Raw genomic sequence first — 144,179 nt, 5'->3', positions numbered from 1 at the left:
TAAAACTGAATTATTCTTGTCTATATAAAATATAGCCAGTCAGCACATGGTCTCTTTGAGCCAGACACCATGCTAAACGGTTCCTAAAAGTCTATTCAGGTGTCAAAACTCCATCCTAGGCCAGGATATAGCTCACCACAGAGGCCTTTTAAGCTGCTACCAGTGTTCCCTCTAAGCTGAGCAATCTGGAAAGGAAAGAGTTAAAAGGTCACTCTAATGAGGGTTCCTCTAATGAGGGTTCCACCCGAAAGGTTTGCATTCACAATCTGCAGGATGTTTCCTAGTAAGATACAGTTTTAACTCTATCATTTCCAGATTGCTCAGCTTAGCAGGAACACTGGCTTCTACAGGTGACACTGCTATCTTATAATACTGGGATGTGCAGAGTCAACGAATACACACAACAGACTCCCTGACTTCACATTTTACACTTTAATAGCTCTATTTATCAATGGATTAATTTGATATATCATATTTACACGGCAGTTATGATTTAGGTCGTATTCCCCACAATTATGTGATGGGTTAACCCTTATAAATAACTGTAAGTCCTCTATGTTCACAACAGTCTACTTAAATACAAAAAAATTAAAAACAAAACATTGCTGGGAATGACTAAATCTTAAGCAGTACAACACCAACACAAAAAACCTTAATAAAAATATAAACTTTAATTAGAAAATATATGTATATCAACATAACATACAATTTGCTATAATACTGACTGACATATGAGTGTTACTTGATGTTCATCGCATGATGTTCAATATTCACTGCTAATTACAACCATATACACTGTGGAAAGCGATCCTTTATATTATCCCTCTTTCTCAATAACTATTAATGCAGACAGAAATAGATGAAAATGCAACACAGCATTCTTGAAAAATTGGCATTGGGTTTGCTTTCAGTCTTAAACCGATGTTTGTAACTCAAAAGTCACAAAGACAGTGTTGTCAATACTCTCTCCTGAGCCAGATTGGTATTAAATTGATGTAAGACAGCAGCAATATTTAGATCATTGATTGATGGACAATTAGCCGCTGTAATGTAGGCCTAGCAGCCGAAAACCCCACTCTGCAAAGATCAGTTTTAGTAAGCTATCTGGCGGAGATCCGGTCCATCCGCAATAAGAGGCTAGTGGGGAACCCCGTTACACCCGACAGCTATTCGTGTATATTATAAAATACACATAATTGATGGTAGGAAAATTATCCCTAGTGGTGTAGGGAAGGGATGCCAATGTGCAGATTACCTGCTAAGTGTGCCCGCTGCTTGCATCTCCTGCTGGCAAAGGAGTAGAGCTCCGTTTAGGCTCCATTGGTGAACCAACAGTGGTGTAGTTCTGTAAGCATCACATCAGTATGCCGGTACATAGAAAAATGAAGAAACCCGACGCGTTTCTTTACCGTCTTGGTAATTACTTCAGAGGGTTTAAAATTATTCATGGTCAGCAAATGTGACCAGCTGAATTAACTACTCTTTTAAATACTTGTTTGATGGTTCTCAATCACAATCCGTTGTGGTCTCCAGTTGTAAAATAGTGTTGATAATAAATTTAAGTTTAAAATGCAAAAATATAAATAGATATACAACTACATACATATACATAATATACCTGTGTTGGTAAGACTACTAAAATAATAATAATATTGTTGACATTAACAGTTATGAAAATAATTTATTCTAATTAGTAAACACCATAGATTTACTTATTCTGAGTTACAGCCTTATTGAAACATGTTAAGGTCATGTTAATCATAATCTTAATTTAATTTAAATTATTCCCACAATTGATACAATTTTTTGTATATCTGGGACTTTCTCAAAGCTCTAAAAAAGTCCCAGATATATCGGGATGAAACGCGTCAGCTGTTTATCCTTATTGAAGCTGTTAATTTTATTGAACATAGTGTGGTCCTGTCTGTTGTATTTCATACTAAACCTTTTTTTGATACCTTTCCTTGGTAATAAATAATTATTACCAAGCGTTAATAATTATTTATTATTATGAGTCTCCTCAAAGTCACCTATGTATAGGCTAGCATAACTTGGGGCGAAGTGGGTCCCCATGGCTGTTCCAATTACTTGTGAATAAAAATGGTGATCAAAAATAAAATATTTGGGAGTAAATAAATTTAATAGCATCTAACAAAAATTGTTGATGTGTAGTTGTTAATGTATGATCTTTATTTAGGACTCTCTCTATTACCTTAATACCCAAATCACAAGGGATGTTGCTGTATAATGATTCAATGTCCAAGGTCAGAAAATCATAAATCTCATGGCATTTGATGGAATTCAATATAGTTAGCAAATAGGTACAGTCTCTAATATAAGATTTTTTAATAATTTCACCTTTGTTTGCAAAAATGTAATGACGTAAATAGAAAGTGAAGAAGTAAGTGATCCCAACCGAGAAATGGTAGGACGAACCGGTGGAGTATTTAAACTTTAATGGATTTTAGGTAACTGATAGTAGATTTCCGTGATAGGGTGCTCAGTAAACAATAAATAAAATTTGTAATAATTTTCATATTATAACGTTCCTCCAAAAGGATTCCCAATTCTCTTTGATATTTAAGGGAGGAATTTTGATGAGGGCTACATCGAATGAGGTATTATTGAGCTGTCTATTTCCTTCTTTAATGTAGTCTGATTGATCTTGAATGACAATTCTGCCCCCCCCTTATCCATCCCTTTAATAACAATGGAAGTATCATTTTTCAGTTGTTGTAAAGCTGTTTTTTTCTAACCTAGTGAGATTATTATTTCTCTTCTCTGGTTACAGCAGATATCTCTAATGTTCTCCAAAGTAACTTAGTTTAACGCGGTCAGTATGTGGCCCTTGTACTGAAAAAGGAAAGAATTCTGATTAAATTTTAACCTCATTGGGTTGTTTGCAAAGAGCAATTTAACGCAAAATACGGCATGTATCGGCCTTTGCATTCCTTGATTAATGAAGCCCTCAGTGTTTATCTAAGTATATAATGTATTGATTTACATGTACATATTTATGCAGATTGTACAATGATTATTTGCACTGAGATGAAACAAGAGACACAGTCAGAGCATCATCGCAATTATCCCATAATGTCACGGTAGACCCTCAAAGTTCCCCCATCATTACATACAATGAAGCCGCCTGTACCAGCCAATCAGGGGAAAAGGGGGGTCTCTACGTTGGTTCGGAACTGATCCCGATAATTATCACAATACAGAACACATTAGGCAGCTGTAATATATCAGACCAAACCAAATCCCTTTTACAGCCAATTTTACAGTCTGATGTTTAGTGCTATAAACTGAGGAATGTACAATCCAGGGGTGTGAAATGAGCACACAGCCCCCCCTATAAATGATGATATTGGGGTTTCTGGGTTTAAGTTATGTGACAGAAACACCAAAACAGTCGTAAAAACTGATATAGAATTGAATAATCAGTCTGGATTACATAATGGAGTCAAGCAGCCATGATTGTGCTTATATGCTACAGTTTTAATTAAACTTGTAATTAAAGTTCTGCAAGAGATGAATATGTTTAGGTTTATCATCTAGCTACTAATGCTCGAGAAAGGTTTGCCTCTAAAAACTGTGTGCAGGTAAGCTTTAACCTGGATAAAATACATAGCATTTGATCATGTTAGAGGGGACTGACCAGAATAGGAAGACTTTAGCATGAGCTGGTCAGCTTAACACACATATATATATATATATATATATATATATATATATATATATATATATATATATGCATGCAGTGGTGGGATTCAAATAGATTAACAACCGGTTCACTGCCCTAATGACTGTTTTAAGTATTCAAAAAGATATACCGAAAGGTAGTTTGATATTTCATGCATTTAATACTCAAATTAATATGCATTCGATGCATATTAACATTCAAATAATTTAATACTCAAATAATATTTTATGCTGCTAATGTCAAGATAATAATAGTAATGAGTCATGTTATGCCACACAGTAGTGCCCCCATTTCAAATTATGCCACAGTAATGCCCCTCTTCATCACACTCTGCTATGCTGCCTGTGCCCCTCAAAACACTCTGCCATGCTGCCTGTGCTCCCCCTTCACTCTGCCATGCTGCCTTTGCCCCTGAAAAAAGTCTGCCATGCTGCCTTTGCCCCTCAAATTAAAGTCTGCCATGCTGCCTTTGCCCCTCAAATTAAAGTCTGCCATGCTGCCTTTGCCCCTCAAATTAAAGTCTGCCATGCTGCCTTTTCCCCTCAAATTAAAGTCTGCCATGCTGCCTTTGCCTCTCAAATTAAAGTCTGCCATGCTGCCTTTGCCCCTCAAATTAAAGTCTGCCATGCTGCCTTTTCCCCTCAAATTAAAGTCTGCCATGCTGCCTTTGCCTCTCAAATTAAAGTCTGCCATGCTGCCTTTGCCCCTCAAATTAAAGCCTGCCATGCTGCCTTTGCCCCTCAAATTAAAGTCTGCCATGCTGCCTTTGCCTCTCAAATTAAAGTCTGCCATGCTGCCTTTGCCCCTCAAATTAAAGTTTGCCATGCTGCCTTTGCTTCCCCTTGGTTACGTTCCTTCACTTACCTTTTCTATCGGCTTCTTTTTTCTCTTTTCTTCTCTTTTCTACTCTTCTCTTCTTCTGTTCTTCTTATCTATTCTTGCCGCCGACTCCTCTCTGCGCCACTCCTCACTGAATGTCGGGCGTGACGTGATGACGTCACGCCCAACATTCAGTGCGGACGGACCAGGGAGGAGGAGGTGCTGACGCCGCAGACGGGTGAGTATGTTTTGGGTTTTTTTTCTCGCAGCCTGCTTCCTCCACCATCAAAGATGGTGACTCAGCCTGTAGTCACCGGTTCGACGAACCGAGCCTAAAATTAGGTATCGTTCCGGTGAGAACCGGCTTAATCCCACCCCTGTATATATAAATATATATGTAATAAAATTTCTACCTGTATCTGGTCCTGCTGAGGATATATCTTATGTACATTGTTGTGTCCTTTGTTTGGTGACTCTTGTCTGTGAAATGAATAAACAGGGGCGCATGGAGGATTTTTAAGTGGGGGTTCGGCAGCACTGTACTATACAGCAGCCACGGCGCTGTTAAAGAAGTGTACGCGGCGGTGCTGTATACAATACCTCCCGACACCCAGTTTAGCTTTTTATTGTATGAGCTGTTCATTCATTTAATGAGGATGTGTTTTTTTGGCACAATGGGATAAAGTATAAAAAGTTACAAATAAAGTTTATGCCGGTATATAAGTGTGTTATAAGGAATTGTGTTTAGTTAAAGATAGCTAGATCTATATCTATCCTGACACGTCGCACTGACAGTAGATAGTTCTGAAGTTTATTAAACATGAATTGTTATTATATTTACACTAAATTGACAAGTTAATTACGGTATTATATAATGTATTACTGTTATCTCAAAACCTGAAATTGATTCATTATAACTTTTGTTGCTATTGCTGGAAATCCATCAGAAGCCCCGAGACTAAGAAGGATACGTGGACTCCCAAGTGTCTTAGAATGTATCTCCTATTCATTGTTTGATGATTTGTGTTACCTGTACAAGGCTCGGGCTATAATTAGGTTGCCAAAACAAATCTTCTTGTATTTAAGCATATAATATTCATAGTGATAAATGCCAAGGTAGGTTAATTGGCTGCTGACAAAATTCTCCTTAGGGTGTGTGTGTGCAGGATTGTTAAATCCATTTAGTGAAACTGCTGACACTGGCTTTCTCCCTAGGATATCCAACAGCCTCTCCACCCATAATCTATGCTGATGGGGAGCCGTCTTTCCTCCAGTAGCAGTGAGTGTCCTTGAGATTCCATACATGGGCAGCACGGTGGCTCAGTGGTTAGCACTTCTGCCTCACAGCACTGAGATCATGAGTTTGATTCCCAACCATGGCCTTATCTGTGAGGAGTTTGTATGTTCTCCCTGTGTTTTTGTGGATTTCCTCCGGGTGCTCCAGTTTCCTCCCACAATCCAAAATCATACTGGTAGGTTAATTGTCTGCTCTCAAAATGAAGGAAGGAAAGGCTGCGCTGTGGAGAAGTGGTAGTAGAAAGACTGGAGAACCTCCCAAACGATTAAAACTCTTAGGCAAATTAGTAAAATGAATGACATTTAATAATCAGAAAAAGCAATGCATACAATTAAACATATAATATAAACATAAACACATAAAAAACATAAAAAACAAGAAAAACCTTCAGTATTGAGGTAAAATACCCAATAGACCAATAATATTGAAATAATGTATATTAATGCTCCGAATGCAACTCTGACCAATTAGCATACAATAGAAAGAATGTCCATCAAACCGTTTCATATAATGAATAATCGTTCCAACTGATGATACTAAAGAAGGAGTAGGAAGTTCATATACATTCAGCAAGCATCCGAGGCTTAACTTGATACAAGTAATGATATTCGGTGCATCGCCTAATCTCCGATTATTGCCTCTTTTCAATTGCTGGAGAGGTTCCCCCGATATACTCCAATCTAAACACAAACAGTGTATTTCATACCGGTACCGGCACTACCCTCCGGAGGTGATTCCAAGAGAGGAACGGTCACTTTGGCAGTTTCACTGCTTAGTCCGGACATCCATTCCCGAGTCTCAATGGTCCTCAAAATGTGTGACCTCAATAGAGGTCTGGCTAGAAACAAAGTTCACAAATGAGTGTGGTCCGTCGAATTGGTCAGTATATGGAAGATTCAATCTGTAAATGATCGTGGCATCACAGTGGAGCAGACCCACCTGACGCGTTTCGTGTTTTACTGAGCACTTTTTCAAAGCTGTTTTGTCTGCTCTCAAAATTACCCTAGTCTGTGTGTGTGTGTGTCTGTATGTTAGGGAATTTAGACTGTAAGTTCCTATGGGGCAGGGACTGATGTGAGTTCTTTGTACAGTACTGTGGAATTAGTGGCGCTATATGAATAAATGATGATGATGATGATATCTGAGAGACTCAAGAAAGGGTCCTAATGAACCGTATCACTCCATAGAGCCTGGACGTTGGGTGTACATCAAAGAGCATCAAAAGAAAGTCATCTCTAGAGCTGAGTTGGAGTGGACAGTGCTGAGATCTCCTGACTACGCACACAGCAGCGAGGATCTGAGGGGTACTGAGCGCTCCTGATATTCATTTAACCAAGAACCTCTCGAGAAGTGTCCCTACACGCACTTCTGGTCAATATGATAGAGGAATCTCCCCTCAAGAAGTGCAAGCAAAAATGAGCAGAGACTTCAGGACAACCATCGTCGCAGAGATTCATTGCGCAAGAGTTGAATTCGCCACTATGTTTCAAGTTGCCAAAATTATGGATTTGTGTTCATGTTCCCAGTCACTTTGAAGGTGGCCTATGACTGTCAAATAGTTCCTTTTATAATGATGGACTATCGTCTATCTCCATCACAACTTCTACATGACAACTGGAAGTTATGTGGAAATAGAGATATTTGATTAAATCCAAAGACTACTGAAACAGTGTATCTTCCCACGGTAATTGGTTTAAAGTGTTATGACAGTAATTGTTCTGCTTAGTAAGAAATAGCCGCTGTGATATGAGTACTAATTTTAATCCTGCACCGAACAGTAGAACTATACACAGACTAACGATACTGGGTAAGCACTGAGAGAGATAATTATTTTGTCGATGATGTAAGGGAATATCACTGATTAACGACAGACTGGTCCGAAAGATGTTATTAGGAAACATCCTACCTGCCATCGGAAATGTTAAGAAGTCAATCTTACCCAGAGACTAAGGTTTAACACATTTAAAACTAACTGATGGTCAATTCCGCACCATTGCAGAAATGTAACAGCTGTATAGGAGAAAACTGCTTTTTGCTTTACCCCGCATCAGAGCGAGATATCTGCAATCAGAACGCTTGTGTTAAAGGCTTTGGTATTTCAGTTAGCAGCATGGAAGAGACCTGTGCACCAGGGGTAGCAGATTTACACCTTTACTGCTGATTATTCCAAGGACATTATTGATCATGCAGAACGTGTCATGAATGCTGCTGTCTTATTACTTCAAGACAACTCCTGGGGCCTAGGAGTGTGATTGGAAGCACTAGGTTTCCAAATGCTATCTTGTTTTATCATGTGTATGTTGTTATAGGATTATAGTTGATTTAAAATGTGACTTAAATATAAGAGTTAATGAAAGCTAAAATGATATATATCTATCTTTAACACCTTGTGCTGAGACAAAGAGCCATTGGTTTAGCCGTCGCTGCGGTCCGGCAACTAGAAACCGCATGGATGTATAAACTAGATCCTAATCACAGACAGAGACCTATGAAATTTCTACTGAAATACCACAATGTCCCACCACCGATTTACACACTGCCGTCCATTCCTAATACAACATATATCCATGCACCCACATATTTATACTACCTCCATTCCATTGTCCATTTTATCTCAATACTATTTCTCTAATACGTCACCATTATCCTGACTATATAATATCCCCTTTATAATAATTTTTTTCTTCATTTCTGCTGCTGCTTTTACTCTTGTTTGCATCATATTATCAGCAGCCGTTACTTCTCCATTTTTAGATTAAAATACATTTTGATAGCATCCTCTTATTTAACCACATCTCACACGTTTTCTTACCTCTTCCTTCGTCCCATAATCCTCCTGGCTGACCTCACCAAACACAGTCCCCGAACACACTCCCCTGACACGCACATGGACGTTATTCTAATTCACGTTAATTGTATTTTATGCTATCTCTCTTATTTCCTCTCCCCACCATGTACAGCTCATTGTTAACATTGCTCACTTCAGCGGGATGCCGGAAGCACCATTACTTGGTACGGCCTGGATGTCAGGTCCCTGGATCTGAGGACATCCTTCCGCCCCTTGTCCTACTCTACTCTAGAGTCAAGTGTTTGGAATGCAATAGTGAGAGACATAATATCTCTGTGCTCCCAGGGCCAGCTCTACGGCCCTACCGAACACAGAGGAGGTCCAAGAACACATTGGCAGTAAGAAGGAAGGTACTAGCTCATCTGAAGTGATTTCCCTGTTCACCCAAGTCTATGGACAAGGTCTCAGTGGCAGACGTTGGCTTCCATTTCTCTAAGATCCTTATTAAAGCCTGAAATAAAACTGAATGATAAGGTGGAATCATTCTTGTACACTGGCAACTTTATTAATCTCCATCTGTCTACCATATCCAACTCCTGTTTTACTCTAATTAAAACAGAATGGTCATATCCTTTTTTCTGGAGTATTTATATAAGAAAAAGTTCCTTAGTTTCATAATCACTCTCAAGGGTTTAGATCTTCTTTACCCTCCTAAGCTGGCTGTTAGGGATTGACTTAAACTAGGAATCCTTATGACCACTCCTTTCATCCAAACATATATTCCCATCTATCTCTTTAAAATAGGTACAGAACATGAACCCAGATCCTTGGGGGTTAGTAAAGAAAGACACTGCAGCTAAGATACACATTGTCACTGATGACCACGTAATGGGTCACTAGCAAGCCCAGAGGAGTTTTTTTTAACTTCATGATAAAGGTTAAAGGCCTCAGTTATTTTTACTCACTTAATATATACGCTGATGTCATTGAAATGTAAGGGAGAAAAACAACAAGCTATCGAGTTGAATCTGAGGTGAGATGTTCCTGTCTTTACCAAAATTAATGCAATACAGACAGATCCCTATCAGTTGAACTGACAACTCTGACTTGTTATATGTCATCACAATAATTTATAGACAGTGACACATCCTTGCTTGATCACCAAGCTCAGATAACGCTTCTGCTTGGACGAGACATCATACACGTACATGAGCTGAGGACACAGACGGCACTCACAGTGCATCATATGCCCAAAGGCTTGGTGTGGGTCGTAGTAGGTGATGATTGCTTGGGCAGTGTGCACAAGATAACTGTTACCTCTGCTTACTAGTACACTGGACAATGGGTGTTCTTCCTTTTTTAAACCATGCCCGAATCTTTTCCCCATAAATGACTTACAGTATAACACCCTTGAATATGATCATCCTTATAGTGACAGTCGTGCCTGTGATAATTACGGGGACAACTTTGGGTGCACAGTCTTCCAAATAATGAAAGAAGACAATAGGTTGGCACCTTCCAGTATAGATAGAGCATTTCTAAAAGTAATGGATCATACACTATTTCAAGCTCCATAAATGTTGCCCTCCTAACAAAACAAAGCAATAAAACTCTCTCCTTCGCTCGTAGGTCTAAAGATCATTTCTTCATGGAGAAGATGTTTGAGAACGGTCATGTAGAAGTGGACCCCAAATGAAAGTAACTGATGAATGCTGGTACTTATCTGTGGTGTATATCATCCAAAGGAGTCAGGTTTGATTAAGGTGGTGTTCACCTCCAGTTCCAAGCATGACGTGGTCCTTCTGATGGACTCATAAGGATTCTGTTGCCTTCATCACAGATCTTCCAATGCTTCTTAAGAGGCTTCTGGTTCAGAGACAATTGCCCAAGATGGGACATCCCATTGCACTGCCTGAAGGTACATATACCTGGCAACAGCCCATCTCTGCAATCTATGGGCCTTACGCGATCTGCTCAGGACGATGAAGGCAAGTACAGGTCCAATGTTAAGTAATTTGTAGAAAATAACTTTATATGGACAATGGTCTGAAATCAAGCCACCAGCCTGCTTAGAGGGGCTCAGGATATGCTGGCATGTCCTAGCACGGGCTGCAATAGATATCTTTGTACATTATAGAGGCTATGGAGGTTCTCCCAGCTCACGATCATGCTAACAGTATCAAGGACTTAAAGCTAGGAACAGACACGCTGGAAGGAAGGCGTTGTTCTGTCTTTCCATCTATATCTCTCCACATAATGTAGAGAGGACAGACAGATGGGATGAGAGGATAACCTGACAAAATTCTACATGCCATCGCTTTGTATTTGGGATTTTTCTGTTTTTCCCCAGGACGATGGATCAAGACACAAGAAAGGATATTTTATTTCACAGTAAACTAACATCATTCAATAACAGAAACTTTATTTATAGATTTGATTTTACATCTAATAAAGTGGTAAACAAAGGATTGTGAATTCTTCAATTAAATTCATTTTTTTTTTAAATTAAAGATTTATTTTTGCTACGATCATTGTAAAATATCAACATAGGGACCCTCTCTCCAACATAGGGGGACCACTGGGACTGGCAACTTTTTTATTATATGCCTTAGGGGTGCCAACCTTGTTTATTATCCTGCCCTCTCCCCCCCCTCACAGCCCTGAGAGGCCCAGAAGAGTAGGGGGGAGCACACTCAGGATCCCCTTGTTTTAGAGGCAACCAGCCCTGGCTGTCGGCCGCTGGGAATGATTATAGATTTGGGGGGTGCACCTTTTTTTCCTCCATATTTGCCTTGAAACATAGTCCCCAAAGATTTAGGCTATTTACACATGTTGAGAATAATTCATCAAAGTACTTATCTGCCGATCTTGAGCGTATTGCACACAAAATCACTCTGCGAATGTCCATATCCAGGATATGTCCGTGTACGCAGCCCTGACTGCAGCATCTGCCAACACAAAGGGCACTAACTACAGCCTACTATTTCGGGGAGTGAACTGAGCAGGGAAGGGGCATTTTGCTGTAGTGAATTTACAGTAGGTGTGTTCCAAACTCAAGCCCTCTCCAAATCCAGCTCTGAGCGTCTCAAAATTACTTGTTTTTCTGCCGTATCTCTTGCTCCACCTACAGGGCTAGTATAAGTCCTGATTACTAATGATGACAGTCTCGTATACATGCTATAACATGTGTTTGCAATCATGTGCAACTGTAAATATGTATTTAATGCTTTTTTTTAACTGTTTTATCATTAATGCTCATATTATTACCAGGTGACATTAATACAATATTTTTCTTCCTTTGGAAAATTTATGATCAACATAGGTATTGGTAAAATACTGTAGTGCACTGGTTCCCAAAGTGTGCGCCTGGGGAGACAAGGCGATCTCACGGGGGTGCCGTAGCAAGGGCAGGTGGTAAGCAAGCGGGGGACTACTTGGTAATTATTTTGCCTAAAGGTGCCTCGAACTGAGAACATTTGGGATCTACTGCTGTTTTGTATGAAGGTTGTTCCAGGGTGACTCAGTCTATGTTTTGGCTTCCAAACTGGTCTCTGAAGTTAATACTTGTACAAAGTAACAATGACATATTAACATCATTTTCTGCTTGCTGCTGCAAAATAATATTTACATAAGATGAAAAGGTATCCAGCTTGTTATCGGGCTCACATTGCAGAAGATTAGAGAGACACGGTGCCTCTTCTGCTCTTTGAACATCTATTTATAGCCGCAGGCTAAAACAGAACTTGACGTATAAAAATCTTCCAATAAAAAAACATATGATTGAAATAAAAACCCCAATTATCATGCTTTACATTTTTGTACATTACTGGAGTTCTGCAGAACATCCCCCTGATCCACATTAACAGATAGATATGAATATATGAAACCTACTGAAAGCTGCATATATTGAGATCTCCTACTTTCAATCATTAATTCACAGGAAACTAGAATCTTGCATTTAAGTGATGTCACTGATGTCTTCTAAACCGGTAGTCTACATATTTGATTCAGCTGACATTGGCTGTGTGTAAGAGGCTTACTTGCCAAACGTCTCCTGTATAAGTTTGGGGGACTCACACGGGGATCAGAGACCCGGTGGGCCCCCCTTCCCGCGCGTTCCCCGGTCTATAGGACCAGCGCAAAGGACACTTTCAACAGCCTACAATTTTGGGGGAGTGAATGGGGTGTTTTGCTGCAGTCAATGCGCAGTAAAACTGAAGCGCACGCAGCACGTCCAGATCTTAGCCTCTCAAAGTTGCTTGTTTTTCTGCCATATCTTGCTCCAACTACAGGGCTAGTCTAAGTCCTGATCATTAGCGATAACAGTCTCGTATGCATGCTATAACATGTGTTTGCAATCACATGCAACTGTAAATATGTATATTATGTTCAGTAAACATTAACAACATTTCATGGGGGAAAAACATTTTTTTTAACTGCTTTATCTTTAGTGCCTGTATTATTAACAGGTGACATTACTTCAATATTGTTTTCCTGGTGAGTTTGAATATATGATTCATGTTAGTATTGGACTCATCCTGTAACGTTTTATGTAGTAGAGCACAGCAGAACTGCCCCCGATTTCAAAACAACCTTTCTGTAATGCAATAAACTCTAAGGGGGGTATTCAATTGTCGGCGGGATTGCCGAAAATTACGATATTACGGTAATCGTGCGCGGAAAAACTTTAATACGGTAATTTACTCGCTGGATTTCAGCGAGAGATTACCGTATTAACGGTAATATTTTTTGAGCGCGGGATTTTCTGCGATCCCGCCGACAATTGAATATGCCCCTAATAATACTTTTATTAGATGAAAGGTACATATGCTCTGACCCTTGAAGCGGGGTTATTATGTCTGCTCCACTGCAAGAGTCCCGTGGTTGTCGGCTCTAAGGATATTGACTGCAACAAGTAACATTACACGGCAATAAGTAGGGCGTGTTACTCGCACTTTACAGCTCCCCCAGTTAGAGACTAATTTTGGCTGCCACTGAGTTCTACAAAGTCAGTGTAACTTGGAAATCTGAAGCCTTAGTCTCAAGTTCCGTTACTTTTTTTTAGTATTTTAAAGGCAAAGTCATTTTCCACTTTAAAGCAGCAATCCTACATATGTTTTCTTCTTTAAGTATGAAGTTAAGTACCTTTTAAGCAGGCATCTAGTAGTCATTTTCTTACCTACCCTCCTAGAAATCACTATCCCCTTTTCAAAAGCTCTCTGGTTGGCAAACAAATATGGCTGCCAGACACAGTCAGCCTGCTGCACAGACACAAGCTCACAGCTTTCCGTGTGTCATGTGATGGCAGAGGGAGGTGAAGGGGAATGTAACAGTGCAAAAAGAGTGGGATTCCAAAGTATCTCTATTCAATACATCATGTGCCATGCGACTGTGGTTGCCATGGTAGTCCACAATCATAAATAATTAATAGCATTCTGCAGGGGGAAAAAACAAGTGAAAATGGTAGATACCAAGATTCCTCTTATGTCCCAAGGATTTATGCTAATAATAGGATCGCTGCTTAAGTAACATTCAAATTTAAAGTGGAAAAACAGTGCACGTAGCTTAGAGACTGGTCTGCAGCTGTTTGGCTCTGCAGTAAATGCGCTAATGAGCATCTTTGTGGGTCTGCGGTCTGATGTTTAAATGCAGATGTTTATAAACAATACGTAACTTCTGTAATGCATTATATAACTATTCCTCATGGTTTTCTTTGTCCCAGCTTATGTTTAATTATAGTAAACACTGGATGGGCCCTGTTCTCTTAATCCAGCACATATTTAATTGTTTCTGTCTGATAAACCCTTTATTTGGTAACGTGGTGGCTGTATTGATGTACCTAAAAAACAGTAAGTGATTTCCCTATAACATCTCCCATTTTCTGGCATCACAAATCTTGTAGAATGTACTAAATAAATGATAACTAGGGGCCTGATTCATTAAGGATCTTAACTTGAGAAACTTCTTATGTCAGTCTCCTGGACTACATGAAAAAACAGACAGTAATTAACTTATGTGCAAAACAGAAAACTAGTTTGCACCCCTTGCATTGTAACATGGTTTTGTCCAGGAGACTGAAATAAGATACCTCTTCATTTAAGATCCTTAATGAATCAGGCCCCCTTTTCACTACTCTACCAGAAACTCTCACCCTCTAACCAGGCTCTGGTCCATTGATAAACAGGACGACTTTATCTGGTCTCTAGACATTGGTTGATAGTAATAGCCTCCCAGAATGCATTTCTCACATCATCGCTTAGCTAATCAAACTAGACATTTGCCCAATGTGAGAAGTGGGGAGTCCCAATAGCCGGTCTATCACCGTCTATATCTCTCCTTTGCAGGTTGCCAAGGAAAGAAGAAGAAAACAAGAAAATGAATTTTCCGCACTCAGATTTATAGGTGTATTATCTGTGAGCTGCCGAGACTTGAAGAGAACCACTGTATGCAGAAGGGGTAGACAGGGGTTGGGGCCTTTTTTCGTCAGGGCAAAGAGTTAGCCCAGGTTTGGGGAGTCTGTCTCGACATGGGCACCTTTGTCCCGGTGGTGGGAATCTTAGGACGCATATGGCAGAGCAGTAGGCATACCACTGGCGAGAAAGCATGGACGTATGAATGGAGGCGCACTCACATGACTGTGGCCATTCCTCATTGTGGTGTGGCCACACACATTGCAACATGGCCACGTCCTCGCACTGCGCACACTGCGAAGCTGACGGCTGCAGCTCCCCCATGTCGTTATTGGGCTGGACTATGACCAGCCCCACACTCCCCTCCCGTTGCCAACACGGAGGGAGGTGAAGTGATTCAGGCTTGTAGACGTCCTCTGCAGAAATGCACAGCGTGGTTAAATACATTTATGTACATGGACAAAGCCAGTGATGTAACAGCAGCTTAACGGACTGCCGTCTTAGCATTTTTAACTGTGTCAGATACGTTTGAAAGAAGGTCATTTACAAAAGGGCAAAGAGACAACATCTGCAAAACATTTCTGCTAGACAAATGTGCCTATTTCTTTGCTTCTTGTATATATACAGGTGCACACACATTGAGGTTATTGCAACGACCACCCTAAAGTCTCTCTGCACAGCTATTTGGAGGTGCGTATTGGGGGACACCTCTGAGTCCTGCCTTCTTCACTTTCAGCCTCTCCCTCTTTTTCTCTTTCACTCATGTCTCACTAAGCAGAGAGCGAGGGGACATTATTGCTGTATGACGTAACACCCTTATGAATATTTTTTTTTTGCAGGGTGAGAGTGCAAAAAGAAATGAGCTTCCCTACAGAATGTCCTATTAAAGGTACAAAGTGCACCCCGTGAAAGAATTTAGGAGCTTTTCACAAAGCAGCGTTCGCTCTGCGGTTTTCCACTTTGCAGCTCTTAGACAACTTAAAGCTGTATCTACTTGTATGTTTTTTACCTGCCTTTTTCACTCAGTGTTCTATTTACTACACTGACACTACCTCCCATATTGCACATAGGGACGGCTTAATAGCTCAGATGTGATGTGATTGTGCTTTTGCATTTTAATATATCACTCCCAATATATGGTGATTGAAAAAGCATTTTCTTTAATCAAAGTTCCCTTTTGACACACAGTGACGCAGATTGGCAACACCGCTCCTCTATGGCAATATTTAGATAAACACAATAACTGGATGCTATGGGAGCCTTACGTTTCATATTATTTATATGACAGCTTACATTTGCTATACTATAGATCTCTGTTCCATATAATATCATACAGACTGCTGCAAGTGCATCCTGCCGACACGTTAGATCGAGCTGCAATGCGGTTCTTGTTTGGTAATCATTTATTTCTGAATCGTCTCTTAGCAATATTTATCTATAAATGGAGCATTGTTCTAAAATAAAGATTTCTTTTTTTTTCAATCTATTTTTGATCTTCTTATATTTTGTGCAAGAAGTGAATTGGATGATACGGACCAGAAGGACAATGTTTTAGGTGGAGCTGTCGGAAGGTGGCTCCGGTCCCTCTGTTCTTTGCTGTGTCATCTCTACGACATTTCTCACAAGTCTGTATTATGCTGAATGTTACACTCTGTACGTACCATATTAATCTATGTATGTGAGAAGCTCACTTGTGATAACACTACGGAGCATATTTATCAAAGGGTGAAAAATCAGGTGATACCGCAGCCGAGTCTGGGCTCGGGTGAGCCAGCTAGTCTGGTGGCACATGGGCAGATCCCCTGAGACCGGCCCGGCGAATGGCAGGTTAACCCCTACTGCTCCTGGCCAGTGTCCCTTGGCTGCCCTGTATTGATAAATTTACGCCAATAGGTGATTTTTCTTTATTTCTATATTGCTGTGCTCTGAAAAGCTCTGTGAGCGTCCCTCTCCCCCCGGTTTGTGGAGGTTGGAGTAATGAATAAGATAAGGCCCCCCCGGCGCGGCAGCTTTGCACCCCAGTTGCCCCAATAGACAGAGATGTGTCAGACCAGAGTATAAAATGAATATAGATCTCCTCATCATATTGGATGATGGAGAGCTTAGTGTGGCACAATCTTCTATCTGTATCTGTTTATATGTAATTATCACCAGCTGCACCTTCAGTACTTTTCTGTGTATTGTGCTTCATCCATGTGATCAGTGGCAGCTTGCTCTACGAGGGGGGGATGATATTCCCTCGGAGATTGGGATGTGCCGCGCTCACGTAGCTCAGTGATCATTCTATCACTGCAGACATTTCTAAGCAATTTCCAGGGACATTGCTGGTGGGAAATGACGTATGTTATTGCTGCACGTTCCAAGCAGATCCTAGTGCAGAACAATGTCCTTTATCACTCACACAGAGAGGACAAACAGATAGTAATCCTATTTACACAAGGCAGATTGTGAGAAGAACTCAATCCTATTTATAGAATAGGATAAATGTTATTGTGCAGTTGGTCAGTTTTGAAACATGGGGACATTTTCAGGGACAAATTTTAAAAACATAAAATGATCTCTGGAAATTATGGACAGTCAGCAATATGCATTTGCTGTGGGGTGTGATGTATAAACGGTGCATTAATAATCTCTCATGTCATGTGACCTCAATGGATCCTCACTGCTCTCTAATGTCATGTGACCACGATGGATCCTCACTGCTCTCTCATGTCATGTGACCACGATGGATCCTCACTGCTCTCTCATGTCATGTGACCACGATGGATCCTCACTGCTCTCTCATGTCATGTGACCACGATGGATCCTCACTGTTCTCTCATGTCATGTGACCTCAATGGATCCTCACTGCTCTCTCATGTCATGTGACCACGATGGATCCTCACTGTTCTCTCATGTCATGTGACCACGATGGATCCTCACTGCTCTCTCATGTCATGTGACCACGATGGATCCTCACTGTTCTCTCATGTCATGTGACCTCAATGGATCCTCACTGCTCTCTCATGTCATGTGACCACGATGGATCCTCACTGCTCTCTCATGTCATGTGACCACGATGGATCCTCACTGCTCTCTCATGTAGGGGAGGGCTGGCAAATTTTAGCCCGGGGGGCAAGCACACAGCACTGGCCCACAAGTAGCAGCCCATATATATATATATATATATATATATATATATATATTATCCACAGACACTTTGCACAGGGGCCCAGAGGAAAAGTCCAGTGTGTCTAGGCAGGGGCAAATGCAGAATTTTTAAGGGGGGGGGGGGTTCCTAATGTTTGAATTCAGGACTAATCCCAAAAAAAATCCACAATAAGCCCAACATGCACTTTTTAACTTTAGTCAAATTGTTTTTCAAAATACCATTGATACCGCTCATTAAAAAATACAATTGATATCCCACATTAAAAACTCACCACGTGGTTTAACGCCATCCTTGATGGAACCACTTTTGACCCGGCAGCGACTGGAGCTCGGATTTCAGTAATCCCAAAAGACGGTAAGGTCCCCTCCCTTCGCAGTAGTTACCGCCCCATATCACTTTTAAACGTTGATCTCAAGATATATGCTAAAATACTCGCGAATAGGGTTAATTCAGCGCTCCCCAGGCTAATACACCCAGATCAAGTCGGGTTTGTCCCGGGTCGACAGACTGCGGATAATACTAGGCGGATCATAGATCTCATCCAACATATTAAAGATAACAAACAACCCTCTCTTCTCATGTCTCTTGATGCGGAGAAGGCATTTGACCGCGTTGGCTGGTCCTTCATGTTGCAAGCATTAACTGCATATGGCTTTCAAGTTTGCTTCCTCAAGGGGATGTCAGCCCTGTACCATAACCCTTCGACCTCTGTCCAGGTGAACGGAGGCTCCTCTCCAACTTTCACTATCTGAAATGGAACTCGACAAGGATGCCCCCTCTCTCCCCTTCTATTTGCCTTGGTGATAGAACCTCTAGCTATGAGAATATGCATAAACCCTAATATAACTGGGATACAGCTGCCCTCCAGTACTCACAAGATAGCCCTCTATGCGGATGATTTTCTCCTTACCTTAACTAATTCCTTTAACTACTCTCCCCAACCTATTTCAAGAACTCTACATTTTTTCCACAATATCAAATTTTAAGATAAACACAACCAAAACAGACATCCTAGACTTCCATATTCCCCTAAGCTAAAGCAACTCCTAGAATTAAATTTCCCCTTTCCTGGAACTCCGACCACATAAGATACTTGGGCATAGCTCTCACCAGAAAGGTGGAAAATATCTACCAAGCTAACTACCCCCCACCCCCCTTACAGCTTGTATAAAAAAACCTACAAGCGTGGGATAGACTCATGATATCTTGGGTTGGATGGATTACGTCAGTGAAAATGAACTTGCTCCCAAGGTTATAATACTTTTTTTCACACTCTCCCTGACAGGGTTTCCCCTTCAATTTATAAAATGTTACAAACCCTTATAATGCGGTTCATATGGTCAAACAAGAGACCCAGGATCTCAGCTTTTTACCGCACTCTCGTGTGGCAGGTGGTCTTGGCATTCCTAACTTACGCAACTACTACTACTCTGTGCGGCTGGCCCAGTGTGTACAATGGCATTCTCCCCCTGGAACTAGGATATGGGTGGACATAGAATCGGATATATTGGGTGGCTCACCGATTTGCTCTGTCCTTTGGCTCCCAGTCGCACGGTGCCCAGTCTCTGTTCGAGCCCACCCAGTCCTGGCCCTATCTCTCTCAATTTGGTCTAGATGCAACCGTTTAGTATCAGTCTCTCCAGCCTCCCCGATTTTGATACCCTTGTGGTCCAACCCTACCTTTACGCCTGGATTGGCTCGCTCCATGTATACAAAATGGGCAGGTACGGGCAAGCTGCTGTTGCTCAATCATATAACTAAGACAGCAATATTTCCACAATTCTCTGAGCTGGTAGAGCAGTGTGGTTTTGTACCTGGACGCTTCCACCAATATCTTCAGGTTAGGCACTACCGTCAAACGGTTAAAGCCCAACTCTCTTTCAGACCACCCACTATATTTGAGAACCTGTGTCTCTCGAGCCCCTCCTCCAAAGGTCTTATATCCATCCTATATAACACCTTACTCCCCGCTACTCCGTCTGTTAAGGATCGCTATCAGACCCAGTGGGAAGCGGACCTGGGGACTGAGCTAGATCAGGAAGAGTGGTCGGATATTTATGAATCCACAGCTCATTGCTCCATAAATGTTCGTATCAAAGAAAATGCTAATAAGCTATTACATAGGTGGTACTATGTCCCCTCGAGACTACAAAAAATATACCCGCAGACCAGTGCTGGCTGCTGGAGAAACTGTGGACAAACGGGAACATTTATGCATATATGGTGAGACTGTCCCGGTATCCACCCTTACTGGACAGCAGTCCTTGCGCTAGCTTCAACAATTTTAGATACTCGCATTCCACCTGATCCCAAGCATATTCTGCTACCGCTGCCCCTCCCAGACCTCACCAAATCTGCTCACACATTGTCAGTGCTGCCACTTGTCAGATAGCGGCCTCTTGGAAAAACTCCACAACACCAACTCTTCAGATGGTCTGCAATCGGATCTGGCACACTTACCAGATGGAACACATCACTAGCATACTGAGGGGCTCCTCCATCTCCTTCTACAAAGTCTGGTCCTCATAGGCCTTATATCATAACCAATGTCCTCTCCAGTATTAGTGGAATCTGAATATGGAATGGTATTTCTAAACAAGTTTATTTCTCTCCTATCTGATGTGTGAACCCTTTACCCCAGTACAACCCCCCCCCCCCCCCCACGTTTGGTCCCTACATTTTTCACCTCTCATTCATTACCCCCCTCCCCCCCCCCCCCCATACCATATTGTTCTGTAATGTTAAAACAACATCTTTTCAGTTTTGGATAAATACATAACTATCTTCTGACTATAAGAGAATTATGAGAGTGTTTATGCGTCATGCTGTATGTAAACACGTGTTGTCTGTTACTGATTAACCTCTCGAGATTTTGTAATGCTTTTTACTGGTAAAGGATGTTTCTAATAAAAAGTTAAAAAGAAAAGTGCAAAATGGCTTGGTTTTGCTACGTAAAATACTAATAAGGTTATCGCTGACGATAACCCCTGTTATTAATAGATCATCATACAAAGAGCACTACACTATTTGTATGATTATCTATTCGCACACATACACAAAAAAAGCTCTATTTTTGACAATAACAATTAAAAAGATAATATTAAAAAACTGAACATACATTTACCTGAATAAGTGATTGCAATTTCTTTCTTTCTTTCTTCTTGCTGTGCCTTGTTCTTCTCTTCAATAATGGCTGCGGGGGTGGGTGTCCTGACCTGTCTAAAAAAGCCTCCTACTGTATTGGAAGCTCCCATTGTATTGGTGGGCAAGCCACCAGGATCTAAAAAAATAAATATATATATATATTATTTTTTTTAATTTATATTGATTTATTTATATATCTGTAGATATTTATTAATTTATTTTTACTTACTCCATGGGAGCCTCCTAGTGAGATTGAGGCTCCCATGTATATGATTGATTGGGGCTGCCCCAATCATATCTGGAGGGCTCTACTAGGGGGGAGGAGAAGCAGGACGGCCGCGGCCACATCGAGTGTCATGTGATGCGGCCGCCTGTGCGGATGGCACCGTATTTATCAACAAGCGCAAGGGGCTGTGAGGGCAGCGGCCCAAACAGGCAGCAGACCGAGCGGCCCAGGGGGCAAATGCCCCCCTGAACCCCTTGCCCAGCCCACCCCTGCTCTCATGTCATGTGACTTCTGTAGATCCTCATGACTCTCTCATGTCATGTGACCCAAGCAATAAGTCTTTTAGCATGTCTGCCTCCCCAAATCCCACACCCATATCCTTCTTCTTATAGACATTCTGCTGACTAATACTAGAGATGCTCAGGCTCGGTTCCTCGGAAACCGAACACACCCGAACATAGAGGATCCGAGTACCGAGCCGGCTCGGTACTTTTGCGCTTTTTCGGATTCCAAAACGAGGCAAAACGTCATTGTGACGTCGCCGGGTCTCGCGAGTTTTGGAATCTATAAATACCGCCCTTTATGCCGATCTAGCTCCATTTGAGAGAGTGTAGAGCAGTTGGGCAGGCAAACTTAGAGAATTAAAAGAGGAGGGTGGTAGCAGTGTTAAAGAAAGCTCCATTGCTATTTGTCATTGCTGAAATACAAATATACTAGTCCTTGCAGGCTTTTCTTCTGAATTTTCACAAAAAGTGTAGAGTGTTATATACACCCAAAGACAAGAGCTCCATTGCTAATTGTCATTGCTGAAATACAAATATACTAGTCCTTGCAGGGTTTTCTTCTGAATTTGCACCAAAAAGTGTAGGGTGTTATCCAAATGGATTCACGGCAGTCCACAGAAGAGCAGGAGCAGCAAGCAGCTGCTGCCACCAGTCCTGATTATAGTAATCCCTGTACGTCATCTGGTAAAGCCTATGTAAAAGTACATAGTCTTTTTAAGTCAGGGAAAAAAACATAAAAAGAAACACCATCCAGCCAAATCGCTGCAGTATTTGTCCAAAAGTGTATGAAAATAATATTGTGATCTGTGAGATGGTCAAAATTGATTGCAAATGACTTTAAATTAGTGTTAGTGAGGCTAATAATAATGTAGGATAAAAAAAAGAGCAAATATATGTGATTTTAGCATATTTTAGAAATTTGTCTTAAAAAAATACAGATCCAAAACCAAAACCAAAACCAAAACACAGGAGGGTGGTTTTGCCCAAACCAAAACCAAAACACGAAACTAATCCAGATCCAAAACCAAAACCACTTCACGGGGGACAGTGAGCATCTCTAGTTAATACGATGGTTAATACAAGACCTTCCCAGGGACAAAAGACAATTAGGGGAAAATATGGAACAGACAAAACTCAGTACTGCAGAGAGGTTTCCATTTGTTGTTGTTTTTAATGTGACCGATGATTGTCATAAGGCAGGAAGGCAAAGGGGGATAGCTCGGACGGACCAGAGATGGGTCTAGGGTCGACTGTTTGACATCACTGTTTAAAGTATATTCAAATCTGCAGTCATTTAAAAATCAAAGATGACAAGAAGTAAATCAAGCTCACGTTTTTCAAAAATAAAAATAAGTATAAACTAACACAGTCATACTGAAGCTCCTTCAACAACGATCCCCTGATAGGTGAAAAAAAAATCAGAGAATGCAGTCATATGAGCATCTGTGACATCACTGGCCACACCCCTATATGTGAAACCAATCAACACAGTGCATGTCTGCATCACAAGCCTGACGAGCTGTCAGTCACTGTCTGCTCTGAAGCTCCTCCCTGCTAACATAGCTAACAGGAGCGACAGAGACTTAATGAGGTATAACCAATAATATTCATGTATATTTATCAGCTTGGTAACACACAGCCTTTCATAGATTTTAAAGAAAAATAATGGCTTCTGCTTCATTTTAATAGCCTTTTATATCGCTTTCATCATATGTAAAGCTAACAGGGTCATTAACTGTCCTGGATAAATAATAAGAGTGAGGAGGCATTGGATGTGTTTTTACATGTGTCACTGTTTGCACTTATGAATGTGTTTATTGCATTGGTAGATAGATTTGCACCTATATATACTAGCCCCTACCCCCCTCCCTCTTCTGTCCCCCTCCTACTTCCCTCCTTTTCATTCTCCTCTCCCCCCCCCCTCCGTCCCTGCCTCCGTCATCCCCATTCCCTCCTCCTACCATTGTGTCTCTGTCCGTCCTACCCTCCCCTTAGATTGTACGCTCCTCCGAGCAGGGCCTCCTCTCCTTCTGTTCTCCACCACCTTAACTCTGCTCTCCAGCTCCTTGTCTCCTCCGCGAGGTCCTCCGGCCCCTGTCTCTACCCCGCTGGGGGCTCTCACCTCTAATCTAGCTGTTCATTGAGCTTCTGAGTTACTGTGATTTCTGTTAACTGTACTGTGCTGTCTCACCCTGTATCGTGTTTCTGTCTGTCCCTGTACGGCGCTACGGATACCTAGTGGCGCCCTATAAATAAAAATTAATAATAATAATAAATAATAATAATATATATATAGGTTCTGTGTAAATTGCATATGGCTGGAGCAAGAGGCGCTGCACTGAATGTATAGATCAGCGCCCACCTATACCTCCTCCAAGTACGTATCACTGCAGTCACGCCAAACTACAAATATTTCTGTACCAAACAGATGCAACAGCCATATATGTTTTCTCTTCTATCTGTTTCCTCTGCAGATTCCCCATGTGGAAGGGTCTTGCCTTTCTCTAATAACATCTGCAATATGAAAGTATTTTTCAGGGATATTCCAGTGAAACCCCTATGGCCTCGCGTTTACTCATACCAGGTCATTGAGTCATTGAAATCTCTTTAGAAGACTCCTGTAACTTGGAAACTGTCATGAATTAGAGCTTCTGTAATATCAACGTTTAGGCTTTTACCACAGATGTTACTAATTTATAAATTGCTATAGATACTTAACAGGCTTATTCCACTAGGACCAGAAACTACGCTTTAAGGAAGTTCAGTTGGTTTGTTTTCCTGAGACACAATGTAAATATTGTTTGGATCCGTTGTAGTAACCCAGATGTGAAACTACACTGAGTTTCCCTGGGCAACCCGGGGACCGCCCAATGTTTTCATTCCACTTTTATGAAGTGATTCACCAGGCACAAGCAATGTAAATTGTGCTATTTATATAGATGGCATTCTGACACAGGTTATTAAATTGACTCTAGTTCTGCTAGTCTCGGGTGTAGCCTGTGAATCCTTTACCAGGCTCAAAAAAACTGTTTACATTTTATCACCTGATTAAATTCCAAAATATTTAGCGTTGAGCTATATATCCCATTGAACGTGGGAAGATAGCCTGGCTGGTGTATATTAATACACTTGGGGAGAAGAGCTCTGTTAGGATTTGCATATGATCTGGATGTGATTGCTTTCATCCATTTCCCAGCTTGGTACATTCAGGTCTATATTTCCACTGTGTTCTGGTTCTTGTTCTGGTTCTTCTAGTTGCTTTCTTGACATCCAGAGGCGATCAGCGGAACCGTCACTGTTGGAGGTATGTATACTCCCTAATTCTAAGAGGGGTTTCTCTGAGGTAGGTCCTTACCTGTCCAGCTTCATATTGCTATTGATAGTGTTTATACCCTAGCTTCCTGGTTCTATACCTACTGCTCCAGTTTATTCTTGGTTCCTGATCCCTGGCTTTGTATTACGGTGACTTCTGGTTCTTGATCCCTGGCTCTACGTCTCCATTGGTACTAGTTCCCGACTCTGTCTTCTGGATTACGGTAATGTCCGTCACAGTCTACTCGGCTTGGCTTGCAAACACCTCCTCCATCTGCAGAACGTTCCTCACCGGTAGCTCTACCACACTTACATACTAAAGTACTTACGTTCAGTTCAGCATTTCTTCCATCCATAACTAGGGGCTCTGGGTCTGTCTCTGTAGTGACGCTGATCTTTGTGAGTGCTCAACTCTTTGTGCTTTTTGGTCTGTTTAACCATCAGCCTATCTGCTTACGTGCTTCAAGTGAACGCCCTTTTGTACTAGAGACTATTGTGAATCAGTGTCAAAGATATTTCTGCATTACCAGTTACTATAATTATTATTAATCTTTATTTATAGGGCGCCACATGAAATCCGCAGTGCCATACAGAGGGCAAACATCACAACAGTACATGGTATAACAGTACAATATAGTAATCAAATAACACTACAACTCACAACACAGCTACTGATAGTCTGAAAAGAAAAGTTATAGGTAATGAGAAGTGGAGGGAAGAGGGCCCTGCTCAGTAGAGCTTACACTCTAAAGGGAAAGGGGCAGACAAACGATTGACACATGTGGTGAATACCAGTGACTGTGTATTTCCATATTATCCTGCATATTTCCGTTTGCTGTTCAGCTCAGTGCTGCTGTTGTGTTTCAGATCTTTTCCTGCATATCACTATTGGCAGTTCAGTGCTGTGACTCCGTCGTCATTTCCCGCCTGCGGCAAAGTCTCAATAAACCCATATTTTGCGGCAATACTATCTCCTTCTTCCTGCCAGTGTGTTCCTAACAAGCTAGCTGTGTGTTCTAATGAAAATTTAAACTCATACATTGTCCGGGAATGGATATTGAGTCATTTAGAATGTTTCAGTGAGCGATGAAAGAAATTGGCTTGAACATCGCCCAACGCGGGTGCTAATGGAGCTATTGAATTAGGTACAAAAAAACGTTCATGCACAAAGTATCGCCTAATTTGATTATAATGGCTTTTAAACCTCATTCCACTAGTAAAGTTTGAACACAGAAAATGCCAAGTGACTTTCTAGATAATTGTCTACAATTGGACCATTTTCTACCAAAATAAAACAAAATTGTGGAAAAAAACAATAATAATTAAGCATAATTCAAGTGTTTGGTGAGAAGCATGAACATCGGGCTTAAAAATTACAAGGTATATTGATGTCACAAGCAACTAGACGTTACATATATCTTGGGGCGGAGATGGGTGGTTAATTTATTTTCTATACTTTATTCTTTGTTTTTTTATTAACCTGTTTTCAGAGGACATTTTAATTTTTTTAATTTTATCATAGGTAGTTATAGGTCTCAGAGAAATGGGCAAAGATGGAGTCAAAGAATAATAATAAATAATCATTGAGTGTAATGTTCATAAAAGTTAAGATCCAGCGCCATTTCACAGAGGGACACAGAAGGGGTAGCACAGTTCTTGCCAGTCTGTAGAGTAGTTGGGCAGCTTGGTCTTCTAAATCTGCAGTCACATTGTACTGTGTTATATAGGTAACATACAAAGAGGAGAGCTCCATTGCTCCATTGCTAATTGTCATTGCTGATATACAAATACTAGGGCTGGCAGGCTTGGTCTTCTAAACCTGCAGTCACATTGTACTGTGTTGTATAAGTAATACACAAAGAGGAGAGCTCCATTGCTCGATTGCTAATTGCACCACTTTTCTTTTCTGCCACTGCTGTGTGACAATGTGTCCTAGATTCGCTAGGAACTGCCGTGTGTTTGAGTCATTGCTCTGTCGCTTACCATCCAGCCAGGTCGCTACTGAGTTATTTACAGTACATGATTCTTTAACCTGCTGTTTTTCAAAAGTTTTCTTACCTTTACTTTTGTTGTTTTTTGACCTCACCTTCAACCACACATAAGTCCTCATCCCAGAACCCCCCTCCCAGGTGCGCACCTTCTGTTATTACACACCGTGGTTTACTAAGAAATGATGCACTTTCCAATAAATGTTGGAGATATTAGTTATCTAAATATTTGTGGCAATTATCTCTCTCATGCAGAATCACAAGTACAAACACATTTCTTTTCATTCTGCCTTTCATCGGAAGGTGATATTCAAACACTATCAACACTTAACAATGTTCTCTACACTGGCTGGTGCCCATGTAAATAGTTTCCTATCCAAATTAGACAAACTAAAGGCTTGGTACATACTGCCTGATGTCATAATTGTAACTCAGACTTTGGTTGATCCCCAACACTTCTGATGAATCTATAGCCATTTCCGGATATTTTACCCATAGGAAAGACCTATGAAACAGAGGTAGAGTAATAATATTATATGTTCAGGATTGATTCCTTATGTTTTATGCTTTTAACTATCCTCTCATCAAAATACATTTGAACCTTGGGCTAGATTTACTAAACTGCGCTTTTGCAAAAGTGGAGATGTTGCCTATAGCAACCAATAAGATTCTAGCTGTCATTGTGTAGAATGTACTAAACAAATGATAACTAGAATCTGATTGGTTGCTATAGGCAACATCTCCACTTTTTCAAACCAGCAGTTTAGTAAATCTAGCCCCTTGTATCAAAAGTTTGCCTCCCCTTTTCTAAACCCATTATTATTGCTGTATGCAAATTTCTAAGCAGCCAATCATGTAGCAGCAACTTAATGCATAAAAACATGCAGACACGGTCAAGAGGTTCAGTTGTTGTTTAGACCGAACACAGAATGGGGAAGGAATGCGATCTAAGTGACCACGGGATCGTTGTTGGTGCCAGGCGGGGTGGTTTGAGTATCTCAAAAACTGCAGATCTCCTGGCATTTTCAAGCACAACAGTCTCTAGAGTTTACAAAGAATGGCGAGCGAAACAAAACACATCCGGTGAGCGACAGGTTAATGGGAGAGATCCGAGAAGAATAGTCAGACTGGTTCAAGCTGACAGGAAAGTCACATCAACTGAAATAACGATACATGACAGCGATGGTATGCAGAAGAGCATCTCTGAACACACAGCACGCTGAACCTTGAAGTGGATGGGCTACAGCAGCAGAAGACCACACTGCATTCATTACCACAAAGAACAATGTGATGTTGTCTAACAACACTGGTACTGCTAATTCTTTTCCGCCGGGAACAACCGTGACCTTAATTCAGATGCACTGACTGACAAATTCCCTAGATAGGGAATCACAGTGCTTACTAATACTAACTCAAAATACAGACCTATCTCTATCTTTACTACCTAGTTTAAAATTTTACTATCTATATTTTTAAGTCATGGGAAAATGTGTTCATTCCCAGCTCAGCTTTCTCTGCAAAATGAAAAGCTGCCGACTGAGCAGGTCGTACAATCCAGGTCAGTATCATCAGATTAAACAGGATCGGGTCAGGACCAGTAGACACCCGTGCACCAAGCTAGGACTCAGGAAATCAAGAGTCAACGGGAACCAGGAAGTCAGGACCGCTACTTCCAGGTACCAGGAACACACAACAATGGCCTGGCAGTGAGTGAAATGCAGGAAGCAGTTTATATAGGAAGGTGGTTAATTGAGAAGCAGATGCCAGCTGGTCTTTGAAACAAAGCTGTCGGCAATCCACCTGTCCAGTCCACTGCGGCTCAGGTGCAGTGGTAAAGTGTCCAAGAACGGTCAACAGTCTCAGCTTTCTGGAAGTTCCCATAATGCTGTCACTGACAGAGGACTAAACTGGACATATGGAGAGTACAGATAGTTCCATGATGACAGCAATGCCTTGATGCCTAATTGTAAAAAGTATAAATAAACAAGCAGGAACTCGCATAAGAATTATGGTCCCCCTAGCAAATTTTGATCATGAGTTTAAAAAATGTTACATCTCAATGTCTAATTGCTAAAAGTGAGTTTAGAACAATTCTTGTATTATTTTTAGGGATGGGTAAAGCAAACAAATGCAACAAAACATAACATTTCAAACAGGAAAGCAATTTTAATAATATGGACTAAGAAAAACAGTGCATCTGAAGCCTGATCACGGACCAGAGCAGAAGAGGCAGAAGCCGGATCTTGAATCTTCGGTTCTTCCTTGAGGAAAATGATTTTATTATGTCTGAGAAATTGATCTGAGAAGCTAATTTATACTCTATTGATAATATAGCCAAGTTGCTTTTCTTTTCTTATTCTAATGTGGACCTGAAAGGGGTTTTTAATTGGCGAGACGACAATATACTAGTATGCGCTGTTGAATAATTGGTTATCTAATAATGCTGCTCACAGATAATAGAGGGGGGTGTCCCTCCCCCTTAGCTAAAGTGATTATATAAAACAATTCTGGGCGCAAGATAAGGTAACCAAGAGAAGAAAGGACATGAATAAAATAAAAATTATGTTTATAAACAGATGTACATATGAAATCAGTGCACTGAAATACAATTAAAATTGCTACTAATCAATGTATAGACAAATAGACAATGGTTAATCAATAACCGTTATGTAACATACGTCTTGCTATTGCAGGTACGTATGCAAAATATATAATGAAACAAGACCCAAGTGGGAAAGAAAGAGTTATTATGTGATCTCAACAGGGATAGCTACTAATAGCCTGTAGGTACATACAGTTGCGATGTTTCTTGGTAGAGGTCCCGTGAAAAACACACACTCTCTGTGGTAAGGTGATGAATCTGTTGGACTTACAGCCGTTCGTTCACTCTTGGTGCATCCAAATATTGAGTTTTAAATTAGATGCTTGAAGTTATGTTTTCTCGAAGACTGATAATTTTTCAGTAGATCCAGTCTTTCGGAATTCGGTATCCATCTGAAGTATACCTTAGTGGCTAAAGAAACAAGCTGCCAATGACAAGAACTCAAAATAAATAGGGGTTAAATGCTAACCACACCCCCGGAACAAAATGGTATAAATGATACCTATATGCAATCATGAGTACTTGCCCTGAGGAAGCCCACATGGATGGGTGAAACGCGTTGGATATATCATTTCAACTATTATTTTCAGTTTTAATTGCGAGCTCGCTTTTTTACTTTTTACAATTCACGGAGGTATCTTTTGCCAACTGCACATGCGCAGAAGCAATTAGGCAATAGACGCAGGAGTGTGATGGACAATCACCCGCGCGGATACCGAATTCCGAAAGACTGGATCTACTGAAAAATTATCAGCCTTCGAGAAAACATAACTTCCAACCATCCACTTAACCCCTCATCTACTCTGCTTGTTCTCCCCTCTCTCCCCTGGTCCTTTTTCTCCCTCGCATCTCTGCCTCCCTTTTGTACCTGTTTTGTCCACCTCCCCTTAGGATGTAAGCTCGCATGAGCAGGACCCCTCTCCCCTCCTGTCTCCATACCTACTCTTCTGCTCGTCCTCACTCATATGTTTGCCCAGAGTTTCTGAAGTATTGGTACTTTGTGTTTATCGTTCTGTAATGTTTCACCCTGTATAGCCTACTGTTTGTACTATGTAAGGCGCTGCGGAAACCTTGTGGAACCTAACAAATAAATGAGAACAATAATAATAATAATATATATATATATATAACTTTTTTTTGCATGTGCTCACTCAGCATCCCTTCAGCTAGAGAATCAAATCCCCCTTAACTTACCTTTCAATCGCCTTGTTCTCCGAGTCCGATCCCCTTCTCTTCTTTTTTATGAGTCCTTGCTGAGTCGCTGTCGCTGTTCTCCATTCTGCGTTCCTCTGTGCTGCGCCTCACTTTGAGCGCAGCATGGAAGAGGGGACCAGGGAGGGAGCCGGATCGCCACTTGACCTGAACGGTCAGGTGACCGCAAAAGGTAATTTTTTTCAAACATTTTTTACAGGATTTTTTATTTTCATTGAGAGTCCTGCCTGGGGCCCCCTTGTCCGCTGGGCCCCCAGGCACTTGCCCATCGTGCCCAGTCGGAAAGACAGCCCTGGGTCTTGTATAAATAGAGGAAGGGGCTCAGTGGTCACAGAGAGACGCTGCTCCATAGTTCTCCGGTCTCGCCTATAAAACACAAGGCCACATTTTAATATTTCAGTAAATACTTATTTTTAGCAAATGTAAGAATACACGCAAAAGCAGTACACATGTTTTTATATTTGCACACACAGTCGTGCTTACATGTGTGTATCTATAGGTGATATGAACAGCGTTCTACATACGTTTCCTCTTTCCTTCCATGTTGCAGTCTCCTCTGTGGAGTGTTAGCCTAGTTCAGTGCTGGCTAACCTGTGACACTCCAGGTGTTGTGAAACTACAAGTCCCAGCATACCCTTCCAGCAATAAGCTGCTATATTTTGGCAAAGCATGCTGGGACTTGTAGTTTCACAAACACCTGGAGTGCCACAGGTTAGCCAACACTGGCGTAGGTGGAGTGGGCTCTGTGTTCTGTTCTGTACAAGGTGTGGGGAGGGGGATATGATATGAAGGTAGATCAGGTCTAGGGAAGGGTCTGTGTGGGATGGGGGGCGTGAGGCCTGAAAATGTCGTGAATTCTGTATATGACTCATAGAGATACGAGTTATTACCTATACAGTCCTGTGTGTGTGATTTCAGTTGAGCACAAGTCATGTCACTGCCGTTGAAGATAATTTGACTATAGGACATGACCCTGACATGTAGAGAACACGCTGATTAGGTGACGGAGACCTTGACACTGTGTCTCCCTGTACTACAGGTCAGGGGTAAACGCTATCTCCTCTTATCTCAAGGCTGGCCAAAGAGCACCGGAGAGGCCCAGTGTGACATGTCATGTTTAACCGTCTCTTCTCCAGGACAGACGCCAAACAGCCACATGTAGAATATCATTGTTCTGTCACCTCCTGCTGGGCCTCCGCCAGTGATACATTTGTTTATTATTATTAAGAAGCAAAATATAAGCAGACATAGATCAAATTTTACGATTAGAATTCTCGACAGATGAACCGTCTACACGCGATATGTGCACACTGAGGGTATCATTGGTTCATCTCTCTGCAGTCCTCTTCCGAGTTAGCACGCTGGGTACTTGTGCAAGTATTACCCAACCTGGTGAGTTTCTCAGCTTCCTCTCTGTCTCACGCACCGGGCTGTTACTTAGAAGTGGCTCTTTGTGCAAAGAACAGCAGGAAGTCGGGATTGAACTTGTTTATCTGCTTTACCTTGTGGCTAATAAACAGTGAAGGGACATTTCTGAAAACTAGAGAACAACAGAAAACAATCACATTCTAATTTCACTTTTTTAGTACGTTTCTGGAAAGGAAACCCAGCATGTGATTGGTTGCTAGGGGTTACAGCAGCTGTTTCATGTGCACCAGGTTATAGACCCCAAGTACGACCTGAGATTGTCCAGTTATCAGAGACTTGTTTACGGGATATTTCCAGCTTCAGGTTGGGAATTTTTGAAAATGTTTATAAAAGTAACCCCGATCCCTCCCCACTTACCTCAGCTGTGTGTATGGGGGGTCTCCGGTGGGACAACGCTCATCACAACTCTTTGTTCCACCATCACAATAACAATCAACACCGGTAGGTATATTTACTAAACTGTGGGATTAAAAAGTGGAGATGTTGCCTATAGCAACCAATCAGATTCTAGTTATCATTCATTTAGTACATTCTACAAAATCACTTCTAGAATCTGATTGGTTGCTATAGGCAACATCTCCACTTTTAACCCCACATTTTAGTAAATATATCCCTGGGACTTTATGTCAGAAGTCCAAAGCGGAGAAAAACATTGCATTCTGCTGCGGCTGACTCCAGACTGGACCTGTAACCCAGCTCAGGTGGGGGGTTATTATTTAAAATATTGTATCTAAAGGTGGAATTAACCTTTTAAACTGCACATCATCACCCAACTTAGGGCAGTACACACTACAGAAAAATTCTCCCGATACAATAGTCGTTGTTTATTGAGATTTTTAGTCCGTTTATAAAATCAAACGAAACGATACAATATGGTTTGGAGCAAAAATCATTCATCGTTGGAGCGTACACACTAATGGGCCAAAGGATCGTTTATCGTGTGATTGTTCCGATAATCAGCTGAAAACCCTGCAGTGTGTACGTAGCCTTAGTCTTACTGAACGGCAATCAAACTGTCTACCTGTTGTGTTACCTGTCCCCAGGTAGTGGGCAGCTCTCAGCACTAGTACCGCAGTCTGCTGACAGCCTATGGTACAGATTGTTAGTTTATCAGTACAGAAGTGTCTATACTGCACCTCAGAGAGCATCACAGTTATTAGGACAGAGGTTCGAGATGTAAGTTTTCAGTGTTTGTAAATTGTACACTAGGAACTAGTGTTATTTTTTTATTTATTTGTTTCCTTAAAAATTTAGACCCAAGTCTAACCGCCGGTTATCAGGGTGATTGGAGATAAGGTTTTTTTGTTTCGTACTTCCTCATAGATGAAAATCATTTTAAAAGTGCTTTATTCTTAAATAAACATTTTTTTTACATACACATGGTTTCAAATAAAAAAAATGGAAATGTATTTTTTTTTATTTTTATATCAGTGGAACTGAATCCCAATGCGGCTTCCTGCTCCACTGCGCATGTGATACCTGCTCACGCATGTGGATAGTGGACGTTAGCGGGCTCACGTATGTGCAGCAGCAGGTTATCACACTGTGCCAGTACCATTGGGCGCTGCTGGCCTGGCGAGATTCTTTTGCTCAATTACAGCGCTAAGCTGTATTGCCGCACCCTCTGTGCACCGGACGCATCACCTGCAGGTCACACCTCTCACCGACACACAGTGGAGGCAGATCCGATATTCATAAGAATGAGAACATCAAGACAATGGGAATCGGTCAGAGCCCCAGTTCCTAGTGCGGCTGAATATTGGTTCCACCTAAAAATGGCTGCCTATACTGTGTGTGTGTGCGTGAGTGTTAGTGTTAGTGTGAGTGTGAGTGTGAGTGTGTGTGTGTGTGTGTGTGTGTGTGTGTGTGAGCAGGGGCGGATTGGGAACTTAAATTGGCCCTGGAAAAAATAATTGAAGTGGCCTCGTGTGGGTGGGACCAAATCAAATGTAGGTGGGGCCAACACAAAAGTAGGTGGGGTTTAGAAGTACTGATATTTGGCTGTAGTAACATTTAAGAAAACCTGGATGTGATGACTTAATACACAGGGAGTCATCTCTAAAGGAATGCAGGGAAAAAGCTGCCGGTCCTGTGCTATAAAAATACATAAATCCTTTTGCATGATATGCGACTGGTTTATGCCTCTGTCTCCAACTTGTTTAGTTGCTTATTAACACATCCATACAATATTCCCATCATAGAAACATATCTGACTTTAGTTAATAGGTTTAACTATTATGAAACTTGTGGGCACAATAGCATTTGATCAGTCTGCCAGAGCAGCATATGAGGACCTCACTGTTGCATCTTTCCCTGATATCCTGAGATGCAAACTACCAGTCAAATCTCTCTTAAGTGTGTGTGTGTCTGTGTGTCCTGTGCGTTCCAAAACATGCATTTCAAATTATCCTAATAATAAATGGCTTTCCAGGTGCGATCATCACAAAGCTGAAATTCTTGCCATAATGCCACAAAACACTTATTTTGCAACAATTGTGTATGAGCCACTGTTAGGTACATGTAGCTCTGCCTTCACTAGCAGTACAGTGTGAAGCGGGACATACCTCCCAACTGTCCTTGTTGTCGGACCAAACCTGACAAGGCGAGACAGTCACCAGATTCCGGACAGTTGACAGACTCTCCTGTTCTTGACACTTTCACCACCTGTGGATGCTGGTGTCTTTAGCTCAGTTGCTGCTTGTCTGGATCCTGGAATGTTGGAGGCCCTATTTGGAAAACAAAATGGGTATATGACATTTAGAAAACTCCAAACAGCCCTGGCACTAAAATAATAGCATTAACGTTTAACAAATATAAACATTTCCCACAACAATCCACATTCAATATATAGCCCTCCTCCCTAAACTCAGCCCCACATTCAATTAATAGCCCAAAACCACCCTAGCATTAAATTAAAGGTCTTGTCACCTCACCTTAAATTAATAGAGCCCACTAATAAACAGCTCCACCATCAACCAACAAATAAATTAATAGCACCAACCATTAAATAATTAGTTCTGACCCACAGTCCACCTTTAAATTAATAGCCTACCTCCCATCCAAATTACAGTAGAGACCCCCCCAGCAATAAATTCATAGCATTTATGTTAAATATACCTATTTCCTGCAACCATCACTGCCATTAAATAATTCATATTCATATTTACATTTACCCCAAAAAATCCCCACATCAATTTATAGCCCCCATACCACCCAAGGATTAAGTTAAAGGTCCCATCACCTCATCCTAAATTAACAACCCCACTATTATATTAAGTTGCCCCACCATCACCCCACAAATAAAATCACACTCACTAAATAATTAGCCCCAACCTACACTCCATCCTATAAATTTATTGCCTACCTCACACCCACATTATATTAAGACCCCCCCCCCACTCACTTCCCTCACACATTATAGTAAAATAGCAGCCCCTGTCTCTGTCACATAGTATAACAGTATAGCAGCCCCTTCTCTCACTTAGTATAACAGTAGAGAAGCCCCCCATAGTATAAGAGCCCCCCACATAGTAAAATACTTGTGTGGCTAAACCAGAAGAACTGGTAGAATGGCAGCGTGTTTCCGATGCCCACAGACCTCACCTGTCATGTACATAGGGACAGCACATGTAGTGATACATATATATATAGCCCTGAGCGATACAGCTCTGGGTGAGGGATACAGTCATCCACGTTGGAGCATAAGTATTAGTGAGAGCTACATCAGAGGGTGCGCCTTGTTTATTCAAGTGCAATGAGCTGAGCGAAGGCATCCAGCTATCTGATGAGGAGCTGGTGGGAGATTGTGTTTCATCTCCAGATAATAAAGGGATACGTTACGCATATGAGCCAGCTGGTCTCTCCCTCTAATTAGATTCTTCAGTGCTCAGACTACAATCAGCTGCAGCGTTCGCTCAAGACACTGGGTTCAATCCGTACCAGGGTGCTATGTGTGTGGTTAGCATGTTCTTACCATGTTCACGTGAGTTTCCTCTGGGTGCTCAGGGTTCCGCCCACAGTTCACAGTCATACTGGTAGGTTAATTGGCCCATCTATACTTATAGTATGCCCGTGGTAGGGAATTTAGACTGTAAGCTTCATGGGCAGCAACTGATGTAAATGAATGAAAATTTTCTGTACAGCGCTGCAAGATATGTTAGCGCTATATAAATAAAGGATAATAATGACGTGGCCATACCCATGCTGTCTAATGTAGGGCTGCCATTATATTATAATGGAAACCAGAGATGCGACTAAAGATTGCTCAGGCTACAAAATCCACTCAACACTTCATTGTGTGTGCCAAATTAGGAAAATCCTCTATGGGAACCTATTCCCGCTTATTCAGTTACTTAGAGCGCATCAGCGGCAGATTCAATTCCCTAAATATTCGCGCCATGTGCCTCCAGAACACCTTGCACAGATATTTTTTATACTGAAGTAACACTGATTTTGGCTCGCGCCCCATAGAGGTGCGAGCAAAAATCTGCGTTACTTTTTACCGTGATGTCGGTAAAATGTGCGAATTGAAACTGTCCCCAAGCGTCTTATAGAAAAATAAGCATTGTGACATGATGTGAGGAAGGGAAAGGAGGCAGCAGGAAGATTGAGAGTAAGTGGAATGGACAGGGTCTCCCAACAGCACAGAGCAGTGATGTGAGCCTTCTGTCAAACGGATAAAGACAAAGTTCATACCTCCGACTTGTTAAAATCATTTAGTGAATCTGCTGTCACCGGCTCTCTCCCTGTAGGTCATTCCACAGCCTAACCGCCATTACGGTGACCACCCCATTCTACGCTGATGGCGATGTCTTACCTCCAGCACCAGTGGCTGTCCTCTGGGCACCAGCATAGTGCTGGCTATGAAAGTCCGTTAAACAAACCGTAGACGACCACGCACCTTGTGATAGCATCTGGCATCACAGAATATTCTCTGTTACATCACAACAACAGCAATGCTGATTCATGATCCTAATTTAATTGATCAGAACATTATAGGGCAAGTTGATAATATCTGTGGTCGAGAGATAGCCACTGTTAGACTATGTGTGGAGTCATCTTCTACTTGCACTGGCTGCGGAGAAGATGGAAGTGATCCGACCAATGGAGAAACAAACGCAGGGATCCTGTCTGATTTGCCACCCATGCGCGGCCAAACTGAACGATGATCCCATCAGACTGGATGAGCAGCAGAATTGGCCCATGTGTAGTGTTTACCCACCTATATACATCTTGTCACATCCACTGTGTTGTGACGCAGCCTGCCAACGTCACATCTGATTAAAACCGCTCTCAAAATGAACACTGTGTTTCCCAATATGGAAGCAAGTATTATTTTTTTTCCATTAATTATATAGCACCAACATATTCCACAGCGCTGTACAAGGAGGTGAGAAAAAATGAATATACAATGATTAGCCAAACAATGATTAACAATGAAACCATAATGTGTTGGCCTGGATCACTAGAATTTACAATCTAGTGGAGATGAGGGAAATGAGACCAGGGGTGGATTGGCCATTGAACCTACCAGGAACATTCCCAGTAGGCCGGTGGCCACAGGAGGGCACCGAATGTTTTTTGTAGGGGGTTAAAAAAAAAATTATGCTTAGCCCGATTAAGAACCTGGTGGCAGCAGGGGGCAGTGTGGTACCGCGGATCCCTCTCTCCAGTGTGGCTGCCAGATGTCACATGGGATTTGCACCACGTGACAGGTGCAGTCCCATGTGTGCGCATGGTGTGACACAGAGGAGAGGAGTCTCCAGTGTTATAAGGTAAGCTTATGCATTACATGCTGCTTTGCATGGCAGCTCCTGCCTTTTTGTCCTTATTATTGTATTTGTATTGGCAGTACCTCCATTCACCAGAGGTGCTGCTATTGTGCCTTATTGTGTGCATTAGGGGTTAACCTTCATGTTCACCAATTATCCCATGCACCTGGGTATGGTTTTCCCTTTCTATACCTGTCACTCCCAGCACACATTGCTGGATATTGTTGTCCCATCCTGTGATATCATATCCTTGTTGCAACCTGTGGATTCTTCCTCCTGCCTTGCTCTTCTGGTTCATGCCTGCTTGGAACCTGTTCATACCCCCTGCTTCCCTGCATTAGCTGTTTACCTGCTGGTTTCTGAACATTCGTATTATTTCCTGCATCAGTTTGCACCTGGTATTTACTACTGCCTTCGATTACCTGCTATTTATACTTTTCTGCAAATAAACAGAGTGTTTTCACCATATTCGTGACTCCTAGCTGTACTCCTGTTTGTAACCGTGACACATCATGATGCAGTTATAACTCCCACCAGCTGTGTGATAAATATCTTCTGAGACTCGGCTAATAAATATATGACAATAGAGGAATATACAGTGTGAGTGATTTTAACAATCACTTAGTGTTACTGTGGGGGACAAAGGGTAAGTTGAGGGCCCCTCAGCTAAAGGTTGTCGCTTTGTCCTTACAGGGGATTTAGGGCAGCTTACAAACAAGGGATTGACAAGATTCCTTGGAAGTGACCATGTTTCCAAATTCTTATGAAATCTAGTCTTGGGAGACAGGCCTAGCAGTCAATATCGGAACATGTGCTTCACACATCACGCAGACACATGTAACAGTACATACATATGAATGTCTGGCATGAGATATCACAATCTGTTTTAGACCTCTATCTGGCCACATATTACAGGGTGTGTGAGCCCAAAACGCCCACAGACCTCAATAAACATCCATTTAGAATAGGTCATATCTTAATCAGGATGGATGATAAATCCAGCTTTTATAATAATTGCATTTTCAATGCGTGCAGTCATCATCATCGCCCAGTAACACGAGCATACAAATCTTTCAGATATGGCCATGTGTATTCAGGCCAAGCACTAGATGGTCTTAAGTGTGGGTGACCAGGGATCTGTGTGTACAAACGTTTCCCTGACAACAAGCTTCGATGCATTCCATTCATGCCACGACGTGTACAAAGGTTAGGTACGTAAGACATTAGTTCAGTCAGTTGCCACTTGCGTGTTCATATGGAACGATCCGTGATCTTAGCCTAGTTGTACTTGGACGAATTGAGTGTCTGCAAATTGTAGCCTTGATAAATCTATACCTGGCCTCATTACAAAACAGAAGAGGGGCAGTAGATAAAGCCACGTGCCTTGATTTGTGCAAGAGTGCCTAGATTTCTACCGTGGCACATGTGTTTGCCATGCAAGATGGAGGCATTTGCAGAGTTTGCATCTGGCAATTGGAGGAGCTGCACAGAGAGAGGGCTGAACTCAACAGAATGATGCCCCTAGTTGTGTGGAGCGAGTTTAATGTCATGAAATAAAAAAAACCATATATATATATATATATGTAGATGTAGATGTAGATATATAGATATATATGTAGATGTAGATGTAGATATATATATATATATATATATATATGTTGCACAGATATATGTGTAGACATGTCAGGAAGTATAAGTATAAAGTGTGATATTACTGACATGCTTTCACAGTGTCTCTTCCACAGCTAACAGCAGAGCTGACACAGTTTGTCTGCAATCAAGATTGGTTACAGAACAGGGACCTTCTTTTTAAAGGCAAGGTGGGAGTGTCACCTGTCCGACAAGCCAAAATCAAGCACCCAGCCATGCAGTCTCCATTTGCAAACATTTGTGATACAAAAATGGGTCATTCTGAAGAGCTCAGTGACTACAAGCGTGGTACTGTGATAGGATGCCCCCAGGGCTGCCAAGAGGAATTCAGGGCCCCGGTACAACAAATTCATGGGGCCCCCCTTATAGTCGAGTATGCAAAAAATATTTGCGCTGCCGCAAAATTTTTCAAAGTTGTGGTCATGCATTTGGGGGCGTGGCAAATGCGCCATTGGGTCATAACTAACCAATCAAAATCACTAGGCTCTCAATTCGCCAGAGCATCACATATGTCCAAGCACTCCTGACTTTCAGGACATCTAGCACCACAGTGTAGTATAGAAAGAATGCAGTGTGTACACAAAGAGTTCAGTCTTGGCCTGCACCTTACATTGGGCACAACACTCACCAAAAATTGCCATTGTCCCTAAAAGAATCACAACATTTCACATACTGTCCTGCTCTCTCCTACCTGTTCTTCTCACTTTCACCACCTGTGGCTGCATGTTTCTTTAGTTGCGGCTTGTCTGGATCCTGGAATGCTGGGGGCCCTATTTGGAAAAAATGGCTACATTTAGATAATTCCAAACAACCCTGGCGTTAAATCAATACCACCCACGATTAATAATTAGGCCTTCCTCCAGCTCCAATATTATTATTATTATTATTATTATCTTTTATTTGTTAGGCGCCACAAGGTTTCCGCGGCGCTGTACACCATACAAACAGTACACTATACAGGGTGAAACAGCACAAAACAATAAACAAAAATACCAGTACTTCAGAAACTCCAGGCAAGTTCAGCAATAAACATGGAGCAGAAGAACAGGTGAGGAGACAGGAGGGAAGACGGCCCTGCTCTTTTGAGCTTACATCCTAAGGGAGGGAAAACAGAAAGACACAAGGGGAGCCAGAAGAGGCAGAGGGGAGAGCGAGTGGAGGTGAAGGGGTTAAGTGGATGGTTGGTAGGCTTTAAGGAAGAGGTGGGTTTTTAGTGCACGTTTGAAGGAGCACAGAGTAGGAGAGAGGCGGATGGAACGAGGGAGGTCATTCCAGTGAAGGGGGGCGGCACGGGAAAAGTCTTGGATTCTGGAGTGGGAAGAGGTGATAAGAGTGGAGGAGAGTCGGCGATCATTGGCTGAGCGCAGGGAGCGAGCAGGAGTGTGAATGGAGAGGAGGTTAGAGATATAGGGGGCAGTAGAGTGGGAGAGAGCCTTGTAAGTGGTGGTGAGGAGTTTGAAAAGGATTCTGTAGGGGAAGGGGAGCCAGTGTAAGGCAAGGCAGAGAGGGGAGGCAGATGAGGAGCGGCGTGAGAGAAATATGAGTCTAGCGGCTGCGTTGAGTACAGAGCGGAGGGGGGAGAGATGGGAGTAGGGGAGGCCAGTGAGGAGGAGGTTGCAGTAATCCAGGCGGGAGATGATGAGTGCGTGTATGATGGTCTTGGTGGCATCCTGAGAGAGAAAGGGACGGATGCGGGCAATGTTGCGTAGTTGGAAGCGACAGGCTTGGGCAAGTGAGTGAATGTGGGGGGCGAAAAAGAGAGAGGAGTCAAGGGTGACCCCCAGGCAGCGGAGTTGGGTGACAGAGGAGACGGTGGTGTTGTTGATGACAATAGAGAGGTCGTGGTGGGAAGGGAGTCTGGACAGAGGAAAGACTTTGAGTTCCGTTTTCGAGATATTGATTTTGAGAAAGCGCACGGACATCCAGGAGGAGATGGCGGTGAGGCAGTCAGACACGCGAGAGAGGACAGCGGAAGAAAGGTCAGGAGAAGAGAAGTAGAGTTGAATGTCGTCAGCATACAGGTGATACTGAAGACCGAAGGAGGAGATGAGAGCACCAAGGGAGGAAGTGTAGAGCGAAAAAAGTAGAGGGCCAAGAACAGAGCCCTGCGGGACACCAACAGGGAGAGGGTAGGGGGGGGGAGGAAGAGCCGGAAGTGGATACAGAGAAGGAGCGGTTAGCGAGGTAAGAGGTGAACCAGGTGTGGACAGATCCGGAGAGGCCAAGAGAGAGAAGAGTTTGCAGCAGGAGGGGGTGGTCCACAGTGTCAAAGGCTGCAGAGAGGTCGAGGAGGATAATGAAGGGGCACATTACAATAATGTGCCCCTTCATCATCGCCATGCCTTATGAATACACTGCGCCCTCCATGCTGCTTTTGCCCCCTTCACCTGGCTCCCCTTCATCACACTATACTATGCTGCTCCCGCCCCCCCTTTTTCAATCCCACAGTGCCATGTCTCCCCCCCTTTTTAACCCCACTGTGCCATGCTGACCCCTGTTTTTTAACCCCACTGTGCCATGCTGCCCACATGTTTTTTAACCCCTCTGTGCCATGCCCACCCTTGTTTTTTAACCCCTCTGTGCCATGCCCCCCCCCCCCGTTTTTTAACCCCTCTGTGTCATGCTGCCCCCCCTGTTTTTTAATCCCTCTGTGTCATGCTGCCCCCTCATTTTTAAACCCCTCTGTGCCATGCCTCCCCCTCGTTTTTTAACCCCTCTGTGTGTCATGCTGCCCCCCCCTCCCTGTTTTTTAACCCCTCTGTGCCCCCCTCATTTTTTAACCCCTCTGTGTCATGCTGCCCCCCCCCCCCCCCCCGTTTTTACCCACTCTGTGCCCCCCTCGTTTTTTAACCCCTCTGTGCCCCCTCGTTTTTTAAACCCTCTGTGTCATGCTGCCCCCCCCCCCCGTTTTTTAACCCCTCTGTGCCCCCCCTCATTTTTAAACCCCTTCATGTCATTTTGCCCCCCCCCCCCCGTTTTTTAACCCCTATGTGCCCCCCCTCATTTTTCTCCCTTCACTTACCTTTTCTTCTCTCTTCTTTCTTTGTCTTCTCTGCTCCTCTGTGTTCCATTGCTCCAGACTGACTGAATGCTGGGTGTGACGTAGAAAGTGGAAGCATTTAGGAACAACAGCAACTCATCCACAAAGCGGAAGACCACGTAAAATCACAGAGCAGGGTCAACGACTGCTAAGGCGCATGGTGAGTAAAATCGCCAACGGTCTGCTGATTCCATAGCTGAAGAGTTCCGAACTTCCACTGTCATTAATGTAAATACAAAAACTGTGCAGCGGGAGCTTAATGGAATAGGATTCCATGGCCGAGCAGCTGCATGCAAGCCTCACATCACCAAGACCAATGCCAAGCGTCGTATGGAGTGGTGTAAAGCACACCGACACTGGACTGTGGAGCAGTGGAAACGTGTTCTGTGGAGTGACGAATCACGCTTCTCTGTTTGGCAGTCAGATGGGCGAGTCTGGGTTTTGACGGATGCCGGGAGAACTTTACCTGCCTGACTGCATTATGTCAACTGTGAAGTTTGTTGGAGGAGGGATAATGGTATGGGGCTGTATTTCAGGGTTTGGGCTAGGCCCCTTATCTCCAGTGAAGGACAATCTTAATGCTTCAGCATACCAAGTCATTTTGGACAATGCTATGCTTCCAACTTTGTGAGAAGAGTTTGGGGAAGGACTTTTTCTGTTCCAACATGACTGTGCCCCAGTGCACAAAGCAAGGACTACAAAGACATGGTTTGATGAGTTCAGTGTGGAAGAACTTGACTGGCCCACACAGAGCCCTGACCTCAACCCCACCGAACACCTTTGGGATGAACTGGAACAGAGATTGTGAGCCAGGCCTTCTCGTCTAACATCAGTGCCTGACCTCATAAGTGCTCTACAGAATGAATGGGCACAAATTCCCACAGAAACACTCCAACATCTTGTGGAAGCCTTCCAAGAAGAGTGGAAGCTGTTATCACTGCAAAAGGTGGACCAACTCCATATTACAGTATATGTACTTGAATACAACGTCATTACAGTCCCTTTTGGTGTAATGGTCAAACGTCTGAATACTTTTGTCCATATAGCGTGTGTGTGTGTATATATATATATATATATATATATATATATATATATATATATATATATATATAGAGAGAGAGAGAGAGAACGTTAGACCATCCCCAACCTCCATCCCCTAAAGACCCCCCTCCAGAACCCGCTGACAAGAGTCGGGAAGATCCATTAGAATCTGAACTTTCCTGCCTAAATCAGGACATTTTGGAGCTTATGTAGCAACTTGCATTTTAGGTTTGTCGCCCTGTATTTTCCTAAATCGTGCTGTATGCAGTATGTTCTGTCAGTGCTGAGTGCTTGTCAGGTTACTTGCAGCTTTTATATACAACGTACAGGCTCAGGGGAGGTATTGTTAGATTTCAGTTTCACTAAACATATTTTCAGTTTAACAGATTAATTAATATCTGTCAGTTTATCAAAGCGTTCCTGACTGGTCATGACCGATGTGCTGGAAAATAATTCTATATTTATTGACTCTGTAATATCAGTTGGGGGATTTCCAAACATTCCATCTCCTTCCTCCCTCACCGGCTGCTCGTGTGGGTGGTGGTGGTCTGCAGCCGCGTGTTCTGCTTTTCTTTTACATCCTATAGGAAAAGAAAAATGTAAATGTATAACGTTAGTAGAAGGATCCCCCGGTATCCTGGCTCCAAGCCTGAGATAGACTTTCTGCTTTGTGCTAACCCTTTATTTATTCTGCTGAATCTCTCGGGCTCTGCCGCTATCTCTTGATGTAGATTGGAAGTTAGGCTGCCCAGAATAAATTCAGTGGCGTAGACCCCTCGACCCCCCTCTGCTAGGTCCTTCCTTTAGGAAGCAAAATGGACGACAATCATGGGGATTACATTGGGAACACTGAACACAACAGCAGGTGGTGACAAGGTGCATTCTTACCGGATAACAGTTATACTGTGGCCCCTGTTACTGAAAGAGAAAAGTGGGATTAATGCCCAGTAAAAGTGCGGGCTGACTGTACCTAGTAATGTCCAATCCCCAGGGACAGTGACCCACTGCTGTGCTGATATCATCATGCACCCATCACTAAGGAGGGTCAGATCGTCCAAATGAGGAACAGTTGCCCTCCCCTGTGGAGACCAAACCACATTTTTATTTACAGACAGCGCGGCCAAAGCCTGACGTCCCCCATCCCTGGCTACACTCACCAGCATATGATATATTATTCATGCCCAGTATACACAATGACGTAGCCTAGTAATGTCCAGTATATAAATCCACTGCCTATTACCAAGAAGGCAAGATCTTCACTGTACTGTATCTAACACATGCCCACAGTATACATAACCTCATGTCCCATTATTTAATATTGAATTCTCATGTCCCAGTATACAGTACAGCTCCCAGTATATAGTACTGAGCTCACATGCCTCCAATATACAGTACAGTTACCATGCCCCAGTGTATAGTACAGCTCCCATGTCCCAGTATACAGTACTGAGCTCACATGCCTACAATATACAGTATGGCTCCCATGCCCCAGTGTATAGTACAGCTCCCATGTCCCAGTATACAGTACTGAGCTCACATGCCTACAATATACAGTATGGCTCCCAAGCTTGTTTTCACAGGGGACTTTCATACACACAGGTGTAAAGAAGGAGACACTGGTGGCAGAGGGCAGGGGGCAGGAGGCAGAGGGCAGGAGGCAGGAGGCCGAGAGGAGGGAGCAGGAGGCAGGAGGCAGGGAGCAGGGGGCAGGAGGCAGGATGCAGGAGGCAGAGAGCAGGGAGCAGAGGGCAGAAGGCAGGGTGCATGGACCAGGAGGCAGGGAGCAGGGGGCAGGGAGCAGGAGGTAGGGGGCAGGGAACAGGGGGCAGGAGGCAGAGAGGAGGGAGCAGGGAGCAGGGGGCAGTGTGGATGAATATGGCACTCAACACTTCAGTTACAAGAAAATACAAATCCTGCTTCTCTGCCTCCTTTATTCCTCCTCTTTTCTTTCATTTCATTCTCTGTGCTGTTTTCTTCCTAGTCCTCCTTATCTGCCCCCTATAAGTGTGCCCCCGTGTCTTGTTTAACCTCCACCCCACCCCTTGTCACAAAGCCTGTTCTATTGTCTGTCAAATTTCTCTGCTAACTGCTTTAACTTCTGTCCCCTTATTATCTTCCCCCCCTTTACTGCTTTTATCTGTCAGAGTCTCTTCAGCTGGCAGCTCATACTCAGCAATTACCTGGAGCACATCACCCGGGAAAAGATGGTGCTGTGTGGGCAACCACTGCAGGGTGTGACCTCGTGGGCCAACAAGAAGCCACAAGCTGTCTGCCATCTGCCATTGGACTGCACAGTCCCCTGTTCCTGCTTTACTCTGAATATCCCTAGGGTGGAAGGTGCCGGATCAATGGGCCGATCTACCACTCTGGGCCCATCCTGCCCTATTATAATCCACCGCTGCCCTTACTCTGCACTTGACACCAAGGAATATTTGTCCTCCATTGTGGGATTTGCCAACAGTCCCTACATTTCTAAAAATTTTATCTCAAGCAGAATGGTTTTTGCTTTTGGAACTTTATCAAGTGACTTTCCACACAACAATTTCCTTGAGGATAGAATAGTTCTGAAACCAGTCCCAAGTTTCCCACCAAAAGTGGTGTCATCATGTCAAGAAGATTTGGATATTGTTCTTATTTTCTTCCTTTATCCCTCAGGAAAAACATGGAGTCCTCTGGTCCCGGTCAGCTGTCAATTCCATCTGTGTATAGTTTAATCCGCTGGAAAGAGCAAGAAGTACTTGGAATCTACACAAAAATTTAGAATGTTGGACACTACTCGATCTATACACAATGTGACCGCAGCGTACTGATGCTCATTCAACAACAGGGGATCACGTATCGTGGACAGCTGTAGTAACAATTGTCCCTGAAGCAAAATCATTTTCATAGTTAAGGAATTCAGACATATTTTTTCATAACCTTTATAGATTTTTAAATAGCCAATATAGATTGCAACAGCTTATTTAGATAATTAGATAGCCTATATATTGGGGTATTCAATTGTCAGCGAGTTTTTGTTTTTGACCGCGTTAAGTCATTTTAACGCTGTTTTTTTATAATTTTCGAGCTTGTCAACTTTACCCGCAATTCAATTCCATTTTTAACGCTCATTTTGTTTTCAAGAAACGGTCCTCTCGCGCTCCAGTAGAAGGTCTATGGAAAGTATAGGGCATGCGAGAGGCAGCCGCATTAAATGCTATTCAATTGTTTTTTAACGCAACGCGTTAAACGAGCAAATATGCTGTTTTAACTGTGAAGAGACCACAAGAAAAACTTGGGGTGGTCCCCAGGCGCCTGTACATATAAACAATAGTAGTGGATGAGTTAATGAGTATTTATTGAAACATAAACACAATGGTGAAGTGGAGGCATAAACTTACACCTTCTAGTGCTGCAATAATATAAAACAAGCACAGTAAACATTCAGCAGTCCTGCTGGTATGCATAAAAGTTCCAAAGAACAGACAGCCGTCTGTTTGATACTCTTCTAATAGAGATTCACAGTTCTGGGAAAAGGTATTGGTGAGATACAGATAGAAAATTATGCTGAAAGGTCCTAATGGTATGGCGAATTTTTAATTGCTTCCAGACTTGGCAACTACTTTTCTATTAGAAGAGTATCAAACAGACGGCTGTCTGTTCTTTGGAACTTTTATGCATACCAGCAGGCATACTTGCCAACTTTTCCTCGTTAGCTTCAGGGAGATCCCGGGAGAGGTGGGCGTGCGGGGGCGGAGCTTGATGAATCACGGGGCTAAGATGATGTGACATTTGCATCATTAAGCCCCGCCCCTTCTCAATTGCCGGTGCGAGAACCGGGAGGTTGCCCTGTTCTCCCAGGAGCCCAAGAGGTCTCCCTGAAATGCGGGAGTCTCCCGGACATTCCGGGAGAGTAGGCACATATGCGTTAAAGAAAAGCAGCTAATGAATCTCTAGAGACTGAAGTGTCTTTTACATTTCTGTCTCCATTACTGGAGTCATGTTGTCTTACCTGTCAGTCTTTGATTAAATCTTGGTCTCCATGAAAATGGCCACCTCCATAGGCATCAATACATGGACATAGGACACAATTTCTGAACTGTGTCATCATGCCACAGATGGCGAAGCCAACCACGTCTTGTACTGGCTCAGCATCAGGGAGAATGACAGACTCTTCAGGGAGTGAGGGAGATCACCCCTATTTCAGGGAGTCTCCCTGACATTCAGGGAGAGTTGGCAAGTATGCCAGCAGGACTGCTGAATGTTTACTGTGCTTGTTTTATATTATTGCAGCACTAGAAGGTGTAAGTTTATGCCTCCACTTCACCATTGTGTTTATGTTTCAATAAATACTCATTAACTCATCCACTACCATTGTTTATATGTACAGGCGCCTGGGGACCACCCCAAGTTTTTCTTGTGGTCTCTTCACAGTTCAACCAGGGAGGAGGGGTCCCCCCCATTTACATTGTCCCCATTTTGGCAGCCATCACCGATATCAACTGGTGTTTGCGCAGATATATAATATTTTTAAATATGCTGTTTTATCTCGCACCTCTTTGGGGTGTGTTAAAAAATAAAAAACCTCTGAAAAGTATTTGAAAACATGTAATAATGTGAAAAAAAAGTTAAACGTATGTTTATCACTAATGCCTAACATGTAAAAGTAGATTGAAATAAAATAAACATCAAAAAAACAAAATAATAAAAAAAAATCACTAAATAATTATATTTATGTATGTTTTTGGTACAAATATGAATGTAGTAATGTATTTTGACATGGTATCGATAATTCTATGGTAAAAAATATTTCAATTAAAAAATTTGTTAAAGAAAGTACTGTAATGTAGATATTATCAATGTGTAATGCAATCTAATGTATAAAAATGTATGCAAAACCTTTTTTTGTGTTGTACATGACCACGTTAAAACTCCCCTTCACTCCCCTAAAAACTCCCAAACACAATGTTTAAAGAGCGGGGGCAGCGTTCCCTCTTTTTCAATTGAATTGCACAAGTTTTCGCGCTGCGCTAACTAAAAACGGTCGCTATTGCAGTTAAAAGCCCGCAGGAGATTTTTTATTTTTTACGTTGCGGGGAAAAAAACAAACTCGCGGACAATTGAATACCCCCCATAGATTGTTACAAACCACACTGCAAAAACATACTAGTAGGTTAATTGGCTGCTATTAAATTGACCTTAGTCTCTCTCACTCTGTGTGTGTTAGGGAATTAGACTGTAAGCTCCAATGGGGCAGGGACTGATGTGAGTGAGTTCTCTGTACAGTGCTGCGGAATTAGTGGCCCTATATAAATAAATGATGATGATGATGATGATGATGATGATGAATAAGCATCTCATTTATAATCATTTTCAAATATATATGCAATCTTTTGCAGAAACACAGAATGGTGTATGAACATTGTAGGTAAAACATACCAGAGACAGACGTGCAGGGTACTAAAACAAACGCTCAACGATAAAGACTATAAAAAGGCTGTTACCTAAATAAAGTTGCTAATTCCAATACAAATCAAACAATAGAGTCATCACCGATTATAGAGAGAGAAAAGAAAATAATTCAAATAATGTGGTGTCAATAGTAAATGTTATATTTATTATACAATCAGCATAAAAGATATAGAATAAAAGCAAAGTGAATATTATGGTGTGTAGACCGTGAAAGTGCTGCTTTGTATTCTATAAATCCTAATGAATAGATATCAATCATGGCTACATAATATTAATGCTCAATAATGGATAACATAATGTTTAACAATGCATAATATAATGCTGATTATATAATAAATATAACATTTACGATTGACAGAGGTTCTGGATTATTTTAATTATTTTTAAAAAATGCTTTGTTTTCTCCCCCTATAATATGTGGCGCCACCTAGTGTTTGACTTGTACATTGTAGGTACACTTAAACTGGCCAAATCCCTTTGCTGTGTGTGGGGTGGAGGGAGAACCACAAAGTTGATATTTTAAGTTATGAGCCATGTAAGTATATTATATTGATCTGTGTCACACCGACTTAACTCTGTTATAGATTACAGGTAGCTGTTGCTCCGCTCACATCAGGTTATAAAAAAAAAACTGAGACTGCAGTCATGTGAGCTGCTGTGACATCACTGGCCCTATGTATGAGTCAACCAATCCACACAGTGACTGAAGCCCCTTGACAGGGTCCTATTGGGGACCTGATGCAAGTGAAGAAGTTGAGACTGCAGTGTTGTGATATTACAGGACCCGCCCTTGTGTATGAATCAACCAGTCGACAGTTCTGCGAAGCGAGTCTGCCAATCTGTCACTCCTTCTCCGCCTGCTTATTAGAGGTGCTCAAATTATTCAAACCAGTTTGAAATTTGATAGAATTTGGGAGCCTCAAACTTGTTTGTGGTGCGATCCTGATTTTTGGGCTGATTCGATTTGGGTTTGAATGCTGCATCTAACTTGTCCCCATACAGCAATTTCACCAAATCAAATTCAAAGGTAGAGTTTCCAAGTTCGTAGTCACAGCTCAGAGTTTAAACAAAAGACTATAAGCTACATAAAATTGCTGTTTCGATTAAGATGGACACATTTGGTTATTTATTAACACTCCCGTTATGTCATGTACATTATTCAGCTCAATAGTGACTTTTACCAGTTCATAAACTTCCTGAAACATTTTATATTGTATTAGGTTTTCACATAAAGAGACCTGTATTTAGGGGTTAAAAACCTTCCATCAATGCTGGTGAAATGAAAACACGTTTAAGTCCAAAGCAATAAACTAGGATATGTTGGGTATGATATCATAATCTCTAGAGCTCAGCTGTGTCTGCTCGATCACAGTGCTACACCCTCAGATTGTTTCCTAGTTATGTGACCCATGATGTCACTTCTGGTACATTATCCCTGGAAGGTTACTGCAGATAACTACCACAAACAAAGATCTAATAAATATAATCTTTCAATCATTAGAGCTTTTCTTAACATGGCAGTTAAGCAGCAGAAATTTCATTCTGCGGAGTTGCTGTGGATGAGCTCACTCTGAGCGTCTCTTAAATCCAAGCCGACACCAACGTTGGAACATTTTTTATTATGATGTTAAATTTATAGCTTAGTATTTATAGTTTGCTTATTAGAATTCTTTATTTACTTGTATGTTTTTTATGTTGAAAGTCAAAGTAGAACTGTTAATTTAGAGGAGAATAAACTTTGGTGCTGATTTAACGAAAGGGCGAAAAGTTCTGTTATTTATTTTGACATTGCCCTATATATGAAAGGGGATTACATTCTGCTTTTGGGGGAAACGATTTATCTAGTACCACTGAAATGTCTGTTCTGTTAACGCTGTAGAAGAAAATATAGTAGACAGGAAACAACTTTATGACCATTAAATAACCGCTCATTAATTAGCCACTCATTAAGGCGTTTACCCAGAAACACCTTTTCCTTTACTGCTCTGAATGAACTCCTGAATAAATAGGAACCTTTATTTAAGGATTATTTCACATATATATATATATATATATATATATATATATAAAAGCTATTTTGAAAATACTTCAAGGATACAGTCAGTAATCTGCCAATATCCCACTTCTTTATTGAGATACCAGAGGCTTCTTGGCAGAAATTTGCGCTTAATTGAAATCACCGTGACTCACCTCGTCTGTTCTGGCGAGCAGCACAGACATAAATTATATCATATGTTAGTTAGTACAATAAACCATGGAATGCAGCTTCCTTAATAGCACACAATAATTATCTATTGACTTTAACAAAATGAAACCGCATTTTGCTCCAAAGGCCGTCAGGCACAGTTTGATGCCATAGTCTTATACGTGAAGGCTAAATCCCTGGCTTCTCTAAGGTACCAGCTCTACAAACATGATAATAACTCAGGTAAAGTAACTTGTCACAGGGGCACACTAATATAATAGCATTACGGGACAAAGACGATTAATAATTATCCCATAAAAGCAAAGATATTTTAAAGAACTTTTGCAAATATTGTAAAGAACTTAATAAATAAGGAACTTATTCCAAAGAATTGTAATAGAATAAGTAAGACTGGCTTAAATTTCTGAGCAGCAAGATCAATAGAGTCCAGTATTGCAACAGAAGAGGCAGTCTGGGTTATTAAGATATTTAAGCCATTTAAATCTCCAGGACCTGTATCAAATTTTACAGTACGATGCAGTAAACAAATAACACTCTAACTGTCAACACAGTTACTAGGGTACAAGGGGAGTATTCAGTGCTGGCTAAAACCCGTGCCCATTAGCGCGGGCGCAACAGACAGGTTTAGAGCCACTGAAAGAGGTGTAGAGACAATGGAGGAATGGGGTCAAAGGGCAGAGAGCCCAAGGAGGAGGTGAGCAGTGTAGCTGGTGAGCAAACGTTATAGGTAATGAGAACAGGAGGGAAGAGGGCCCTGCTCACCAGAGCTTACAATCTAAAAGGTGAGGGGCAGACAAACGGTTGACACAAGAGGGTGAGCCAATGTAAAACCTCTTCTTCTAATTATGCTTTTATTGGTTGTTGTTATTGGTTATTGGTTGTTCCAAAATTAGGTCAAAACCCCAAAATGATGACCTCATTCCTAATTCTCTGCTTGATGTAGAGTGTAAATTTTCTACCCAGCAAACCATTGGATAATGAAGAAGGAGAGGGTTAGCCCAAAGATTATTGACAGTGGCTTAGGTTTTGAATTCAGAAGATTATAAGTCTACATACCAAATGCTAATAAGAAGAATTGGTACAATAGATTAACATGATAATGCATAGACAAATGAAGGGGGGGGCGGTCCTAGTGCCTGGAAACCCCCCTCCAAGCCTGGGGCACTGTATAATTGAGGTGGCTGAACCCTGCTCCCAGTTCACAAGACTCTGCTTGAAAAGGGAGAGCTGCGTGCACCTAACAGTAGTGCATGCAACATTGTCCATGTATATTATGGGGATAGGAAGAGTTGGAGAGCAGCCAAGCACTGTCTAATATTATAGCCACACCCCCATGCATGCTAGTCACGCCCAGCTGGCGGCGTGGTGTGGAAACCCCCCTCTACACATCCTGCGTTTGCCCCTGCGTATGTTCTAGAAAATACAATACATCTAGGCAGAGCCGTAATTTAGAATTCTAGCGCCTGGGGCGAGAAAGACAAATGCCGCTCCCCAAGCCATCAATTTTAACCAAATGAACCTAAAATATTCCTAAATTGCGCCCCCCTTTAGCGTTGCGCCCTGGGCGGTCACCCCTGTCGCTCAGCCCTGGTTACGGCCCTGCATTAAATCAGTTAGATTCAGAATCAGATTTTCAAAGAAACATTTAACACAGACTGATATTTTGAAACGCTGCTCAAAGACATGTTTCACATTTTCCAGATCCCGATGCCATACTTTCTAATTTTAGGAGCGCTATGAAGGTGCTTTCTGCTTCTGCTTGAAATGTAAACGACCAATTGCTATTTCCATTGTTTGTGGAATTTAGGAAAATAGCAAAATTCTGGGAAATGGTCATTTGTTGTTTAGGTATTTATTTTAAGATGAATGTTCACCGTCTCTACACTGCTCTCTTATTCTGTAGTTTTACCAATAAGATTTTGCTAAAAATATATAATAATTGCATTACATGTAAAATCTTTAATTACTTTAAAAGATATTAACAAATCTTAATGATAACATTGAAAGAAAATGAATGAGTCACTTTTGAAACAAAAGTAAATTTGGGTATAGATCTTATTTAGCAACCAGATTTCACTCCATATGAAATTAAACTATCTATAAAGGTTATAGCTACTCTTCCCAAAAGTGTCCTTAACCTACTTATCTGAGTGCCTTTAAAACATGAAATTCTGGAAAATATCCAATTTTATAGACGATCGAACCTTCCACATATTGAGGATGGAGTCAGCAGGGTCGTCACCAAATGGAAATACTCCAATTCCTTAGGTAAATTCCAGCGCATCTCCTTGAAGATACAGATTGGTTCCTCGTTAGACAGATGTAAAATGAAAATACATATGGAAAAATAGATGAATATGACTAATAATGCCTTTCTCTGGGTCTTCTGTTTTCCTCCATGGTAATTAATAACACATTTGACAGCCCTGCAAATTAAGCTGTGCTTTGTGGCTATCTATAGTTTTATTTTATTTCACTTTTATTTAGTTTTGTATTATTGTATTATTTGTAGTATTGTTTTTCTTTCTACATTTATCTGTAATCCCGGACCCAGTGTTCACCTGCATTGGGAGGATAGGTCCTGCAAGTTGAGTGACGGGGGAGGAGCCACCAGCAGAAGGGACCATCCATCACAACCTGAGGTGTTGGAAACTACAGCATACCTGATTAGCAAAGGAGAGGAAAGTCAGGTTAGAGCCTGCCAAAAAGATAAAGAATGGCGCTAAAGAGGAAAAAGGAGAAGGAGCGTAGGAGTGTGACCATAGAGGAGTTAGGCATGGACATTGCTGTGGCTGCTGCCTCACTAAGTGGAGACGATGTGAGTCAGGCAGCTGCACAGCTAAGTCCACTGAGCCTGTTGGAGACAAGAGGAGTCACTGTGAGAGTGTACAGTGGAGAGAAGTGCTCCACATGTAATATCCTGCAAATCACAGATATATTATTGTATGCAATCGTTCATAAAACTACAGTTCCCCAGAGTGCATCTGGGAAGTTAAATGCACAATGCATCTGCTATTTTATTATGGGCAAACAACAGTGAATGAGCTAGAAGGTTCCAGGAAATTGTTGGGGGAAAGGGGGAGGAGCCAAAAACTGAAACGGACTGGCTAGTGAGAGAAGTGATGTGTGTGACTGCTGGCTGAGCTAATATAGGATCTTCCCATAAAGAGCCACTAAATGCTATGACTGAATTGTTGTCCTGAGGGATGTTTGCAGCCAGCCTAGAAACAAGCACCTTTGCAGTATAGGAAAATACCTGACTTGCCACTGCCTATGAGATGTCAGCAGGACTCATATGAAGACAGATAAGTTTCTTTTGCTTTGCTATGTTCAAGTTATTTAAGTGAGACTTCAAACTGTGTTATTAATACCTATGACCGGGACTGTAATAATGCTATTGAGAGGTGTTATAGCACATGGCTAAAAGAAGAGTTTGTTCCAGCCAACTGTATTGTATTTAAAATGATCTGCAAGCTGACTGAAACTGCCTAAAATGGTTGCTGATGAGAGAATTGCAAGTTATTTTATCCTACAGTTGCTGGGAGAGAGCTGCTTATTCCATTAGATGGATTGCTAAGTGGACACGGTCCTTTACACTGGAAAACATTTATTGTGCAGAATTGCTGTGGTTTACGGAGCTCAGGAGTCATGCATGCATCAAGGTGACTACTGATTTCAATTGAAACTTCGCTTAAACCTGTGGATTATAATTTAACCCCTTGGGTTCTATATATCATAAATAATAATAATAATAATAATAAAAGCATCTAAGCTGAACAAGCTGGATTAATCCTTGTTGCATCTCTACTGATTTTTGTCTTATAAGTATAATCAGTATAACTGCACTAAAAGTATTGTGAGTATCCAGTGAAATCCATTTCACTGAAGACCAGTAATTAAATTTAAAGTGGAAAATATTTATTCAGTTAGCTATGTGTTGTGTCAATTTATGTTTGCATATTGTTGAACCAAGATTCCTAAAGTGTTATATATTTTGTGACATATTGAATAACATTGCATGTTGATAGTATCATGCTATTACTTCTCTAAACTACCTCTATTTATCTGCTTATGTGTTAAGCCTTACGCCACAAGCAAAGAGAATAAACCCACAAGTTCATGCAGTTTAAGCTCTGTGTTCCTTGTTTTATTCCAACATTACTGGGGGGGACTTTCGCCTCTGTACCAAACCACCGGGCCTGTAGAATCTTTCCTTATACTTATCACGCATCTCACCAGTTTAGCTCTGTGTTGTTCATTGTGTGCTTTGATTTCCCTTGGGTACTGCTATCTCCTGTTTAGCCTGGCATTCCTCTATCATCAGACGCCATCTTGCCCAGTGGTCACCTGTGCAGCTCATTGCTTACCAGTATTACCTGTGCAGCTCATTGTTTCTCAGCATTTACCTGTGCAGATCATCGCTACTCAGCATTACCTGTGCAGCTCATTGCTTCCCAGCATTATCGCTGCAGAGCATCGCTCATCATTGATCCCGTTCCAGCGTTATAACACCTTTGTGGACCTCAGTGCTATTGCTATCTGTATCGCTTCACCACCTTATTGGTTCAGCTTCCCTCACTGTCAAGACCTGTGGATTCACTGCAGAGCATCATCGGTCCTGTTCCAGAGTTATACACCTGTGTGGACCTCAGTGCTCCAGGTCTCTGCAGTTCATCTCTTCACTTCTACTTCTATTCTGCCTGATGGCTACTTGGTGGTTCTGCGCATTATCTGCTCCGCGCCCCCCTAGAGGACCGCGATGGAGAGCAGCTAAGACCATATTAACTTGCGGGAATCCCTGGTGAATACCTCTCCTCCGTTAGACTCCGCACCTCTCTGGGGGTAAGCTGTCACTCTAGCAGAGATCAAGACCATTCCCATTATCTGGCTTTCATGACAATACTACTTTTGGGGGGCCAACCATCCACCTTGTTACAACAGGAGAGGTGAAGACAGAAAGAGCAACACTATTATAGAGAAACTAGAGACAATGGAAGGGGCTTTGAACCCCTTATAGAGAGCTGCAAGTCTTGCAGAGGAAGCTGCATGTGTGACAGAAAGAGCTGCCAATATTAAACATAAAGCTGCAAGTCATGCCAATAGAGCTGCCTATGTATCAAGGACAACTGTAAGGTTACTAGAGAAAGCTGCCAGGCTCACAGAGGAAACTACCAATTTCAGAGAGGAGTTTGACATAGTCAGAGATTAAAATAGCAGATATCCATTATCAGCTGATGGAAGTCCAGAGACAATCCACTAGTTTATATAGAAAAGTCACCGGAGAATCAAGCAGGCCTCCGATCTGTATTTCAATGCTGGTCCATGGCAAGGGTGAGTAACCCGATACATACAACGGACATGCCGCAGCACTGTGGCTTGCCTGAATTAGAGGTTTGGACTTCAACTTCCCTACGCTGCTGGGACTACTCCTCCTTCATTCATTGCATTGTCATTTCATCATTAATTAAAAATCATTAAAAAATAAAATAACCCCCACCCCCCCATGAAATACATTTATCAGGATGTTATTAATGTCTACTGTACATAAATTGCATTTTTACAGTTTCTCCTGATTTCAAACACATGTTCTAGCATACATACACAGACGTCATCAATATCCCTCGGCACTTACACCTGTAGCTGGTCTTAGTGACTGAAAAACACGTACCTGAGAGTCGCCCAAAACTTGAATTGGGCGCTGCTGTGTGCGCTTGACCTTGGCACGTCCTTACTGTACATTGACTAAGTGCACACGCCCATTACCTTCCCCGTTCCGCCTATAAAATCGCAACCCGTCATAAGTGTCCTTTGAGCTCGAAGATGAATTTGACGTTGCTGCGTTCTCTGGCGTATAGTTCATTTCCGGGCATGCACAGAGAAATTTAACATAAAAATAGGACGTATCACATTTACATTCTTTAATGAACCAGGCGCAGAGTGTCTGAAAATGCTCATCACCGCAGAAGTGCAAAAGAGTGCAGCAAATCTAGACGCACCTGTGCTCCTTCTGTGCACTCTGTAAAGCATGCTCTTGCTCTGCCAGGGACCGGTGTAGACTTCAATCCATGCACTTTGGCATACTTCTAGGTGCAAACTGGGGTACCCCTCTACCAATTTTTGGTACGGTCAAGGGGTACCCCGGTGTAAAAGGAAATATAGATTTGATTGGGTTTCAATATTGCTGGTTTAAAGGGTCTCAAAATATTTGTGAACTTGCAGTAGATTCCGACCTACAGAAGGGACAGTTGCCGGCTGGGATTTAAATGCAGTATCAGAATAGGGGACAGGAGCTGGGAGAAAACAAGAAAGTCACAGTGGATCAAATGCAATGAGGCTTTACATCAATAAAATCATAGTACACACGTACAACTCCTTCTCTTTGGGTAACTTATCCCCATATAAAGAATTAAGTTGCATCTTTTGGAGCAGGTGAAAATTTTTCCAGGAAATCATGGCTGAACATCCAGCATGTATGACACATTGGGGCATATTCAATTACGAATCGCGGCCACGAATCCACGCGGCTGCGCATATAAAGCGTCATTACGGTAGTAGCGCAATACCGCGGATTTCTGTGCGCACCCAAAATCCACGATGTTGCGGTACCGGGACCTGGCCACAAATTGCAATTGAATATGCCCCATTGCCTCTTCAGCGTTTTACAAAGTGGGCAAAGTATGGCCGAAAAATTTATATTAATGCATAATGATAAACAGCTGTAGACCTGTTACCTATTTAGTAAGTAAAATATAACACACTGCTACTTTAAGGAAATTAAACACAGTTATGTTAAAGAACAGTTTGGTGCTTTTTCAGTAGGCTTCTTGGAATGACATTGTATATTTTTACCGACAGTACAGGAAGTAATGTCCTCAGCTTATACGGCCATCAGAAATAGTTTTCTAAGTTTAGTGCTTTCGGTCACAAATAGAGACAGCTCTCAACTTTGTCAGCTCGATGGAAAATAATCTCTATATCACACATAACGTCATCTTACTCAATTAATAAAACATCAATACATAAAAGCAATTCTTCAGTCCTATCTACTACACTCAACGCCACGAAGGACCATGCTTGCATTTTTTACTGGCACCTCAAAAACGCTTTAGTCTTGGAAAATCAGAAGAAAATGAAGATTGAAGACTGTGGCCGCATTTATCAAGGAACGCCAAACGATTGTATTTTGGTTAAAACGCACGTACATCAGGCACACGCATGTCAGTATTCACCAAGGAGCGGATGTGAAGATACGTCTGTTGTGGAATACGGGTCTAGGTCCGCTCTGCTCTAACAGACAATATACTGCAGGATACGGCCAATATATATGTGCAATATCAAGTCACAAAAGAATGCACAGAAAGAAAATTAAAACTATTCAATTAATGTCACTTGCTATAATATAATAATAATAGTGTTATTAATGACAAAACATTAAAAAAAAAAAAAAGTTGTTTTGTTCTTCCAAAAAATACATTTATTAGGATGCTATTAATGTCTACTGTACGTAAAATACATCTCTACAGTTCCTCCTGATTGCAACACGTTCTAGCATGCATACACAGCCGTCATCCCTAGTAATCGCCCAGTCCCCTCCCCGTACCGCCCATGAAATCGTAGGATGTAGTAAATGTCCTTTTGCGCTCGAAGATGAATTGGAAGTTGTTGCGTTCTCTGGCGTATTTATCGCTTCTGGGATGTGCAGAGCAATTTTACGCAAGATACAGCACGTATCGGCATCCTGATCGTTAGTCAGTAAAAATTTGAAGGAAGTGTGTTTGGTCTCAGTTCTGTTATCATACTCATTAGTTGTACAAGACGTCTACTGATTCCTTTGTGCTGGTACGTTGTCGAGTGCCATTGTTGGAGTTGGCAGAGCCAATGGACTTGTGGATGGCACATTGTCATCTGTGGTTGCAAGCTGAGGCCCTTTAAGAAGACACATGCAGACTGAACAGTTATGGTATATCTTATACAATTGGTGCCACTGCTGGAGAAGAGGGAAATTATTGATTTTACTCATAATACTTTCTTCTAAAGAACATATAAGGGACAACAACATCAGTCCCATTGATTTTCCCCAGGTGATATGCTAGCTTTATCATGCATGCTTCCAGTAGGAGCTATAATAAGAATACCTAGCGATCTGAGGTTATGAATAGAGTTTGTAAATGAAAAAAGTGTTAGAGCTCTGCATGACTCTGGGGGATGGGTGGGTTAACATATTCATTGATAATAGATGCATCAGTGCAAGTGGATTTGACTATACTTGGCCTAATTACGTACCATTAAATGATGGAAAGGCCAGACTGAAGCAGGGAGTGTGTGGCAGCTGCAATGTAGAAGTGAGCACTTGACTGAGTGGCACTCATACAAGGACTAGAGAATGCAGAAGAAGATAGGAGCCTGATACCCATTTTAAATGGTTCCCATTGGTATTCTCACCAGCAGCCTCCATGATTGATGGGCACGCTTCCTACACATACATGGGATGACTGGTAAAGTTCTTATTAGCCCCTTTACAGGGAGGAGAGGAGTCTGAAGATTGGAGGTCAGCCTAACATAGGTTACACATCTGTGGCTGCTATGGACAGGCTGCAGGATCTCTGGAGATGGTTCTCCTCCATGGACACTGAATCTCTTCTTCAACGTGGTAACTGGTGATGGTGGTAAGAAGGATGCAAATAGCTACAGTTGATGATGAACTCCTCGCTGTGTGCCGGGACAAAGATATCACTGGAGCTCATCCAAACTTGGCCAGCCAGATGCTGGTCTCCCCCACTTTCCACAGCTGGTCATTTGGGACTCGCCACTACCTCCCTCACATTCTTCATTCAAACCCATAGCTGGGCACTGTCTTTTGGAGCCCGCCACCATTATTCAGCCTTTCCTCCCCATGGTCCTTCTTTCAAAACAAATCACCCAACATTTAAAAGAGAAATGATGGGATACAATAAGCCTGTCCACAATCTACCCAGCCAACACCAGGAAACAACCAATCATGTACACATTTTATTGAAGCCACTTCTTCCAGGTTCCAAAAATGTTGACAGGGTCTTCAAAATGAGGACTATTGGGAGTTATGAATACAGCAAACAGTTTTGCTACACATTAATAGCCTCTTTCCTACTGTATCTACAGCACATTAATATTCCATCTACTGAATCTACAGTACATTAATATCCTCTTTCCTACTGTATCTGCTGCACATTAATAGCCTGACTTCTACTGTATCTACAGCACATTAATAGCCTCTTTCCTACTGTATCTACAGCACATTAATATTCCATCTACTGTACCTACAGCACATTAATATCCTCTTTCCTACTGTATCTACTGCACATTAATAGCCTGACTTCTACTGTATCTACAGCACATTAATATCCTCTTTCTTACTGTATCTGCTGCACATTAATAGCCTGACTTCTACTGTATCTACAGCACATTAATATCCTTTCTTACTGTATCTGCTGCACATTAATAGCCTGACTCCTACTGTATCTACAGCACATTAATATCCTCTTTCTTACTGTATCTGCTGCACATTAATAGCCTGACTTCTACTGTATCTACAGCACATTAATATCCTTTCTTACTGTATCTGCTGCACATTAATAGCCTGAATCCTCCTGTATCTACAACACATTAATATCCTGTCTCCTACTGTATCTACAGCAAATTAATGTCCTGCCTCCTACTGTATCTACAGCAAATTAATGTCCTGCCTCCTACTGTATGTACAGCACATTAATATCCTGTCTCCTTCTGTATCTACAACACATTAATATCCTGTCTCCTACGGTATCTACAGCAAATTAATGTCCTGCCTCCTACTGTATCTATTGCACATTAATATCCTGTCTCTCACTGCCTGATAGCTGGACAGCTTCATATAACCTAGGACTCAGCTATTAAATCCTCAGGTCTGTACCGAGATCCAACCTTCATTTTACACTTATACACACCATGCACCCGAAATAATCTTCTCATTTGAAACCTGTAGTGCTTAACAATACCATTCGCCTGCTACATGTTTCACAGGACAGGAATGACCGGATAGATACCATATGCTTTAAATAGCACGTGGGCTCCAAAGAGTTGTCATAACATTGTCTCAAAATAATATAACGTTTCATTGGTTACATACTGTACGTGCTTCTTATTAAGAAGAGCATGATGACATCTACTGGTCAGATTCTGGTACTGACAAAAAGGAATATATACCACCGCACTAAGTGAATTACATATCCAGACTAATGTTATGTTACATTAATAGTTATATCATATAGCTGGATTGGTGCACCTCTACATGTAAAACATTAAGATTAGAGACACAAGTGATAGAGAAAAGCATGCTTAACAAGGGCACTCAGTAATGATCATATAATTTAAAATATACCTTTTATTAATTTGATTTAATTAAAAATATAGTGTTCCCATTATAAACCTAAATATCGTTGGAAGCAAAATAATAAAAGGAAGAAAAAGTAATGAAAATAAAGATTAAAATAAAGATATAAATAAGGTGGCAAAATTGCCAAGCCTCGCTATGTTGTTTTATTTATTTATTTAAAGATATATTTCATCATTTGATAATTCTCACGCTGTATGGATCCAAAGTTAACCAATTATATCGGTGTATAAATTCGGATTACTAAGTAGCAAGGTTTGTATTCATCACCTTTACCTTTAGTTATAATATATTTGTGTATATGTCAGAATTTATTTCTCCAATATTATCATACACAGTAACATTGATCATATAACTATATGTCTGTTACAAGAGATTAGTTAGTGAGATTGATATCAAGTTAATTCGTACAATAACTTGTAAGTTCTCCTCTATTAATGATAACATTAATCTAATATCATTTTCCAATAGAACTGTTACTAAGTAACTATTTTCATTGATTTGCACTTCAATCTCGGAGATGCTATAGCCTAGGAGAATCTAGATTCCTCTTTTATCAGGTATCACTTATCCTGTGCTAGATATTGCTGGGTGAATGCCGTAATTAATTAACATTCTAACATAGGGTGATCTAAATTATATTTATGTATATTATATTTTGTATATATGTATGTATATATGTATTATGTGTATATATATATATATATATATATATATATATATATATATATATATATATATATATATATATACTATATTTCCCTGTACGGCGCCACGGACTCCTTGTGGCGCCCTATAAATAAAAAATTAATAATAATAAAATAATAATAATATTTATATTTATTATATGTATTATATTTGCCACCTTATTAACATCTTTATTTTAATCTTTATTTTCATTACTTTTTCTTCCTTTTATTATTTCGCTGCCACCGATATTTAGGTTTATAATGGGAACACTATATTTTCATTTAAATCAAATTAATAAAAGGTATATTTTAAATTATATGATCATTACTGAGTGCCCTTGTTAAGCATGCTTTCCTCTATCACTTGTGTCTCTAATCAGATTCAGGTGCTGCAGTACTGTGTAGCAATTTCCAAGGACTGTACTATTTTAAATACGGGACATTTTATTTTCAATATGCAAATAAAAATTTAATTACACCAGTCTATATGTGAACAAATACACGTGTAAACATGTATGTAGTATGTCACAGACACATCTCTGCCTGATGTAAACGACTTATGAGGTGACCATTGAACCGAAAATTATATTTTGAAAACTTTTGAGATGAATCTGTGGACTTTGATCAGACTTGTCTAATCCTAATAAAGGAGAATAGCTTTTCAGTAAGAGCGATAATAAGGTTAGATGTACTCTCAGATATCTGAACTACTTCACTGTACAGCAGCTTATAAGGCTGGGTACACATCATCATCATCACCATTTATTTATATAGCACCACTAATACCGCAGCACTGTACAGAGAACTCACTCACATCAGTCCCTGCCCCATTGGGGCTTACAGTCTAAATCCTCTAACATACACTCACATAGACCGAGAGACTAAAGGCAATTTGATTGCAGCCAATTAACCTACCAGTATGTTTTTGGAGTTTGGGAGAAGTCTTGAAGAGGTAATCAGAGGGGAGGAGAGGCGGCGATCATTGGCTGATCGCAGTGAGCGGGATGGAGTATGAATAGAGAAGGTTGAAAATGTAGGGAGCAGTGGAATTGGCGAGGGCCTTGTATGTGAGGGTGATGAGCTTGTAAAGGATTGTGTAAGAGAAGAGGAGCCAGTGAAGGGCTTGGTAGAGGGGAGAGACAGAAGTGGAGCAGCAAGAAAGGAAGATGAGCCTAGCAGCAGCACTGAGTATAGATCGAAGAGTAGCGAGAGTGGGGGAGGCCACTAAGGAGAAGGTTACAATAGTCCAAACGAGAGATGATCAGAGAGTGGATGAGAGATTTGGTGGCATCCTGGAAGAGGAAGAGCCGAATGCGAGCAATGTTACATAGCTGGAAGCAGCAGGACTTGGCAAGAGAATGAATGTGTGGGGTAAAGGAGAGAGAGTTGAGGATGACACCAAGTTAGCGGAGTTGGGAAACAGATGAGATAGAGGAATTGTCGACAGTGACAGAGAGGTCGAGGGGGGGGGGGAGGGGGAGGTTCTACATGGAGGAAAGACAATGAGTTCAGTTTTAGCTATGTTGTTTAAGAAATCTAGAAGACATCCAGGAGGAGATGGCAGAGCGGCAGGCGGACACCCTAGAGAGGAGGGAGGGAGAGAGGTCAGGAGATGATAGGTAGAGTGCCATCAGCATAAAGGTGGTACTGGGGGCCCGAAAAAGCTGATGAGGTCATCCAGGGAGGTGTATAGCGAAAAGAGTAAAGGTCCAAGAATAGAACCCTGTGGTACCCCAACTGGAAGGGTGGAAGAGGCGGAGAGGGAACCAGAGGTGGAAACAGATAAAGAAGCGGTCAGCAAGGTAGGAGGTGAACCAAGAAAGGATGGTGTCTGAGAGGCCAATGGACTGGAACGTGTGAAGCAGGAGGGGGTGGTCCATGGTGTCGAAGGCCGTAGAGAGGTCAAGGAGGATAAGGGGGGAGAAGTGGCTCCTGGCTTTAGCCAAGAGATCATTGTTGACCTAAGCCAGGACAGTTTCAGTGGAGTGGAGGGGGCAGAAACCTGATTGGAGAGGATCAAGGAAGGAGTGTTCAGAAAGGTAAGTGGTGAGATGGCTGCAGACGAGCATCTCAAGTATTTTGGAGGCAAAGAGGAGAACAGAAATGGGTGTTAGTTAGAGAGTGAAGTGGGGCCAAGATTAGGCTTCTTAACAATGGGTGAGAAAGGAGCATGTTTGAAGAAGAGGTTCTGATGTCAGTGGAGAGGGACAGATTAAAGAAGCGAGTGAGGTGGAAACAGGCGGTGGGGGAAAGGGAACGAATGAGGTGAAAGGGGATAGGATCCAGGGGGCAGGTTGAAGAGGGGGAGAAGATGAAATGAGAGATTTCATCACCCTAGGTAGGGCGGAAGGCATATAAGAGCTGGTGTCTGGGGGGAGAGGAGGGTTGAGTAGGGGGGTGGTGGAAAAGTGAATGGAGATTTCAAAGTCTGACGGCCTCGATTTTAGAGGAGCAAACGGAGGCAAAGTCAGTTCTAGTTAGGGAGGATGGGAGGAGAGGAGGGGGGGCAGGAGTGTATTGAAGGTGGTGAAGAGGCAGCGGGGATTAGAGGACTGTGAAGAGATGAGGGATTTGAAGAAACATTGTTTAGCGAGGGAGAGGGCGGAACTGTAATATGAGAGGATAAACTTGAAGTGGAGGAAGTCAGCCAGGGAACGAGATTTCCTCCAGTGGCGTTCAACACTGAGTTATGAGTACATTTTTGGAGGAAGCAAGTAAATTTGGAGTGCCACAGTTGGGGTGTTGGGGTTTGGAGCAGGGAAGGTGGGCAGGGGCGACCACATCAAGAGCAGTGGTGAGGGTGTGGTTGTAGAGGAAGGCCACCCAGTTGGGACAGGGCTGAGTGGTTAGAGGGGAGAGGAGTTACGAGAGAAGAGGACAGAGTAGCAGGATCAAGGGCGTCTAGATTGGATCGATATGGGTGTGGGGAGGGGTTGAGGAGAGGGAGAATGAGAGGAGGTGGTGAACAGCCAGTGGGGAGAGATGGAGAAGCCAGTAAGACCATATTGGTGGGAGAGAAGACAAAGTCAAGGGAGTGACCAAGGCAGTGGATAGGGTAAGGGGTCCATTGAAAGAGACCAAGGGACGAAGAAAGGGCAAGCAGCTTGATGGAGGCAGGGCCAGTGGGGTTGTTGATGGGGATGATAAAGTCGCCGAGGATGGGGAAGCCGGGCCGCAAAATTGTCAAGGATTAGGAAAGTAGGACCAGGGGGCCGGTAGATGACAGAGGAGATGGATGGGGTAGAAGAGACGGATAGAGTGGACTTAAAAAGAGGAGAGGAAGGGCATGAACTTCATTCCATGTATGTTTGACACCACAATCTTCTTCACTATGACAGGAGCTTCAGATCACTGCTCTGTGTTGCTGGAGGAACCTGCTCATTCCCCTTTGTGATTTCCCCTCCTCACATTATGACACTACCCGTCATATGTAGGGCCATGTTGTCCTACTGTTCCAATGACAGGAGTGGATAGATTTCCTGCACTCTACAACCCATTTCACGGATGGACATGTCTGCACCATAGGAGATTAGTAATTAATGAAAATGCCATGTGTGGTGTGGGGATTTTTTTTCTTTCTGTGTGAGGATAATCATCTGAGGGTCTCGTTTTCTTTTCCTCTCGAACAACACAGCTGAAATTTATAAAGCAGTGAACTTTTTTTTTTTTATTAAACCTTACGAGCATCATTGCAGCAGAGTTTAGTTGATTTGAGCAGACTGGACTAGTGGTGAGACAAGTACACCACCTGGGGACAGGTAAACACAAGGGGTAGAAAGTGTGATTGCCAGGCAGTAAGACTAACCTTTTATATTTCATGTAATCAGACAATGTAGAGCAATGTAAAAAATAACCGCACCTTTCTTCACGAGATGGAGTCAACCACCATCATCACGACATAATGTCTTTGCGTTAATCGTTATTGCGATGGACCATTGTGCTGGTGGCACAAAGCAACGTGATGACGGACATAGAGGTGTAGGAGAAAAATGACAAAATGTGATTGTTTTCTGTGACTTGGTCAACTTACTCCTATACTCTAGTGGTCAGAAATTCCCCATCACTGTTTGTTGCTGACCACGAGATAAAGCAGAATGACCAATATATTCCTAACTTCCTGCTGGCACAATCAGCCACTTCTACGTAACATTCCCGTGTGTGAGACCACTGCACAGAGGAAGCCGAGACACTCGCCAGGACTGCAGACATTTACCAATAATCCCCTCAGTGCCACGGACATATTGCATTTACAGCAGTTCTCTGCATTTCTGATCGAAAATATAATCTTACATAGATGAAATTGTCATAGATGATTGTCTAATTTAATAGTAATCAATTAAATATACCACTGTGTTCTCAGCACTGAAAGAGATCCAGCAGTTGATGATCTCCTACACATAGTTATTTGCCGTATGTCTGGGAGAAGAGAAGGTTAAACACTGGGCCTCTCCGGTGCTCTGCGACTAACGTTGAGATAAGAGGTGACAGTGTTTACCTCGGACCTCCATTATAGGGAGACTCTAGGCCTGATTCAGAGCGAAATATATATCCGTTTGTGTAGCATATATTTTGCATTTTTTGGCACTGCGGTCGCTCAGTGAACACATGCACCTGTGGCTACTTAGGCGTGCCTGACGTTTTGGTACTTGCAACTGAAGAGGAGTTACAGGGTAGGGATGGGGTGTTCTAACGTAGCCGGTGTACAGTAAGGGAGTGTTCATGCAATTTCATATGGATTCCGACTGGTACGTAGTGGCAGATGCAGCAAAAGAGTTTTATTTGCGGCTGGTTGGGGCAAGTGGAAGTAGCAGTTGATGATTATGATGAACACTCAAACTAGCCAACTAATTTAAGGATTGAGAACGATTCACAGACGCTTATTGGGGATTGAGTAGTCGCTCGGCCAGATTAGGATTTGCTGAGCGTGTTGGAAGAGCTTTTTTTGGTACGCGTCTGCGATCAAGCCCAAAGCATCTGCTAATCATTCAGACCTAGACGCTTTAACTCTGAACTTGGTCTACATACGTATACACTTGTGTGAAATTTTTTCCACTTTGGCTCTGCTCTGAATCAGGCCCACAGAACCTATTCACCTAATCAGTGTCTTCTTCTTCATCTCATGGTCAAGTTCCATAGCCAATTTAACATCTCCAACAGCAGAAAGGGATCCATTTCCGTGACTTGTACCCTCAACCCCACCAGAAATCACACAGACACACACAGGACTGTATAGGTAATAAACTCGTGTTTCTACAAGAAACAAAGCAGTTAATATACAGAATATACAACGTTCTCAGGCCTGACACCCCCCCATCCCTCACAAACCCTTCCCTAGACCTGATCTACCTTCATATCACATTCCCCTCCCCACACCTTGTACAGAACAGAACACAGAGCCCACTCCCCCTAGGCTAACACTCCACAGAGGAGACTGCAACATGGAAGGAAAGAGGAAATGTATGTAGAGCGTTGTCACAGGTATTCATATCACCTATAGATACACACATGTAAACACGACTGTGTGTGGAAATATAAGAACATGTGTACTGCTTGTGCGTGTATTCTTACATTTGCTACAAATAAGTATTTACTGAAATATTAAAATGCGGTCTTGTGTTTTATAGGCGAGACCGGAGAACTACGGAGCAGCGTCTCTCCGTGACCACTGAGCCCCTTCCTCTATTTATACGGGACCCCCGACTGGACGGGTAAAATTTAAAAAGAAGAATCAAATAAATTAAAACTTAAGACCGTGAAGCTGCTTTTCAAATGATAAGGATTAAAACAAAATGACGCTAAAGGACGCTCATAAACCAGCAGCAATTAATAGTGACACCGAGTATAACGTGATTTGTAGCAGATGATAAAATAGGGACAGGGGACATCATGACCACGGACCAAGCAAAAGGAACCCTGGGGAGATACTTAGTATCACTATACACTGCAACCCATGTGTAACGGGGTAAGGAATGGAAGGGAGGGGTCAGTGTGGCTTTCGGTGGTCTCTGTCACCACCACAATGTCATCTATGACCAGTTCCTGGGTCATTGCAGAGTTCAGCTTTATATACATATGAACATAGCGTAGTGTGCTTGTATATACAAGTAAGAGGGCCACATCAGTACAACACAAAGATACTTGGGGTCCGTCTTATTCACTCCGTGTTCAGGGCACTTGCGGGAGACAGCAGAACCCTCAGGCAACCAATGAAATCCCCACATCGAAGGGGGGTGGGGCTTGTGCGTTTCACGCTCCTTGTTCTGATCAATGGGGGCAGACGGTGCACTTAATTTGGGGATTCTAGAAAGTCTTGGTGATACAGCTCAAGAACCCTGGCACTATTTCAGCTGAGAAAAATGGGGGAGGGGGACGGGAGGATCCTAATCTCTTGGCCACTGCCCTGTATAAATAACATACTCCCAGAAAGGAATAAAAGAACAAATAAACTAAAATACATAGAAAAATAGGCCAGTTAAAATGGCTAGGAAAATAACAAAAAAATGAACATATATATATATATATATATATATATATATATATATATATATATATACACACACGTACGCCCTGTATGACTGAACAAATGAAGTGGGGAGACCGCCACAAGGAGAGGTCAGGAAAAACGCTGTCATGTTTTGATGAACTGCGCCATTTTTAAAGTGCCATTAAAAGGCCAGGCCACTAATTTCTCGGAACCAGAGAAAGTGAAGAAAGAAATTACTCTAAAATTATCAACTGAAGATACTGTCACTATCCTTGTACCGAGCACCGCGACGGGCACCAACAAATGCCTCGTTCTCCCCCTTCACACTGTCACATAACAGGCCTGGTTGCTTCTCCAAGGGCTCCAAAAACAATATTTTGGCCTCTTTCGTTCACCAAATTTTTGGCCACCATAAACAGTGCGGCAGCGCCGATGACCGGAGCTGGCACAAGGCACGTGGTTAATTCAAGGTGCCCCGGCAGTTCTCAGTCCCACATAAACAGGGAATCTTGTTCTCCTCGATGGGGAATTTGTAGTCGTACGTTATCTCCTCGTTCACTCCTATTGCTTGCTTAGAGTAAATGACTATTTTCTTTTGGGACTCGATTGTGATCACTTTGGCGTAACAATTAGGCTGTAAGGGGGGGGGGGGGAGAAAGAGGAAAATGTTTAAAATAAAAGCAAACACAACAGACAGACCAACACATACACCCACGTTGTAGATATGAAGGAACGTCCTATCTCTTACCGTGCAACAGTGGTTTATAAATCGGGCCAGGTTGCCGCATTTGGTGGCATCTATGATGGTGTCTTGGTCAACACGGAACAGGTAGCTGCTGCCGATCCCTTCCTGAGAATATCTCTTCTCCCTCATATCGGCGACCACCTGTAGAGAGATCACATTCATATTACAAGGGAATTCCTACAAAGGCTTTCACTATCGAACCGGGTGAGAATCTGTTCCACATGAACCTACAGACAATACGTAACCATACCAGACCCAGTTTATTAACTTACGAAGGAAAGACCAGTCCCATTACAATAGCAAGTAAGTTGTAACACATTCTGATCTATTATATTTTATGAAATGAACGTGTTGATCGCCCCAGACATAAGCGCACAGCTCCCCGGGCTGGTGGCACATATCATATAACGCTGGGGGACTGACAAGGGTTCACTAGAAGCCGCACATGCGTTAGCTGAACCTTAACAGAGACAGAACCATGAATTTGGTTTGTTTGAATGTATAATCAGAGACAATATATAAACAGACGTTGTGAGGACTTTCATTTAACAAAGACACAGAGGACTATGGTATAACATGCTGTGTAACTCTGGTGACAGATCAATGGCAGACAATTGGTGGATCTCCGGCTGTAGTGGGACTACAAGTTCCAGTGCGGCCTTGCAGCAGAATACTGGAAACGTCTAGTTCCATAACACTTACAGAGTCACGCAGTATAATACATATACAGGACAAAGGCATACTGTACAAATCTATAGAAGAAAAAATGGGCAATAAGGGGGAAACTCTGGGTTAATGTCTACATAAAATATTACATTAGGACATGTAGTGTACGTCAAAAGGGTGCTGGGTTGTTTTGTATATTCGTTTGTTTCTTATGTTTATAATAATATAGTGCAATAATCATACAGAGGCCCCGTGTTCTTCATCCGCTCCTAATATGCTCATAGCGCGAGTCGGGCTTGTATGAGCTGACTTACTCAGCCGCCTCATCACTGAAATCCTCTGCACTGACACAGCGAGTCGAGTCTGCAGGGCTTCTTGCCCTGGGAAGCCCTGATGCAGAAAGCAGGAGACAGCAAATGTACGACGCAAGCAGAGCGATCACTGCACGCTGCCTCCTGGGTTTCTATTTCACATTTGATTGATTTAAATGTACTACACTGAGAGCAATAACGTGGCCTTTGTGGAGGATGGGAAGCCTACACCAGCTGATGAGTAGAGCTGGGCGGTGGGGAGTGTGTATTATTTGATGTTTACATAGAGCAGCTCTTCAGCTTTTCCCATCTTCGATAAAAGAACAGTGCCATCTAGTGGACAAACAGAGCATGGCCTCTCACCTGCCGTATGTTCTGCCCAACATACTCTATCACCATCTCGTCTGCGGCGATGGGCTCCATAGCAAACAGGCCCCACTCGTGAATGCGGCTGCGGCCAAATCGAAGCTTCTTTTTCCGGAACTGAGAGAACAGAAAACAACATGGGGGTCACATCCTGAGAATTTGTATGGACAACACACAGTGTCTATCTACAGATCTGCACTGCCACATTCTATAGGCATAGGAGCTGTAAGATACACAACATATGTAATACAGTGCTCAATATTGCTGTACAACATCGCCCTCTTGTGTTCTAGAACCATCGTTACAATATGACCCTTACCTTCAATTGATTAAGTTTTAGCAGGTCACTATCCAGCAAGGCGAATGAGCCGATGGCACTGAGTAGACGTCTCTGCTCCGAGCGACGTTCAGACAGTACCCGGTTAGTTCCCTGTAATAAAATCGATGTGTAATATAAAGAGAGTACAACAGTTCAGAGGAACACATGGTCATGCTCTAATCATATCCCGGCTAGACTACTGCAACACTCTCCTCTGTAGTCTAACACTGATCGGATTGGCTTCACTCCAATCTTTCTACAGTTCAATACACATCACCTTGCCTTTGTTCCCCAAATGCTACTCCTCTCAGTCTCCACCCCGGCTCTTCATCAGGTACAATTAAAAATCCTAGTTTTAACCTACAAATCCCACACCTCTCCTCCACAATCCATGGGTACTCCCCAAACTAAACTTCCGCTCTACAGATTATTTCCTTCTCTATTCCTCTCCGATCAACTCTCCTCACTCGTGACTCCAGAACGTCTCTCGTGCTGCACCCATAATCTGGAACATTCATCCTCACGACACCAGACACTCACAGCCTTCAAGCTTTTAAATGTTCCCTGGAAACTCATCTCTTCGAGCAGATTACCCTGAGCCCTAACAACCTGCCGACCTGATCTAACCCTGTTCCTAACACCACAGTCTGAGTTACGACACATACTGAAAACACATGTTCCTTCCGTTCATCCCTCTTCCCTGCAGACTGTAAGCTCTTTGAGCAGAGTTCTTATTTCCTATTGTCTCGGGGCATTCTAACGATTACAGGATTTTCAAAGACTATACAGCGCTGTGGAAGATGTTGGTGCTTCATAAATAACTAATAACAAGCTTCCCAGTGTGATAAATGAACATGAGCAGTCAGGGTGGACTGACCTGTGTGTCCGTGTCTAGCTCCTGTACAGATACAGAGATCACGTCCAGGTACTTGTCTTTGTCCTTCTTGCTGATGGCATAGTAGCCCTCGCTCCGAGCGCAGCCAGTCTGGTGTTCCCGCAGCCCGTCTTGACGATTCTTCCGTCGTTTGGGGTCCGCAATGTTGGTGAGTGAGCCAGCGTTAAGGAAGAACAGCTTAATACATCACACATAATAAATCACACTAACATACATTGAACCAGATGACCGGGCAGTTTATATTCACCACCAAAATTACCGACTTAGGGGAAGATTAAATTATTGGTGATGCGGCGCACGGAACTCACCGCCACGTCCGGCTGCGCACATTGCTGGGGTTTACGATCGGAATCTCCGCTCATATTTGGATTCCAGCCATAACATTGGCGCGAGGTGTGTCTGCGTTCTGGAAACACCTCGCGCCAAATTGAATCTCGCCCCTAAAATCAAGGAAAAGATAAAACCACGCAGGTCCCATTGTATTACCAATAATGTCAGTATATTTTTCCGGCTAGGAATTTAAGCCAGAAACTTTGCAGGTTTTAAACTTGTTGTAATATTTGGAATAATAACAACAACAAATAATAATAATTTTAGATGTAGTTTACAAAATAGTTCTCAAAAAAAGATGAGATTCTTTGCATTCAATATATATGTATTTAAAAACAGCAACAAAACATTACACTATTCTTTCCTGCTTGTTTTGTGGCCTCCAGGTGGTGCTGTTTCATTTGGGGTTTATACTATTTCTATTATAACTCTGTTTAAGGAGTAGTGATAGAGTTGAGGAATCCCTTTCTTTTTTAGAGAAATTATTGTTCCCATTATATTGCTATATCCCCCCCCACCCCAACCTTGCCCTCAGCCATTCAAAGGATATTAGTATGAGGAACCCAGTGAGTGTCATTTAGCCAGTCTGTACTATGATCTTCTTGTAGGAGCCTCTCATACATGTCCTTTAGTAAGACCATGTCCTCTGTATCCAGGCCGTTGTTCCAGATGTCGTACAGAATAGTCATCTGCTCAAACTCGCTGCGAATCTCGTACTTCGGTGGAGAGAAGGGTATTAAAGAACGACGGTTCTTGTGTGATCTCAGTTCCCGCGTGCTCACCCACAATTCTTCTTCCTCCTCATCCTCTTCTTCTTCGGACGTTACCTCCCCAGACTCGGTCTCCTCTTTAACTTGTTGTAGTCTCCGGTTTTTACTCCTAAAGTCCTCGTGAGTCACTTTAACCATAGCCTCCTCTGGTTTCCTGGGAGATGTCAACTGCATGTCCCCAACTTCCAAAAATCCTGTATTACCATCCAAGCCTGAAAGTAAGCTTCCCCCTACACAAACAACTTCCTCTGGGGCATCCAGCACTGGCTGTCCAAGGTCTACATATAGGAGTTCACTGGGTTTTTCCAAATCCGTAGACGCTCCCCGCTGCCTCTTCGAGGGTTGCTTGTATGCGGCAGGAATAGAGGCGTAACTGTGCTCCAGTAGGATCTGCCGGACAGAAGCAAAGAGGACATCTTCTACTGGCTCTGTCCTTTCCGGCTCGCAAGGCTCTTGTACAACAACAGGAGGCCTTTCTGGTTTCTGTGGTGGCTCTTGAAGGGCCACAGCCCTTACCTCCTCCATTTGTTCATACTCATCTTCCAAGTTCTCCTCTCCATCTTCTTGCATCCCTTCCTCTTGCTGTACACGGGGTGGGTATGACTTCACCAGACATGCATGGTCCCATGGAAGATTTAATACAGTAAGCTGTTCCAGCGGTTGCTTCTGAGGTTCTTTGGCAGGGGGTGGGGGCAGTTTGGGTTCTGTTCCTTTGCTCTGGAGAATCTCTGTCGGCGGTAAGGGAGAAGGTGCTTTCGGTAAAGAAATAGGAGTCTCCTCCACTGGTGGAGAAGGTTCCAACCTGGGCTCCTGTTGAATGACCTGTGGGATTTCGGGAGGAATTTTCCCCGGGACCAGATGATTTGGGGGTTTGCTTTCAGTAGGCTCGGGCTCCTCTTCTGGGGTGAGAAGGAAGGAGACTGTTTTACGTCTCTTCTTGGGAGGAGGGAGAAGTGGCAGCGGAGGTGATGAAGGTGCGCATGGTTTGGAGGGCGTAACGGGAGTAGGCGGTGGGGGCACCAGGGTTGGGGCTTCTATACAAGGCTCCTCCTTCACTGCAAGGACTGGAGGCTCATCTGTAATGTTAGACACAAAAGAAAGGGTAATTTAGCTGAATACTAAAAAAAAAAAGACCATAAAATAAATGGGTATGATTTAGCCTTTGTTGTGGGACAATTGCGCTATAGGGAGATCCAACCTTCAGAGGTTTTCAGTTCTATCATATGTTGTGGAACACAATGTAAAAGGCCCGCTCAATGTGACTAGGATAGGGAAATTATATTGTATCATTTACGATCCACTGGCCCAGGGACTGATATGAATGAATACCCTCTGTCGATAATAATAACAAGAAAAAAAACAAAACAACAAAATTTAAAAGCATCACAGGTAAAGCCACAAAATAAAAAAAGGCGTCCATACAAAATAAAAGGAAGACTTACCGGGTGTCCCCTCTTTCTCTATGAGAGGTTGGAGGTCTAGTGGTGCAGGGCTGGGAGGCCTCAGAGGCTCGGTAACTGTGGGGGTTTCAGCAGCATCCTCCTGATCTTCCTCATCATCAGAGGACGCCGGTGATGAGGAAGAAGACGAGGATGAAGAGGATGAGGAGGAAGACGACGAGCTGCTACTGTCGGACTCGCTGGAGCTGTCACTGTCGTCGGATACAATCTTGTTGGAAAGTTTCGCAAGAGGCGTCTCATCTGGGCACAGGTAAAAAATAAACACTGTAGTGAATAAAAAGTGTACATGCAATGTATATACAACAAAAGACAAAAAACTGTGATAATAGCAGTGATGGTGGGAGGTAAGTCATTAATGGACCTTCATAGATTATATGTCAACCATGATTATGTATACCTGTACCAAGGCTCAAGAATCCTAAATTTCCAATGAATGTTCCCTGGCCCAGGGACCTCTCCCATTCTACTGCCTATACATGAAGGATATAACTAATAAACCGCATACAGCGCACGCTAAACTTGTTTGATTATGTAATGCACCATCCAAGACGTGGTCACCAATAACCGTATTACAGACTCACCATCCGAATCGTCGTCCTTGCCACTGATTTCATCATCTTCCTCCTCCTGTGAGTACACAATAAGAGACCTTGTAAGGAGAAGACACGGGACAGCTCCCGAAACAGGAGTAACCGGCTCTGGTGGCCATAAAGATGTTGAAGCCAACCAGCCACGTACACAAAACGGTATTAGACACACACCAGACTCTGGTTCACTTAGTATATCGGCGGGCAACATTCATTTCCAAAACTTCTTCCCAATAAAATAACTTTCTGTAGGCCTCAGAGAAAGGTTGTTCACTTGATACATGCATCATGGTGGTCACCACCGATCTCACCTTATCGGACGCGGACTCATCAGAGGCTTCCTCGCCCTCGCTATCCAGGTGGAACGGGTTTCTACGTTTGTGCTTGGGCCTCTCCCCTTCCCGCTGTGGAGCTTTAACTCCTGTGCGGGGCTCAGACGGGGTCTCCTTCTCTCGCTCTGCAGGGAGAAGAACATGTCACTCACCAATGGAGGATAAAGGGATCATCGATTCAGGAGATGGAGGATGCGAGAAATCCCCGCTTCTCTCATTACTCACCATCCTCTTCCTCCTCCGCTGGAGTGGAAGGCCGGGGCCTCTTCTGGTCACCGTCTTCGCTCTCCGACGGCTGCTGCTTCCTCTTCACCTGTGTGTGGGAGACATCGCGAGAGTAAGGAGACTGCGCAGGAGAAGACGCTCTACAGTCTCAATTCATAAAACTAATGAATGACACACAGCTTCCCTCCCATAATGGACTGATCACTCATAAACATGGAGAAGGTGGCGTAACAATACATTTCTCCAAGATCGGGGTATTGGTCTCTCACCTTGAATGATGGGAGTCGCAAAGCTTCCCGCAGTCCAGAACCAAATCCAAAACCTTCGGCTCCTCCACTCTTCGCCCAGTCCACCAATGAAAGCAGCCCAGGCTCTTTAGGACGCGTCTTCTCCTTGTCTTCTTCCCGGGGAGGGGGTTTGGGCACACTCTGAAAGGGCTGTTGGAGAAAATTAAATAAATTACTGACCAGTCCACAACCCCTCTCGCCGGTACAATCTTCCAGAGGCTCATTGTCTGCACCCTTCCTTTGCTTACCTTAGCCTTCTCCTCCTTGCGTTCCCACCACTCATCAAAGGTTTTGAACGCTACATTCTCAACCATCTTTCTGTTTAAGTCTCTCTGCATGGTGCTCTTCATCTCCTGGATAAGAGCAGACAGCACACTCATGACAGTAGTCGCATGTGGGTCCACTCCACCGCCCAGGCCCCAGCCTAAAGGCCGGGGCTCCTGGCCCATCACTCTATTTGTCCTGGCAGGAATGTCCCGCAGTGGTATCAAGGGTTGGGGTTGCGGAGAAGCAAAGTGGGGGTAGGCCGCTCCAAACACCTGGTCAGACATGAGCGGTGGAGGGTGCGGCTGTCGATGTCTAGGAGGCAGTGGATGAGGAAGCAAAGGCCGGGGATAGGGCTCCTCGAACGGCTGCCCTTTGCCTTGCCTGTTTTGCTGCAGACGGCTGAGCATCTGCGTCTGCATCTGGAAGGACATGGAGGTTCCACCCCACTGGTTACCCAGCCGGCTCACCAACTCCATTGAGTTCACAAAGTCATAGATGTGGGGGGCTGCTGAAGCTGAAGAAGATGATGGGTCGAGTGGTGGAGGGGTGGGCGGGCGTGCTCCGAGTTGGCCTCTGGCAGCTGTGGGGGGCAGGAGCGGGTAGGAATTGGGGGCCTGGTGAAGCGGGGGTGCGGGCAAAGGTAGAAGAGGTGACTGAAGGGGCTGTGAGGGGAAGCCTCCACCAGGTCCAGCTAAGTGGGGCAGAAGAGAGAAAGGGGGGCCGGGAGCCGCAGGCATCTCAATGGCGATTTCTTCATCCGAAATTTCCATGTCCTCTCCAGATGACAGCTGAGGAGACAGAAGAGACTAATTAAGAGAACACATTTATGTAAGATATGAACTGGTAAAGAATGGCTATATGTTATCAAGTTCCCTTTCATGGTATAACCTTCTAGATGCGGCCAACTCTCCCATTAGTCATGTTTCTTTTATGCTGTCTTTGCGCACACCTGAGAGCACCTTCTACATAAATCACATAATAATGCAGGTATAGTACAGGTACTGTAACCCATAGTCTGACCACACCAGGCGGATTGATAGAGGTTGGTTGCTATGTCTTACAGCACATCACTATTCGCACCATACTAGAAAAAAATCATAACATATTCAATAGCAAACATTGTTTTATACGGATGCTTCCCTTAGGAGAGCCACTATACGCTACATGACCATTATAAACTTGATGGGACCATCATACACTTCCCTCTGCATTCAGTGTTTGTTTCCTCACCCTGGATGTCCTCTCGTCACCTCAAACTCATCCTTTCAGAAACTGAATTCGTAATATTCCAACCAACCAACAGAAGCTCCCTACCTGTCATATCTATATCTGGGGACAACAAGACAATAACCCAGAAGCTTTGAGAATGAGTAAGCAGGAATAACCCCAAAAAGTATGAAACATAAAAACTGTAAAATATTGTATTGTATCTAACGCTGGCTATAAAATATGTAATATGTAATACGGACATCATCTTAAGAACTGTTGGTGGCACAGAGGGGAATAAGAGATTGGACCCCCACCACATGACAGAGATTAGGGGATAATGAACCAGCTCATGAAGGACAACCCCGGAGGCAGACGACGCGTGTCATCCAGGACAGGACAAGCCGCCCGCCACAATAAAAACCATTATAACAAGGACCAAGCTACACAGTGGAACTTCCATCAATCACATAGATGGAAACAAATTAGTTCTACGACTTCAGCTAAACACAAATCTATCCAATTCCTTGCCAGGGAATCCCCAAGAGGACTCGGATGGTTGGTACGGTGCAGCGGGCACCCAGGACCTACCACACAGAAAGAACTGATGGTTTACACCACCGCGCTCGTCTGATACCAGCACCCGGAAACTAGACCGCGGTCATTCACTGACGGTGATAGCGCTGTAGTACAACACAGCGGTACAAAGCTGGATGGACTTTATGTGAAGGCCAAGTAAAGGGAGATGACAGATTTTATTCTGAGGAGTATCTAGAAATGCTGATACTTTAATGAACAGATGCCAAGTGTGTGTATTGTACGTTTCTCACCCACCTTTCCCTTATCTCACCCAATTAATACTTTTCTCCATGTCTGGCTTATTGGGTCACGTGCTGATCTGGGGGTGGAAGTCGGGGTAGGTGGCACAATCTCTGAAAACAGGAGTTGAGTTGCTGCCATCCACGACATCCGAACCAGAGTACCCTAAAATACTTCCAGTAACATACAAGGCCCTGAACAAAACTGCCCCAACCGTCATCTCCTCACTCCCAACTTGACACCGCTGTTCTGCGCAAGATCTGGGTCTCTTACCCGCACTCATTACCGGCTCTCATGACCGGCTATAGGACTGTTTTAGGTCTGCGCCCACTTAGTGGAATTACAGTAAGACTTTCTTCCCATCTTCAAACCTTCCCTGAAAACCTATCTCTCCAGGAAAGCTTATAATATTCCTCAACTGTCCTCTTACCCTCCCTAGGTTACTCTATTACCAACCTTCACACAGTTCACACAACAACTCTCTGACCCCCTGACCAACAGTGGCTGGATCATATAGCCCACTAAACACCTTTCCCCATTGTAATCTGTGCCACTTACCCTCATGTATCAAACCCCTATTGTCCTATAGATTATACGCTTGTGAGCAGGGCCCTCTTACCTCTCTGTCTGCTTGTTAATACCCAGTCTGATGCATCACTAAGTGTAAAGCACTACAGAATATGTTGGATCTATAAACGCTGATAATAATATTCTCTTCCAAGTCCTTATTATCGGATACGATCACCAGTGTCTGTAAAAGTTTCTTTACAGCCAGAAAAGCAGGCAATATTACAAACATTTTCCAATCTGCCACTCATAATTCAGATTTAGTCTCTATCCTGTACATAAAATATTTTACAATTTTTGTTGTAAAAAGTTTTCATTTGCAACTTAAATTAAGCAACAAAAACGGGGAACTAATTCTGCAGGTCACCCAACGAGATTTACTATACTACGCACCCACTTTTTATCACATGTTAAAAGGCATATAAAGCACACTGCATTTTTATATGCATCTTGCAGGCATTTAGATATGTTCGAGAAAACGCAACGTGAACACATCCGTAAACATCTGTGACAGAACAGGACGTGGAAACCTATCTAAACGTCTCTTTACCGTATCTCATTTTACGGTGCGGTCTCACTGAGACAAGTTCAAGGTTTCAACTGCGTTGACACGTATTAGACACAGGACTGGAACAAGCGTTAAATGAATAAAACGCATCTAGGACCAATATATGAAATAATTCTCCAGGGTTAAGCAAAGTACAGTCCAGGATTACGTATGGTTGACTGGGTGGAGGAACAGATGTGCTATAAACATGCCACAATTACACCGTTTCTCTGCCAGTTATATTTATCCTTTCAGGTTTAGCTTAAACTCTCCAGTCCTCAACACTAAATAGAGGCCAACTTCTAATGTAGATTTATATCAGACAGGAATATTTTATATACTTATATTATTTCTTATAGCAGTAGGTTTAAAATCTTATAAAGTGGCGTCATTCCGAGGTCCCGCTTCTCCTCTGCGCAGTATTACACGTTGGGTACACAACATTTACAGCTAATCCAAACTGTTCATTCACAGGGTCCGGTCAGGGGCTATTATCAGAGAGTACGTCAATAGGGGACAGCTTTACAAAAACGCCCAAAAGGCTTTGATCAGCACCGTTACTAACAGAAATTCACCCGTCGGACAGACTGATGTTTATAGAGCTGGTGATGGGAATGGCCTTTACCTTGGCCTAGTCCTATATAACCAGTGGTCCTCACAGAGGGCTGTATTGAAGAAAGGTCACAGAAGGTAGAATATAGACCCACATGATGAGAGTATGGTAAGAATAACTGGTGTCATGTATCCGATAAACATGTGTACAGAGGAAAACTTTTTATTTTATTTTTCTCCCCCATATGCTTTATGTAATAGCCTTAAGAGATATATTTTAATATAACAGTTTGTATAGAAAGACTATTTGTACATTTTGTAGCAATTTCTGCAGTTAAACAGCCCACCTGAAGCCCCATCGGAAAGCTTCAAAATGTTTTCAAACATAAAAACTGTGAATAAGCCCTGCCCACAACCTTACTAAGCCATACGCTGATTCAAGCCCCACCCAGTTCTATCTAACCACTCCCATATTGCCATGAAGCCACGCCCACATCAGATATTCAGGAACATCCTGCCAAAACCTGGACTATTAGGAAGTATTACACATTCTGGATGTCTTTTCAGAGGGACACTCCCCCCTCCTCCTCCTCCTCCACCAGCGCCTCTCCACTCCCATTTGTTTTGTAGGAATAACGAAGGAGAGAAAGGTTCTCAAGGACAGATGTAATTCAGAAAATATCTGTGCGAGGTGCCTCCGGTACGGCCACGAGACACCTCGCGCGGATATTTGATGCCAATTGACTCTATCCCTCAGTGTACCACACACGGCTGCTTGGGTAAATAAACGCACTATGGTACATAGGTTAGTAGAATTTTATTTAAATTTGTATTTTTTCTTTTTATACCAATCTGTGACATATTCTATCCCCTGGGAACTAGTGTATGAATTCGGATTCACAGGCGAGAGATTGAGTGAAGCTCGGTGGGACATAAAGCAGAGTCTGAACGGGATCGGAGCAGCGGCTCCCGCGTCACATGACCTCCTCAGGACAACGCAGCTCATCCAATCCGAGGGAGGATTTCACCATCCTTCCTCCGTGGGAAATGACTGATTGACCTTCACTGACGGAGTCAGCAGGGCGGTATTAAATCATTATTTACCAGTGATCATCCACTAATAAGCTAATGACTGCTAATTAGCAATAAATTAGTAATTGACTACAAATTCATGGTCACTAGGTTAGTAAGTGGTTAGTGTGGAGATCTGAAGGGAGTTTTGGAGTCCACGTGGGATCGGAGGGTAAACTGAGCCATTTTGGCTAAAGAAGGGGTTTTGAGGGGCGTGTGGAAGGTCTACGGGGTGGAGTATTATTGGGACGAGTGAATGGTCGATGTGGGAGTCATCAGATAGTAAACGTTGTGTGTGGCCTTTAGAGGGTTAGACATTGCCCCATCAGTGTGTACAGAGAAGAAATAAGAGGAAATAGTGTCTCTGGTCACTACACGCAACTGTCGCTCTCTTAATCGGTTCTGTCCCTAATCTAAGGCCAGTGTTGTGCGTTTATTAGCGAGAAAATTTAAAGTGACGCTTAGTGATGTCCTATTTTACAGCTGACAACGCTGATAAGTGAACCTTATGGTTGCCACATATTGGCCTTTATTTAAAACTATTTCCATATTTACTTTCCTGCACAAAACAAAAAAAGAAAAGGTATAAGGATTACAGTTCCTATTATTTTAGACAGTAATGGAGCAGGCAAATTAGTTGGAGAGATTGACAGCTATTTAACCCATCACATGATGCAAACTTTGCTTTAATTAAGTAAAAGTCACTGTCGTTACGGAGCCATAAGATCTCAGTACATTTTAGGGGAATTTTTCATAGAATACAGAGGACTCCTGAGATGTGTGTCTGCTAATCTGCAACATTCAGGCCAACCCTGACGGTCCTATTCCTGTCTCTCCCTGGTGACCGCGCAGCATCTAATTACTACATGATGTCTCTTATTAAAACGGCACCTCGGTGAGGTCTCAGCGCGCTTTGAATATCAGAGTTATTACACAGGACTGGGACAGAAAGGTGGTTTGTGATTCTGTGACACAGATATGTGAAGGAACGTCTAGGACTCCTCTAAGACACACGCACCATGCATTATCCCAGGACACAATAATATGGATCACTGCCAAGTTTATTAGTTGCAAAATAGTTTATTGCTCCGCAGAATCCACAATGTCTCGCCTTATTCCAGATGCAGCGTTAATGACTCAGCTTGAGGGGGAATCTAGGGATAGCCGTCTATTGTCCGTCACACCCTGTAAAGGGGAAATCCACCCCCATTTATCAGTACGGTTTAGATGCAGTATATACTTTACTGTGAGAGAGTTATTACCAGTAGTGGGGGGTCTGGCAGGCTGTAGACACTCTCCGGCGATACGTGGGTTGGGCTGGCTTTAACAAGGAATAACAAATGCAAGCTACAGGTCTGAGTGGAGCCATCTTACGTTCTCAGAGAGGAGCACTTATAATAGACTTTAGTTCACTCTCTCAAATACCGTCTGGATATCGGATGGTCGCTTACTTGGATTATTAAGGGTGAAAGTAGGTGAGCAGAGGACAATAACTGACCAATAACTTTTGTTCAGGGGTTCTTAAGAACATAGAACACAAACAAGTGAATCCTAACCTTGGTGATATGCCCATCTCTGGGAGTACCCTTCTCAAACTCCAAAGATTTTTCCTCGGTGCTATGCTTAAATAAGTATGTACAGCCTTACGGGAAGCAGATGTCAACATCGGCTTGTAAAGCAGCTGAGAGAAAATGTCAAGTTGGCAATCAATCTGGAAGAAATGGCCACTTGTCTCAATAAGAGGCTGTGTGCGCCATGTTTAATTGTACCTGTTCATTGAGTTCAGCTGATAAATGTCTAATTGGAGCTAACGAATCTGCCATGTGAGCTATGTGATTCAATTAAGACTGCTCTGCCTGTACTCCCTTCTGATACGTTTCCTCCAGAAGTGCTCCTGCTCCTCAACGCCAACTGAGGAAATCCCGTTCCATAGCTGACTTCATCCACTATCCTTGACTTCTACTTCTTTGCCCTCTCTCTTGCCAAACAAACCTATTTCACATCCCTCATTTTCTCACTGTCCAAGAACCCCCAACGGCCTCTTCGCTACTGTTAATTGTCTTTCGTATACTCCACACCCCCCCCCCACATCACCGCTCTTGACTTGACCACCTACTTCAAAGACAAAAGTGACTCAATCCACAATGAAATTTGTTCTTGCCCTATTCACCTTTCCACTCCACCCGTCCTCTATCACTCCCTCTGTAATCCTCCTGCAATTGTATCGGAGATCCTCACTCTTCCTCTACAACCTGTTCCTTGACCCTGTTCCCTCCATGATCCTCCGCTACCTCTCTCCCAATGCCTGTCGCCGCTTTGCTCACCTCTAACATCTCTCCCCCTGCTGGTAGCTTCCTTTCGACCTTCAAGCATGCTCTCATCTCCCCTATTCTCAAGAAACCCTTCCTTGACCCATCATCTTCTCACTCCAACTATCGCCCTTATCTCTGCTTCTAAAATTCCCAAACGACTTGTCTTCAACCATCTGGCCAACTTTCTCTCTTCCCACGCTCTTCTTGGCCCTCTCCAGTCTGGCTTCCATTCCCTTCACTCAACAAACTGCCCTCACGACAGTAACAAAATGACTTACTCTCAGCTAAGTCCAAAGGTCACCTCTCCCTTCTTGTACTCCTCGACCTGCTGCTTTTAACATGGTTGATTATTCTCTTCTCCTCGGCACACTTCACTCCTTAAGAGTCACGGTTTGCATCCTACTTCTCCGCTCCTTTAGTGTCTCCGCTTCCTACTCTCCCTTCCTCTTCTTTCTATGGGAGTCCCCCAAGGCTCTGCCATTGATCCTCTGCTCTTCTCTCTCTCTACACCATCTCTCTGTGCGATCCACTGGGCCTCCAATACCACCTCTATGTTGATGAAATGCAAATGTATCCTTCGTACCCTGACCTCTTTCCCTCCTTTTCCCATGTGTCTAGCTGTCTCTCTGCTGTCACTAGCCCAGCACTTCCTTAAAACTCATCATCTCCAAATCCGAGCTCATCATCTTTCCTCCCACCAATGTTGCTATCCCTCCCAATAGTTCCCTCTTGGTTAATAATATAACTCTCTCTCTCCTGTCACCCAAGTCTGATGCCTTTGAGTCACCCTTGACTCTGCCCTCTGCTTTACCCCTCAGATCCAGTCCCTCACCAAATCCTGCAACTTCCTTACGTCCCATCACTAAAATCTGTCCCTACCTCTCTCAGGAAGCAACCAAAATCCTGGTCCAGTCACTCATCATTTCTCATCTCATCTACTGCAACCTCCTTCTCACTGGCCTTCCTGTCTCTCACCTTTCTGACCTTCAATCCATCCAGAATGCTGCGTTAGTCTCATCTTCCTCTTCTGTTGCTCCTCCTCCACGTAAATCCCTTCATTGGCTCCCTATGCGTTTCAGAATTCAGTTTAAGCTACTTACAAAGCCCTTAGTGACACTTCTCCCCCTTACATCTCTGACCTTGTCTGGAGGTACATACCTACCTGGCTACTCCACCTCTATTCACCTCTCATTACCTCCTCCCATGCTCGCCTCCAAGACTTCTGCCGTGCTGCCCCTAATGTTTGGAAATCCCAAAACCGTCTGACTCGATTCTCCCCCAACCTTCAGTCCTTCAAACGCTCACTTCCACAAGCTCGCTATCCTACCACCTCCTGAACATCTTATCCATCACCTCCTCTTGCCATCTCCATTTTCTCCCAGTAGGTCCTACTGTCTCTCACCAGCCCTCCCTCTAGAATGTAAGTCCTCACTGGTAGGGTCCTCTCTACCTATTGTCCCACATCTGTCCACTGTCTGACTCCCTCATACATTCTGTCATGTCTTTTGCGGCACTCTGTGTGAGTCCCATAGCATTACTCGCACTCATCTGTGCTATTCATGTGTATTATCTCAGGGTCATTCCACATCAGATCACCCAAAAAAAAATTAAATGTCCACCACCCATTTCAGATTTGTTCGAAAATGTTTTAGTTGATAGGATGTCAAAACAACTATTTCTGCCAAATATCGACTGCCTGACAATTAGTTGACTAAATATTGATTTTTCAATTTACTAAAAAATTTACTAATCGCAGCTACTTTATCCAGTTTATTTGAAATATCACGGGTGTTTATTAAGGAATCATCACAAAATTTAGATCCCTAAGGGGACTCTTCCTCCCGAATCCAAAAATCCAAGCCAAATGACTTTATCTACCTCATGTTTTGAGTTACGGCAAAAATGCACATTTTTTGAATACAATTAAAAATGCTAGGTTCAAATCAACATTAGGGATCCCATTTTTTGGGGGTGTTTAAAAAAGGTATACATTACTACCACAAAAATAATCAGCAGGGTACTCTGTTTCATAGTGGAGAAAAAAAATAATGAAGTTGATGCTGGATTACTGCTGTACCACATACATAATTTACACATTGTTAAAAACCATACAAAAAAAGTGAACTAAACTGAGGCAATGGGATAAAACTCCCACACAGGAAATGAAACAAACTGATGGGAAGGGGATTCCCTTTAGAGAAACCAAAACTGGAACTTCAAACACTTCAAATAAACTAGATAAAGAAGCCGCGATTAGAAAATTATTTAATAAATTGAAAAAAAAATTCAATATTTAGTCAACTAATTGTCAGACAGTCGAGATATTTGGCAGAAATAGTTGTTTTGACATCCTCTCTTAACGTAAAAATTTTGGAACAAATTTGAGATGGGTGGTGGACACCCCTGGTTGAACTGACCCCTCATCTATTTGTTACTTGCTTCTGTATCCGGCGCTACGGAATCTGTGGCGCCTTATAAATAATAATAATAATATTATTATTATTATTAAATAGGCCACACCCCCAATATATTGCATTATGGGAGTATTGTCATTCAGTTTGTCAATCTAAGGCAACGTAAAACAATGGACTGTATTGAATGACAAGCATTGATAACAAAGTGACTAGCACCAGAATATGCTTATACATTTGACCATTAAAAAATTAAAGGAAAATGAAAAATACAGGATTATATTTCCTTTAACAACCATACTGAAGCACATGGATTTGTTATGTATGATTTAGTAGTGTAAGGTAACGTTGAGCTTGAAGTGATAATTCTACATACATGTGGGGAACTTTCAACAAGATCGCACAAGACAGGAACAAGTATGGGAGATATCATTACACATATATACAGCAGCTTGCAGGCTACAACCTAACCATCTGCTTTGTTGTGTTTACATTTCTACAGCCAGACCCCAATAGTCAATGACGTGACCCGTAAGACACAGATAGGGACACCCCGTGGCATGCTTGTAATCACCTCCCTTATGGGACATTTATTTACAGTGCTGTTCTCAGATAACATCTCATAAAACACACACTGGTAAACACACTATAAATACAAAGCGGATTTATCGCTTACAAATAACAAAACAAAAAGGTTCAGTTCTCTGTTAAGTGCGGGAGTCTCTGTTCCTGTACAGAGCCATCTGCGGGCACTGTGCCAGTGATGGGCACTCGTTAGTATGTGCGGTCCCAGAGCGAGCAGTCAGTGCAAGAGAGCGGCCGGCGGCGGTGTGACCGGAACCTGCCGGGGCCGCACTTCCGTGAAACAGTAAAATAATCAGGTTATTTCACATCCATGATAAAACACAGATATCTCTAGACGAAGGCCTAGCTGCATATAGACTAAACATCATAATGTGATATCATCTAATACTACATTATGTACAAGTCATAGCAGACACATGAACCTAATATACTCTTCATAAATCAAAACCCTCATAAATTACAGCTTGAGCTCAAATACCGTATCTGAGGTCAGGTTCCTAAAACACATGATAGGAGCCAACACTACTTGGCATTAGGACTGGGCGTTACATCTATCAGGCTCACGAGGGACAGTGCCGCCCGTCACCCCTCTCACTGGCAGGAAACTTGTGGAGTGTCAGTAAACGCTTTTATAGAGAGCTAACTGTAGTTTATGTTTAGGGGTCTCCTTCCACCAAAATAAAATTAGTTGTACAATCAAAGCAGAGGAAGACAACCTGCTGTTGGGGACATGAGGCTCGCCTGTCTACCTCCAATTTACAATGTTAGCATATGGTAATAACGGACGTATAACATGAGAAATAAATGTATAGCTCAGCGAATACTCAAATATATAAGACTGTTAGTTGCACATGTGTGATGGTTGGGGATTCGTTGTGTAAGATAGTTGAATCACTGTGCAGCCAGACCGTCTCTTACCGTCCCTCAGCGCCTGAGCTTCGGTCAATTCACAGTTTAACAAGATAGGATATTAACGATTGACCAGAGATGTTGGACAAGAAATAGTGATTTTAAATAGACCATATGAGACTATTTGCATCACAATAGCAGTGAAAGGAAGGGTTTGATGAGAAGTAATATCAGGACTGTGTAGTCCTGTGTAACTCGCCTAATCTATGATTAACCCATTCCGTTACTGGGGTTATACATCTACACGGGGTTCTGGATTTGACAGCTGTTGGCCATGGGACATTGAGAGAGGGAGCATCACTCAATGACAGAAGTATTTAATTTGCTGTGAGCAGTTACCAAACAAATATTCTCCTCCCTGGCACTGAGCGCTGCTCCCTCTTCACAGGGCTCACAGCCTAAAGCAGGCTGGATGTACCTCTGCTCAGTTGTACAACACCATTATAAGGCACCCAGGCGGCTCCTTCAGGTTACACAAGGCAATGTACCATCATGGCATTCTGAAGCGGGCAAAAGCTCCAACAACCCTCAACGTGTAACACTGTTGTTAAAGCCTAGATGCTATGAAGTGGTAAGGATTTTTTTTAATTCAATGAAGTCATTACAGGGCCTAATGGTCAGAGTCTATGTAAAGTGCCTAAACATTTTATTACCCTCTATATTTCATAGGAGAAAAGGCCGGCATCTTGCACGAATTAAAATGATCTAGAATAAAAGGACTGTTATCTTACCCGTTCTTGTCCATTTGCCGTTCTGCCAATATCACCGAACCTCAGGATGGCCTCGGCCGACACGTCTTCGAAGCTGGCAGGTGGGGGAGGTGTGTAGGGACCATGCACAGGTGGTGGAACGCCTTCATGGACCGCGGTCTCCTGCCCAGTACCATCCGCAGTCCCCTCGTCTTCTTCCTCCGTGTCAGATGGGAGGAAAGAGAACTTGGAGCGCTGTTCCTTCAGAAGAGCCTCGATGCGAGAGTCCAGACTACTGCTGTGCTGAGTGAAGGGTAGGCTCTCCGAAATACCATCTGGCAGAGGAGAACATGAACGGGCTGGGGACGGGGGTGGTGAGCAGGCTGGCAGCGGGGGCGGTGGAGGGGGTGGCTCCCAGCCCTCAGATGGTGGAGGGGGAGGAAGTAGTATAGAGGAGGAGGGTGGTGACGGAGGAAGGGGAGGATGGGGCAGTCTGTAATCCCGGTCCGTCTGAGGGTCGTCAGGTGGAAGTGGTGGAGGTGTTGGCAGCGGAGGAGTCCCAGGAAAACGGTGTAAGGGTGGCTCCTCTGGGGGTGGAGGCGGTTTCCGGTGGCGAGAGCGGTAGGAGGACTGAGGAGAGGAGCGGTGTTGGTGCCTGTGGTAACGTCTGTGGCTACTGTCATGTGTGGAAGAGGTTGATGTGGAAGATGAAGCTGGAGAATAGTGGTGTCCAGAGCGTCTCGAGTACGAGTCTCCAGAACTGTTGTCATGGCGCCGTGACTTATATCCTGAGGAATCCTGGGAACTGGAATGGCTGGGTGTCCCCTGTCTGTGAAGCAGAGAGACTTATCAGAAGAGCAACATACACAACTACCCCTGCTACACTCCTATGAGATGATCCAACAAAGGAGCATCTGAGCAGAAGAACTTGTGGAACATTCCACTTTCTCACAATACGGGGTCATTCATCTATTGAGGAACCATTAATTGGACCAAAAAAATCTGGGAACAACATTATTATATCGCTTGTATCCAAACAAACACAGCTGGGATGGGATAACGAACACTTATCACACACAAAGGCCAGGTACTATCAGGACAAGAAGTCATGCTCATACCTGCTGGAATAGGCCGAGTCCTGAGAGAAGGGTGTACCAGATCTAGGAGTGTATGGGGTGCCTTGTGAGGAGGAAAGTGACGGGGTGTACTGGCTGTATGTGGAGCCTGTGTTCTGAGACGACGGAGTGCCATTACCGGGGACGAAGGACGAATCACTGGACAGTCGGCGACGAGAGTCCACCTAGAGACACATAAGAGGTGAATGAAGACAGGTGTCTGACTAATAAGGCGACAGATTCTACAGGACGATCATTTCTCACCGGCTCGGGAAGCAGTCTCTCCTGTGCCCACCTCCCGGTCGTTGGAACTGTCTGAGGGTTGTACGAGCCGCTGACGATCAGATCGTAATATTTCTGTCGCTGCTGGCCTGTACAATGACAATACTCCCTGGTTAGGATCCATAGGAAACTCTCGCTTCATGTTTATACACAACTGCTCAAACAACTCTCAAGCCTATACATTCATCAACTAACTCTGCCAGCTCACGGTCTCCTTCTCCTGGTGAGCTTGGGTCATGGATTTCAGCTTGTTCCGCATAAAAACTTGTACTACACTTTTCGCCCTGCCTATCCCACTAACCCAGTTTACCGATCACCGGATCCCACCCACACTCTTCCTTTACCTCGGAGGTCAAGTTCTGCGTGAATGATGTTGCCCATCACTGAAGTGTTATGGAGGTGAGTGACCGTTTCCCTCGCTGCCTTCGAGCTGGAGAACAAGACCTTGGCCAGGCCAAGATGTTTGCGGGTTTTTGGATGCAGCAAGATCTCCACTTCTTCCACATCCCCAAATTTGCGGCACATATCAGTCAGGAAGAGCTCCCGAACGTTGTCATTCAGATGGGCAAAGGTGACTTCTTTCTGGGGGAGCTGTCCAACGTAGAATTCATCAAACTGGGGAGAGCAGGAAGATCAGAGAGTGAGTGTTTAGCAATAGACCTGGCCAACGAATCCCACCGAACCATACAGAAACATTGCGCTTGTACCTTGAATTTGGGAACAACGAGGGAAATTTCTCTTGGTTTACTCCATATACGTTGCTGCCGAGGGTCCCGCACATCTCCCACTGGGAGAAATGGTCCATCCTATAAGGCAGTAAAAAAAGGAATATATATATTTACATACACACAAGCAATTGCACATCCTGCATCAGCAGAGTTCAGCTGCCTATCTCACTAAAAATAACAATTTACATCATGCTGTCTCTCACCCCGCAGGCTGGCAGTGACTCACAGGCTTGCACTGCACAAGTACACCGTAATGATTGGTTGATTTAAGGATGTGGCCAATGATGTCACTCAAGCTCAACTGACTACAGTCTCAGATTTTTGACCTGCATCCCATCCTATTAGGGCACGGTCTGTCATTTTGTGGGAAGGCAATACCTTACTTAAAACACAGAGCTGCAGAGGAATGTCAAGATAACGTCCGTGGTTCATGTATGAACATTTTAATTTTAGGGATCCTCTAAAGTTATCAATCCACAGGATTACCCTCTTTATCCACCCTCTCAGTCTTACGGTGATGTTGAAGTGCACGCCATCGTAGCGGTAGACCTTCTGTGCCGCGATGTGGAGATCGGGGTCTAGCAGCAGCTTGTAACTCCTCCACTGGAATCCGGCCGCTCTGTCACTCTCGCCCTCGGGCTCCATCTGAGGACATCTGACCTGTAAACAGGACACGGGGTGTTCATCATTCTCTACACTCAAAATCACCGTACTGTCAGTCAGTTGCGGTGATCTCTGAGTACGGACACTGACAACATAATTGTATAGGGATACCGGGCACTTTCTCTAGGATACCACTCATCCCTTCTTTAACGCTCACTCATTGTCAGACACTACGAGCAGGTCCCGCAAATCATTCCCAGGGTTACTGACTGCATAGGGTGCACAAATTAAAAGTGATATAACCCCCCTGCATCCATCTAGTGTCTGTCCTTACTCCTGGTATTCTACAGAACTGCCCACCTAGTGGTCTATGGACCAGGATTTTTTATTTTTGACCCTCGGCTTCATTGAAAGCTACTAATGGATGACAATTTTTTGAACAGTATTTAATCCACCAGCAAATAGCTAAAACAGCAACACAGCCCTCTTCATCCTAACACTAGGACAGCACTGGTTTAGGGAATTAAAGCAAACATCAGATTAGTTATGGGTTATAACACCTTTGTTCTGTACACCATGTTTTACAGGGACTATCGATTATATATAACTGGTAGAGGCAAAATGATGACTTCGATACACTGTAGTAATAACCACTATTTTTTAGTATATACTTATAAAATCTTACAGTTAAGAAAAATTTCTATTGTGCAGATAAATCTTGGAGGCGTTTTAATTTTTCCATATTGGTTCCATTACTATAGCATTAAGTGAAAATCTTAATTACTCAGGGCTTTATTAATTTATGTACAAGAACCTTTCAAATATGAAACCAGCTCTGCCCTATATTATGAATGAAGCATTTCTAGCAGAAAATCTCATTAACATTAGCAGGGAAAAAAATACAATATAGGTTCACAAAACAATTCCTTTTAAATAAGGGTTCCTATTCAGGTCTGTGAATCTCCTTCCCCATCCATGCTTCAGTATTAAATAATTATGTACTTTAAGTTACTGCTTTCTAAAAATATATCTGGGGTCTTTTAAAAATAGTATTATTACAAGCACATATGTTTTGGTTTCCAAATTATAATTTAGAAACCTTGTTTTAATAATAACCTTACAGCACAGGGTCCATCTTAACCTAAAATATTTCTTGATGTTTCACCCTCAGTCTGTTACATGACAAGTTGCCCATTATGCTTATAGGCCGACATTGTCTAATTATCCTTCCCCGGCCAGCACTCTCCACATTTACAAAGGTCTCAGGTTCTGAGATATGGGACTCAGGGCCTGAGGCTGGGGGTCTGTCTCCAACCTCTGTAAGAGTCCTGGGTCTCTCTTACCAGCAAATGTATGGTATCTCTCCACCAGGTGTGTGGTCGCTGGCTATCTCTGTATGAGGAGTCTCATGGGTGTCCCTAGATGTCTATAAACAGCAGTTTCTTCCCCTGTAGTGGATTATTTAATGGTCTCTAGACTAGAGAGACGTGTCCCCTGTCTGTCTCTGCACGAGGTGACATTGGCTGTCTCTTGTTAGTCTCTGAAAGAGATGTCTCCGACTGTCCCTTGTTAGTACAGGCTCTGTCTCTTCCCCCCCCAGTCTCTGAGGGAGAGTTCTCTGACTGTCCCTTCTTAGTACAGGCTCTGTCTCTTCCCCCCCCAGTCTCTGAGGGAGAGGTCTCTTCCCCCCCCAGTCTCTGAGGTAGATGTCTCTGACTGTCCCTTGTTAGTACAGGCTCTGTCTCTTCCCCCCAGTCTCTGAAAGAGATGTCTCTGGCTGTCCCTTGTTAGTACAGGCTCTGTCTCTTCCTCCTCCTCCCAGTCTCTGAGGGAGAGGTCTCTGACTGTCCCTTGTTAGTACAGGCTGTCTCTTCCTCTCAGGGAGATGTCTCTGACTGTCCCTTGTTAGAGGAATGACTGCCTCTCCTCCAGTCTCTATGAGAGAGGTCTCTGACTGTCTCTTGTTAGCACACTGACTGTCTCTCCCCCAGTCTCTGAGGGAGATGTCTCTGACTGTCCCTTGTTAGTACAGGCTCTGTCTCTTCCCCCAGTCTCTGAGGGAGATGTCTCTGACTGTCTCTTGTTAGCACTCTGACTGTCTCTCCCCCCGGGGTGTCTCCCGGCCTCGGGGTTGTCTCTCTCCCTCCTGTATCCCAGGGAGTATCTCTCTCCGGCCGCTCTCTCACCTGGTTGTCTCTCCGCTCCCGGCTGTCTCTCGCAGTCTCTTCTCCCGGATCCCTCTCTGTCTCCCAGTAAAGCCGCCTGCGCTCCGCGGCCGCACTTTCGCGCCGGCTCAGCCCTTCCTCTCCGAGCTGCTCCCCTCCTGGCTGGATTATTCCCCGGTCCTCCGCCCTCCTTTATCGTCGCTCGGTCGCAGTCTACGGCGCCGCCGGGACCTCCGCTCATTAATAAATCCGCGTAAACGTTGGTGTCGAATCTGCCGACGGGTACACACAGAAATACGTTTACTTGCTCTGATGTTCTGTCCCGGCACTTTCCACACGAAATTCTGAAAATTAAATAATCTACCTGGAAATCAGATTGGGACTTTTCTGAAATGGAAATAACACCTAAACACGAACGGGTAAGACACGCTTATTTATATTACTGGGGTAATAGTCCTGTGACGAAACTGCTGCTATGGGACACTATGGAAGGAATAAGGAGGGAGCTGAGGCGGGCTCATACCACCGAGAGGGCTTTGGGATAGCGCGTCCTCGTTTTCTCAAACTCTATGGCCAATAACTTTATTTGTACTTGGTGTGGTGAACAATCCTACTGAATTTGGGAATCCAGTCTGAGTAACACAGTAACAGTATTCCTGAGTATCAGCAGTGTTGTGTAATCCATCCCACATGGGAGTGGTACTGTGCCCATAGCTTACTGTAGAAGTGTTACTGTGCACTCATCCATTATTGCAGACTAGGAGACAAATACTTAGGATTGCACACTAGATAGGAGAAGTAGTACTGTGCATGCATCCATTATTGCAGAATAAGAGGAAAACACTTGATTACATACTATATGAGAGAAGCAGTACTGTACACTTCTATTATTACAGAATAAAGTGGAAAAAGCCAGCAATTGCATACAATATACTCTGCAAGAGAAGTGGTACTGTGTAGTTTTTCTGTCTAGAAACGTGACATCTTTACTCTAACAGGGTATTACAGACAATTTTCAACTATGCTGTTCCTATTCTGGAAGATAAATCCAAGATAATTTCACTACTTATTATTTTTTTACTATTTTGGAGCATTTTGGTCTTTGTAGCAGCTCTAACTCATGTTGACTTGTAACACAAGGAGGTTTTCAGAGATTTGCATTGCCAAGAAACAGGAAATAATTGCAAAATAATACAGTACAACATGACCTGGCATGATTATAATCTATTTGGACTAAAATTTCACCTTTTTTTTATAGGGGAATAAAACATTTTCACCTCCCGTCAGTGGTTTAGTTCACCCCATTTGTATTCTGAAATCTTAAATCATAATTACAACCAATACTGAAACTTAAGGCCCCTGATCTCAATCATTATGGATAAGCAAATATTCTGCTTATCAATACACTTGGAACTAATGACATCACGGAGGCATGAGGCTGAGAGTGCATTGATCTACTACGTTCTCTTGAATACTGGTTCACCCTACAAATGGCTGCCTCCGTTGTGACTAGACCACACTTACACATTACATTACAAGATGGAGATCACTAGTAAAAAAAAAATAATAACAGTAGGGGTAGAAAGAGCCCTCAGAGACAGGATGTTATCATAGGATTGGATCTGGCCACAAATGCGGATATCATACTAGTAGAATCCATGAGACATCTCTCACACTTTGCTGATAGCTGTTATGATATCTGGTGGACCCCTGAGCCTTGGACTGTGAATGGACTGAAAGGAATTGCCCCACCCCCCACATCTGGTCCTTTTTGCTTACCCCCCTCCCCCCAGATATAGTATATAGTATGAAAAACAATTTTCATAAAGTGGTTGTATTCGTTCCCAGTTATATAGAAACCCAAGTGTGATATTTCACATGAAAGTCCAGTATTCACATGTTTACAGTTCGCCGTAGTCTACGCCAAGATGGAACTGTTCACTGCAGCAGAAGGAGGTCACTGTAGTTTCCCAGAAAACCTGTCCTGTCAGCCCAGTTTCCCAGGCACCCCCCTGTGTACACTGACAGGTAATGTCTCATAAATCAGTGTATACAGCAGAATCCTTCATAAATGAAGGGTCCTGCTATTCCACAGTCTTCTGCTGTAAAGTGAACACCACCCCCCTTCCACATAACACTTATAAACCCTGATAATTGGATAATGAGGTTGGCATCAGGAGGAAGTGTCTATTGACCATTGTGGCACCAGGGCTATAGAGAAGTATCACCATGCTGGTGGCTCTATATACTGAATAAAAATATGTCAGCCCAGGCGAGCTTGAAGAAGTGAGTTTTGAGTGAGCACTTGAAGAATTGTAGGTTGGGGGAGAGAAGAGTGAGGTGGGGTAGATTTGGTAGAGCATGGCTTAAGTCTTAGAAGCGAGCATGGGAGGAGGTAATCGGAGTTGAATTGAGGCGGAGGTCAGAGGAGGCCAAATCATGGAATAAGTTTGCAGAAAGAGGTGGTGTAGAGAACGAAAAGCAGAGGCTTTGTGGGACTTCCAATAGAAAGAGGTAGAGGGGGGGAGGAAGAGTCGGAATTAGAGACACTAAAGGAACGGCCAGTGAGATAGGAGGAAAACCAGGAGAGAGTTGTTTCGTGAAGACCTAGGAAGTGAAGGGTCCTGAGAAGATGAGAAATATTTAAGGTGTCAAAAGCAGCAGAGAGGTCGAGGGATACGAGGAGGGAGAAAGTGACCTTTAGACTTAGCCGAGAGTAAAAAGTTTGTTACTTTAGTGAGGGCAGTTTCAGTTGAGAGAAAGAGACGGAAGCCAGACTGGAGAGGGTCAAGAAGAGAGTGAGTCAGACAACTGAAGACAAGTTGTTAGATAATATTGGGGTTTACATTGCTACATCTCTCCTATCACCTCATCAAAGGACACCTCCCCCTACATCTCTCCTATCACCTCTCCCTGCCCTCATCATAGGATACCTTCTACCCTACATCTCTACCACCTCTCCCTGCCCTCATCATAGGACACCTTCTCACCTACATCTCTCCTATCACCTCTCCCTGCCCTCATCATAGGACACCTTCTACCCTACATCTCTACCACCTCTCCCTGCCCTCATCATAGGACACCTTCTCCCCTACATCTCTCCTATCACCTCTCCCTGCCCTCATCATAGGACACCTTCTCCCCTACATTTCTCCTATCACCTCTCCCTGCTCTCATCATAGGACACCTTCTCCCCCTACATCTCTATCACCCTTTCCCTGCCCTCATCATAGGACACCTTCTCACCTACATCTCTCCTATCACCTCTCTCTGCCCTCATCATAGGACACCTTCTCCCCTACATCTCTCCTATCACCTCATCATAGGACACCTTCTCCCCTACATCTCTCCTATCACCTCATCATAGGACACCTTCTCCCCCTACATCTCTATCACCCTTTCCCTGCCCTCATCATAGGATACCTTCTCCCCTACATCTCTCCTATCACCTCTCCCTGCCCTCATCATAGGACACCTTCTCCCCCTACATCTCTATCACCCTTTCCCTGCCCTCATCATAGGACACCTTCTCACCTACATCTCTCCTATCACCTCTCTCTGCCCTCATCATAGGACACCTTCTCCCCTACATCTCTCCTATCACCTCATCATAGGACACCTTCTCCCCTACATCTCTCCTATCACCTCATCATAGGACACCTTCTCCCCCTACATCTCTATCACCCTTTCCCTGCCCTCATCATAGGATACCTTCTCCCCTACATCTCTCCTATCACCTCTCCCTGCCCTCATCATAGGACACCTTCTCCCCCTACATCTCTATCACCTCTCCCTGCCCTCATCATAGGACACCTTCTCCCCTACATCTCTCCTATCACCTCTCCCTGCCCTCATCATAGGACACCTTCTCCCCCTACATCTCTATCACCTCTCCCTGCCCCCATCATAGGATACCTTCTCCCCCTACATCTCTCCTATTTGTTTTTTTCCATCTGCTATACCTTTTTTTTATTGGCTAGTTTTTACATTTAACATTTTATTTCTCTTCATATTTTAAACAAACTGACTAAGGTAGTGACCTGAAAATAGGCATTTCTATAGAGCACCAACAAAAGCAAATGAATAAAAATAAATAAATCACTGATAGCTGTTAGAAACTACATTAGTATGCCATGCAGTGCATGTAGCTGACGATATGGTTATATACAAACAGTAACCCCTCTCCCTTTGCATAGTCACACCACCACCATTTTGTTGGATGCAGAAAGCAGGACACATATTTCTACACTACTTCTGAAAGTTGCACTAGAGCTCATAGACAAGGGCATTGAAAAACAATGTTTGTTAAACGCATAGACAGAACCTTGTACTTTGCCCTCACTTTTAACAGACCGTTAGACGTGCGCTCATTAACATCTCTCCCTGTCTCAATGTACAGTGTATTTAACGAGCGTGCCCATATAACGAAAACAGACCTTACCAATTATTAACTCTAAGAATACTCCAGGAGGTAGATGTATCAAGCTGAGATTTTTCCGGCGGGTTTGAAAAGTGGAGATGTTGCCTATAGCAACCAATCAGATTCTAGCTATCATTTTGTAGAATGTACTAAATAAATGATAACTAGAATCTGATTGGTTTTTCAAACTCGCCGGAAAACTCTCAGCTTGATACATTTACCCCCAGATGTCAAAACTAATGCCAAGCAAACTGAAGGAAGTGTGTGCGTATACAGGTCTATTCGCTTTTAATGGCCTGTTTAATAGGCTTTAAATATGCACATGGAATACTTAAACGCCTATAGGTTGTAAGCTTGTGAGCAGTGCCCTCTTACCTCTTTGCCTGTCTGTTATTACAGTTTTGTTTTAAGGCACTACAGAGTATGTCGGTGCTATATAATTTATGTCCAAGTGCACAAGATTACAGAATAAGTTGCTTAACAGAGTAGCCAAGTATATAGAAATAGATAAGTGACAAAACAACAGAAATAATATTGATATATATATATATATATATATATGCAAAGCATAGGAAAATATAATGCATCCAGTTAAGCCAAATTCAAATGGGAAAATAAATGTCATTATATCCAGACAATTACCCCACTACTGTGAGGTTATTATATAATATATTATTAAATGTAAAAAGAGCTCCTCTAGGGGATGGGGGCACCGTTTTTAGGCGCTGCCTCTCTCGATCAACGTAACTCCAGATTAGCCATGCATGGTAGATGTCACTAAGCCTGGTGGTATGGGGTCATATAGGTGCTGGGCTTGCATGGTGCCCCAACTTTAGTCCCCTTTAGTCTGATTCTGGGGTCCCCTGATTTTCAGATATCCAATATATTCTATTGGGGTTTCCAGAGCAATGGCACAATGACACATTGGGCCCCATCTAAACACCATGGTGCTATACAATAGGTTCTGCTATACACAGTATATACTTGTAGTAATAGTAATTATCTGCGGCTTTATATACTTATAGCCCTACAGCCCCCTCATCCTGGTATAGTGTGGGAGATATTTCCCTCATTTTCCAATTGCAATTTATGAATTGATGTAAAAAAGCAAAAAACTAATAATCCCAGATAGTGAATGCTGTAACCAATAGTATTGAAGTTACAAAATAAGTGTGAAAAGCAGAAACAGTGCATTATCTCAATGGGAAAATGAGTCAGACTGACCAATGTTGGAATCCTGGCTCTGTCCCTGACAGTTAGGGCCAATAGGCCTCTAAAACTGCCCCCACAGCAGTAACAACACGTCTCCTCCATCTATTCACCCTGTGAACTGTCCTAACTGACCGCTGCCGAAGAAAAACTACATTTCCCGGCAGGCCACGCGACCCAGGAACCCAGTGACTTCCTCTTCCTCCACCGCAGCCCGCCCAGAGACTACACTTCCCGGCGTCCCGCGCGGCCAGCAGCCAATGCCGCCATGTCTCTTGTAGTCCCGCGCGCTTCCGCCTCGCCTGCCAGGAGGCCCAGCGCGAGCCCGGCCTGGGACCACAACTCCCGGCGTCCTGTGCGCGCCGGGGGGCGGCCGCTCTCGCCTTTCCCATAGGTCGGCCATGTTGAGTGTGGTATTGTTATGTGTGTGAGTGTGAATGTGAGAGGAAGAGAGTCAAAGGAAGGGGGGCTGCTGGTTTGGGGCCCGGTTTTGGAGCTCAGGGGCCAGCCACAGACTCGCTACATGCCGTGTGTGAAAGAGAGGAGGCCGCAGGACACCAGGCACCCCCAGATCCCGGGCTCACACCACAGGCGGCCGGAGGAGTGTGGAGGGAAATGAGGGAGCAGGTGGGGGAGCCATAGAGGAAGCGAGGAGGAGGCAGAGCGCCCTGCTGCCTGGAATACAAGGGGTGCTCCCCCCTAAAATACAGATCACAGCTTGTACCCAGGGCGAGGATACCCAGCACCCCCTCCCCATATAGCTGCAGCCCCATACTGTCCTTATCTGGGGCCCCCCTCCATATAGCTGCAGCCCCATACTGTCCTTATCTGGGGCCCCTCCCCATATAGCTGCAGCCCCATACTGTCCTTATCTGGGGCCCCCCTCCATATAGCTGCAGCCCCATACTGTCCTTATCTGGGGCCCCTCCCCATATAGCTGGGACCCACATACTGTCCATATCTGGGGCCCCCTCTCCATATAGCTGGGACTCACATACTGTCCATATCTGGGCCCCCCCTCTTCATATAGCTGGGACCCACATACTGTACCTATCTGGGGCCCCCTCTCCATATAGCTGGGACCCACATACTGCCCACCTACTGTCCATTCCTGGGGACCCGACCACATATAGCTAGGACCTACATACTGTACCTATCTGGGAGCCTCTTACTGTCCATAGCTGTGGCCCCCACGCTTCATTTAGCTGGAGCCCACCTACTGCCCCCTCCCCATATAGCTGGAGCCCACCTACTGACCATACCAGGGGCCCCCTCCCCATAGAGCTGCAGCCCACCTACTGACCATACCTGCCCCTCCCCATATAGCTGGAGCCCCAATACTGTCCATAGTTGGTGCCCCCCTCCTCTAAAGGGGTACACACCCTCCCTGGGGGAGGATAAGGGGAGAGTGTCACCATCCTGGGGCTCTCAGGAATTATTACAGCACAGGATAACCCAGTTCTGACCATGGTAACACAGAGCCCCCGTCAGGCCCGATCAACAACGCAGAGCAGGTCAGTCCCCGTGGGGCAGATGTGGGGGGAGCATGATCTGCTTAATGGAAATAATGGGGGTTCTGGGAGATGTACGGTTACCACCTGTTAATTGCATGAACAGTGCTGTCAATGTCTTGTCTTACTGCAGTAATATAATGCAAGGCATGCAGCTCATTGTCACGCATTATTATTGCTTAACCTTTATATGGCGCCAACATACTACACTCACCATGCATTGTGTCCAGGTAAAGTTGCACTTTTGGTCTAACGCCTCTGTTTTGATTGACCAGGAGTGGGCACAGCTGAGGCATTGCTCGGCCCAGTGGGAGATGTCGGGAAAGGGCCTGGGGGCTGCGCGGCGCCGGAGGACCCGCTGCCGGAGGTGTGAAGCCTGTGTGCGCAGTGAGTGCGGAGAGTGTCACTTCTGCAAGGACATGAAGAAGTTTGGAGGTCCCGGGCGTATGAAGCAGTCCTGTCTGAAGAGGCAGTGTACGGCGGTAAGATGGAGACCACTCACCGCAAGGGCGGTAGTGTAAGAGGGCTCGTAAGGGTGGGAAAAAGATGTGTAGGGGATCGGAGAATAGTTTGGAATGTTACGTCATTAGAGGGAAGTTTTGGATGTGTTCAGCAGTGCAGAGAAAAATGATGTAAAAGGAATAACAGGAAACTGAATACAGATAATAACAGAAGGGTGTTTGTACTTGGTTGGAATCTAATGAGGTCTCCTCTCCACAGCCGGTGCTCCCGCATACAGCCGTGTGTCTCCTCTGTGGCGACGCTGGGAAGGAGGACACTGCTCAGAATGAGGACCAGAAGTTTAATCTCTCTCTCATGGAATGTACCATTTGTAATGAGATTGTGCACCCCGGCTGCATCAAGGTATGACCCAATCCCCCTCAGCCTCCTCATTCTATACCCTGGCATGGCAGGTGCAATTATTACGGTTTTCTATTAATGATACCATAGTAACGTTTGTAGTTAGTGTTATCCTCTCATCAGTAAAACGAAACATTGGGAATGTGTGAAGTGTTTTTCCAACCCAAAAGAGCCTATACCTTTCTAAACTCACGTAAATTATGCGGTTTTTATTTTAGCAGGATTTTAAACAAGGGTTGGGGGAGGGAGATGTTGAATTTAGGAGCTAGAGGTCAGATGGAGCTTTTATGAAGCCAGGGAAGTTATGTACCATTGAGAAATTCAGCTATTGACCCAAAGTTAAGAGGTAACTTTCAGGACTCCATTGGTGTCTGTCCAGCCCCAATCTAACCGTGTGACAAGTTCGGAGAGTTTACATGTTGTAGCTGTTTGTTTGCTGCAGAAAAAAATCCAATTCGTATCTGGAAAACGGCAAGAGGAAGGGACTGCAATGTTCTGTTAGTCGGCGATTGGGATCTCCTAGGAAATAAAATATACATAAGTGGAGGAAATAAATGGAAACGCCTTTTATGAAGTCACTTAATAGGGTGTTGGGCTAATATAACCTGTATGTGCCCTTATGGATTCACCAGATCCGCTCACTGTTGCAAATAAGCACCGAGTTGTCTTGTTGTGTAGGTTGGAGCCACAAATGCACTCTTTAGTTTTTCGGGAACCTGGTGACGTGTGCTTCTAGAGGTGATGAGCGATTTTGTAACCAGTCTATGACACCCCACTGTGTGTAGTCCTCATTTTGACCATTTCTTGGTTAAATGGACTGCTTGCAGGATTGGAACAAATTTGCAGTCATCATCTGATCTGTGACTTCTCGCATTGTCTTGCAAGTATTTGGGAGTGAATTCACAAATCTCACAATCCTGGAGTGTGCACTTATACCCGCTGTTGCCCTCTCCGAATGTTTTACCCTCAGAGCTCCCTGCTGATAACACTTTAGGCACCGTTACTCATGAAACATTAGGAAGTAGAGTCGTCCTGGTCACTGAGGCTCCTGCCAAACCTGCTCCACTAATCACTCCCCTCTCAAAGCCCTGGAGGTCTCCTCTTGCAGCCATACAGGCCATAATTATAGGTAACCAGGGCAGTCCTACATCTCTATTCATGAACCTGAGCATGCTAGCTTGTTTTCTGCCACTTGATGAAGCCCTGTGCTTCCAATATGCTTGGTGTCCCTCATTTACTCGTCTGTTTTCATTTGTTTGTCTACTACTCCTTGACATATGTAACATAGAGAATGACCCAAAGTAATGTGGTTGGTTTATAGTAAATTTGTACTTTCTACACTATTATTAAAGTGGACTAGTGACCATTAGGCTTTTAAAGCAAAATATTTAGTCTGTATAAATTTATTATTGTAAAAATGTATTGGTGGACAGTCCACTTTTAAGTATGTTCATATCTGTATAAGTAGATATATGTCTGTGCGTATGTGACTAGTGTATATAAAGTCTGTGTAGAATCTCGGTGTGTATAGATATGTCTGCGTCTATGTATGACTATATATTACCCTTAGAACATTGGACTGAGACCTTGAAACTACGCAGAGAGACAATGGTGCTTCTGTCTGTAGTGATTGAACTTGTTGGGTTTTTCCCCACCTCAATCAGTATATGTATTATGGCTGTATGGTTAATCTGCATCTCCCTGGTTTCTTGTCTCTTATCTTCCACTTTCTCTGGTCACATCTTCTCTTCTCCCTGTCATTACCTCTCTCACCACACCCTGTGTCTCTTCAGATGGGCAAGGCCGACGCTGTTATTAACATTGAGATTTCCAATTGCTGGGAGTGCCCGAGGTGTAAACGTGAAGGTCGGACGTGTAAGGTACGGTAATTCCCTCTTGTTGGGCTGCAATGTGCAGGGAGGCCAGAGGGGGGTGGTAGAGAACTGTTTTATAGTGAGGCTAAAATGCAGAGAAGCTGCAGAGATGAACAGTTAATTGAGCTCTATGGGAAGAACGGACCTCCTGTCCTCGCCGTGCAAACTCACAGGTTCAGTTAATGTGGAACGTTGATTGTTTGATTATAATAAAATCTTTTCTGTTAGCTTCAGTCTCATCACTATTAGATAAAAATGTTTCACATGTGTTGAATTGAATGATCAGATTGCAATTTATCTTGTAGTGGACTTTGCCTAATAATTAGGGTCATGCACCGATACGCTCATGCTATAGGCTAGTTATAATGAATCATGGTTGTTCTGATGTATCTCATAGAGTAATGGGTTACTTTGGACGTTCTCCTAGGATTCCCTAGATGGGTCAGGGAAACGACGCTTGGACAATGGAGAAGATGGTTTACGGTGGAAACTGACGGACGATCCACCGGGCAGGAAGAAAACGTCAGAGGAGAATCAGGGACATAAGAGGAAGAAGGAGAAGGAACCAGTGCAGGAATTGGGGGTGAAGAAAAAGGTAATCGTGTGTATCCCATCGCTAACACCAGTTGCTGCCTGATAATTCTGGGGTCCTGTGGGTGAAGGATGAGCCGAATCCTACGGCCAGCGAAATACCACAACTCCCTCACCTACGTGTATTATTACTGTAACTATATTTTATAGTTTTCTCTATATCAACTAATTGATTTATTTCAAGATATAGTCTCCAGAAATTCTTTGCAATTATTTTGAGTGGACAGTTTATTTCAATCTCTTTTAACTGTTTCATAGAGTAACAGTCACTGATGAGAGTACTGTAATCCCTGTAACATGTGCTCTGTCATATGTGTGATTACGTCACACAGGTGATTCCTTCCGGGGTCAACATTTCGGATTTGTATTTAACCACTTGAAGAACGCTGATTTAGCAACACTGAGAATAGGGACCACTGTAGGGAAGTATACACATAGTGAGTGCTGGCTGCAGTAGGGATCACTGTAGAGAAGTATACACATAGTGAGTGCTGGCTGCAGTAGGGATCACTAGGGAAGTATACACATAGTGAGTGCTGACTGCAGTAGGGATTACTAGGGAGGTATACACTGTGAGTGCTGACTGCAGTAGGTATTACTAGGGAAGTATACACTGTGAGTGCTGACTGCAGTAGGGATCACTAGGGAAGTATACACAGTAAGTGCTGACTGTAGTAGGGATCACTAGGGAAGTATACACAGTGAGTGCTGACTGCAGTAGGGATCACTAGGGAAGTATACACACAGTGAGTGCTGGCTGCAGTAGGGATCACTGAAGGGATGTATACACATAGTGAATGCTGGCTGCAGTAGGGATCACTAGGGAAGTATACACAGTGAGTGCTGACTGCAGTAGGGATCACTGAAGGGATGTATACACATAGTGAATGCTGGCTGCAGTAGGGATCGCTGTAGGAAATTATACACATAGTGAATGCTGGCTGCAGTAGGGATCGCTGCAGGGAATTATACACGTAGTGAATGCTAGGAGGAGCAAGACCACAAGATAATACAACACATAGTAAGCCCACCATTTGTACTCTGGTGATATTTAGGGGTCTCCTCCGTCCGGGCATGTGTTCATGTCTGAGATGTAACTGTAACAATATATTACCGCTTCTCTTCTGATTGGATATATTCTCTCTTTGCAGATGAAAGCAGAGAAAGATAAGAACATAAAGAAGGTGAGTGATAAACGGGGACCTGCCAACACTCGCTGCATGCTCTCGTCCTGCGTGAAGGCGCTTAGTCCCCTGGTGGGAGCATTTATGTCCTGTATTCAGCAAGTAGACATGTGCTTATTTTGTATTGTCTTTCCCCCCTGGCAGGAACCGCAGACACCACCCGACCCAGTCCCCATATCCGACCGTTCCCACCAGCGAGAGAAGATTGAGCGGTTCAAGCAGATGTGTCAGATGTTGGAGCGCGCACGCAGCAGCACTTCCAGCTCTAGCTCTGACTCCGACTCCGATTCAGACTCTAAGGCCTCGCAGGGCAGCAGTGACACTGGTGATGGGGGGGAGGGCCGGGAATCACGGATCAGCTTCAGCACCAGCTCGGAGGAGGAGGAAGAGGAGGGCTCGGTGGCAGACGGACAAAACGGCACCAGGAACGGCAAACAGAAACCTCCCCGAGGGAACAGCAGAGAGAAGGAGAACAGGAGGGGTGGAGGGGTGGGAGCTAGGAAAGGAGCCTGTGGCAGGAACGCAGCGCAGGCCAGGAGTAACATTTTAAAAAGGCCGCTGGTGCCCTCCCCGCCCAAGCCACCTCCCCTCCAACTGGAGAGACATGTGGTACGACCCCCTCCCCACAGCCCTGAACCAGACTCCCTGCCCTTGGACAGTGGGACGGACCATGTAATGCAGAGGGGAGTCTGGCTGTCGGTTTTCAGACACTTGGGACATAAGGAGCTGTGTGTCTGTATGCGGGTGTGCCGGACCTGGAACCGGTGGTAAGAGCAGGATAATGGCGCTGGAAGTGTTTCTTCTCTCACTGTAATATTGGTCATCTTTCTACCTGTGTCACATGACTGCTCTCTCCAACCTTCCTATTTACACTTCTCCAGCTCCCAACGCCCTCCACCCTCATGTACCCATCATGCTTCACTCTCTTCTCCATCTGTCACTTTGACACTGTGCGTCCCTCACTAATATTCACGACACAGAGATATGAGGTACTTCCTCACAGACTGCTTGCTGATGGCTTTATATGTTCTATGGTGTCTGCTCGCTTTCCCTCATCTCTATCCTCTGTCTTCTTTACATTTCTTCCATCCTGTTCTCTCCTGTGGTTTGCTACCACTCTGGCCTCTCCCTTCCCCCCCTGTCTCTCCCATATACTGCACTTTATGTTGAAGTGTGATACCATATGCCGCACACTGTATACTGTACCATACACCAATCAGCCACAACATGAAAACTTCACTGACAAGTGAAGGGAATAACATTGATTATCTCGTTACAATGGCACCTGTCATGGGATGGGATATATTAATTAGGCAGCAAGTGAACATTCAGTTCTTAGAGTTGATGTGTTGGCGAAAATGGGCAAGTGTAGGGATGGCTAGACAACTGGGTCAGAGCATCTCCAAAACGGCAGGTCTTGTGGGGTGTTCCCGCTAGTGGTTAGTACCTACCAAAAATGGGCCAAGGAAGGACAACAGGGTCATGGGCACCCAAGGCTCATTGACGGCTAGCCTGTCTGGTCCAATCCCACAGAAGAGTTACCGTAGCACAAATTGCTGAAAAAGTTAATGCTGGCTATGATAGAAAGGTGTCAGGACACACAGCGCATTGCAGCTTGCTGCGTAGCCACAGAACAGTGCCCATGCTGACCCCTGTCCTCCACCGAAAGCACCTACAATGGGCACGTGTGCGCCAGAACTGGACCATGGAGCAATGGAAGAAGGTGGCCTGCTCTGATGAACCACGTTTTTGATTATACCATGTGGACATCCGAGTGCGGGGACAAGATGACACCAGGATGCACTATGGGGAAAAAGGCGACCTGGCGGAGGCAGTGTGATGCTCTGGCCAATGTTCTGCTGGGAAACTTTCATGTGGATGTTACTTTGATACGTACCACCTACCTAAACATCGTTGCAGACCAAGTACACCCCTTCCTGGTAATGGTATTCCCTGATGGCAGTGATTTTTCGCCCCGTCACCCTGCAAACATTGTTCAGGAATGGTTTGAGGAACATGACAAAGAGTTTGAGGTGTTGACTTGGCCTCCAAATTCCCCAGATCTCAATCTGATCGAGGGATGTGCTGGAAAAAGAAGTCCGAGCGATGGAGGCCCCACCTCGCAACTTACAGGATCTTCTGGTGCCAGATACAAGAGGACACCTTCAGATGTCTTGTGTAGTCCATGCCTCAAGAGGTCTGCTTTGGTGTTTGGTGGCACGAGTGGGAACTACCCAATATTTGGCAGGTGGTTTTAATGTTGTGACTGTTTTGTGTATGCTGCCCTGTATACTGTACTGTGATACTGTATTCTATTCTGTGCCGTCTTGTCGCACGCTGCCCTGTATACTGAGCCTACAATAACTGAGGGAATGCGATGGATGAATTGTAATTGCCGTCAGGTCAGTTGATAGACACATCTGACCATGAAGCCCACTGATATGTTATGAGTCTGGAAATGGAACTACGCATTTGTTTGTATAACACAGTGATTTTATAAGGAGAAGATGTTTAACCATCCATGTATGTGAGAGTGATTGGCTGAAATGAATGAGGCCTTCCAGGCATAAGAGGACGGCCTGTGATTGATTAGCCGCGGCTTATCATGACCTGTCCTCTTTAGCCTGGAAGCGTCTCCTAGCCAGGTACAATAGACGAATACGTTGGATTTAAACCTCCTAATAACGTTCTGCTGTTCTTGTGTCAGGTGCTGTGATCGCCAGCTGTGGACGTCCATTGACTTAAGCCGAAGGAAATCAATCACCCCTCCTATGCTGAGCGGAATAGTCCGGCGGCAGCCGGTCAGGTTAGACCTAAGTTGGACCAACATATCTGAGAAACAGTTGACCTGGCTGATCCACCGCCTGCAGGGTGAGTGGGGGAGGGGGCAGGAAGCGGCATGTACCCGCGTGAGGTTGGGGTACGGAGTCAGCATTGTTAATGTTCCTTAATCTTTCCTCAGGACTGAAGGAGCTCCTAGTGGCCGGCTGTACCTGGGGCGCAGTGTCCTCCCTCTGCACCACCTCCTTCCCCTGCATGTCTCTGCTGGACCTGGGCTCCGTGCAGGGGATGAAGACCTCACACCTCCGAGAGCTGCTGTCTCCCCCGTCCTCCGACTGCAAAACAGGTGAGAATATGAAGGTGGGAGTTAGCTACGCTCTCCAGCTGGTTTCACATGGTAATGTGGGCATAAGGGTGTACTACCTTATTGCGGCCTGCAGGGGGCTCATTGCTAATACAGCTGTATTCACTCACCTTCTGGCCGAATGCAGGGTACTCTATGAAGACATAGGGGTATATTTACTAAACTGCAGGTTTGAGAAAGTGGAGATGTTGCCTATAGCAACCAATCAGATTCTAGCTGTCATTTTGTAGAATGTACTAAATAAATGACAGCTAGAATCTGATTGGTTGCTATAGGCAACATCTTCACTTTCTCGAACCTGCACTGTAGTAAATATACCCCATAATCTATGTTCATCAGGATAGAGCCATTTAAACAAACATATCTGTACTCCGCAGCACTGGTGGTAACGGTTTTATTAATGCATAAAAGCCAGTATTTGAAGTTACTTTTGTTCATATAGTGTATATATTATTTGGCCACATCTGTTAATTATTGAATTGAGGTGTTTCAATCAGACCCGTTGCCAGAGGTGTATAAAATCAAGCACCCAGCCCTCCAGTCTCCATTTGCAAACATTTGTGATACAAAATGGGTCGTTCTGAAGAGTTCACCGACTTGAAGCATAGTACTGTGATAGGATGTCACCTTTACAATAAGACGGTTCGTGAAATTTCATCCCTGGTGAATACTCCACGGTCAACTGTTAGTGATGTTATTACTGAGCCACGAAGCGGAAGACCATGTAAAATCAGACTGCTAAGGCGCATGTTGTGTAAAAGTCGCCAACGCTCTGCTGATTCCATAGCTGAAGAGTTCCGAACTTCCACTGGCATTAATGTAAGCACAAAAACTGTCCAGCGGGAGCTTAATGGAATGGGTTTCCATGGCTGAGCAGCTGCATGCAGCCTCACATCACCAAGACCAATGCCAGGCGTTGGATGGAGTGGGGTAGAGCACACCGACAATGGACTGTGGAGCAGTGGAGACATTCTGTGGAGTGATGAATCACGCTTCTCTGTTTGGCAGTCAGATGGGCAATTCTGGTTTTGGCTGATGTCGGGAGAACATTACCTGCCTGACTGCATTATGCCAATTGTGACGTTTGGTGGAAAAGGGATAATGGTATGGGGCTGTTTTTTCAGGGTTTGGGCTAGGCCCCTTATCTCCAGTGAAGGGCAATCTTAATGCTTCAGCATACCAAGTCATTTTGGACAATGCTATGCTTCCAACTTTGTGGCAACAATTTGGGGAAGGCCCTTTTCTATTTCAACATGACTGTGCACAAAAAAAGGACTACAAGGACATGGTTTGATGAGAACAGTGTGGAAGAACTTGACTGGCCAGCACAGAGCTCTGACCTCAGCCCTATCGAACACCTTAGGGATGAACTGGAACAGAGATTGCGAGCCAGGTCTTATCATCCAACATCAGTGCCTGACCTCATAATGAATGGGCACAAATTCCCAAATCTTGTTTAAAGCCTTCAAAGAAGAATGGAAGCTTTCTATTGCTTCAAAAGGGGAGCAACTTCATATTAAAGTATATGTATTTGGATACAATGTCATTACTGCCCCTGTTGGTGTAATAGTCAAGCGTCCGAATACTTTTGTCCATATAGTGTATATAAATGCGTGATATTAAGCTGGATAATATACATGACGTAACTGGAGTGTTTATACATAATAATTTCCACGCTCTGTCTCTCTGTTAGGAGGGTGAAGCTTCTGTAGTCATAGTAACATAGTTGATGAGGGTGAAAAAAGACACCAGTCCATCAAGTTCAACCTATTTTGGATCTCCTGCGATCCTGCACTTATATTTGAAATTGATCCAGAGTAACCAACCGCCAATCTGTTTCAATTGTGAAAATCCCCCCAGACTCAATATTGCAGTTCTATTTTTACCCTATTTCCACTACTATCCTTTATTTTAATTAATGGTCGTATCCCTGGATACACTTTTCCCCTAAAAATTTGTCTAACTCTTTCTTAAACATATCTATTGAACCCTCGCTGGCAGTGAATTCCATATCTTGACTGCCCTTACTGTAAAGAACCCCTTCCTTTGCTGGTTGTGATATTTCCTCTCCTCTAACCTTAGGGGGTGACCACGTGTCCTGTGTATAGTCCTTGGGGTAAAAAGTTCCCATGAAAGCCCTCTGTATTGACCCTTAATATATTTGTACATAGTAATCATATCCCCTCCTAGACGCCTCTCTCCTAAAGTAAACATGCCTAAACTGGCTAACTTTTCCTCATAACTTAATGACTCCATACCCTTTATCAATTTTGTCTCCTTGAACCTTTTCTAGTTCCAAATTATCTTTTTTATAGAGTGGTGCCCAGAACTGTACTGCATGTTCAAGATGAGGTCTTACCAACGATTTATACAGTGGCAAAATTACACTGTCTTCCCTTGCATCTATACCCCTTTTTATGCATGTCAATGGTTTATTTGCCCTTGCAGCTGCTGCTTGACATTGAGCACTATTGCTAAGTCTACTGTCTATGAGCACTCACAAATCCTTTTTCATTATAGATTCTCCTAAATTAATTCCATTGAATCAACCAGACAGTGACTGACAGCTGGGCAGACTTGCTTTGCAGAAATGCACTGTGTAGATTGGTTGATTCATACAGAAGGGCAGGGCCAGTGATCTCGCAGCTTTTTCACCTATATAAGATCCAATCAGAACACTGTGTCCTTATAAGATGTGGGAGGAGCTTTGGTTGCCTGTAATGGAGTGGGAAGGTAATGTTACCAGTAGAATGTGAGGATAACTGATGTATTTTATTTTGATGCTCCGTTATAGTTGACCTGTACCTGTTCAGTCATTGTAGATTGTTTGCTGAGAACGATGTGTAAAACACTCCTTCATCTGTGTCTTTCTCCTGGTAGTTGCCTCAGACCCCAGGGGCCGGCTGCCCTGCCTGTCGGAGCTCCGCCTGTGTGGTTTGGAACTTGGGGACTCCGCCCTCCGCCTGCTGCTTCGCCACACTCCTCGTCTCCACCGACTGGACCTGAGTCACTGCGCCCAGCTGAGCGACCATGGCATCCACATACTTACCGCAGCCACCTCTCCGCTGAGGGACAGCCTCATTCACCTCAACCTCACAGGTACCTAGTGTCTCTACTGACATGCCCTGGCATAGGATTTTGTTTTGTTGCCCTTATTTACTTCTTCCACTGTGCCTCATTTTCCCCTTCTTAGAGCCCTTCCCTCCGTAGATACCGCTCATGTTTGATTAATGCTCTCGATCTCCGCTTAGGGTGTCACCGCCTGACGGACCAATCGCTGGCTTTCTTCAAGCGATGCCCCCGCTTGCGACACGTTGACCTGCGCTCCTGCCGTCTCCTAACCAACGAGGGTTTCCAGCGGCTGCTCCAAGATCCGCCCTCCGAACCTGACGGGAAACCCTTTCAGTGCGCGGAGGACCAGGTGCTCAGCCGGGAGAGCTAGCGGCGGACGTAAGGACTCCCAGCATAGCGCTGCTGCCTCAGGCAGGGGGGCTATTCTACTGTATCTACCTCCTCTACCTGCCCGGGTGCCGCACCTGGGTATTGGGCGGAGGTTGCACTGAACTCCCCAAGTATTAACTGTTGAAATGCCAGTGTTGGGGCAGCAGAGGGCTGCAGCCGTTTCTGGTATTGAAGTGGTTAATTGAGGGGGAAAAAGGAACTTCCTACTATCTCAGCCTGAGAATTGGGGTGTGGACACCCCTTGTATGTTAATTAAAGGGTATAGACAGGTGTAATACAATGAAAACCTCTCCGCAGCCCGTTGTGGGCTTTGTTATAACCCATGGAGTCGCCCCGTGGTCCTCTCCGCCCGCTGCGGCCCTTCTGGCATGTCGCCCTGCTTGCAGGGAAGGTCGCAGCCCACTCCAGGGAGAAGGGACGGTGGGTTCCGACTCCATGGGCTCGTTTTTAAATGGTTTGGGTGGGTGACGCTCTGCAGGACGAGAGCAGGGGCTTAGACTTATCGAATTCATACCCTGTGGGAGGTTTGTGGGGAATAAGATGAACTGTCAGCTCCTGGGCTTTAGGGCGTTGGTTAATTATCTCTGTATGCCCGGTACTGGGCTGATGATTCTTCTCTAGCCTTTTTCTCAGGGTAAGGGTGGTTGTTCCTGAAATAGCTCATGTCGCTGGGAACAGTTGCACTGAGTATCTTCTGATCTCACTGGTTGTCATTACAAGAAGATGGTGATTTACTATACAAATCGGCATGTTTATCCCCTTGGAGGGATAGTTTGTTGTATTGAAGGCCTCTGGCTGTTTTACTGGGGGAAGGCTTTGATGAGCTACGCTGTGCAGCTACATTTGGGGGTGGCGGAGAGAATGGTTCTGACATGACATTTGCACGCTACAGGCACATATCACGTTTCTCTCCTCCCACCCCGCCTCTTCTCACCGCTGGTTATTGCGGTCTCTACAATTCTGCTCTGGTTATATTTGTTCCTTTTTTTTTTTTTTTTTTTTATTTTATATAAAGTGGTTTTTGTATATCTCCTGCCTCTTGAGTATGTTTTCCCTATGTGACGGTGAAACGCGTTAATCACCGATTCAGATTGTGGAGCGGTGACGTCTGCTCTGCGATGGGGTCTGAGGTCGTCCTTCCACACAGATCTCTGTAACAGCTAGAACTAGATGTTGGTTCTGCAGCTTTGAAAAGCAACACAACTAAATGCAAACACTCCCAAGTGTACCTAAAAGTAATACAAAATCTAATGGCTGTGCTCGGAGCTTCTGGGGTAGATTTATCAAACCTTCTGAAATGCAAATGGTGAGGTGTTGCTTATAGCATCCCATTGGATTTTAGATATAATTTAAGTATTACATTCTAGAAAGATAACACTTGGAAATATCTGTAGGGAAATGGCTGTACCCAGAAAGACATATTTGCAAATCCATAATAATATAATACAGTAATAAAATCCATATAATACCCGTGAGCTTTCATTTAGAAAAGCCATCAATGCCGGAGCCATCAATCCTGTAGGTTAATATTGAATAGTTTGGGTAACAGATACTGCTATGCCGCCTCGGGACTATCTGTACCTCAGTGTTTCCTTCTCCGCTAATGTTTACTCTGCGCAATTCAGACTCTAGCGCAGACCTGGCCCACCTGTGGCTCTCCAGCTGTTGTGAAACTACAAACCCCAGCATTCTTTGCCAGTAGATAGCCAGCTGATGGCTGGCAGGGCATGCTGGGACATGTAGTTTCACAGCAGCTGGAGAGCCACAGGTTGTTGGACAGACCTGCACTGGCTGATGCAGCCATACTACTGGCAGCTAGGTGGCGCTGATGTCACAGATGTGATTAGCACTGCTAATACTGCTTGCATGCAGGCATTATGGGTGTTGTAGTTTATTTCCACAAATATCACCAACCCCCACCTGGACTGCATTTTCATCAAATAGAAAGGTTCTGCTGTGATTTACAGATCCATGTATGTCTGGGGTCACAATGATACAACGGGAACACAAACAATTTTGGGCCAATATTAGACTTTATTTATGACAGCTATTATTCAGATATGGCATTATCCATTATATAACGTAATATCACAATGTATGTCTGCAAATATTAAGTGGTCCTATCAGTAACCACATGTTTTTTTTAAAGTTTTCTGTAACTTCAGAATAACATTTGGCAGATGTGCGGCGATGAACAAAACCCCTTCATTATTAGTAAGTATGTTTGTACATTTAGGGGGAGATTCAATTAGCCGCAATGTAACTGAGAACATTGCGGCCACAGGATTTTTACAAGAAATCGGCGCAGGCGTTACCCGCGCCCCATAGAGGTGCAAGGAAAAATCAGCAGAGAACTGACTGTAGTGACCGTAAAAATGTGCAATCTAATTGAATCTCCCCCTTAAGGTAAAGGAGTCTCCACTTGAATGAATTGATAAATCCACGTGTCTGCAGGTAAGGTGTGGGAAATGTTTACAGCATCAATACACCTGTCTCCATGACCTGGCCCCGGTACTTAGTGCATTTCCAAGCAAACACTACAAAATGAAGACAAAAGAACATTCCAAGCAGACCTGGAACAAGGTAATTGAGGAGTACAAATCAAAACAAGGGTACAAGGATATTTCCAAGGCATTTAATATATCCTGAACGATAGTTAAGTTCATCATAAAAACATGGAGAATATATGGAACAACTGTGCATCTGCTTAGAACAGGCCCTCCTCCAAAACTGGGCTGGGTGAGCTGTAGTAAAGAAGGCCAACAAGACGCCAATGTCTAATGGAGCTACAGTCTTCAATGATGGAGGTGGGAGCAAAGGTGCATGGGGCAACAATGGCACGCTTGCTTCACAAATCTGGGTTGTATGGGAGGGCAGCGAGAAGAAAGCCCTTGTTGAAACGCAAATCAATGCCCGATTACAGTTTGCCCAAAACAAGTGGAAGACGTGACCATAAGGAGGAAGATTCTATGTTCTGATGAGGAACAAAATTGTACTTTTCAGCCTCCATGCTAAGTGCTCTGCTTGTTGCCAACCACACACAATACATTCTTTTTATGAGCGCTCATAAAAATAGAGGGGAAACTAGATGGAGCAAAGCATAGAGAAATCCAAGAGGAAAATCTGTTGCAGTCTACAAGAGCGCTTGGACTTGGAAGATTTAACTCTCTCTCATCTTGTCCTATCTCAGCCCCTTGAGTCATTAATGGCTTAATCTACTTTTGTAGGTTTTTGTTTTTATTGGTTTATAATCCTTATATTGGCTGCAGCAGTTGGCTGTTTACACTCTGGTAGAGGGCGTATAGCACTCATCTGCCCGGAAGCTCCTGCAGTCTTCGGCAGGACGTTTGCCTCGGAGGTGGCTCTCAGTAGACCGATGAATCGATACGCCTGTTTCTCACCATTCCAACACCATCATATTTGAATGGGATAGCACAAAATTGTATTGTTGTGTAGCACATGGTGTATATTTATTTTTATTCAAACACCTGAATTTGGTCATAAAGCTAAAATAGCAACGATGGCAACCCTTCAATGCAGTTCTGAGCCTTTGTGTGAATAATCTGCAATCAGCATTTCTGTCACCTTGACAAACGAAAGACTTTGCCGTCAGACAGTCTGCTCTTCGCGAAGGAAAGGGACATACAGAAGAAAATGATGGTTTTATCATATGGAATGGAAACTTATTTTGTTGTTCACTTTTTGCTTCATTCCGTGAATCTGTGCACTTATGTAAAGAACACCTCCCAAAACAGAAAACTCGGTGTCTGGTGGAGCGCCACAAATTAAATAATACAACTGATTATTATTTACCTGGAGTCTGATGTCCATGATGATCCACGTGATTGGGACATTCATGGAGGAGGGGCTTTGACAACCATGCTGACAAGCAGAGGTCAGGGGAAGATCCCTGGGCTGTCACAGACGAGGGGGGGGGGGTGTAGTTAGAATGAGTCATATTCAACATTTATTGACAGGATATATTCCAATCAAAACTGAATTTAGCCTTTAATTTTCAGGTTAGTGAAAAAGTTAAAGTATTTTACAAAATCACTTGTGAACAGGGTGTTTAAATTATATAAACAAAAACCGTGTTTTATTTTTTTAAGCCAGACTTAGCATGGTCTGTCAGTCATCCCACCAGTATTACCACAGAAAGATTCCTCCGCGGTCAGACTTATCTCACAGCTCGCACTCACTTGTAGGTTATGTATTCTATGCAGATCTATACAAAACTGTATGATGTAAATCTACCTGTGTTTTTCTAGGGCACGGAGTACGAAAACATTCTACTTATATGTATAAAGTATTTCCTCTAGTTCCAGGAATTATAACCCTTCACCATCACAATGGAGGCTAGAGATAGAGATACTGTACATGAAAATACAGCTCACTAGAAGCCACCAGTTACTCATTAATAATACTCATAGAAGGTCTTAGTTCCTATAGAATGGATCTTAGTGAATGGATAGGCTGCGCTCTCAGTGATGTCACTGGTTCCTAGTGACTGGATAGGCTGCACTCTCAGTGATGTCACTGGTTCCTAGTGATTGGATAGGCTGCACTCTCAGTGATGTCACTGGTTCCTAGTGACTGGATAGGCTGCACTCTCAGGGATGTCACTGGTTCCTAGTGACTGGATAGGCTGCACTCTCAGTGATGTCACTGGTTCCTAGTGACTGGATAGGCTGCATTCTCAGTGATGTCACTGGTTCCTAGTGACTGGATAGGCTGCACTCTCAGTGATGTCACTAGTGAATGGATAGGCTGCGCTCTCAGTGATGTCACTGGTTCCTAGTGACTGGATAGGCTGCATTCTTAGTGATGTCACTGGTTCCTAGTGACTGGATAGGCTGCATTCTCAGTGATGTCACTGGTTCCTAGTGACTGGATAGGCTGCACTCAGTGATGTCACTGGTTCCTAGTGACTGGATAGGCTGTATTCTCAGTGATGTCACTGGTTCCTGCTGAATGGATAGGCTGCATTCTCAGTGATGTCACTGGTTCCTAGTGACTGGATAGGCTGCATTCTCAGTGATGTCACTGGTTCCTAGTGACTGGATAGGCTGCATTCTCAGTGATGTCACTGGTTCCTAGTGACTGGATAGGCTGCATTCTCAGTGATGTCACTGGTTCCTAGTGACTGGATAGGCTGCATTCTCAGTGATGTCACTGGTTCCTAGTGACTGGATAGGCTGCACTCTCAGTGATGTCACTGGTTCCTAGTGAATGGATAGGCTGCATTCTCAGTGATGTCACTGGTTCCTAGTGAATGGATAGGCTGCATTCTCAGTGATGTCACTGGTTCCTAGTGACTGGATAGGCTGCATTTCTCAGTGATGTCACTGGTTCCTAGTGACTGGATAGGCTGCACTCTCAGTGATGTCACTGGTTCCTAGTGAATGGATAGGCTGCATTCTCAGTTATGTCACTGGTTCCTAGTGACTGGATAGGCTGCATTTCTTAGTGATGTCACTGGTTCCTAGTGACTGGATAGGCTGCACTCTCAGTGATGTCACTGGCTCCTAGTGAAGGGATAGGCTGCATTCTCAGTGATGTCACTGGTTCCTAGTGACTGGATAGGCTGCATTTCTTAGTGATGTCACTGGTTCCTAGTGATTGGATAGGCTGCATTTCTTAGTGATGTCACTGGTTCCTAGTGACTGGATAGGCTGCATTTCTTAGTGATGTCACTGGTTAGGCTCCATTCTATTTTTCCAAATCAACAGGATGTATCCAGTAAAATTACACTGTCAATTGTAAAATAAAGCTGAAAACATCTCATCGTGTCTCCCAGTTAATGATATGGTATAAATGATAGTTACTTTTTGGTAAAATATCTTTCTTCAAATGTTCACCATCTGAATGTGAATGGATTTCATTAATAGGATTTATTGAAACTTGTCCAATTGAATGTGGAAAGCAGCAAGATCCCTCACGCCTCAATGATGTCAGTATCTGAAGCATTCACATGACTTTAGGTTCGGTCTCCAAACATGGCCGCCTCCTCTGTATGTTGGCAAGAGGCCACCGCTGACAAGGCGAGAGGTTTCCGGTTTGTATCTTATGATCTTGTGTCTCTGATGAAATCTGTATCAGATGAGAGGTTTAACCATGTATGCAAATGGCATTCCGCAGTAACTTGTTATAGGGGAAATGTTACATCCTGTTCACCTGTCACCTGCAGATAGCACCCGATCACATCATGTATTCAGCCTGCTTACCCAGTGTACCTGTGTTACATGTTTATTAAATTTTAGAACCTGTTAAAAAAAATAAAAAAAAAATGTGAAAGTAGAAAATATTTGAGCCAGTTCACAAACATCCTACAAAAATTTGGATAATTTTTGCGTTTCATTTTATTTTATCTTCATTGCAAGCAGTGAACATCAAACAGGAATTGCGAACACACAAGTGGACACTGCGATTCTTTAAAAAAAAAAAAAAAAAAAATCTTAAAAATACTTTTTATATTACTATCAAATATTATTTTCATTGTGTTTAAAATAAAAACAATAAAAGAAAAACAAATTATAATGTGAACGGTGAGCGAAAAACGCAGGGTCCGTAGATTCACCATGAACATTATCAGGTTTACCAGTTACATTATATGGCATTTGATATTGTTGAATATGTTACTCCGGTGAAGGATTCGTCTGGTGACCCAGGTGCTTTGGTTTATCCTGATTTTTCAGTGGGACGTTGGGACGTATTCAGTTAGCATTAATAGATTACTTAAAAATCGGATGGAAGCTTTAATCAGCTCCACATTTTTAGGCTAGAGAAATATTGAGTTCAAATGAAACACACAACTGTGGAACTACAAGGCCCAGCATGGCCAGGGTCTGGCAGGTCATCCCAGGACTTGTAGTTCCACAGCAGTTGGCGACACGCAGGTTGGAAATTACTGGTCTAGTGTTACAGCCCAACATGGATGTTAGTGACCGTGAGTATCAGTCACCTCTAACATACCCGGTAGTGATAGTGAGGAACTAATGGAGATACTCAGGAGCCGGTAATGGGGGTCTTTCTATGCGTCGTCTGAGTGAAAGAAAATAGCTGCCATAATTTTTAGTAAATATCAGAGAATTGCACTGTATATATGATATGGCATCAAATCTCCGCGTGAATCGTGCCAAATAACGTGCTGTAAGCTCACATCCTGGGCAGAGACGGCACCTTGCAACACTCTGCAGTGCCCGAGGAAATGTAGGATATGTTATCATCTATAATCTATAAACACTGATGGCAGGATGTTAGGTCCACATGAACTCCCCGTCCTTGGATAATTCTATTATTCTCTCTGGCTCCTTACGTCACCCACTCTCTATCTCTTGCTTCACTTTCTCTCATTCTCTTAATTTGCTTTCATTCTTTATCTTTATCATTCTGTCTCCCCTTTCTTTATATCACTCTCTATCGCTCTTTTACTTTACTTTCTCTCTCACTTCTTTATTTCCCTCTCAGTGATAAATTGGACAAGCAAAGAAATATAGGCCTATCGCCAAGAGGACATATCACCCTTTCATAAATATGCCTCCCTCTGTCATTATATTGTTCTGTCATTCTCTCTCTCTCTGTTATTCTATCTCTCTCTTCCTGTCATCCCCCCCCCCCCTCCCCTCTCGCTCTCCCTTCCTGTCATTCTCTCTCTTTCAGGCTCTCTCTATCATTTTCCTGCTCATTTTATCATGCCCTATCTCTTTCTGTCACTCTCCCTTTGGTCATTCACTCCATCTCTTTCATTCATTACCACTTTTTTTTCTCTCTCTCATTTTTGTCATTCTTGCTCTCTTTCTGTCACATTCTCTCCATTTCTGTCCTCTCACCTTCTCTCCTTTTTAACTCTGTATCATTATCTTTGTCATTCTCTCTCTTTCTGTCATTCTCCCTTTTGTCATTCACTCCACCTTCATTCATCTCTCTCTCTGCATTTCTGTCCTCTCTTCTCTCGTTTTTTACTCTTTGTGTCTGTCATCATCTCTCTCTCTCTCTCTGTCATTCTCTCTCTCTCTCTGTCATTCTCTCTCTCTCTCTGTCATTCTCTCTCTCTCTCTCTCTCTCTCTCTCTCTCTCTCTCTCTCTCTCTCTCTCTCTCTCTGTCATTCTCTCTGTCATTCTCTCTCTCTCTCTCATTCTCTCTCTCTCTCTCTCTCTCTCTCTGTCATTCTCTCTCTCTCTCTCTCTGTCATTCTCTCTCTCTCTCTCTCTCTCTCATTCTCTCATTCTCTCATTCTCTCATTCTCTCATTCTCTCATTCTCTCATTCTCTCATTCTCTCATTCTCTCATTCTCTCATTCTCTCATTCTCTCATTCTCTCATTCTCTCTCTCTCTCTCTCTCTCTCTCTCTCTCTCTCTCTCTCTCTCTCTCTCTCTCTCTCTCTCTCATTCTCTCATTCTCTCATTCTCTCTCTCTCATTCTCTCTCTCTCTCATTCTCTCTCTCTCTCATTCTCTCTCTCTCTCTCTCTCTCTCATTCTCTCTCTCTCTCTCATTCTCTCATTCTCTCTGTCATTCTCTCTGTCATTCTCTCTTTCTGAATAAAATTCTAACCACACCAGGTAATATATAGTAATTGTAAAGATATAAATCCATCCAGGATATAAAACATGGAGGTGCACCCATACATATATCAGATTGCATGTAAAGAGACAAAAAGAGAAAGATATATTTCTAAAGTTGCACTCTGGGATGCCGAGTGTACTGCACTATCCATTGTAATTGTATCTTTAATTCTCAAATATATATAATAATAAAGCTCAATATTTTATATTCTTGGTAGTTTGTATCTGTGTATCAGTTATACATGAACTATATCTCTTAATAATATCAATGTGAGTTCAAATAGTTTGTCTTATCTCCCCAGAAAAAATATGCAGCATAATAATAATAAAAATTAGATGGCCACTGATTGAGTCACTAGTCTCATGACCTGTCTGTAGCATATGTGTTCCACTCGCTATTCAATGAAACGGCTGAGGATATGCAGCACACCAGTCTATTACGCTATTGTTGGCTAGGAATGTATTACATAATCTGCCTTAAGGTATATGTTAGATTCAATGTTCAAATGTGCAGCTATGAATATGCAGAATCTGTCTGATATGTTGCTGTACACAGAACACATTCATTCAGTGTATTGCTAGCTGATTTCCTATTTGAATTATCGAAGTTGGCGTAAGTGGGGGCACTGGTTGTCCCCATAGCAGTGCCTCTAATTTGCAAATAGAATTTATCATCAAAAACTAAATATTTTTTTGTTAAAATATATTCCAAGAGTGTAGTAATGAAGTTGTTAAATTATTTTTTTTATTTTCATATCTAGAAGTATGGAAGTATTGAACTGTATTGAAATGCCTGTACCCCTTGTTGATGTCTATGTTGGTATCAAGGCAATTCTATCATAATAGTTCAATTTCAAATTAGAAGTGGAGTATAATCTATTGTATCAAACATTATGAAAACACTGCATTGACCCCCAATGAGACTGTTTAACATTTCCCAAGATGGAATTCACATTTTTTGCACTTAAATCACTAGTTTAATAAGAGTGTTTATTTACAATAGAATCAATTTGTTCTATATATTATATATGTATGTATTTTGAAATGAGTTAATTACACTATTCCAATATTAGCACTTTCATAATTTGAAGCACCCTTTGAGTTACAAATAAGTAACATCACATATAATATAAATAATTACTGTTCTGTTATTCTCTCTTATTTTCTCTCTCTCTCTCTCTCTCTCTCTCTCTCTCTCTCTCTCTCTCTCTCTCTCTCTCATTCTCTCTCTCATTCTCTCTCTCATTCTCTCTCTCATTCTCTCTCTCATTCTCTCTCTCATTCTCTCTCTCTCTCATTTTCTCTCTCATTCTCTCTCTCTCTCATTTTCTCTCTCTCTCTCATTCTCCCTGTCATTCTCTCTCTCTCATTCTCCCTGTCATTCTCTCTCTCTCTCCCACCACAGATTACAGCATTGTTATATTACAGTTACCTGTGCAGTAATCTTACATGTATGTTAAAAGATCAACAGATTGACAGATAATAACTATTTATAATTTCAAACTAATTTAGTTAGTACCACCCTTTATGTGTCTCCCCGTTCCCTTTAGGTTGTTAGCTCTCATGAGCAGCACCCTCTTTCCTTGTGTGCTCCTTCTACTGTTCCTTCACCCTCTGTACCTCTTGTCCTGCTTCGCTAGCCCTGTTTTCCCTGTTTTCTTAACCTTTGGCCTTCTTCTCGCTGATTTCTACCTTCCCTTCCACTATCTGCCAGATATAATCTGATTTGCTTTACCCGGTCACCTGTGTTGTATATATTTGTATATCATGTTGTGTCTTGGTTCTGTTTTCTGTATATGTAATGTACGGCGCTGTGGACCCTTTGTGGCGCCTTATAAGTCAAAGATAATAATAATAATAATTTAATCTTTCCTGTAAAGGTCTGTAATGAAGTTGGCGGTTAGAGGTGGGCACTGTCCCACTGGTTACCAGGCTGTACCTGGAAGTGGACGAAATCTCACAGGATAATCTATGCTCTCCTCAATCAGAGAGGGGGTGACTGGGAAGTCCCTGACTCCTCGATCAGAGAGGGGGTGACTGGGGGGTCCCTGACTCCTTGATCAGAGAGGGGGTGACTGGGGGGTCCCTGACTCCTTGATCAGAGAGGGGGTGACTGGGGGGTCCCTGACTCCTTGATCAGAGAGGGAGTGACTGGGGAGTCCCTGACTCCTTGATCAGAGAGGGGGTGACTGGGGGGTCCCTGACTCCTTGATCAGAGAGGGGGTGACTGGGGAGTCCCTGACTCCTTGATCAGAGAGGGGGTGACTGGGGGGTCCCTGACTCCTTGATCAGAGAGGGGGTGACTGGGGGGTCCCTGACTCCTTGATCAGAGAGGGGGTGAATGGGGGGTCCCTGACTCCTTGATCAGAGAGGGGGTGAATGGGGTGTCCCTGACTCCTTGATCAGAGAGGGGGTGACTGGGGAGTCCCTGACTCCTTGATCAGAGAGGGGGTGACTGGGGAGTCCCTGACTCCTTGATCAGAGAGGGGGTGACTGGGGGGTCCCTGACTCCTTGATCAGAGAGGGAGTGAATGGGGGGTCCCTGACTCCTCGATCAGAGAGGGGGTGACTGGGGCGTCCCTGACTCCTCGATCAGAGAGGGGGTGACTGGGGCGTCCCTGACTCCTCGATCAGAGAGGGGGTGACTGGGGGGGTCCCTGACTCCTTGATCAGAGAGGGGGTGACTGGGGAGTCCCTGACTCCTTGATCAGAGAGGGGGTGACTGGGGCGTCCCTGACTCCTTGATCAGAGAGGGGGTGACTGGGGAGTCCCTGACTCCTTGATCAGAGAGGGGGTGACTGGGGGGTCCCTGACTCCTTGATCAGAGAGGGGGTGACTGGGGAGTCCCTGACTCCTTGATCAGAGAGGGGGTGACTGGGGGGTCCCTGACTCCTTGATCAGAGAGGGGGTGACTGGGGGGTCCCTGACTCCTCGATCAGAGAGGGGGTGACTGGGGGGTCCCTGACTCCTCGATCAGAGAGGGGGTGACTGGGAGGTCCCTGACTCCTCGATCAGAGAGGGGGTGACTGGGGGGGTCCCTGACTCCTCGATCAGAGAGGGGGTGACTGGGGGGTCCCTGACTCCTCGATCAGAGAGGGGGTGACTGGGGCGTCCCTGACTCCTTGATCAGAGAGGGGGTGACTGGGGGGTCCCTGACTCCTTGATCAGAGAGGGGGTGACTGGGGGGTCCCTGACTCCTCGATCAGAGAGGGGGTGACTGGGGCGTCCCTGACTCCTCGATCAGAGAGGGGGTGACTGGGGCGTCCCTGACTCCTCGATCAGAGAGGGGGTGACTGGGGCGTCCCTGACTCCTCGATCAGAGAGGGGGTGACTGGGGGGGTCCCTGACTCCTCGATCAGAGAGTGGGTGACTGGGGGGTCCCTGACTCCTCGATCAGAGAGGGGGTGACTGGGGAGTCCCTGACTCCTCGATCAGAGAGGGGGTGACTGGGGAGTCCCTGACTCCTCGATCAGAGAGGGGGTGACTGGGGGGTCCCTGACTCCTCGATCAGAGAGGGGGTGACTGGGGGGGGTCCCTGACTCTATATACATTACTTGTGATGACTCACTAGCTGGGAATGGGGAAAATCCACTTGGCTCCTTTATTAAAGTGCCAGATAACTGGATAAATAAGGGATATGGCTGGAAAATTCTGTCCTTGTCCTAGATAAATGTACCCATGAAAGGCATATAACATGCAATAAGACATGCATGTAATATGTAGTATATCATGTAATATGTGCAAGAAAAGAATCACTGAACAATAGAAGAGTGAAATCTGTATTTAGTAAAGTACCTGCAGTAATAGAGTCAGTAACAACTAGAGATGGGCGGGTCCGGTTCTCCGAGAACCGAACCCACCCGAACTTTGGGTATCCGAGTACCGAGCTGAGCAGCTCGGTACTCTCCCGCCCATTCCGAATCCAAATCGAGGCCGAACGTCATTGTGACGTCGTCGGATCTCGGGACTCGGTTCTCGCGATACTTCAACTTTATAAATACACGCCTCCACAGCAATCCATCGCCATTTGACAGAGGGAGAGAGCAGGGTGTAGTCATAGGCTAATTAGAGCAGGGACAGAGAATACCATATTGTTCTTGCAATTGCTCTAACCAAAATCGCTAGTGCAGAGAGGAGGATAGAGGTTTATTATTTTTTCTTCATATTTGGCACTCCCCAGCGCTTTTGGGGTGTCCCCCATAATTGTGCATTAATATTTCTGGCTGTCAAAAGTCATATCTGTCAGCATTATCTACTAAATAATTTGTAGCACACCTCAGTGTTTTTGGGGTGTCCTCCCTAATTGTGCATTAATATTTCTGGCTGTCAAAAGTCATATCTGTCAGCAGTATCTACTCAATAATTTGTAGCACTCCTCAGTGTTTTTGGGGTGTCCTCCCTAATTGTGCATTAATATTTCTGGCTGTCAAAAGTCATATCTGTCAGCAGTATCTACTCAATAATTTGTAGCACTCCTCAGTGTTTTTGGGGTGTCCTCCCTAATTGTGCATTAATATTTCTGGCTGTCAAAAGTCATATCTGTCAGCAGTATCTACTCAATAATTTTTAGCACTCCTCAGTGTTTTTGGGGTGTCCTCCCTAATTGTGCATTAATATTTCTGGCTGTCAAAAGTCATATCTGTCAGCAGTATCTACTCAATAATTTGTAGCACTCCTCAGTGTTTTTGGGGTGTCCTCCCTAATTGTGCATTAATATTTCTGGCTGTCAAAAGTCATATCTGTCAGCAGTATCTACTCAATAATTTTTAGCACTCCTCAGTGTTTTTGGGGTGTCCTCCCTAATTGTGCATTAATATTTCTGGCTGTCAAAAGTCATATCTGTCAGCAGTATCTACTCAATAATTTGTAGCACACCTCAGTGTTTTTGGGGTGTCCTCCCTAATTGTGCATTAATATTTCTGGCTGTCAAAAGTCATATCTGTCAGCAGTATCTACTAAATAATTTGTAGCACACCTCAGTGTTTTTGGGGTGTCCTCCCTAATTGTGCATTAATATTTCTGGCTGTCAAAAGTCATATCTGTCAGCAGTATCTACTCAATAATTTTTAGCACTCCTCAGTGTTTTTGGGGTGTCCTCCCTAATTGTGCATTAATATTTCTGGCTGTCAAAAGTCATATCTGTCAGCAGTATCTACTCAATAATTTGTAGCACTCCTCAGTGTTTTTGGGGTGTCCTCCCTAATTGTGCATTAATATTTCTGGCTGTCAAAAGTCATATCTGTCAGCAGTATCTACTCAATAATTTTTAGCACTCCTCAGTGTTTTTGGGGTGTCCTCCCTAATTGTGCATTAATATTTCTGGCTGTCAAAAGTCATATCTGTCAGCAGTATCTACTCAATAATTTGTAGCACACCTCAGTGTTTTTGGGGTGTCCTCCCTAATTGTGCATTAATATTTCTGGCTGTCAAAAGTCATATCTGTCAGCAGTATCTACTAAATAATTTGTAGCACACCTCAGTGTTTTTGGGGTGTCCTCCCTAATTGTGCATTAATATTTCTGGCTGTCAAAAGTCATATCTGTCAGCAGTATCTACTCAATAATTTTTAGCACTCCTCAGTGTTTTTGGGGTGTCCTCCCTAATTGTGCATTAATATTTCTGGCTGTCAAAAGTCATATCTGTCAGCAGTATCTACTCAATAATTTGTAGCACTCCTCAGTGTTTTTGGGGTGTCCTCCCTAATTGTGCATTAATATTTCTGGCTGTCAAAAGTCATATCTGTCAGCAGTATCTACTAAATAATTTGTAGCACACCTCAGTGTTTTTGGGGTGTCCTCCCTAATTGTGCATTAATATTTCTGGCTGTCAAAAGTCATATCTGTCAGCAGTATCTACTAAATAATTTGTAGCACACCTCAGTGTTTTTGGGGTGTCCTCCCTAATTGTGCATTAATATTTCTGGCTGTCAAAAGTCATAACTGTCAGCAGAATCTACTAAATAATTTTTAGCACTCCCCAGTGGTTTGCGCTCAGAATGGATTCAAAGCAGTCCACATATGATCTAAATGAGCAACCAGGTTCTGTCACCAGTCCTGATGTTAGTGTTCCCAGTACGTCATCTGGCCAAGGCGATGTCAAACAACAGAGTGTTTTCAAATTAGTGCAAAAAACAAAAACCCCAAAAAATTTTACTGTATTGAAGCGAAAAAGAAGTGTAACTGAGCAAAAGTTAAGTGACGATAAAAAAAAAATTGCAAGCATGCCATTCTACACACGCAGTGGCAAAGAGAGAATGAGGCCTTCACCTTTGGCTATTAGTGGCAGATCCCAAAAAGTTACCCAGCCTACAATTGGTGCACAACTACTGTTACGCGTCAAAGCCGAGCTGCAAGATAACAGTGAGGCATTACAGGAGAATATTTGCTCTGATTCACAAATGACAACAATCCCTGTGGAGAGTCCATCCAACAGTGGGATGTCTAATCGTGACCATTCTGTTAGTCTACCCATAAAGAAGGGCCCTTTCAGCAGTTCTGCTGATGTGTGCCTGAACAGCCCGAGTGTAGCCGGTGATACACCAAGTGAGGATGACACTTTGTCTTTAGAAGAGGATGTGGGGGAGATTTGGGTATCCGACGATGAGGATGCGGTTGATTGTGTAAGTCCTGCAGCAGTGTGGCACCAGTGGGAGCAGTTCTGGCATGTGAGGTTCTGGCACCAATATGCACTTTCCAAACACAAGCAGGGATGACGCAGGGGGCAGACCACAACAGTTTGACATCTGGGCTGGTTTGAAGGATTTGTCAAAAAAATGTGTGACCTTGACCATAATTCCAACCAATCCTACTATTAACATGCAAAGGATGGTGGAGGGCCTATCAGGGATTAAACTGTATTTTTCATAATTTTCACTAATAATGTTTGGGTGTAATATACACCCAAAGACGAGTGCTCAATTGCTAAGAGTCATTGATGGAGAGGAAGACAAGCAGGCTTGTCTGTAGAATTTGCAGGCAAATTGTGCTGCGTTATATAGGTAACACCCAAAGAGAAGAGCTCCATTGCTCCATTGCTAATTGTAATTGCTGAAATAGAAATAATAGGGCTGACAGTCTTGGTCTAAATCTGCAGTTACATTTTATTGTACCATAGCTCATTGCGAAACTGGAGAGGTGGCAGGGTTTAGTGATAATCTTCCTCCAACAATACTAATTCATCCCAATATCCCAATATCATAGAAGTCTGTGTAGTATGATGTAATTGCTGATAATGGCCTTCCAAAGGGAATGACTAGTTGATTTTAGGGCAGAGCTGTCACGGTTTTTGGGCAATTCTTTTACAGCACAGCAAATATCAAAATGTTTAGCGGACTCATCTGCATCACCACTGGGTGTCTTGGGAAAGCAATTTCTTTTATTACAAGCAGTTGCCAGAGAAACTGAAGGAGAAGACGTCCCAACAAGATGTTGATAAGTCTGGGATCCTTGCAAAGAAAATTAAGTATTTCATCTACAATTAAAATATAGTTAGCACATTTACTTTGTTTTATTGCACACTATAATTTTATGTAGCACCTTTTCAAAATCTATTATTAAGGCAATCACTTGACTCAAGCTAACTGTGTCTGCACTTTCTTCACAGGTAACTACTTCGCTGGACTAAAGTATATTCCCCTCAAATGCTAGTCTTCTTGCAGCTGCTGTATTCTCCTACATGCTGTTGCAGAAACCACAAATTGACCCTAAATGTTTATGGACACAAACAGCATCTCCTGCATGTCATTTTTCAAAAGTTCTGTAACACCAAGTTGATAGTGTGTGCAAAACAGGAAATGTGATGGAATTCAGCCCCGCTGTAATGCTGGACCAATATTGGGGTCGTAATCAGAAATGACATATCCTCAGGAGACTCCAAGCAGGATTAGCCATCTTTCAATGACATCCCTTAGTTTTTGGAACAGTTTGTCAGCTGTATGCCTCTTAGTGAAGCTGCTGATACACAGAGTAGCCTACTTCTCAAAAATGTGATGCACCTGGGTACATGCTGCTGCTGTCCATGCTGGAGAAGGCGAAAGACCAACCCAGTGGGCTTTCACAGTCATATAATCTTTTGTTTGCCCAGTTCCGCTTGTACACATATCTGTGGTTAAGTGTACAGTGGGTAGAATACCATTTTGTCACCCAATAATGACATTTTTAGGAACTTTCCGGTACAGGAGAGAATAAGCTTTTCTAGTAAAATGGTATAGTGATGACATTTGCTAACAGGGACATAACACCTCAATTAAATGTCTTAAACCAACTGTATTAATAGTGGACATTGGACACAGATCTAACGCTAGCATAGTACCCAGGGCGTCTGTGATCCGCTTTGCGACTGGGTGACAGGTTTCATTCTTGCTTCCTCTTGCAGAGGATTGTTTACTTGCCAATTGTTGGGGGGGAAGATTGCAGGTGCTGGGATGTAGATGAGAGAAGGGAGGTAGATTATGCTGGAATGCTTGTTGTTAATTTTTTTTTAACCAAAGTTTCTGATTTTCCCAACAGTTTGCCAATAACTCGCTGAAAAATGACGAAACATGGATGAGGATCCCAGATGGTTAAGGTCCCTACCTCTACTGAGTGTGGCTTTCAAAATGTTACAAATGGATAGACAACTCTTGCCAGGATTCGTGTAAAAATAATTCCACACTTAAGAGGTGGATTTTTGGTCTTATGCCCAGGCATGACAATGGCCTTTTTGTTATCACTGGCAAGAACTGCAGCAATTTTTCTTTTCAAGTGTATGAAAATCATATTGTGACATAGGAGGTGTTCAAAATTGAATAAAAAATGACTGAAAATTAGTGTTACTGAGGTTAATAATAATGTAGCTACAAAATAATACCTAAATTATGTTATTTTAGCACCAATAAATGTAATTTTTATAACAAATTGCAAAACAAAACCAAACAAAACCAAAACCAAAACCAAAACACGCAATGGCAGTTTTGCAAAACCAAAACCAAAACCAAAACACGACGGTAATCCAGATCCAAAACCGAATCCAAAACCAAAACACGGGGGTCAGTGACCATCTCTAGTAACAACAGGAACAGAAGATTCAGCAATGGCGGTACTCTCAATAAGCACATTGTTCACTCTACATTGAAGCTGGTATCTATAAATGTCTCACTCTTTACATAAATCCCTTCATGTAATGATATTCACGTCTTAAACACATTAGCAGAGTAATGCTAAGAGCTGCAGGGAACCCCCAGTAGGGAGTGTAATAGGGACACACTTGGTAATGATTTAGTCACATGTCTTCCGCCACCAGCATGACTTGCAGCAGATCGAGATGTTTGGTGTCTCTGGGTTACGGGAAATTGCTTCAATTAGCACCATGCTATTAAATCATTTTGCAATCGTCTCATGGTTCGGTCACAGAGCTGTATCCTGGCCCAGTCATGGATTCCCTGGCGAGGTTGGCACACCACCCAGTCAGACGTTGTCTTTGGCACCGGTTGAGCGACTGCTGCTGGTACGATGGTATCTGTCTGGATTCCTGACAGGTGACGGAGACGAACTTCAGAGGATTTCCCCCTCCCGGCTGTCAACAAACCACATCCCCTCCTCCTTGTCACTGGAGACACAAAGGGGACACTATGACACCGACACACCCCACCCAGCGATACTTACCCTGTCATCGCTGGGGGGTTTCACATATCATTGCGTTATGGTCATTCTCTCTGCCACAACTAGGATGACATAACCTCTGTGTCCCAGATATGTCACACTGCCTGTCTATCCTGTCACCCAGAAGCCCCAGTCACAGACACCCTCGGGAGCCTGCCAAAGTTCTGTGGGCACACCCCCAGCGATCAGTAAGAGGATACTGCGGGGAAACTAAACACACTGCATAAGTGACATTATATCGCATTATATGGGCAGCACGGTGGCTCAGTGGTTAACACTTCTGTCTCACAGCGCTGGGGTCATGAGTTCAATTCCACACCATGGCCTTATCTGTGTGGAGTTTGTATGTCCCCCCGTGTTAGCGTGGGTTTCCTCCAGGTGCTCCAGTTTCCTCCCACACTCCAAAAACATACTAGTAGGTTAATTGGCTGCTATCAATAATTGACTCTAGTCTCTCTCTCTCTCTCTCTCTCTCTGTGTGTTAGGGAATATAGACTGTAAGCTCCAATGGTCCATTACATCTGCTTTGCCTGGAGCATCTGAAGTTTTGGTACTAGTTGTTTATTGTTCTGTACTGTTATTCCCTGTACTGTCCATTGTTTGTACTGTGTTCGGCGCTACGGAAACCTTGTGGCGCCTTATAACTAAATAATAATAATAATAATGGGGCAGGGACTGATGTGAGTGAGTTCTCTGTACAGCGCTGCAGAATCAGTGGCGCTATATAAATAAATAAATAAATGATGATGATGATGATATCGCTTATTTAATGTTTTAGGTCCCCTAACCATTGGCTCCCTAGGTAACGGCTTAAATTCCTTAATGGTAGCACAAGTCCTGCAGACACCTTCAAATACCCGCGATCTCTCCATTTTGCGGGTGACGTATATAGTCTGCCTCATCGCAGCTCCTATTTCGCGATGATAAGGAACACCCCGTTCTCCCAGACTTACCCATGTTCTCATAAACCCCTTGCTCGTTCTGGACTGTGGGGTGCAAATCCACCTATGGTGCTGTGTAAACAGGTGCACAGTTCGCAAATACATTTAGGTTCATCGTTGGCAGAAGCAGACTCCTGCATCTCCATACTATGAATGTCTGACCTCTCATCCTGGGCCTGATTCATTAAGGAACGCAAAATTATTATTTTTAAAACGGTCAGGAAAAATAAAGGGCAGATTACGCACACGCATATGTAAGTCCTATCAGAGCACAAAGGAAAAAAATAAAATGATTAAATACATTAAAAACCTTAATCATTATTAAAAATACATTTAAAAAAAAGTTTGCTTTTTCATTTTTTTAACATGAAATACAGTTATCAGGATTACTGTTATTGTATACTGTACATAAAATTATATTTTTCAGTTGTTCTCGATTGCAAACACATGTTCTAGCATTGCATACGTGATCGTCATCACTATGAATTGGCACTTGCACCAGACCTGTAGCTGTAAATCACATAACTGAGAGATGCTCAAAGCTTGAATCGGACGGACGTGTGTGCGCTCAACATTGGCACGCCCTTACGGTACATTGACTGTGTGCGTACGCCCCCTTCACTGTTCTGCCCTTGAAATCGTAGGCTGTCGGAAGTGTCCTTTGTGTTCATTGAAGTATAGACCATTTCTGGACATACGGAGAGCAATTCGCAACAGTCTAGAAATGAAGTCACATTGTAACGCTGGTTACCCACTAGCATTCAAACACTGTTTCTAGGTTATTTTTCGCATGCAAATACATCTAAAAATAAAAACCAATTCTGTTCTAGGAGTCCACACCCTTTTGCGTTCATGCTTGTGTCTACGTATTTTTGCGCTGTGGTGTAATTGACACAAAGTTGTGCACTACATGTAGAAATGAAATGAATGGGTCATAGACAACAATGGATCTACACAGCACTGGTAATTGTTAGAGATGACTGATATGCGATGGAAGCAGGGAGTCCAGTCCCACACTGATCAGCCTGGATCTGCTTACGCTATGACATAGGGACCCTGTTTCCCTGTTAATAGTAGGGACAAGCCCATACCGTCTAGCATTGGGGCAGATTGAGGAATTTGGCAGGGGGATTGATTTCAATGGGCTTTTTAACTGATCACTCCCGCACATTATTTCAATATTATTATTATTTCAGTGGGAAACCCCATTCAAATGAAATCATGGTGGCAAATGCAGCCAGTGCATTTCAAAGGCAGAGATACCGAATATAAACCACATGGACATCTCCAAATCCGAACTCATCATCTTTCATCCTGCCAATGTTGCTGTCCTTCACCCTCAGCTTTACACCCAAGTCCAGTCCTTCACCAAATCCTGCCACTTCCTCCTCCCTAACATAACAAAAATCCGTCCATTCCTCTCTGAGGGAGCAACCAAAATCCTGGTCCATTCACTCATCATTTCTCATCTACTGCAACCTCCTCCTCACTGGTCTTCAGGTCTCTCATCTTTCTGACCTTCAATCCATCCAGAATGCTGCGTTAGGCTCATCTTCCTCTTCTCCTCTGTGTGAATCTCTTCATCGGCTCCCTATCAGCATTTAGTTCATGCTCCTTAACCTCACTTACAAAGCCTCTACTAACACTTCCCATCTTACATCTCTGACCTTGTCTACAGGTACATACCTACCTGGCCACTCTGCTCCACCTCTGGCCTCCGCCTCAATTCACCTCTCATTACCTCCTCCCATGCTCACCTCCAAGACTTCTGCCGTGCTGCCCCTAATCTTTGGAACTCCCTACCCTGTCTGCCCCGACTCTGCCCCAACCTTCAGCCCCTCAAACGCTCACACAAAACTCACTTCTACAAGCTCACCTCTCCTACCACCTCCTGACCATTCTATCCATCACCTCCTCTTCCTTGTCTGCCATCTCCATTTTCTCCCACTTGGTCCTACTGCCTCTCACCACCCTTCCCTCTAGAATGTAAGCTCTGGGGTGCAGGGTCCTCTCTACCTATTGCCCCACGTTTGTCTCCTGTCTGACTCCCTCGAACGTCCTGTCACATTATTTGTTGCACTCTGTGTGAGTCCCCGTAGCATTACTCACACTCATCTGTGCTACTTATGTGTTTTACCTCATCTATTTGTTACTTGCTTCTGTATCTGGCGCTACGGAATCTGTGGCGCCTTATAAATAAATAAATAATAATAGTGATAATAGATTTACATGTGTTTCGCTCTTGCGATACATCAGAGGGTAACTGGCTTTATGATGTGAAATCCCGCAGTTAGGAGATTAGGTCATACTGTCACCAAGCGAGGTTAACGTTTATTCACAAGCCTAGCTACAAAATGACATCATAGGATTTGTTTAGCTGCTGATTTTTGGGTGACTCAGGATTTTCTGTGATGTGTCACAGACGATGAGTACAGTTTGGTGTGTCATTCTATAGAGAGAGTGGCTGCTGAGTAACATAGACCCCACACACATCACTTTAGCAGCGACGTCCCCCTATATGTAAATAAACCCCCCCCTTTCTCACTCTTTCCAGGATCCGTTCCTGCTCCTGAAGACTTGTCCCTGGTTTAATGTTGTCCAAGTGTCCAATACAGTTTGCCTTATTGTGTGCTCTGGATGTTATCTGCTCTCCCTCTGGACTTTAGAAATTAATATTTATTGAGTCCTATGTTCAGTTGTCCATGTTTGCGACACATGTCTAGCCTGGTAAACAGCTGTATATTACCAAAGTTTATTAGTGACTCTGAGAAGGTTAGAGGACGGACAAAAGCCAAGAGGATAACCAGGATCTGATTATTCCCAACGTTTGGAAATTACAACCGGACTCATATGTGAGCAGAATGGTGGCTCAGTGGTTAGAACTTCTGCCTCTCAGCACTGGGGTCATGAGTTCGATTCCCGACCATGGTCTTATCTGTGAGGAGTTTGTATGTTCTCCCCGTGTTTGCGTGGGTTTCCTCTGGGTGCTCCGGTTTCCTCCCACACTCCAAAACCATATTGGTAGGTTAATTGGCTGCTATCAAATTGACCCTAGTATGTCTGTGTGTGTGTGTGTTAGGGAATTTAGACTGTAAGCTCTATTGGGGCAGGGACTGATGTGAGTGAGCTCTCTGTACAGCGCTACGGAATTAGTGGTGCTATATAAATAGATGATGATGTAATCGCAAAATTCTATAACAAATGTAGGGGCATTATGGTGATTTTGTCTATCAGTCATGGATGATGTTGCACTAGTGTTTTTTTTATACATTAAGAGACTAAAGTAAATTTAATTCCCCTGTGGACTGAGAGGAATATATTCACTTGCACATCGGCTCAAGCCCTAGAATAAGATCATTTTAATATCGACTTACATTTTTCTGTGCGATATTGTGGTGCACAATTATAACACATTATATTACCAGATTGTAATATATTTTTGGGTGGAGGATAATGAAATTTGAAGATTGAAAACATTGCGAGAGATGTATTGGAAATCACCTACATAAGGTCAACACAATTATGGCTATAAACATTGATCCACAGATTTATAGATGAGCGCACTTTTGGGTTCTTTTTTTCTTTCTTTTTTACGAGGGAATTTTCACTGACTATTGTGAGATTGGAGCTGCACAATGTCTGCGTAAGTGCGTGCTTCTGTAGGTCTGTATGGGCCGTATTTGTGTAAACACCTCTTTACTGTACACGGCCCCTTCCCTTGTCCGTCCACAGTTCTGCGTGCGGGTACTCATAAGTACCAGAACTGGGTAAGCCTGCAAATCCTTGCGCCCCCTTCCTGGGCATACGCAGAGAGATTTCATGCAAGATACAATACGCAAGCTGGGAGACCGCCCCGATCTGCCCCGCAGAGTACACTAGGATATATCTTTTTCTTTTATACAGAATTTCACTGAAAAGTGGTCTCCTGTTTCATGTCTTTATCCACACCTACTTAGATGACTGTGGGTTTTATACTTTTTGTGATGTTTTGCATTACACTCTTATTTTTATTTTCTCTTTCTCTTTCTATCTGTGCTGGAGAAAGTCACTTTATTGGACATTTGTGGGAAGAACACGGAGATCTCCTAATTACTTCCACCAGTCAACTGTGAACTGTGGTGGCTGTTATTTACTTGCAGGTTCCTCTTATAATCAACATCAACATTTATTTATATAGCACCAGCAAATTCTGTAGAGCTTTACAGTTGGGAGCAAACACTAATAAAAGAATACTGGGTAATAGATACAGACAGAGAGGTAAGAGGGCCCAGCTCGCAAGCTTACAATCTATGGGATCAGACGGCACAGGTCTACGGTGTGTCAATATTTCCATTGTAGTATCGTCTGTCTATCTTGTATTTATCCAGTGACTAATAGTTCCTGAACCTCAATGCATCACAGAGAAACTCAAACTGCAGATTTCTTGGGGACCCGTCCTGTCTGATCATCTCCCCCTAAAAGCAGCAGATTAAACTGCCCATCACAGAGGAGAGATATTAGTTTCTAGGGAAAATCTAACGTTAATAACACTAATCACCCCCCGAGAGGGAGTTTTGTGCAGAGATTATATCCATTACCAATGCACCTCTGCTGTGATTTACATCTCACATGAGTACGTGTGCTGTAGCCCCATATTGTGCCAAATCCCTGGGAGAGAACGGCGACTCACATAATACCTCTAAGGGGGGTGAGTTGTCAGCTGGTAACCTTACTCCTGCAGTGCCTCTTTGTCTGGGCAATGCTTCCGTCAGCTCTCTTGAAAGCCCTTAATTGCAGCGAGCTGTCAGCTCTTGGGGGGTAAGTGGCAGGAAGCACGAGTCACTTGAAAGTTCTATTTATTTCTCTTTCACAGGTTGATAGACCCTATTCATAATTCTTCCACCTGTACATACCTTCTCCCCGACTCACCGCTCCCCCCCCCCCTCCCATCCACGCTGTCTCCTCTTCCTGGATGTCTTAGAAGGAAGAAAGAATCACAGCTGTGAGGAACAAGAACGGGGATTCCTTTCTACCCAGCGCGGCAGGGGGTGTGTGACGTTTACAGATTACTACACAGGTGAGAAACATGAAGGGGGGGGGGACAGGTATAAAAACATTTCACCTGGGGCAGGTGGATCACAGGACAGGGAGTTGGGTGCAGGATGCTGGCAAGAACAGGTAAGTTCCCAAATGCTGTCAGATAGTAACTGGCTCACAGTACTCTGTGTGCAAATGAAAGTAGTGGTACTGTGCATCAATAGCATGTAGTGGTACTGTGCATCAATAGCATGTAGTGGTACTGTGCACCGATAAAATAGTGGGACTAGTTATAAATAGAATATAGTGGAAATGTGTCTAGATAATATGTAGTGAGATTGTGTATAAATATAATGCAGTTGTACTGTGCACCAATAAAATTGTGGTACTATGCACAAGTAAAGTTGTGGGACTGTGTATAAATAACATGTAGTGGAAATGGGTATAATAGTGAGATTGTGTATAAGTAACATGAGCTGGTACTGTGTATAAGTACAATTTAGTGATACTGTGTATAGATAACATGTAGTGGTACTGTGCATACATACAATGTAGTGGTACTATGTTTAGAAAAAATGTTGTTGCACTGTGTGTACATAACATATAGTAGAAATGGGTATAAATGAAATGCAGTGGTACTGTGCATGTTAGAAATGTGTAGAATTTATATATTACTAAGATGACTTATTTACATGATATTGTTCATGTTTCCGCGCAGTTATTCTGGCGTTCAGCCTCACCGTATGGTACTGGGGATCCGCGGCCGCACCGCTGAAAGGAGAGGAGGTCCTCACACAGATACAAAGCTTGTCGACCTTACACTACACCAATGCCACGCTGATGCTGAGCACATACGTGAGTGTGACCCTAACCCCCGCTGTACAGTATCACAGTAGTGTCAGAAGTCATCCCTGACAACCCAACTTGTGGGACAGTTGTCAGCAAACCCCCCCAACTCCCTCTCAGCTTGGTGATTGGCAGTCTTAGACTAGAAGGAGAACTTGACAGATGCGCTATGAGGAATGCACAGCCTAAGGCCAGCAGCAGATCATCTAGTTAGGAATATACTGGTGACCCGATTCCTTAGCAGCGATTTATCACCAACCCACGCTGTGCGGAGGAGCAGTCAGCTGCGCCCCCTTCTCCTATAACCTGCTCACCCCATAACGACTACTCATCCACTGCTGGTAGACAATGTCCTCCTTGCTGTACATTATAAGGAGAGCAGAAGTCACCGGGGAGATATAATCATGTTAAAACAGGAGGTTGAATATTTTCATAGGGATGGCGGAACCCTGGGTGGATTCTAATATCTATATAATTTATGTTGGGGAGTAGGAGTCACTTACAATACACATTTTTCCGGACATATTGAAGCAATGACATCGGCGCTCACAGCTTATATAGATATTATATAGAGAAGTTTATATACATTTTATTTGTAGTCTTTGATCCCTTCTCTTGAGATTTCCATGACGCCCATCGTGACTATAGTGTCTTCCTCTTTTACATCTATTGTTCCCTCATTCTCCTGTATCTTCCCTCTTCCTACAGCTTGTTGGTGTCTCTGACCTTCTCCTCTAACCGCCACTCTTTCTTGTGTTCTCCCATAAAGGTGCAGTACCAGGGCACCCCGTTCAGCAACCCTGGATTCAGTTTTCCCAGCTGGCTGGAGGACGGTCTGCCCAACGCCGCTCTTGGCTTCAGGGAATGGCGATGTCTTTGCCCGGGCACACGCCTGATGCTGGCCAGGGCGGCCTTCGCAGCCATCTCCGAGTTTCTCCAGTTGGTCCTCGATGACCAGTACGGCCTAAACCCACAAGCTGCAGATCTACACAAACTCCTGGAGGCATCTCAGAGGGTCTCGGAGGCTTTGTTGAGTAACCTAAATGAGGCCTTGCTGGTCCTGGGCTTTCAACCTCCATCAATCCAACCTGGGCCCCTGAGCTGGGCTTCTAGAAATGTTGGTGATTTCGCGAAGAAGGTGAGGGGTTACGTGTTGTGCAGAGAATACAAGGACTGGCTGATGAGAGTGTCCAACGACACAACAATACTGAGACAGGCGCGAGGAAGAAGAGAGAGCGTCGGGCTAGAGAAGAAGGACTGCTGCAGGTCCTAAGACACGAAGAAGGGAATTTTTATTATAGAAACTGGACAAATATCCTAAAAGAAACAAAGGTCCGGTAGAGTAACGATAGAGTGCTTCAGGACCTCAGGGTGTGGCCAGGTCAAGGAGTTGGCAATAGAGGCTGCTGCCTTTGGCCTATGGAAGTCTGGGGCTGCAGGTCCAGCCTTGAACAATTTTTCATCCTATTTTAGCCGAGAAGCAGGAAAATGGTATTTTCTTACCAGATCTGAACTCTATCGGGGGGTGAGACTCCTCATTAGACACTGGAACTGAGCTGGGGTACACGGGTAATTATGAATTTAGGTTTAACCATATAAATTACTTATCGGATACATGAACTACAGAGTGAACTCTTACCGGAGTTATTTTCTGCTTGTGTTGTGAGCGGAAGCAAACACCCAAGAAATTCTGGATAATTTACAAGGAAACAACAGGAAGACATGAGAATAAGGGCTTATAAGTTCACAAGAAAATAACTTTTGTACAGACCTACCCACTTCTCAGGAACATATGAGATTTCTATGTCTTCTAGTAATAAACTGCACTAATAAGGAGCATCTGTATACAGCCTACATGCAGTGGAGGCAGCCATACTGGAGTCTGATATAATAATCTATCAATTCACCTGGAACTAGTGACATCATTCCTGCATCCATGATGTCACTGGTTCATGGCGATTTGATAGGCTGCACTCTCAGGAATGTTGGTACCACCCTGCCTCCATTGTGCGTAGGTGATGGATACTCTTTGCATGTTTCCATATATAGACAACACCAGGTACCTCGTCTATACAGTATTTGCTGCCTGTCGTCTTTCTTCCTCTGTGCCACCAGGTGGCGCAATAGCTCTGCAGTGCTGGCAGCTAAGAACTGGGACATTTGATTCCAAAATCTCTTTCACTTGCATTTTGTTAGTATCATGATTATAGATAAAAATCCCCCAACAAAATAGTTTCTCAGACTACCCCGAGCTCGACATTTAGACTTGTTGTTTATCAAGTGGACCCTGTGCTGTATGATCTGTGTGACTATGATTGTAATTAGGGGCCTGATTCATTAAGGATCTTAATTTAAGAAACTTCTTATTTCAGTCTCCTGGACAAAACCATGTTACAGTGCAAGGGGTGCAAATTAGTATTCTCTTTTGCACATAAGTTAAATACTGACTGTTTTTTCATGTAGGACACAAATATCAACTTTAAATTTCAGTGTACAAATCAGCTATCAGGTATTTGTGTGCTACATGAAAAAACAGTCAGTATTTAACTTATGTGCAAAACAGAAAACTAATTTGCACCCCTTGCATTGTAACATGGTTTTGTCCAGGAGACTGAAATAAGAATTTTCTTAAGTTAAGATCCTTAATGAATCAGGCCCCAGGTTATTACAGTATAATATAATGGCTTACACTGCTTAGCCATACCACCTGTGGCCTTTCAACTTCCAGAGGCAGGCAGGGCATGCTGGGACTTTCAGTTCCACAACAGCTAGAGAGGCACAGAGTTGCAGGGAGCTTCCGAGTCCTTCTGTCTGATTCACATAGTTGCCAAATGTTAAAACAGTTTGCAGAGCTGTGTCCCTGGGAATCACACGCAATCCTGTCTCGTTGGGCTTTGGAGAACTACACCTCTTTAATAATATTAATTTATTACTTATTACATATTGTAGTCCTCCGAGGTCCATCGAGTCAGCATGACGTCCTTAAGTAGATCGAATCAGCAACAGACTGTGGTCTTGGGACGATATTGAAATGTTAGTGACCATGCATGTAAAGTTTTTCAACGTATAGTATTTATGATGAGTGCAGTAGAGAGTTTTACAGTGCCGTAGAAATGATAGGGCCAATCCTCCTAATCTCATTAATTCCTCATATCTGTCTACCATGTGTATTCCCCTGAATGCTACAATTGCAGCAATACTGTGTCCTTATGGAAGTTCTACTGAGGGCTACCCCGGGCCCTCACATAAATCAACATTGCTGTCCTTAAGACACCACGTAAGGCTGTGCCAGGTCAGAGAAATCCACAATCTGCAACGACCTTTACCCTCCCATTGGCAGGGCATGCTTAGAGTTGTAGTTCTACAACAGCTAACGCGCCACAGGGTGCCTGAACCTAGTTAGATGACTGTGTCTTAAGAACAGGGAGGAAGGGTCGTTGTTCATTGCACACTACCAGAATGCTGATAACTCTTCTTTCTCTGGCTCATTTGCATACTATAGTCACCGGCACTAGGATTGAGATTGCAAAAGGAAAAGAAGGCAGTAAATTAAATAACAGCAATAAAATAGAAAAAAAACATGACCCCCCCCCCCCCCCCCCCTCAAAAAAAAAGCAGGGAAATACTAAAATAAATATAAAATCTAAACGTACTAAATTAAGAGAATAACGTGAAAAACAGTATTTTCTACAAATCCTGAATTTTATTTAAACAAACACTATTTATATTTAAATATTTTATTAAAGCAAACACACTTTTTTAAAAATTGCTGCTGTTTTACCTTGACGGTAATGTCATTTGTACTTTATTTACACTGGATGATGTTATGTATCATGTAATTTATTCTCTGAACGGTTCCTGCTGAACTCTCCATTTACTAGGACAGAGAATATTATTTATGAACTGACTGTAAATATGTTTGGTTTTTTTATTCTATCTTTGCTTGTCATTCTGGATGTTTTATTTTTGTATATTTATATTATTTATATAAATAAAAGGATTGTAATTTAAACCAGGTTTGAAGCTGATTTGTAGACGTAGGAAACGCATAGGAGAAATTGACACATAAACGGAATCTGTACTAAGTATAAAACATTGTGGGATATAGCAGAACTTAGCACATGGGATGTCATTGGAACAATGTATCAAATCTTGATTTAAAGGGGGCAAAAACATTCACACATCTGTTCTCAGTAAGAAACTCTTAGAAGTTGCCTTCGTGGCAGGACATTCTGAAACTTGTAGTTCCTCAACAACTTGGGGTGCCCGAGATTGCCTTTGCCAGATGTCATGATTATAGCCTAATCATTATAATGATGACAACAATATGGTAATGATGTCATGATCCTAAAAAATCAGAAGGTACTTTAGTCAAAAGGGTTTACAGAAAATCACTGTATTACCAATAAGATAACAAGGGGTTAATAACCTGTATTCATAATACTAAAAGATGTGTAGTTTCACACTCATGCATGTCATACACAATTGTTGTCTTCTAAATAATAAATATAAGTCCTTCCATTTGTATATAGGCATTAGAACAGGTAGCTTACGAGTTGTTTTAATTAATTAGTGAGAAAACTAGTGAGTAAGTTACACTGATGAGAAAACAGTCCATAATTAAAGTTTATTTTTCTATTTCTCTGTTATATACATGTGTGCATAATTACCTTCCCGGTATCTTTTATGGACATATATAGAACAGTGCCACCTAATGGCCACATGATCATACAACATGACAGGCTGCGTGCCTGTGTTAGCACCAAGCAGTAATGTGTGGGTGGAACTCCCAGATGGGGTTGTACCTTCATTACTTAGCAAGAAGACATCTACAAATATGTGCTATCAAAGGGATGCTTAAATGTTGAAAATATATTATATGTTTATTAAATATATACATTTCAATCACAGAGAGGAGTAGACATAGTAAATTATCATCATAGCACCTCCAATTCCACAGCGCTGCACAGACAATATTTGTCATTCACATCAGTCCCTGTCCCATTGGAGCTCACAGTCTAAATTCCCTAACACACAGACAGACTAGGGTTAATTTTGTCTGCAGCCAATTACCTTACTAGCATGTTTTTGTAGTGTGGGAGGAAACTCACGCAAACAGGAGAGAGCATACAAATTGGAAAGGCCCTGGTCGGGAACAGAACTCATGACCCTGCGCTGTGAGAATTGCTAACCACTGAGCCACTGCCCCGGGACAAGGACCTATCAGATTCCTTTGAGTGATGAGAGGATGGATTACAGACATGACTTCATACACCTCATTCCAAGCTAGTAGCTTTCGCCTTAGGCTCAAATTGCTGCATCACTGTCTTACACAATAGGGTATTAATAGGGACTTAACCTCTCCTGACTGCTGTCATGGGATGTTTTATGGAAGCAGACTTAAATGTACAAATGTATCAGCTATTTACAACAGAGACATGACAAAGCTCAATTTAACAAACAACACCGTATGAGGCATGACTCTGGGTTCTGCAGCTTAAGACCATAGACTTCATTCACCCAGGAAATGGTCAGAACTCTGCAATTACCATTATTTCCATAAGCAGCGACAAGCACTGCGCTATGGCGGAAGATTCCATATATAAGAGTAGAATGGAATGGAAACTATCACAGGGGTGACACAGGATAGTCCACTCTAACTTTGGATCAAGCGTCACTCTCATTTTTGTTTACACATCGCACATATATGAAACATATACACGTGTGGCATGCATAAACCCTCCATAATAAAGTCTACACACTTCATTATACAAGAAACGCCATTTCAATTCTGGTGGTCATCGGTGACAGGCCAGCTTGGTCCATAATTTTTTATATATTGGAGGATTCCAGAAGCCTGTGATTATGCCTTAAACATTCTAAAAAGGGAACAGAATCATATGAGGTGCATCATAAACTGTGTGAAAATAAACTTTGGGGTATCCCAATTCATGAGTGAAGTCTCTAGAATGAAAGATATTGTGCTCCTCTGATGGTTGTTCTGAAAGTAGATATCCAAGTCTTGTGTAGACATACAGTCTTTGTGGTGGTTGCTCAGAAAGTAGATGTCCAATCTTTGAAAGGTCTCTATCAACATAGCCCGAGGCAAAGGAAAACTAGGAAACAGTGGATAAGCCAGTTCCACCACAAGGAAACTGCTCCTGATCCCGTCGTTGGCGTCTGACCAGACTGTTGAGTTGGCTCTTTCGAAGAAGTGACTGAGGTCATATTGTGTGGAGTGGCTGTTGTGTGCTCAGCACAAGTTACTCCATCGTCGCAGGAACGACTCGTTGCGGTGGTGAGGTTGTAAACAGGTCCAGATGAGACATTGCTGTTCAGATGTGTATCCTTGGTGCTCGGTGGACTTAATGTTGTGCTGCCCAGCAGTGGTGTCTTAACTGTTGGGCTGTGAGAGGTCACTGAGTCAATGTGTCCTACTTCCGTGATTGTCTCGATGCTCTCCAAGTAATTGAGGTCACTTTTAGGAATCACTTGCCTGATCCAAGAAATTTTGGACATTATTTCAGTAAAGTTTCCGGGGCAAACATTCTTCATGGGCGGAGAACTTTGACTGCCAACCCCAAACAGGAACCAGGGAGCTCCAGCTTCAGGTTGACATACAAGAGGAGCACTGGAGTCCCACTGAAGGAAAAGGGGAGAGAAATTACATCAGCGGAATAGAGGGGAAACAAAAATGAAACTGGTGGATTTTTATGTTACGGTGAACCAGCCACAATCTGTGAACGATTAAAACTGGGCAAAATATTTCCACTAATATTACATTCAACTTGTTAATAACAGTAATAATAAGACATACCAAACATGAAAATGCGTTGTCACTTTTGGCGGCTACACAAAACTGCTCTTCTCTACCGCTCTCTGCAATGTCTCCTCCACTTCCACAATTTTTTCCATCCAACAGTGAGACCTCTAGATGCCTCAGAGGAGGATTGAAGGAGACAGTGTCTGCACAAGAAAACACAAAATGAATAGGAATGGCTGAGAGGATATAATGTGATCATATTGATGATATTCAGCGAAATAACGGTAGGAACCCTATAGATACTTAGAACACACCTGGAGGTTCTGTGTGGAGGTCAAACTCCACAGCCAGAGCTCTGGATATTGTCCTATATAACTCAGCAGAACACTTGGCCGTGCAGTGGTGCTGAGGGTGAGCAGTAGGACTGTATTATGTGGTTGCCAATGAGACTGTATACACAAAATTACTTGTGGAGCAGTGGGAGATATAATTGATTTCTCAGATCTGAGGGGGTCTAAGGACAAATAAAAAACTTGGTATGGTCCTAAAGCTCCTCAGTAGTAGAAGATCTAGGGATTGGCCCAAATGCAGTTTTGTGACATTGTAATTCTCGTTCTGCACTGTCGCTTGGGTTGGTAAGGGAAACATATGGCTTAGTGTGTAGATTGTACAATATTTTTCCTTCTGCATCAAGGATCTGGTCAGATCGGTCATGCTGAGCACAGGAAAACACCTCACTGTGCGTCTATACTGAAGAAAGATCACCCGACATTTACTTGAGACCACCCAACGTTTACTTGTCTTTTGCAGAGATCGTGCACCACACTCTACTTTCTGTGAGAAGCCTTTTGCATTAAAAAAAGCACACTTTATAGAGGAAAGGGCAACTTTATGACCACAAATAGTAATGTAACAGAATAATCAAAAT

General features: G+C 43.4%; 4 protein-coding genes across 8 annotated transcripts in view; 2 read left to right on the top strand and 2 right to left on the bottom strand.

Moving 5' to 3' along the window:
• Nucleotides 1-69,164: 69,164 nt before the first annotated feature.
• SETD1A (SET domain containing 1A, histone lysine methyltransferase) lies at nucleotides 69,165-98,983 on the bottom strand. 2 transcript variants are annotated; one of them, XM_075178870.1, is made up of 19 exons: nucleotides 98,870-98,983; nucleotides 90,971-91,117; nucleotides 90,437-90,535; nucleotides 90,074-90,344; nucleotides 89,712-89,818; nucleotides 89,451-89,632; nucleotides 88,375-89,161; nucleotides 76,646-77,452; nucleotides 76,380-76,547; nucleotides 76,111-76,198; nucleotides 75,865-76,010; nucleotides 75,548-75,593; nucleotides 74,949-75,206; nucleotides 73,287-74,582; nucleotides 72,389-72,558; nucleotides 71,512-71,622; nucleotides 71,190-71,309; nucleotides 69,853-69,990; nucleotides 69,165-69,738 (listed from the first exon to the last, which is right to left on the bottom strand). In XM_075178870.1, the coding sequence occupies exons 1-19, from the start codon at nucleotides 98,957-98,959 to the stop codon at nucleotides 69,565-69,567; spliced, it is 5,205 nt and encodes a 1,734-aa protein (XP_075034971.1). In that variant the 5' UTR covers nucleotides 98,960-98,983; the 3' UTR covers nucleotides 69,165-69,564. The 2 variants fall into 2 exon arrangements, with proteins under 2 accessions (XP_075034971.1, XP_075034973.1); XM_075178872.1 differs by lacking the exon at nucleotides 98,870-98,983 and adding an exon at nucleotides 93,247-93,413.
• Nucleotides 98,984-99,142: 159 nt separating this feature from the next.
• FBXL19 (F-box and leucine rich repeat protein 19) lies at nucleotides 99,143-112,510 on the top strand. Of its 3 annotated transcripts, none has more exons than XM_075178875.1 (11): nucleotides 99,143-99,248; nucleotides 100,641-100,847; nucleotides 101,086-101,229; nucleotides 103,020-103,106; nucleotides 103,528-103,695; nucleotides 104,843-104,875; nucleotides 105,020-105,642; nucleotides 107,583-107,746; nucleotides 107,838-108,002; nucleotides 110,901-111,119; nucleotides 111,272-112,510. In XM_075178875.1, the coding sequence occupies exons 2-11, from the start codon at nucleotides 100,680-100,682 to the stop codon at nucleotides 111,460-111,462; spliced, it is 1,962 nt and encodes a 653-aa protein (XP_075034976.1). In that variant the 5' UTR covers nucleotides 99,143-99,248; nucleotides 100,641-100,679; the 3' UTR covers nucleotides 111,463-112,510. The 3 variants fall into 3 exon arrangements, with proteins under 3 accessions (XP_075034976.1, XP_075034974.1, XP_075034975.1); XM_075178873.1 differs by lacking the exon at nucleotides 99,143-99,248 and adding an exon at nucleotides 99,255-99,481; XM_075178874.1 differs by lacking the exon at nucleotides 99,143-99,248 and adding an exon at nucleotides 99,934-100,368.
• A 23,247-nt stretch (nucleotides 112,511-135,757) lies between these two features.
• LOC142098593 (cardiotrophin-2-like) lies at nucleotides 135,758-138,847 on the top strand. The gene is made up of 3 exons (XM_075181427.1): nucleotides 135,758-135,783; nucleotides 136,361-136,497; nucleotides 137,258-138,847. The coding sequence occupies exons 1-3, from the start codon at nucleotides 135,768-135,770 to the stop codon at nucleotides 137,759-137,761; spliced, it is 657 nt and encodes a 218-aa protein (XP_075037528.1). The 5' UTR covers nucleotides 135,758-135,767; the 3' UTR covers nucleotides 137,762-138,847.
• Nucleotides 138,848-141,350: 2,503 nt separating this feature from the next.
• The window catches only part of LOC142097212 (serine protease 53-like), an 18,269-nt gene continuing 15,440 nt past the window's right edge, over nucleotides 141,351-144,179 (bottom strand). For both annotated transcript variants that reach the window (XM_075178868.1, XM_075178869.1), the window contains 2 exons: nucleotides 143,306-143,454; nucleotides 141,351-143,130 (listed from right to left, as the gene is read on the bottom strand). In XM_075178868.1, the coding sequence (XP_075034969.1) occupies nucleotides 142,579-143,130; nucleotides 143,306-143,454 (701 nt within the window). In that variant the 3' untranslated portion in view covers nucleotides 141,351-142,578. The remainder of the gene's footprint in view (nucleotides 143,131-143,305; nucleotides 143,455-144,179) is intronic.

Source organism: Mixophyes fleayi, chromosome 7, assembly GCF_038048845.1.
Source record: "Mixophyes fleayi isolate aMixFle1 chromosome 7, aMixFle1.hap1, whole genome shotgun sequence".
In the NCBI taxonomy this organism is placed as follows: domain Eukaryota; kingdom Metazoa; phylum Chordata; class Amphibia; order Anura; family Limnodynastidae; genus Mixophyes; species Mixophyes fleayi.
This window is presented reverse-complemented; position numbering and strand designations above follow the sequence as displayed.

Excerpts from the sequence above, each read along its gene's own strand:
- LOC142098593 (XM_075181427.1), top strand. Across the intron at positions 136,498-137,257 it reads CGCTGATGCTGAGCACATAC|GTGCAGTACCAGGGCACCCC; the intron begins GTGAGTGTGACC and ends TCTCCCATAAAG.
- SETD1A (XM_075178870.1), bottom strand. The coding sequence starts at position 98,959 with ATGGAGGAGACGTGTTGTTACTGCTGTGGGGGCAGTTTTAGAGGCCTA. Across the intron at positions 91,118-98,869 it reads GAGCCAGGATTCCAACATTG|GTCAGATGTCCTCAGATGGA; the intron begins GTCAGTCTGACT and ends TCCTGTTTACAG. Across the intron at positions 76,548-76,645 it reads GCAAGGAGGAGAAGGCTAAG|CCCTTTCAGAGTGTGCCCAA; the intron begins GTAAGCAAAGGA and ends TTTCTCCAACAG.
- FBXL19 (XM_075178873.1), top strand. Across the intron at positions 101,230-103,019 it reads TGCACCCCGGCTGCATCAAG|ATGGGCAAGGCCGACGCTGT; the intron begins GTATGACCCAAT and ends GTGTCTCTTCAG. Across the intron at positions 111,120-111,271 it reads CATTCACCTCAACCTCACAG|GGTGTCACCGCCTGACGGAC; the intron begins GTACCTAGTGTC and ends ATCTCCGCTTAG.